This window comes from Rosa rugosa, chromosome 7 (assembly GCF_958449725.1).
Source record: "Rosa rugosa chromosome 7, drRosRugo1.1, whole genome shotgun sequence".
NCBI lineage: Eukaryota > Viridiplantae > Streptophyta > Magnoliopsida > Rosales > Rosaceae > Rosa > Rosa rugosa.
The window spans coordinates 25,420,380-25,552,961 of NC_084826.1; the positions used below are offsets into that span (position 1 = coordinate 25,420,380).

Consider the following 132,582-nt stretch of genomic DNA (forward strand, 5'->3'; position numbering starts at 1 on the left):
GGTATGAGGACCGAATGGGGAAAGTTGATGGAAACTCTGAGTGAGGGAGGAGAAGATGAGACCCCACTGCAGGTGAAGCTGAATGGTGTTGCTACAATTATTGGTAAAATTGGTTTGGCTTTCGCTGTGGTGACATTTTTGGTCTTGACAGTAAGATTTTTGGTGGAAAAAGCACTTAGCAATGAGATCACAGATTGGACTTCAACTGATGCAATGACACTTTTGAACTACTTTGCCATTGCAGTAACTATAATTGTTGTTGCAGTTCCTGAAGGATTACCATTGGCAGTAACACTGAGTCTTGCTTTTGCAATGAAGAAATTAATGAATGATAAGGCACTTGTGAGGCATCTCTCAGCCTGCGAGACAATGGGTTCTGCTGGTTGCATTTGCACGGATAAAACAGGAACATTAACCACAAACCATATGGTAGTTACCAAGATATGGATAGGTGAAAAATCTATAGATGTAAAAGGTAATGAAAGTAAAGACGTAGTAATATCAGAAATTTCTGGAGCACTGGACGTCCTTTTGCAGGTTATATTTCAAAATACAACCTCTGAGGTTATCAAGGATGAGGGAAAGACCTCCGTTTTGGGAACACCAACAGAGTCAGCATTATTAGAATTTGGTTTACTTTTGGGTGGTGATTTTGATGCCCAGCGCAGAGAGTTTAAGATTCTTAGGATGGAACCTTTCAGTTCTGTTAGGAAGAAGATGTCTGTGCTCATCGCTCATCCTCATGGTGGGATAAGAGCTTTTTGCAAAGGTGCATCTGAAATAGTATTGGGAATGTGCAACAAAGTTATTGACTGTAATGGAGAATCTGTTAATCTCTCCCAAGAAGAGGCAAATAATATCACAGATGTCATAAATTCTTTTGCTTCTGAAGCATTAAGAACTCTCTGCTTGGCTTTCAAAGATATAGATGAATCTTCCATTAACAATGACATCCCTAATGATGGCTATACATTGATAGCAGTTGTAGGAATCAAGGACCCTGTGCGTCCTGGGGTGAAGGAAGCAGTCCAAACTTGTTTGGCTGCTGGGATAACTGTACGAATGGTCACCGGTGACAATATATATACTGCTAAAGCCATAGCTAGAGAATGTGGCATACTCACAGAGAGTGGTTTGGCAATAGAAGGACCAGAATTTCGTAACATGTCTCCTGCAGAGATGAAAGCTGTTATACCGAGGATTCAGGTTGGTAAAAAATTGTATTTCAGATCTTTGACCCTCAACTCAACCGTATGCATATTCAGTTTTATTATATGTATACAGGTGATGGCCCGATCCTTACCATTGGATAAGCACACCTTGGTGAAGAATTTGAGGGATACATTCCGGGAGGTAGTTGCAGTTACAGGTGATGGGACCAATGACGCTCCTGCTTTGCATGAGGCAGACATTGGACTTGCTATGGGCATAGCAGGCACAGAGGTTTGTGTCTTAGCTACTTGTCTTGTTACAATCTCAAATCTTGACTACCTATCTATCACCTTGTTGCGCCCTTATGGGATCCTTTTTCTTTACTTCTTGTTCACTTTTGTTTTTGTTTTTGTTTTTGTTCTCTTTTCTTTTCATTTTCTTTTTTAATTTCAACATCTGTTGCATAATGTTGTGCTTGCATCTTTGACTTCTTTCTTCATACTTGCAAGATGGTTTAAGTTTGAAGCTTTCAGTTTCCCCAGATGTGAGTAAAAGCAATTGTAAGATTGGTTTTCATCATTTTCCACTTTTGGTGGCAGTGTCAATTTTTATTGTCTTATCCAATTCATGTACCAGTTAATATAAAAAGTTTAAGTTTTGTCTACTGTTTTGTACGAATGGTATCTGATCTAACCTTAACTTTTCGTAGACAAGTCCCTTGCTTTTGTGGTTTTTTTTTTTCCCTCTGTTTCTGTGGGTATGCAAGGTACTAAATAATCTCAAACTGTCATCTTTCATTAACTGCTCTCAATGCAAGAGCTGCATAAGAGAATTCCTTCTTTTTTTGCTTTTTGTTTTTTTTGTTGTTCCCGACAAATTATCAATGGAATGTTATTTGACATGTGAAAATATTGTACAGGATGCAGTGTCCATTTTGTGTCATTTAGCAAGGTCTAATATGCTTTAGGAGTTATTTTATCCGCTCTACTTTTTGCTTATTTGTTATTCTGAATTTTAAGTAGCCAATTCATGCATATTGTAAACAGGTTGCTAAAGAAAGTGCTGATGTCATCATATTGGATGACAATTTCAGTACTATAGTAAATGTGGCCAGATGGGGACGTTCAGTGTACATAAACATTCAAAAGTTTGTCCAGTTCCAGTTAACGGTTAACGTTGTTGCTCTGATGATCAATTTTGTTTCTGCATGTGTATCAGGTATCTGGGTACTGGCCAATTTTCTTCCATGCAATCCCATTTACATTTATTTTGAAAAAGACACAACTGATGATAAATTTCACACAACTTTCAGGAGATGCTCCCCTTACTGCTGTGCAATTACTCTGGGTCAACATGATTATGGACACTCTTGGTGCTTTGGCACTGGCTACAGAGCCTCCAAATGAAGGACTGATGAAAAGGCCCCCTGTTTCAAGGGGGACAAGCTTCATCACCAGGCCCATGTGGAGGAATATTATTGGTCAGAGCATTTATCAACTGGCTGTTCTTGGAGTTCTCGATTTCCGCGGAACGCAGCTGCTAGGACTTACTGGTTCAGATGCAACTGATATTCTTGACACTGTGATATTCAATGCATTTGTGTTCTGCCAGGTACATTCAAGCAACTCTATTTTTTTGTTTTGGTATCGATGCATCTTCCTTCAGTTATGCTGTTTAGATTTTGGTTAGAAACTTGAGCCTGTTGTCTTCCCTCTTTTACTTTCTGAGTTTGGACTGCTCTATGTGTAGGGCTGATTGTAATCTTGTTTATCAAAACCATTTATTACAAAACAGTAGCACCATTGCTTGAATCCCACATATGAGTCATATCTGATGTTTCTTTGCTTTTTTCAATCAGGTGTTTAATGAGATAAACAGCCGTGATATAGAGAAGATAAACATATTCCGTGGCATGTTTGACAGCTGGGTATTCCTAGGGGTCATGGTTTGCACAGTGGGCTTCCAATTTGTCCTAGTAGAGTTCTTGGGCGCGTTTGCTAGCACTGTACCACTGAGCTGGCAACTATGGTTACTCTGCATTATACTTGGATCAATTAGCATGCCTGTTGCAGTTGTCCTGAAATGCATACCCGTTGAAAGCAAAGTTAAACCCCCTGATGGCTATGAAGCTATTCCTGGTGGTCCTCCAGCCGGCCTCGTTTGAATAGGGGTGTGTAAAAGCCTTTTTTCTTTCTACGATTTTCCAAAGTAGAAACCGATTTCTACTGACTGAACTAACTAGTCTGACACAAGTTTTCAGATAATCTCTTAGGTAATTGTTTTGAGACGGTCTTGCTATCAAGAAATTTTGTTTGTTGGAAGAAAAAGTTTTGTAAACATTTAGTATGCGTAATTTGCCAGTACAACTCAAGATTGAAGGTAGGTTTTTGTATTTATGTCCTCCAAACAGAACGTCGCAGTTTCCTTAATAAAACCAACTAGTGGTATTTCTCTTCACTTTGTTGGAAGAAGTCCGAGTTCAAACCCGTCTTTCCCCTTGCATAACTGAAACAAATCTGAGTGAACCTCACATTGGTTTGTGAGGGAAAATTTATGCTGTTCTTAAACACGCATATGAATTTTTCCACACTACTAGATTAGAACAGTAACTGCGCCACCAATTGCCATCTTGTATTTTAATTGATGTAGTTTGAATCGTGTTTATTTCTATCTAGTTCAATTGAATACCAATAAAAATTTGTGGTCATTTGCCTTGACTAGCTGATGATTGTTGCATTTTATCATGAACTCACTACCTCTTTTTTTTTTTTTCCTACCATTCTTGGTAGAACTTTAGGTTACCCGTCTTTCATTCAAACCGCAGAAAGTGGCTGCGAACATATACACTTACGAAACCAACAGGATACAAAAACGTAAAAGCTAAACAGCAACATTACTTCCACACATCTATAGGGGGTAATCCATCTTTCCAGATCTTGGACCTGTCTAATCTCCTTCATAAGAGCGTCAGACCCGTTCAGCATCAACATCCTGGAAATAATGAGATTGAGCTAATCTCAAACCCTCAAAGGCTGTCAGGCTTCAACCTGAAGAGCAGAACATGAGAGAAAGATTTGGTATTTCCAGCATTCAGATTACCATAGCCATCCCTCGCAAGAGCTCCTATACCATTAAAGGTTTAGCCTGCATCCTACGCACCATCTCAATTGATCTTAACAGAGCCAACCTTGGGATCAGACCACTTCATCATATTATTCCTAGTCATATCAGGCTTAGAATTCATATACTGCAGCACCTTCTCTGTGAATAGTACCCATAGGATTAGGAGTTGTGTGCTCCTGCACAATTTCATGTCTTGCTTTCCACAAAGTCACTAATGTAAAGGTCACCTTACAGGGAAACTCAAACAAATGTGCAACAGCCAATCATCAAAAGCAAACCAGACATTTAATAAAAGTTAGGTCCTAAAATCTTTGAGGGCACAAAAGCAAAAGGTGCTTAACAATCTTTGAGACTCAAGGTACTTATTTCAAACAAGACATAAGGGAGAATGCACTTACCTTTTTTGAATAGATATTGGCAATAGTAACAGGCTATCCACAGAAAACGAAGAACTTTAGGGAGAGCATCAAAAATCCAAATATTCTTCCAAACTAAAGGATTAATGGCATGAGAATAATGGGCATGCTGTAGACAAGGTTTACTTCTTGCCTTATGAGACTTGTAATATCTTGATCTCACAGTATAAGAACCTTTCTTTCCCTAAGGCCAAATTATCCTATCTTCTTCTCAAACTGAAGATACCAACTGCCGAGTTGCCTAGGAAGAAGATATGCTAGTTTGGGGAGAAGAAATTAAGTTTGGAATAATCAGAAGGTTTCAGAAAGTTTTGTTGTTCATCTCCACCCACCATGTATAAATTTACGTACTTCATATCTTGCTGTTTCTGAATATCATCCTTATAAAAAAGACTGCACTCTATCATTTTCTCCACTTGAGGGATTATCAGAAAGTTTTGTTTGGAAGAAAGTTTCAGTCCATGCCTGTTTTAACGGATTCCCCATTCAAAACAAGCCACATTGCATTGTCCATCAAAAATCGAAATATTGCTTTCTTCTTAAAACTAGTTCAGGCCGAAAATATATAGCTTAGACCTACCGACTTTCCAGACATGCCTTGTTAGTCATATATGTTAAAACCGTGTAATGCCTCTAGAAGATTTCACCAGGTATTCCATTCAGAAGCACAGAAGAGTAAACTGACTTTAGGCACATCATGATCAACTTAACCTACTGAAATGATAGTTGAAAAATGCACAGTTTCAGCTTGTTCCCCCCCCCCCCCCCCCCTTTTTTTTTGGTTATAGGGTTGTTGATGACAATGTAATAGTATTCTATTACACACAATGTAACATTTCTAGATCTAAAATATTGACAAAAAAAAAATTGCAAGAGAAGAATGAAAATAGCATCAAAATGCATAAGAAATTGAATCGAAACTGACCTGGATTTATTGCTTCTTCTGCTCAGCCTCTGCACACTTAGCATCAAATTACATCTGGGTATGTGTTTACACTTGCAGGTAGTGCAATAACTTGGAGAAGTGTGGCATCAAAAACTTATTGCAACTTCTAAAATGCAGGCTGAATTCTTAACTATGTATGAAGGAGCTTGTGAGGGATTGTGGCTGAAAAATGTCCTAGTCCAAACCAACTGACACTATAGTTTCAAGACCTCTGAAGCTTTATTGTGACAATTGCAACAGTGTGCTTTACCAAGAACTACAAGAGGTCAACCAACTCCAAACACATAGATCTCAGGTATTACAGTGTCAGAAGGAGGGTTAAACGTAAGGAACTTGAAGTGTAGAAGATCAACACCTTATCTCAGCTGGCTGATCCCTTTACCAAGGCTTCAACTTTTGCTGCATTTAAGCAACAACTTCAAAGATTGGAATTTTTTGGATGCCTAGGATCAGTGGGAGTTTATTTCCAATAAAGCTAGGAAATGCTCGTCAGTTGTTTTTGAATTTTCTGGTTTTTACATTGTAATGACTTTTACATTTGGTTGAGATTTTGAAGTATATGAAATAAAAATTTCATTTCTCATGTAGCTTCATGGATTATATATTGAGTTCAATATTTTGTGAACTCCTGAAATATGAGATAGCTATCTTGATTGACATGTTTCGTTGCTTTGGATTCTAAAGCACTGTTTTCAGCTTATAGATTTAAAGATATGCCGGCTGAATGAATACATATGCAGTAAGTTTCTATTCTATAAAGAGGACCAAATTGCATATATTTTAGAATTAAGATTCATCAGGTAACCAACCTTATGCAATTTCAGTTTCGTATCCTTATTGACTCATGGAATTGTCAGTAGTTGCATCAAGTAGGACAACTATTATGTATCTTAGAAGATAAGCAACATGAGATCAAAGATACTTCTAGCCTTGGCATATTTATGACACATATGAGTATCTGATTGAGCTGAGCGACTCGAGCTTGAAAAATTAGTTCAAATTTGAGCCAAGATCAACACACACACACACAAAAAAAAAAAAAGTCGAACTTGATCACCTTGGTAGTCGCCTCTTGCTCAACTCACTTACAAGGAGCTTCTTGTAAACATGAATAAAACAACACCCAGTGAAACTCCCCTTGGACGCCATTGTACCCAAAAAGAAAAGGAAATAAGAAAAATGGAAGCATGATAGTATTTTCTACAAGAAATGTTTCCTTCAAGGAGGAAAGTTAGAAAGGCTGAATATAAAATGGTGTATAAATAATAGGGGCAGAACAACAAGTTGCTTGTATACATAATAATACAACACCACAATCAAATAGCTCCCCCCCTCCCTCCCTCTCCAAAACAACAGACTAAGAATCTAGTCGAACATAATCTCACTAACCTCTTCGAACGAAACCTCAAGTCATCAAAATAAATAATGGTAACTGGATCACTTATCTAAACCTTCGCTTTGCTTCTCCATAAGCAACAACCCCCATAACAGTTATCATGTAACCGCCAATGCCGATAACAGTGACAGGGTTCTTGAATAGAAGAATTGAGATAACAACAGCCACAGCACCTTTTGCATTGCCTAATACCTGATTGAAACAATTTCAGTAGGGGAAATAGACTAGTTGAAGAACAATTAAAAGTGAGGGGCAAAAAAGACAGAACAATCAATTGACACGACGATGTCTGAGTAGAACAAATTGACTCAACTGGATTTGGAAGTTTTTGCACAACATTTAAGCCTAATTAGTTCTGAGAGAGTAAATGTAAAATAATTAAATGGTGGATTATTTTTAAGTCAGCAACAAAGTCCTCCACCCAACTAACAAGAAACATGCTTCTATAATATCAGTTTGATTTGTTTCAAGTCATCTGTGACACTGCAACAGGGAGTTCTGAGAGCAGAAGTAATTCAGAGCTCCTAGGTGGGTGTTTTTGATTTGTGCATAAACAACAAGAAGTTATAAACACATTCACATATACTATACCGTTTTTGATCCTCTGAAACTAGTTTGGAAAAATAAGGCAATGTACATATCTATATGGAAAAAGAAAAATAGGAAAAAGATGTCAGAACCTGAAGTGTTAGTGCACTTGTATGCTTCGTCACCAAGAAATTTGTCAAATTAGCGGAATAGGCCATTACTGAATTAACCAAAAGAAGTAACCACATGAATTTATGCTCCCTTCCGAGTGACAGAGTGACCTCTACAACATTGGGCTCCATAATAAGTGCAGCAGGCAATAATACTAGAATAGCAATTGGTGACATATAAAGCAGCAAATTCATAGAGTTCAGCTTTTCCCTGTCAAATATAAGACATTAAAACAGCCCAAGTAGTAAGGAAACATCAGATCAAGAAAAGAGTGCTTGGCTTGAGAATAAGATGGAGGAAATTTAAAAATTACAAAAGCTCCAAATCAAACAACAAATATCAGAATTCTACGTTTCTAATTAATGAAAATTTATGCTCTTTGCAGATTGTTCATTCCTCATCAACCCAATAGAGCAAGAAGGAAGTATAAGTTGGAGAATAAATGCCTCGATCTTGAGGAGAATTGTGTCTGTGAGCAAAGGGAATGATTTAGATTGATTCATGCAATTCTTATATATCTCTAAGTAGGACACCTCTTTCGAGTCAAGAACTCATGATTGAATAGTCTGTAATGGTCCATTCACCAGAATACATATTAAATCTAGAATGCTGTCATTGGATGATTGGAATAAACTACACAAACAGCGGTAATCAATGCATAATCATTCCCGGTCCACATTCTAAACAAAAACATGAATTAATTCTAAGTCTCTTAGGTCAAATGGTTGTGCCTGAAGTAATCATAGCCTCAAATGGCTGCCATAATTCTTTATCTTACCACAGAACAGTTTTTGTGCTAACAGGCTCATTTCCTCGCTTAATTCTCCTATGAAGAACAAATATGTTGTAATAAAGTATATCACAGACAGCAATTCATTTCTCACAAATTCAGAAAATATCCGTCAAAGATTATTCCAGGTTTTCACCTATCCACTAAATTACACTTCCCTCCCTACAATAGGGCATAGATTAAAAAAAACTGAAAGTATAGACATAGATACAGTAGATTAATATATGCAATAAATGCTTTCAGCAGTGTATCCCAGCCATATCATGACTCAAAATTTCCATATCAACACAATATTTCTAGCACATTCAATAATGATGAGAAGAGTTGGTGGCAATTGTCAATCAGCAGAAAACACCCCAAGTGCTCAGATGACAGATTATACAATGAAGGTTTTCAAGTTTTACCCGTCAGAAGAAAGTAGGATACCCTGAAGAACAGATTTAAATGCCCTTGCAGCAGTTGCACTAATGCACATGACAAATCCAAAGAAGTGAAAACTCGGCTCACCCTGCCATGAACCAAGAAATTCCTGTAATTGCACTGAAATTGAAAAAGATAAACACATTCCGTTTGCAAAAATGAAAGAACAAAAAAAAAGAAAAAGAAAAGAATGATCAAACACATTACGGTAGGGAAGCTTGTTAATTCTATTTCTTTTTTACTCTTTTGTTAATGAATCTTGTACTTGTATGGTCGACAAAAGGCATCGGTAAGAAAAACTAAGAAGCAGGCTATTATGTTCAATCAGAAGCAGTCGCATGCCAACACATACAGTAAACACAAACCTTGAATCACTACATTACCCAAACACGGTTTTGTTTAGGGCCAATACATAGTTGATTCAACTGTTCACCTCTGTTAATGTTCTTATACTTGTTCAGTTCACATACAATAAAGCAAAATCAGTAAGAGAAACTAAAAAGCAGGCTGTTCTTGTTCAATCAGAGAAAGTAAGTCGCATGTCAGCACAAACATCAGACACCAACCTTGCATCTCTACATTAGCCGAACACGGGTTTTGTTTAACATTGTCCATTGTCAATTACATGTGATCTAGTTCAAATTTACTGACACAGAATCCCTCTATTTAAAAGCACGAAGCTTCTCCAGTTACCATTTCTGGTCCAATACTTTTATTACAGAAACAGTGACAACTCATGTTTCAACCATTTCATAGAAGTTCAGATCTGCATTAGCAACAATCCGAACAATCTTCCTTAACAGGAAACTGATTCAATACATACCAAACTAGGCAAACATTAAACTAGAGAAACATTAAAGCTGTGAAATTGTATTATGATCCAATAATGCAGGAAAGAAGCATACCCCACTAGCAATCACAACTCCAGTAACAACGGGCACAAGAGCAGCGTAGGTAACCCAAGCCTCTCTCTTAAGGGTCGCCAGATACGCAAAAAGGGCGGTGAAAAACGGCGTCGTAGCACCGACAGCCTGATTGAAGGAGACAGCGAGATATCTGAGAGAAATGTTGCCACCCACAACAGACCCACAAAAGACAATGCCCAAAGTGGCGATCTTGACGAACTGGGACCTGGATTTGAGGGTCTGCAAAGGCACAATCTTGAGGAAGACGATGGAAACGTAGCTGAGAATGGCGCAGGCGGACATGTGGCACATTGTGAGGAAGATTGGGAATCTGAAGCCATAGTTGGAGAGTAGGAACTTGTTGAGTAGGAGGACACCGATGTTTGATGAGTACCAGAGGATTACGAGGGAGGAGATGAAAATGGCTTGTTTCTTGGAGGACATTGTCTTTTAATGTAGTACAGGTGCTGGGATTTGTTTGGAGAAGCTCAAATCTGAGCTTGAGCTTCAATGGAAAATGATGCACTCTTTCCGGTGTCTTTCTCGTCTTCTCTGTTTTGGAGCGTTTTTGAGTGTATGATTGAGATACGTGTGTCCTGTGTGTAAGTACGGTGTAGGTGTGGGTCTAAATGCAACAAGCTAGATGGTAAATTAATTGTTAATGGGTCCGGGATATAACTCTAGCTTTGGTTAAACACGAAGAAATATACCGAAAAGAAACGTAAAGACTACATTGTTACCGACTTGGTTGACAACAACATTTTTCTTTTTGTTAGGCCACCTCCAATAAGGAGGTCTAGAGGGTCAAAGGCTATAATTTAGCCCTTATTTCATCTCCAATAGCAAGTTTTAAAAGGGCCATGAAAATGCCATCGGGCTGGTGAGAGGGCTATGTTTAGCCTTTTGGCTGGCCTAGTCGAGAATTTGTGGTCCCAGCAGCAGACTCAAATGTGACGAATAGTTTGGTTATTTTATCAATTCAGTCAATGTTTTCTTAATAAATTGTTCAAGTTATGTAGAAATGTAGGGACTCGGCTTCTCTGCTTGGATTCTCTTTGCTATAATCTGCTTGGATATCATTAAGTTGGATAAATCAAGTGGTAGGTACAGAGTTGTTCAATTTGAAGAAACTCACGGCCATGATCTTGTAATACAAGAGTGTACTCACAGTTACTTGGTCAGTGACATGGTCAGTTACGTGACCAGTTACAGTTACTTGGTCAATGACATGGTCAGTTACGTGACCAGTTACATGACCAGTTACAGTTACTTGGTCAGTTACATGGTCAGTTACGTGACCAGTTACATAACTATAAAATATTATTATAATACAATAAAATGATAAATTTGAAAAATATAATTTAAAACTATAAAATACTTGAAAGGGCTAAAATTTAGCCCTTGCCTTACTGGAGATGGTTCACTATTTCAAGAATAAAAAATAATATTTATGGGGCTAAATTATAGCTCTGGCCCCAATATAGCCCTTTCCTACTGGAGATGGCCTTAGAGATGAGGAAATAAGACTAGCTCAACGTCCTAACCCCCAAAATTTTATTGATTGTAAAACAAAATACAGAAAGGCTGGCGGACTAGACCAATATCAGGCCATGAAACAAAACAATACAAAGTACGAAGACATTCTAAAAAAAAAAAAAAAAATACAAACTAAACTAGAACAATACAGGCTAAAGCAAAGTACAATATAACAACCATGGGGGCAGGAGTGAAACCCTTTTATCCTCTTTAAAATAGTAGGAAAAAAAAAAAGTACAATATAACAAAGCAAACAGGAGCAGTACTAACGAAACCTATAAGTAGGTAACCAAAATCACATCCATAAGATGGGGCTAAGGACTGAGGTAGCGTTGCCCAATAGTGAGTACCTTCATGTGAAGCACCGTAGTTTGCTAGCAAATTTCCTTCTTTAAAAACATGTGTGACCTTTACCTGAAGTCTGCTGGCAGCCCTGCTGCCGTTTTCTACCTTCAAGGAATGAGATTAGGATTTGAGAAATAGAGCACAACTAGCATGGAATCGGACTCAATTCAAAGATGATACATCCTTCAGCAACGCAAGCTTAATGGCTTCCAAGAACATCAGAATCTCAACGTCAAGAGCACAAGCTGCGGGCACTCTAGATGCAAAAGCACAAACAAAACTCCCCTCATGATCCCTTGCAATTCCACCAAACTCCGCAATCTCTGAGTCTCAATCAATGTTGACAAAAGTTACATTATACACCCGAGAGCTCATGGAGAATTTTGGGGAAAATGAAGAACATAGAATGATAGGTTTTTTTTTTTAAGACAGAAAAGGATAGGTTGTTAGGGTCCGAAAGCCTGAAATTTTAGGCCAGAACTGTTCTGATCCGGTGCCAATTTGGTCCTTGTTGAGACAAACACTTGTTTAGGCCTAATTCAAAAAATTTTGGTCCGTTCTCAGGCCTAATGAAAATTAAGTTGGGTCTGCCCTGTGCACAACCCTACTTAAAGACATGATGGCCTAGGCTCTCATTGAGTTCCAACCATTAAAATTGTATATATTTGTATATAGCTGTGCATATTATTGTACAAAATTATATGTTTTTTTACTAATGGATTGTTTAAGGCACATACACCATTTATACTGTTTGCATGTGGCAAGAGTTATGAAATGTGCAATATGGAAATTATATTGTACTCCTAAACGACATTTGACACACGCATAGCAAAAGAGGAATGATAGTGTGCATATGCGAAAAGTATTTTCCATAAACAAAATCCGCACTCCACACTCGCGTGTAGAAAAAAAAAAAGTGATAGTATTGAGACCTCCAAAATTGATATTTGGATCTCCTACAATATTTGTTATCATTAAATTTCAAGTAATGCCCCTTAAATTTTTTCTATCTACACCTCTATTCTTTCTGCGAGAGTGAAAAAACAAGATGGGTTTTTAGGATGGGAGGGAGGGAGGGACTGACATAGAGGTAACTGGAACATGTAGAGTCGAGCATCAAGGATGCCAGTGGTTAATTTTAATCTAATGCAGCACACAACTTGATTATTGATCTATCTTAGGGGTGGGCAGAAACCGAACTGGAGGTCCAAAACCGGCCGAACCGGCCTTGAAAACCTGCTCGGGGACCGAACCGGATGAAATAAAGCAGAAAAAATGACTTGACCAAACCGGACTGGATTTTTCCGGTTCGGGACCAGGTTCAGCTTGTGAACTGACTAGAAAAAACCAAACCGGCTCGGATAATTAATATTTATTTAAATTAATATTATTTTTATTTATATTAATATTATTTTTAATGGTTGTTGAATTGTGATTGGTGGAAATCAGGTTACACATACTCCCTGATGCACTTGATTGCTCTCACAGAAGAAAACCCTAGCTGACTTAGCCAGCCATTCATTTCGACTCTGCCTCATCTCTCTCGACTCACAGCCATCAAACACCGACCGAAGACGCTGACTAAGGCCGACGACGTCGAATAACGCCGACCGAGGACGTCTTCTCATCTCATCTCTGGATGGAGTCGGTATGGGTTTAGCTTTATTTTGAGTTCGATTTCGAATTGATTTTGAGTTTGATTTTGGGTTAAGCTTGTTTCTGTTAGTTTAGTTCTCACTTGCTTGCTTCTGCAGTTCTTCTAATGAGCATGAGAGCATCAGTTTGATTTGTTAATGAGCATGAGAGCATCAGTTTCTTACTTACTGCTTTTTAAGTTTGTTTGAGAATTGTAGTTTGATTGCTTTTGTTTCGATTTAGTAGTCTGAAATCATTATTGAGCTGCTGTGTGGATAGTTATGATTTTGAGTTCGATTTCAAGTCTGGATGCTGTTGATCTGTTGATTTCAGTTATGGTTTCATTGGTTTGAGCTGCTCTGTTGATTTCAGTTATTCTTTACTTGTTTGTTAGCTGTTTGTCTGTTTGTATTTGATTGTTCTTCAATGCTACCTGATTAGTACAATAGATTATTTGAGTGTTTCTTTTCTGCTAAATTATCATGCTAATTCTGTTTTTGATTTCACTGTCAGGGAAATGGACCATTGCAAACTCCCAATACGACACCAATTGGGTCAAGTAGCGGAACAACACCAACTGCTACAAGTGAAGCTACTGCACCGCTTATGCTTCCTCCCCCACCACCTTCTGCAACAGCTGCTCCAATTAGTGAAGGTATGTGAAGAGGAAGAACCAGTCTGCAGCATGGGACCATTTTGAGAAGATGAAGAATCTGGATGGTCCTCCGATGGCGAAACTAAGGGCTAAGTGCAAGTACTGTCCCACCACGTATGCTTGCGACTCCAGATCAAATGGGACGACATCCATGAGGACTCATATGCTCTACCAATACAAGAAGTGTCCGGCATACCAACGGGCTAAAAGGCAAAAGTTTCTTTCCTTTGATTCTGTTGAAAGTGGTGGTAAATGTTGGGTGCATCACGAGTATGAAAATATGTGCAAATTTGTGTGATGTTACCTACTCCCAAGATTAGGAGGTCAAGTTTTAGTAAAGGGGAAAAGTAAGAGTATCGTACCCAAGGGATTGAGTAACTCTACCCTAAGCTAGATTACCGCGAAAATAAAACCTAGAAAACACATGCGAGTCTATCTTTTTACAAATTAATAGTCTCGGCCCTTTGGAAGCCAAAACTATCAATAATGATATTTACAATGGTAAAGTGGTGAATCGACTTTGTTGATTTTAATTTCTATAAAGTAAAATAAGTTGCACAAAAAATAAACTAAGCAAATAAAATAAAATAGAGACTTTGATCAATGAGATAAATAGGAGCATAGGTTTTGCACCTAGCCTCCCTCATGCATATGATGTAACCCATTTTCAAATGACAACATGCTTTGATAAATTTCCCCTTAGTGCTTTGATGAAGCTACCAAGAAACCAACTAGTCATGCAATTTAACAATCTCTTCCGAAGCAAAGCAAAATTACACAACTTTTATACCATTCAAATCTTCCGGATCCTAAATGGCCTATGGTGTCGTGAGCCTAAATTCTTCCGGAACCTAAACCCACAACATCATGCTTTAATTTCTAGGTAAGAAACCCAAGCAATCTAGTTCTTCCCGTAAGAATAAGCTAGACCACCACCCTATTAGCTACACATGCTTCTCGGTTACAAAAGATTGTCAAGCTTAAGTTTCCGATTTTATAAATTCATACAACATGCTTCTAGGTGACAAATCCAAAAACATATGTAAGAAAGCATTAAAGTAAAGTAGCTAAAAGATTCAAAACATGCATATTCATCAAAAACATGGCATTACATTGTTTTATACATGAGGCCTAGCCCCAAATTTATTCTACTCACAACTCATAGTTACATAAACCAAACCCATCAACATAATAACATCAAGCAAAAGAGAGGAAGAGTGGAGAAAGTGGTTGGTTACCAAACTATGTCCCATTGATGCAAAACTAGCGAGAGATGTTTCAAAGTATGGAAATTTCGGTTCATTCAAACCCAAATTGCCATACAAATCCACAAAACTCTTAGAAACTTGAAGACCAAAGGGTTGAGATGGTAAAACTAAGGTGTGATTGATCAAAGATGTATAGACTCTTCGGTTTTAGAACAAAACCTAAGAAGCTATACACTTTTCTCTACACAAAAGCTAAGAACTATGAACTACATGATGAAGAACTATGGAAAATGGAGAGGAAATGGAGAGAGAAAGGAGATGAAATGGGTGAAGGAAGACATGAAAAACGTCCAAAGTGAGGGGAGGGTGTTTTTATAGGCCAAAAGTGATGAATGGAGGGTGGAGATCAAAGGAAATGAAGGGCTAGATGTGATTGACAAATGTGTAAGCACAAAATGTGGATCTAGTCTTTAACTCCTCATAGAAATGACCTAGAAAGCCCATAGATATTTTGGTGGAGGAGAAAAAGTAAGGGTAGAAAGGTCATTGTGTAAGGGAACAAGATAATAAATGGGAGACAAAGGTGTAAGGTGTAAGAATGAGACCACTTGTTGATACGCTCAAAGCAAGCGCATAATTTAACCCTGAAAAGATCGTTAGTAGTATAAGCAAATAGGGATCGTTCTATTCCGGGGATTGAGGGTACACCTGTCATTGTCAAACAATTAAACAATTAAAATTAAAACAAAGTATAATATTCACAAATGTATTCACAAAATATAAACATTTTACACAAAAAGGGGGGATTTTGTTTTTGGTTTTTTCGAAAATGAAACTAAGTTAACAAAAACAATTAAAATGCAAAAACATAAAAATACGAATGGAATGAAGGAACAAAGATCAAAACCGAAACTTATGATTAAAATTGATTCAAACCCTAATATTGTTCATCTAAGTCATGAGAAAGGAGTTGATCATGTGAAACATTCGAAAGCAAATGAATTCCCATTTTTTACTTTTCAATGCTAATTAACCTAAGCGAAAGCACCTAGATTAATCCTATCAAACATGCAATCAAACCCTAGAAAGCTAGTCAATCATGTCATGTTTAACGCATTACACATAGAGAAAGGCTATCAACTCAAGTGTACAACTTAGTATGGAAAAGTCCACCTAATTGCAATTCTCTTTAATTAAATTCGATCTTTGTACAAAACCTTTACTACTTTGATTCAAGTTTACACAAAACGAAAAGTCGATTTCATGTTCTTAAACCTAGCACCATTCATATCGAAACCCTAAGTGTTTGCAACCACATAAGATTAAAATACAAAAGTTATCTATAACGCAAATTTAATTAAACAAACCCACATAAGCAACTCTCGAATCACAATATATGAATCTGAAAATTCTCAATTAATCATAAAAATTCCAGAAATAATACTTTGTTCAAACATATATGTCAACTAGTTCATAACCAACGAAATTCAAAGCAAAGGTTACAAAGGAGAATCGAATTACACCGTGGATGAAGATGAGATGGATGATTCACGTTGTGGATTCTTGAAACTCGAAAGCAAGCTTCAAGGATGGCTATGGATGGAAGTGCTCACGGCTTCTCTTCTTCTTCTTTGGCCTTGCTTGAACTCGTGGAGATGACTAAACTTGAAACTAGAGGATGGAAAGGAAAATGGAAAGGAAATGGAGAGACAAAGAAGATGGAATGGATGAAGGAATGTCTTTCTTCTTTGTTGTAGCCTCTATTTATAGGCTACCAAGCAAAACTATTTGGATTTAAACAAATGATGATATGTTAGGTTTGAGCATTTAAACATTAATGGAATTTATTAGGTTTGAATATTTAAACACTAATGGAATTTGTTAGGTTTGAGTCACTTTCTACTCATTTTTCCTTCAATTAATTCTCCACCAAGACTTCAGATTTTGCCCGTGACTTCTTCATATGAAATGATCCATCATGAGTGTAGATCATTCTGTAAAATTTTCAGAATTTATCTCCATGTGTTTGGGCCGGAATTTCTGCTGGACTCCTTACAGGTCCAGTTTTCCAGTTTTGCTTCTGCAGAACATTGGGCTGACTGTTTGAAGGCCTTCCACTTCTTTTTGGCTCTTGCACTCTTCATAAGAAATGTTTCTTAGGATGTCTAGAATGGATCTGGAAGGTTTCAGCTCATTTGAAGTTCATTTGGTCAGGTGGTCGCTCCTTCTTCCTTGCTTGGCTTGGTTTCTCCTAGCCGGAGTAGGAAAATGTGTAAAGTTGACCTTTTTAGTGCATTTCCATTTTTCTCCATCATTTTATGGACCTAACACTTATTTCATCATCATCTACTCCAATGTACCTAAAAATAAAAATTGAATTAAAAATCGATTCGTTAAGGAATTAACTAAGCAAAATGTGAGGAATTAACTATTAAAATATCACATTAAAATGCTTCTATCAAATTCCCCCACACTTAGCTTTTGCTAGTCCCTTAGCAAAATCAAAACACAGACACAACTAAGACTCAACGAAAATTTAAAGACTCTACAAATACAATGACTCTATTGCCCTTCAACTTTTTGTCTCAGCAATCTCTTACTTTCACCACACCAAGATTAGCACTCAACCAAGAATTAATGTTTAGGCATTCGAGAGTTAATTAAAACATGTAATCCACACATACACAAGTAGGACTTGGTTGTAACAATGGTGATGGGTTTAAGCTTAGCATGCTTCAGACAAGTATGATTCAAATCTCACAAGTATATCCCTCTTTCTTCTCTCAGATCATGGCAATGCTTAAAAGCTTATTCACTCAAGTACATGTGAAAGATAAACAAAGTAGATCACATATGTATAGAAACAAAAGCACATAATTTTTCTTTTAAAGATCTCATGAAGGATATCAACTACTTGCACGAATGGACTGCCATAGGTTCAACTCTTGTAACTTATCTCCACATCAAGGGCTGTCCCATCTTAAGGATCAAGAAGGTCCTCTCTCAAGGGTTGTAATGGGGCTCAGGCTCAAGGTTTAAAGAAACGAAAGGTAAGGATTTATCAAAGTGTCCTAAAAACCTAGTAGAGCTCATATGAATGTAGAGATTTCGAAATATTCCACCAAGGCATTGCAAAAACGTCACTTCCCCATAGTGGTAATATAAGAGGGCCAAATGTCTTCATGTTGGGCCCAATCTTCAATGTAAACTTCCCTTGAATCTAGTGAAATGGACAAAGGCCAAATTTTTCTGTAGTGGGCCTTCAATTCAAAGCAAACTCCAAAATCACTAAGTATGGGGTATTAAAGTCCATATACTTTTCTTTTTATTTCTTTTTAGCCGTATATATATATATATATTTTTTTCTTTATTTTCATTTTTCACGGCTTTCACATATCTTTTCTTTATGGACAATTCTGAAGGAATTGTGTCCTAAAACAATCATTTTGATGTAATTATTATTGTAATTATTATTATTCAAAAGGGCAAGTTTATTGTTCATTGCTTATACTTAATATTTGATTGAACAAGGTCCAAGGAATATGAGTTAAAGAGAAAGTAATCTAAAGAGTTAGATGTGTGAGACATTTACTCTTTCACACTCTTATCCTAAAAGGTTCCTAGTCATAGGATTATCACTTGGACATTGATAATCCGGAAAGACTAGCACATACTATGTATTCTCAATATGGAGGATGATATGTCTCTTGTCATTTGTGTAGAGACACTAATACAAGTATGTGGGTGCTCTTAACTTAAAGAGTATACTGAACGCGATCATTAGAGTTCTTGTATGGAGTCTTACTTACATGTCAAACTTGAACTCTAAATTGCAATAATACAAATTAGTCCTTTGACCTGAGACACCATAGTTGTCTTATGAGTGAATGGATTATCTCTTGATGATGCAATAACATTGTGTCCCTTAATGGATATAATAGATGCATTCATTGGTATAATCAATTCGGTCATGGAGACATGTGAGTGTACAACAAGGAATCTCTATCCTTAAGTAAATAAGGTGTATGTTCAAAGATGTGATTCAATGAGTCTTTGGCCAAAGCATTGAATGAGATTTAAAAAGGAGTTTTTAATCACATTCTAAGAATCACATAAGAATGAAAATCACATTAGGGGATTGACATATCAATTCCATACCCCGATGATGTGATTTAGAACATAGTGTAAGAGAAGGACCGTATTGTATTGTAATTCCAATTGAATAGGTTCTTTGTCATTCTACATTAACTAGGGTAGTCATGATATGTTGCAAGACGTCACTCATGACTTGTGAAGTCCCCGAGGATTAATAAACATTTATTATCCTAATAACAAGGGAGAATCAAAAATGGAGTTTTTGATTCGTAAACAAAATAGAATGGTTTCTATAAACTTCACTGCCTTGTTAATTAGAACCTAAGAGATCGCACACCATATAAGTGGATCATTGAGATTATATATGAAGAAGATTAAACAAGAGTTGGTTATGAGCAAATAATTAATTAGATTTATTATTTGAACATAATTAGGATTTTCGGGTAAAACCGAACCTATTGGGCCTAAACGATTGTCGGGTTTTTTGGTGTGGACTTGGGCTTCACTAAATGAGATTTAAATGAAAGCCCAAGACACATTTTTAGTGCCCAATAACATGTATGGACCAGCCAAAATATTGGCTTTATGAAAGTCAATATTTTTCTTTTAGTAATTGGAGTTATTTCCTATTATATAAAAGGGAAAGCATGGACAAAGAAAAGTGTGTGTCTCCACACTATTATTTTCAGATTAGAGAGAGAGAAAGAGAGTTCTCTCTTGGTCCATTTTTCAGAAATTAAAGGAAAGAAGAACACTTGCATAATTTCTTCTTTTCTTTCATCTTTCTTCATCTCTTGATTCACTTGGTGAAGATCCTTAGAGGCCATATATTTTTGTGGCTTTACTTGTTACATCAAGGAGGAGATTACAAGCACAAGAAGGAGTATAAGAAGGAGTTCTTAATTCAAGGTGCTTCAAGGTGGAGGAAACACACACAAGGAGAGATCAAGGAGAGGAACTTTGGTGGTTCACTTGGATCGGATTAAAATCACGCTCCAAGGGTGAGTAGAACATAAACTCCCTCTTTGTTCTTCCTTACCATGCATGCTATGTTTATATACATATCACAATAAGCCAAGATCATGGGTTAAAGGAATGGATTTTATGTTTAGTTAGTAGTTTAATTGTTAAACTTATTCCGCACTAATTAAAAAGTTTTGAAATCCATCCATTCCTTCAATTGGTATCAGAGCCATTGGCTTAATTTTGATATGTTATAAACATGGCTAAGTATGTTTGTTGATGTGATTTTCTTAAGCTTAGAGTAATATGTAATTTAGATCATAAAATTTGCTTTATCATAAAAGTTATGAAGCATGTGATGTAAGGTAGATTTTATGATAGCAAGAAAAGGTTTCTAGAAATTACATGTAAGAAGTGGTTTAAGTTTTACGAAACTTTAATGCATATGAGATATGTATTAAGGGGTTCTATATGTTTCTTAATTAAAATGTTAATCTTAGAAACATGTTAGATGATATATGCTTTAGGGGATGCATGTTTTGGCTTCAAAGATGAAGTAAACAAGTGTTCAATGGAAGAACATAAAGCTGGAATTTTATTTCCAGCTTTTTGGAATATCTCTAAACTAGTTGTGAACTAGCTCATTTTTCCATGGTGTTTGCTCTCACTTTTGATCCATAAATTCATGAATTGTTATTTACCTAATAGTTAATGATGACATAAAATCATTTCCATGTTTCTCTCACCAAATAGTTGGTAGAGTTAGTCATCTTTATTATTAGTTTCTTTAAATAACTCTCCAAAAGTTGGTGATGCATGATGTAAAACATTATCTCTAAATCACTCACCAAAAGTTGGTGATGCATGATGTAAAACATTATCTCTAAAATCACTCACCAAAAGTTTGTGATACATGATGTAAAACATTATCTCTAAATCACTCACCAAAAGTTGGTGATGCATGATGTAAAACATTATCCCCTAAATTACTCACCAAAAGTTAATGATGCATGATGTAAGACATCATCTCATAAATCACTCAACTAATTTACTTGCTTAAATTAAAGTAATTTAGTGGTTAACTTATTTTGATTGAGTTAAATATGCTTGTTTAATTAACCTTATTAATCTTGGTTAATTAAAGGATGATTATGGACTATGGCCTAATATAATTGAGCATGAGATTGGCCGACTATTCATTTTGAATGAATGTGGTTATGTAATTAAAGTAGTTAATTCATTTGGGTTATGTAATTAATTTGATTAATTCATTTGGTTGTGTAACTAAGTAGCTTATTTAATTTATTCAAGTTTGATTAAATTTAAATGGGAGCTTGTATGCCCCTTATCCACTCTTGTAATCGAAGATGGAGGCACATGATGATGATCCAAAGAAGAAGTTTGAAGTCATCAAGCCTTGAAATAAGTTCAAGTGCAAAGTGTAATAGCTTAGCTTAGTTATTTAATTTTCGTAATCGTTACGCGTAATTAAAATCAACCACCCAAACATGACCTTGATCCAACATATTGGCTCATGTTGGATCAAACAACAAGTCCATAATCATCCTATGTGACCTATTATAATTGCATGTTCGTTGCACTTGATCAAGTAATTTTATACTTCCCATGATTCCATTTGAAAAATGTTTTTTGATGAAATCAAATTGTTTTTCCGAAAAACAATTAAGTGGGAGTATTTTATTATAGATCAAGTATAATGAAAATGTGATTACATTAGGATCAAAGCAAATGCAATGTGATTGTTATTAATGAGATTATTAAAGATGAGACCTTAAAATTCCCTCAAAGTGATATTAAGTTGAAAAACGAAGAAGACATTATGAATGCTTCTTTGTGGCCTTCCAACATTGTAATCTCCTATTAGATGTTCTTACATGTGAATATCATTCCGAACGGGGGTATTTCTTGCTAGGAGCATTAAAAAGAGGTTATTCAACATTTGATGTTGTAAGGTAGGGACAAATCTTGGTCAATATTCTATTATGATGAGATTTAATTTTTGATCCCTATACTTACATGAGATGATGGGTATAGCTTAACTAGAGTAATTTATCAATATCCTATTATGGTGAGACTTACTTACTTTAGAGGCCAAAGTTATGGATATTCACATTTGATGTGATTGGATAAGAGTATCCTCTCATGGAAATTAAGTTGACCTATAGTTCTATTATGATGCGGTTGGCTTAATGAAAATGAGTCTTCCATACTCACTAAGAGTTTTAATTTATACTCTCGAATTCCTTGAGGGATTTGGAATTTGTTAAAATAGTGAGAGGGTGCCATTTGATTCTTAAGACCCGAGTCACTTGGTTTTAAAATCAATCTCACTTCTTTTATTTTATGTTATGTAGACTGCAATATGTCAGGACATCCTATCACCAAAATTCTCAATGAAAATCGTCTTGAGGGCCCAAACTTCAATGACTGGCTCCGCAATTTGAAAATTGTATTGACATTCGATAAGATCGCTTATGTCTTACAAAATGCACCTCCTCACACTCCATTGGCTCAAGATGCAACCGATGAGCAACGTGTTGCTTATCAAAAGCATAAGGATGATGACACGCAAGCTAAATGTGTTATGCTTGCATCCATGAACTCACAACTTCAGAAGCAACATGAGAATATGGATAGCGCCAGTTCTATATTACTTCATCTCACTGAATTGTTTGGTGAGAGAAATAGAAATGTGCGATTCACAGCTGTCAATGAGCTTGTTAAGACAAAGCATGTGAGGGGTGCTCCTGTGCATCAACATGGTCTAAAAATGATAGGCCTTATTGAGCAAATTCAAGACCTTGGATTTGCACTTGATGCGGAGCTAGCTCAAGATCTTCTTCTATCCTCCCTAGATGATTCATTTTCTCAGTTCATAATGAACTATAATATGCAACAAATGGATCATAGTCTTTCTGATCTTCTCAATATGCTGGTAACAGCTGAGAAGCAAATCAAGAAAGAGAGTGGGAGTGTGGCCATTGTCGCTTCTTCTTCCAAGTCCAAAGGCAAGGGCAAAGGGAAGAAGAAACAAGTGGCAAAGCCTAAAGGAGCAGTCCAAAAGAAGAAGAAGAAGGAACAAAAGGAACCAAAAGGTGTTTGTTTCTTTTGCAACAAGGATGGGCATTGGAAGAGGAATTGCAAAGCTTATCTTGCATCCTTGAAGAACCAGTCTTCAACAGCAGGTATGATCAATGTGATTGAATCAATACTTACAGTTAATAATACTTCCACTTGGATAATTGATTCAGGTGCATCTCACCATGTTTGCACTTCGTTGCAGGACCTAGTGGGAGCAAGGAAGCTTAAAGCTGGAGAAATCACCCTACGTGTTGGAAATGGCACAAGAGTTGACGCCAAAGCCGTGGGGACTTATATTTTGAAGTTACCATCAGGAGATACATTGGAGTTAAATAATTGTCTTTATCTTCCTATATGTATAAAGAACCTTATCTCCATCTCCATGCTTTTGAAGGATGGTTATAGAGTAGTTTTTGATAAACTAAGTGGTTTTGTATCTATTAATGAACGCATGATATGTCATGCTAATATTATTGATGGTCTCTTTCATCTAGCTTTAGATGGTAGTATTAATTGTATGAAGGAAAATGCTTTGGGATCTAAGAGATCTCGGGAAACGGTTAACCCCATTAAGATGTGGCACCTTAAGCTTGGTCATCTTAGCCAAGATAGAATTCACAAATTATCCAAAAATGGATATTTAGAGTCGTTAGGATCTGATCCTATGCCTACTTGTGAGTCTTGTCTAAAAGGAAAAATGACCAAGTCACATTATGGTGGACAAAGAACAAGAGTTAAAGAACTCTTAGGCCTAATACATACCGATGTATGTGGTCCCATGTCCACTATTAGTAAAGGTGGATTCTCATACTTCATAACTTTTACCGATGACTATTCTCGGTTTGGATATATATACCTTATGAAGCACAAATCTGAAGCCTTTGAAATGTTCAAAGAATTTAAAAATGAAGTTGAGAAACAAACCGACAAGAGTATTAAGGCTCTAAGATCCGATCGAGGAGGCGAATACTTAAGCAATGAGTTTATTGATTATCTCAAACAAGAAGGCATTGTTTCTTCATTAGCTCCTCCTGGAACACCACAACTCAATGGTGTCTCTGAAAGGAGAAATCGAACTTTGTTAGACATGGTTCGTTCCATGATGAGCTATACTGATTTACCTATATCCTTTTGGGGATATGCACTTCAAACAGCAATTTATTTGTTAAATAGAGTGCCTTCCAAGTCCGTCCCTCTTACACCATATGAGATGTGGCATGGGAAGAAACCAAGTCTCAATCATATTAAGATTTGGGGTTGTCCAGCTTATGTCAAAAGACTAGAAGCAGGGAAGCTTGAAGCTAGATCAAGCAAGTGTTTATTTGTGGGATATCCTAAAGATAGTTTAGGATATTATTTCTATCAACCTGAAGAACAAAAGGTGTTTGTTAGCAGGAATGTCACTTTCCTTGAAAGGGACTATGTCCTTGATGGAAATGTTGAACAAATGGTAGAACTCAAGGAAGTGTCCAACAAGCCACAAACTAACACTTCATTTCCCGTTGAACAACTTCCTGAACCAACTATAACACAAACTCCAAGAATATCTAGTAGGATCCGGATACCTCCCAAGAGGTATGGTTTGTGTCATGAAAGCCTTGGGGAGTTAAATCTCCTTGGTGACAATGAAAACCTGCATGATCCTTCTAGTTATAATGAAGCAATGTCAAACGTTGACTCAAAGAAATGGCAAGAAGCCATGGAATCCGAGATTGACTCTATGTATACCAATCAAGTCTGGACTCTCGTTGACCCTCCACCTGGTATTAGACCAATTGGAAACAAATGGGTCTTCAAGAAAAAGATAGGCTCAGATGGTAAAATAGAAACCTACAAAGCTAGGTTGGTGGCAAAGGGCTATAAGCAAAGAGAGGGCATTGACTATGAAGATACGTTCTCTCCTGTTGCCATGGTTAAATCCATTCGGATATTATTTGCTATAGCTGCTCACTATGATTATGAGATATGGCAAATGGACGTAAAGACTGCCTTTCTGAATGGCAACCTTGAGGAAGAGCTTTATATGGATCAACCTGAAGGCTTTGCGTCTAGAGATGACATTCATAAAGTGTGTAAGCTTCATAGGTCCATCTATGGACTCAAGCAAGCTTCAAGGAGTTGGAACATCCGTTTTGATGATGCAGTCAAATCTTTTGGTTTCACACAAAACATGGATGAACCTTGTGTTTACAAAAAGGTCAGTGGGAGTGCTGTTGTGTTCCTTGTACTTTATGTAGATGACATCCTACTCTTTGGGAATGATGTAGGAATGTTATCTTCAATTAAAGTTTGGTTGTCCAAGACCTTCCTTATGAAGGATCTTGGAGAAGCTGCCTATGTACTAGGAATAAAGATCTATAGAGACAGATCAAAAAGATTAATTGGATTATCTCAATCCTTGTACATAGACAAAGTGCTGAATAGATTTCACATGGAACAATCTAGGAAGGGTTTTCTGCCTGTCAGACATGGCATTCACCTTTCTAAGAAAATGTGCCCACAAACGATTGAGGAAGTGCAAAAGATGAGCAAGATCCCATATGCATCTGCAATAGGGAGCCTCATGTATGCGATGCTATGCACAAGACCTGATATCAGTTATGGCGTAAGCATAACTAGTCGATATCAGTCCAATCCAGGTTTAGAACACTGGAATGCTGTTAAGAATATCCTTAAGTACTTGAGAAGGACTAAAGATTTATTCCTCGTTTATGGAGGTGGTGATTTGCAATCAGAGTTGCAAGTGGAAGCATACACAGACTCAGATTTTCAATCTGATGTGAATGACAGAAAATCCACATCGGGGTTTGTCTTCACCTTGAATGGAGGTGCAGTAAATTGGAGAAGCTGCAAACAAAGCGTTACTGCAGATTCCACTACTGAGGCAGAATACATTGCAGCTGCAGAGGCTGCAAAGGAAGCAGTTTGGATGAAAAAGTTCATCACTGAACTTGATGTTGTTCCTACCATTGAGTCACCGATTCCACTTTATTGTGACAACAATGGGGCAATTGCTCAAGCCAAGGAACCAAGGTCTCATCAAAAATCCAAACACATCGAAAGACGTTTCCATATCATAAGGGAGATTGTTAATCGTGGAGACGTTAACATTCTCAAAGTAGCATCTGTTGATAACATATCAGATCCATTCACTAAGCCTTTATCACAAGCAAAGCTAGAACAACATCTTGAGAAGATGGGTGTACGTTTCATGGCTGATTGGGTTTAGTACAAGTGGGAGATTGAAGGAATTGTGTCCTAAAACAATCATTTTGATGTAATTATTATTGTAATTATTATTATTCAAAAGGGCAAGTTTATTGTTCATTGCTTATACTTAATATTTGATTGAACAAGGTCCAAGGAATATGAGTTAAAGAGAAAGTAATCTAAAGAGTTAGATGTGTGAGACATTTACTCTTTCACACTCTTATCCTAAAAGGTTCCTAGTCATAGGATTATCACTTGGACATTGATAATCCGGAAAGACTAGCACATACTATGTATTCTCAATATGGAGGATGATATGTCTCTTGTCATTTGTGTAGAGACACTAATACAAGTATGTGGGTGCTCTTAACTTAAAGAGTATACTGAACGCGATCATTAGAGTTCTTGTATGGAGTCTTACTTACATGTCAAACTTGAACTCTAAATTGCAATAATACAAATTAGTCCTTTGACCTGAGACACCATAGTTGTCTTATGAGTGAATGGATTATCTCTTGATGATGCAATAACATTGTGTCCCTTAATGGATATAATAGATGCATTCATTGGTATAATCAATTCGGTCATGGAGACATGTGAGTGTACAACAAGGAATCTCTATCCTTAAGTAAATAAGGTGTATGTTCAAAGATGTGATTCAATGAGTCTTTGGCCAAAGCATTGAATGAGATTTAAAAAGGAGTTTTTAATCACATTCTAAGAATCACATAAGAATGAAAATCACATTAGGGGATTGACATATCAATTCCATACCCCGATGATGTGATTTAGAACATAGTGTAAGAGAAGGACCGTATTGTATTGTAATTCCAATTGAATAGGTTCTTTGTCATTCTACATTAACTAGGGTAGTCATGATATGTTGCAAGACGTCACTCATGACTTGTGAAGTCCCCGAGGATTAATAAACATTTATTATCCTAATAACAAGGGAGAATCAAAAATGGAGTTTTTGATTCGTAAACAAAATAGAATGGTTTCTATAAACTTCACTGCCTTGTTAATTAGAACCTAAGAGATCGCACACCATATAAGTGGATCATTGAGATTATATATGAAGAAGATTAAACAAGAGTTGGTTATGAGCAAATAATTAATTAGATTTATTATTTGAACATAATTAGGATTTTCGGGTAAAACCGAACCTATTGGGCCTAAACGATTGTCGGGTTTTTTGGTGTGGACTTGGGCTTCACTAAATGAGATTTAAATGAAAGCCCAAGACACATTTTTAGTGCCCAATAACATGTATGGACCAGCCAAAATATTGGCTTTATGAAAGTCAATATTTTTCTTTTAGTAATTGGAGTTATTTCCTATTATATAAAAGGGAAAGCATGGACAAAGAAAAGTGTGTGTCTCCACACTATTATTTTCAGATTAGAGAGAGAGAAAGAGAGTTCTCTCTTGGTCCATTTTTCAGAAATTAAAGGAAAGAAGAACACTTGCATAATTTCTTCTTTTCTTTCATCTTTCTTCATCTCTTGATTCACTTGGTGAAGATCCTTAGAGGCCATATATTTTTGTGGCTTTACTTGTTACATCAAGGAGGAGATTACAAGCACAAGAAGGAGTATAAGAAGGAGTTCTTAATTCAAGGTGCTTCAAGGTGGAGGAAACACACACAAGGAGAGATCAAGGAGAGGAACTTTGGTGGTTCACTTGGATCGGATTAAAATCACGCTCCAAGGGTGAGTAGAACATAAACTCCCTCTTTGTTCTTCCTTACCATGCATGCTATGTTTATATACATATCACAATAAGCCAAGATCATGGGTTAAAGGAATGGATTTTATGTTTAGTTAGTAGTTTAATTGTTAAACTTATTCCGCACTAATTAAAAAGTTTTGAAATCCATCCATTCCTTCAAATTCTACCCCCACACTTGAACTTTCACCTCTTCTCAATCTTCATCTTTAACACCAAACCCATGTAATATGTCTCAAAAGTTAGCTCCACTAAGTTCTTAGAACAAAGGGTAGAGTTGTAACTATACTAAGCTTCATGGTTAAGGATTTTAAGGGTGATGAACGAAAAGGCTTAATGTAGGCTCAAAGGGGCTTAACTAGAGGGGTCCCACGACGGGCACAATTAGGGACACAAGTTTATTTGGCAATGGTGGTAATTCCTAGAGAACCTCTATCCCTTCCAGAATCAGGGCCATGTATTGATATCACGTCTCAACAAGCACAAGAGCGAATTCTAGCATTCTCTAGTCCATTAAACTTAATCTATGGCAAGCAGTCAATCAAGATGAAAGAATAATGAGATCATCAAAACATCGCCAAGAAATTAAGAATATATTTTCATTTCACTCCAAGAAAAAGGGACATGGCTCAATTATCTCACATGGGCTTTATGAATCACAACTCATCTTAACATGCTTATATTCTGTACCAAGGTCATGCAATCCATATCCACTACAAAGCACATATTTTTCATATATCTCAATTAACCAAAGAATACCATGTTTAAAATCATCTCAATGTTGTGATCCTCTTTTAGTCATGATTTCAGAGATATAGAATCATCCCAGACAGTTGAAAGGCATCCTAAGACTCAAAACAAAACAAAAACAAGAACAACACATAAAGTGACGCAACATACAAGAAAAAAAAAAAAAAAAAAAAAACGTTTTGGACTTAGGGATATTTCTCTTCTCCTTTCGGTAACTCCTTTGGAACATGACCAGGTGAAGAGAGGAACGATTTTGGCGGAGCTCAGCTCACTTGATTGACAGGGGACGAGACCCTTTGTCAGCACTTCTCATATCCAAACTAGACCTTTAGACATCACATCCCATTGGATGCGCCTACGATGAAGAAGATATTTACCCAAAATTCATTTTGACTCTAACAACAAACAAACAAAACAAACAAACTAAAGAACAAAGATAAACAAAAACCAAAACATGAATATAAAACCTAAAACAAAGTTAACGATTTTTTTTTTTTTTAATTTAATTTTTTTAATTTTCTGATTTTTCTGATTTTTTATTTTGTTTTCTTTTTATGACAAAAACTAACTACAAGCATTAATCCTTCCCCCCACACTTAAATCATACATTGTCCTCAATGTTAAACAAGTTAGAGCATGCAATGAACAATTATCATGTGAATGGAATGATTAACTCAAGAAAACCTAAAAACAAAAACTAAAAACGCAAATAACAAAGATACAATCAGAAAATAGTAATAGAGGAGATAGAGTTTAAGAGAGCAAATCTGCGTTGATGGCTCCTCCACAGCTACGGTTGAAATGGGTTGCCTCCCATGCAGCGCTTAATGTTTAAAGTCTTTCAGCCTAGACTTGTACCTCCATTTACTCCTTTGGAGGAGCGGTATGCGGGCGAGTGGCAGCCTTCTTGCTGGTTTCAGCCTTCGGAGGAGGGTTCTGATGGAGTGACATAAATAAAAAAAAAAAACGGGGGAGGCAAGGTTCGAAACCTTAACCTGCTGCACGAAACCTTTGTCCCCAACCACTGGAGCACAAGCTGTGCTTAATATAATGTGTACAAATTTTATACTTATTATGTCATAAACGAACATAATAAAAATAAACGAGAGGCGAGGTTCGAACCTCAGACCTCTTGTACACGAACTTTACACTCAACCACTCGAGCACGGCTGCTCACGTTATTATCCATACCAATCCTTTTATTTAAACCAACTGTTTCAACTGTTTCAACAATTCGGCACAAAACATCCAAGACTGTTGCAGAAATCCGGCCCAACTCATCCAAAACTGTTTCAGAAACTCGGCCCATCAGGCCTCCACCCACAGCTACAGTGATGCCTTGATCCGAGACAGGCCCAAGTACGGCCCACTTGTGTCACGGCTTATCCCTTCCGTGATTTACGGCAGTCAAATCTGCTTTCGGCTACAGCTGTCTGCCACAGCGCCTCGAGATTCCCTCGGTCCCCTTACACGCTCTCCACGCGCCAACAACTTTTCCGGGTTTCAGGGCGACTTTAATCCAACGCGTAGAATGAATCACAGGAATCGTCCATCCAACGGTGGAGATCTGCTCACCTCGCTCTATAAATAGGTGCATTCTGAGGGCGCAACTGTTCACTCCAAAGGAACGAAAATCTCTCCTGAGTTCCAGCCCCTCTCTCCCAACTCTTCAGCTTTCCTCTTCTTTCAAAACTCAAAATATTTCTTCTTCGATTCAATCCTTCTCTTCTGATCTTCTCTCCCATCTAGTTGATTCAATCCCATCTTTCCTCTGAACTTTCAGATCTCCAACACACCATCATCATCCTTAATCCCTTTAACAACAACTCCTTCAAACACTTGACAACTTTACTCTTCGATCTTCACATCCCCTCAACCCATCACCATGGAACCACGAACTCTGCAACTGATGGAGCTACAAACCCAGCAACAAATCGAGGATGGAGGAAACAACCAAGCAGCCGGGAGTAGTGCCAACACAGATTTCTGGCGAAGCCGTGCCAGGTGGGTTCCTACTCCAGATCAAATAAGGATCCTCAAGGATCTTTACTACGACAAGGGAGTTAAGCGCCCAACTACAGAGCATATTCACGAGATCTGTCTCCAGCTGAACCAGTATGGACATGTTGAGGGCAAGAACATTTATTTTTGGTTCCAGAATGTCAGGGCTCGAGAGAAGCAGATGAAGAGGTGCAATCAGGCTGCTCAAGTGCCCATGGGAACTAGTTCTCCTGGTACTGGTGGATCCATTGATCTCAATTTTGGGCCAGCTGGTTCTACTGGTGCTGGTGGATCCATCGACATCAATTTTGGGCCAGCTGGTGGATCCATTGACATCAATTTTGGGTCCACTAGTTCTACTGATGATGGTAGATCCATTAATCTCAACTTTGGTTCCACTGATTCTACTGGTAATGAAGGATTTCTTGATTTAAATTTTGTTTCATATTCTTCCTCACACTTCAACACTAATACCAGTACAACTCTTTTGGCACAACAGGAGGACAAACATCCCTGCAACAACGAGGAGGAGATCACCAGGAGATTGAAACCCTTCCATTGTTCCCCATGCATGGTGAGGACATCTTGGGCATCATGAAGACTACTTCCGAGAGAGGTAGCGGTTATGGCGGTGGCTCTCACATTTCCCTTGAGCTCAGCCTCAACTCCTACAGAGATGCAGACATGGCTTAGTATAGAGTATTATTATTATTATTATTATTATTTTTTTTTTTTTTTTTTTTTTTTTTTTTTGTAAATAGCTGAAATTAATAAGACTGAATGAATGCATTTTTTTTTTTTTTTATTATTATTATTTTTTTTTTAAATTTTTTTTATTATTATTAAAAAAATATAGGACTCAAAAATATTTATAGGACACAAAATGAAAGACAAAAATATTTATAGGATTCAAAATGAAAGACAAAAATATAAATCCCTTCCCCCACACTTAAATATTGCATTATCCTCAATGTAATCAATTAAAAGCATGCAATGAAATAAGTAAGCATATAGGGATGGAATTTACGAAAATAACTACTAAAACAAAAAGAAAATGGAGGAGTAAAAGGGGAAGAGAAAGCAAATCTGATTATATTCTGAATTGGGTTGCCTCCCAAGCAGCGCTTGTATTTTACGTCTTGCAGCCAGACGGTACCTACATTAAATAAAGTTAGTAACTTAATATTAACAAAGAAATACAAAAAAAAAAAAACAAGTAACTATGAATTACAAACTACAAGTATAATTAACAAGTATTTTGTACATAAGACACAAGTTAAGTACACAAGTGAGTATAAAACGTAAAAAGTATTTTTACAAGTATAAAGTGTGAAACAACAAAATAATTTACACGTAAAGAGTATGCACAAGTATTTCTTTTGTTATAAACATTATTGATATCAAATCTAATTCCAAGCGGTAAATCAAGTGGACGTGCGGCCCAAGTATAGTCGTCTAGACACAAAGTCCCTCCTACATCCGTTGGGCAACCTTACTGAAATGGCCAGGTAGGGGAGGGTGAACACGAGAGGAAAAATCCATTTTGGCATGAGCTAGGCCCATTTGTAAGCACTTCTGGATTCAAAAACCCGTCATGAACGTTGTCCCCTTCCTAGACACCATCTCACATAGGATATTCTTACTAGGATGTAAAAGGTCCTAAGTGTGTTAGACAGTTCAATGAATGTTAATAAAGGCCGCCCTCAACCTTAAGGGACCTGAACTAGGTACCAATAAGGGGTTTAGGCCAATATTAATAAACACGACTTCACCTATTCCTTCTTTAATTTACAACTCACAATTAAACTCGTATTCAACAATAAAAAAAAAAAACAACCTAGTTAATTTAAACTAAGTATCAAACAGTTTATATACAACAATTATAAACAAAAACAAGTGATTTTTCAGTCCCCGGCAACGGCGCCAAAAATTGATACGCTCAAAGCAAGCGCATAATTTAACCCTGAAAAGATCGTTAGTAGTATAAGCAAATAGGGATCGTTCTATTCCGGGGATTGAGGGTACACCTGTCATTGTCAAACAATTAAACAATTAAAATTAAAACAAAGTATAATATTCACAAATGTATTCACAAAATATAAACATTTTACACAAAAAGGGGGGATTTTGTTTTTGGTTTTTTCGAAAATGAAACTAAGTTAACAAAAACAATTAAAATGCAAAAACATAAAAATACGAATGGAATGAAGGAACAAAGATCAAAACCGAAACTTATGATTAAAATTGATTCAAACCCTAATATTGTTCATCTAAGTCATGAGAAAGGAGTTGATCATGTGAAACATTCGAAAGCAAATGAATTCCCATTTTTTACTTTTCAATGCTAATTAACCTAAGCGAAAGCACCTAGATTAATCCTATCAAACATGCAATCAAACCCTAGAAAGCTAGTCAATCATGTCATGTTTAACGCATTACACATAGAGAAAGGCTATCAACTCAAGTGTACAACTTAGTATGGAAAAGTCCACCTAATTGCAATTCTCTTTAATTAAATTCGATCTTTGTACAAAACCTTTACTACTTTGATTCAAGTTTACACAAAACGAAAAGTCGATTTCATGTTCTTAAACCTAGCACCATTCATATCGAAACCCTAAGTGTTTGCAACCACATAAGATTAAAATACAAAAGTTATCTATAACGCAAATTTAATTAAACAAACCCACATAAGCAACTCTCGAATCACAATATATGAATCTGAAAATTCTCAATTAATCATAAAAATTCCAGAAATAATACTTTGTTCAAACATATATGTCAACTAGTTCATAACCAACGAAATTCAAAGCAAAGGTTACAAAGGAGAATCGAATTACACCGTGGATGAAGATGAGATGGATGATTCACGTTGTGGATTCTTGAAACTCGAAAGCAAGCTTCAAGGATGGCTATGGATGGAAGTGCTCACGGCTTCTCTTCTTCTTCTTTGGCCTTGCTTGAACTCGTGGAGATGACTAAACTTGAAACTAGAGGATGGAAAGGAAAATGGAAAGGAAATGGAGAGACAAAGAAGATGGAATGGATGAAGGAATGTCTTTCTTCTTTGTTGTAGCCTCTATTTATAGGCTACCAAGCAAAACTATTTGGATTTAAACAAATGATGATATGTTAGGTTTGAGCATTTAAACATTAATGGAATTTATTAGGTTTGAATATTTAAACACTAATGGAATTTGTTAGGTTTGAGTCACTTTCTACTCATTTTTCCTTCAATTAATTCTCCACCAAGACTTCAGATTTTGCCCGTGACTTCTTCATATGAAATGATCCATCATGAGTGTAGATCATTCTGTAAAATTTTCAGAATTTATCTCCATGTGTTTGGGCCGGAATTTCTGCTGGACTCCTTACAGGTCCAGTTTTCCAGTTTTGCTTCTGCAGAACATTGGGCTGACTGTTTGAAGGCCTTCCACTTCTTTTTGGCTCTTGCACTCTTCATAAGAAATGTTTCTTAGGATGTCTAGAATGGATCCGGAAGGTTTCAGCTCATTTGAAGTTCATTTGGTCAGGTGGTCGCTCTTTCTTCCTTGCTTGGCTTGGTTTCTCCTAGCCGGAGTAGGAAAATGTGTAAAGTTGACCTTTTTAGTGCATTTCCATTTTTCTCCATCATTTTATGGACCTAACACTTATTTCATCATCATCTACTCCAATGTACCTAAAAATAAAAATTGAATTAAAAATCGATTCGTTAAGGAATTAACTAAGCAAAATGTGAGGAATTAACTATTAAAATATCACATTAAAATGCTTCTATCACTTGTCATATTTCAAATTTTGAATTTCAAAATAACCTAGACCTAAAGTCTTCCCACCTAAAGTCTCTAACCCTAATCAGCTCTTCCTTCTCCTCCACACATGGTCTTGGCCGGCCAACTTGGGCAGAATCCGGCTTTGACTCTCATCTTGTCATGTTTTCGCACTTTCTTCCTTCAATTTAATCTCCACTAAGACTTCGGAATTAGCCTTCGGTTTCTTCATACCAAATGTTCCTCCATGAGTTTATATCATCCTTGTAAAATTTCAGAGCTTAATTCGCCGTTTTGTGGCCGGAAATTCTGCCGGAATCCATACAGGTCCGGTTTTGCAGTTTTTGTCTTCTAGTGCAGAAATTTGCACCAATCTTTTGAAGGCCTTACATTCTGAACTAGCTCTTGCACTCTTCATAACAAATGATCCTTAGGATGTGTATAATGGATCTGGAAAGTTTCAACTCATTTGGAGTTCATTTGTTTAGTCTTCCACTCCTCATTCCTTGCCTAGCTCAGTTTCTCCTAACCGGAGTAGGAAAATGTGCTAACGTTGAGTTTTTAGGGCATTTCCAAGCTTTTCCATTATTTCCTAGCATGATAAGGAAAACATAATAAATATATATAAATAAACACAAAGGTTAAGCAAAAGTGCAATATTAGGGGAATAATTACTAGGTAATTATGGACATAATAGTAAATTAGTTGGGCTTGGGACCTAGATGAGTGTAGAAGAGCTTGTGCTAAAATGATTGTGAGGGATGAGCTGCCGTTTAGTCATGTAGAGGGGCAGGGTTTTATTGATTTTATGAAAATTGCATCACCAAAGTTTGATCCTCCCTCTCAGAGGGCAATTGGTAGAGATATCTGGGATATCTATCAATTTGAGAAGGAAAAGATTCGAGAGTTTTTAGCTAGGAACAATATGAGGGTTTCTCTTACCACTGATACCTGGACTTTGGTCCAAAATATCAATTACCTTGTCTTGACAGCTCATTTAATAGATGAGACTTGGGCTTTGCACAAGAGAATAATAAACTTCAGTATTACAAGGCTAAGACAATAGGGAAATTGGTGGAGTCTTGCTTGATTAATTGGGGTATTGATAAAGTTTTCAGCATTGTAGTTGACAATTGTAGTTGACAATGCGTCGAGTAATCAAGTTGCAATTGAGTACATGAAGGAGAAGATTGGGAATTGGAAGATTTTAGTGTTAGGTGGGAGTTTTCTGCATGTTAGGTGTTGCTGCCATGTTTTGAATCTTATTGTGAGGGATGGGATGGAGGAGCGTGATTCCTCCATTGATGCAATTAGGAATGCTGTTAAGTTTATTAGGAGTTCACCTGCAAGGCTCGAGAAATTTAGGAAGTGTGTATCTAGAGAGAAGGTTGAACACAAGGGAGGTATTGTGCCTTTAGACACAAGATGGAACTCCACCTATTTCATGTTAGACATAGCTGTTAAATGTAGGCAGACCTTCGTGAAGTTGGAAGATGAGGACCAACAGTACAAAAACTACTTTCAGGAAAGGGTTGGGGGAAGAAAAAGGGTGGGGCTGCCTAGAAATGAGGATTGGGAGAATGATGCAACTTTGGCATTTAGTGGCACTAAAGTGGTAACTGCAAACCAGCCTGTTGTGTGGATGTGTACCATCATTGAAGAATTGGAAAAATGCGGACAAAGTGTTGATCCTTTGATGGTTAACATCGGGGCGTCAATGAGGAAAAAATTCGACAAGTATTGGTTGAAGTTAGAGGACTTGAACCCTATTTTGCTGCTTGCTGTGGTATTAGATCCGAGATACAAGATATTGTATCTTGGGTTCTTTTTTCCTTTGCTGCAGCAAGACATGAGCTTGGTCCCGGAGATGATAGATGAAGTTAAGAGTCAATTGTTGCAACTTTATCATGAGTATGCTAATTCTGACCCTGTGGCTGCACAAGTATCATTTGAAGTTACACAACCACCTACTCAATCAATTTCTAATGCTGGAGAGGAGGATAGTCATGCTGCATCAATGAACAAGTTCTTAAGGCTTAGGAAGAAAAAAGATGTGGTTGAGATAAGGAATGAAGTCGACAAGTACTTGCTTGAAGCTGCCGAAGACCCTGCCAATACAAAATTTCAAGTTTTAGATTGGTGGAAGGAGAATTCTGCTAGGTTTCTAGTTTTGTCTAAAATTGCAAAGGATGTCTTTGCTGTTCCAGCTTCAACACTGGCTTCAAAGGTTGCTTTTAGCATAGAAAAAAGGGTTGTTGACCCATTTAGAGCTTCATTGACTTCTAGGATGGTTGAGGGGCTTGTTTGTCTCAATGATTGGTTAGGAGGTGGTGCTTTTAATGAGTACAAAGAGCCGACGAAGACTGAATTGGAGCTTTATGGTGAGCTTGAGAAACTTGAGTCAGGTAATTTTTGACTTTATAGTAATTGTGACTTTGTATATATTTATCTGTGTTATAGTTTGTTAATTTGTGACTGTTGTTTTCTATTTTCACTAGAGTCTATTGTGACCCAAGTTCAGACACTTATGGATGAAGTGTGTGCAGCTGCTGCGAAGTGAAGTAATGGAACAAGCTTTTGAAACAGATTGTTGTGCTGCTGGAACACGTTTTTCCTACTTCCAAGTTTTTTTTTTTTTTTTTCCTTTTCGGTTCATTCAAGTATGAATTGCCTTTAACTTTGGTTTGTAATAACTTTAAATTTATGTTTGGTACTTTGAACATGATGTTTGAGACTTTAACTTTGGTTTGTAATAACTTTAAATTTATGGTTGGTACTTTGAACTTGATGTTTGGTACATTGGAACTTTGATTTACTGATTTGGTTTAGAAACTTGCTGCTTGTAACTTTGATTTACTGCTGCATGTTAGCTGTTTGGTTTGGAAACTTGATGCTTGGAAACAGATTGTTGGACCGTTGGAACTTTGATTTACTTTTGGAAATTGCTATTTGGTTTGACATGTTGGATTGTTGGAGTAAATTTTTGATACTTGACAGTTGATGTGCAGGTTTGACAAATTGTTGATGTTATTTGTATAGTTGAGATGTTGATTTCATGAATAGGTTATTTCAAATGTTGATTTAATGAACAAATTATTTGAGGGGTATTTATTTTGTTGATATTGATATTAGTTGATTTTACTCATTTTAGGACAGCTAAATTTGTGGACTTAGGTCGAAAATATGAGGAAAAATAAAAGCCGAACACAACCGAAACCGATCCGCACCGCACCGAAAAATGGTTGAACCGAAGTACGCGGTGTAGCTTTTTAAAATGCGGTTGCAGTTTTGAATATAGCACAACCGAATGAAGCGGTTCGGTTGCGGTTTTGGCCTAACACCGATCCGCACCGCACCGCGCCCACCCTTAATTTCTATCTATCAAACACAAGTTGGTCAACCAACTATAAGTAATTAAATTTGGAAGAAGTCAAACCTTGATGCTTTTGAGATCACAAACGTGAACTGGATCAAAACCCCAAAATGGAATGAAATGTGCTTAATCCCTCAAGTCTTCAATCACAAACCATAAGACAAAGAAAGAGTTACTTGTTCGAAATTGATAGCAGACCAGGTTCCCATTTCCAATATGCTTTGTTTATAGCCAAAGCTGTGCATCTATTCTTCTTAACACCCAATCTCAAACTTCTTTCTTTGGTAAATCTCTTGCTCAAATGTTAATACTTTATTCTAAATGAATAAGGGAAATAAATTTAGTAAAGCTTATCAAACCCACCGATGCACTTTTCTTAAATTTGATTTCAATTGATTTGATAGAGAGAAAAGAGATAGAGGAACTGGGATATCTAGGGAGAGGGACGAGACCAACTGGAATTTATTTATTTATTTTTAAGTTTTTGAGTTGAAAAGGTCATCCATTATGCAATTTAACAAGCAGTACAATAATGATTTGCCCGTTAGGGCTGTCAGAAAAAGCCATTACATAGAGTACACTATACTAGCACACCCCTCAGACAAGTATACTACTCAGCACACCCACCTTTTATGGTTAAGCGCAAAAACAAGAAAACATAGCCACCCCAAGAACAAATAAATAACCAAAAAGCAGCTTGTTTCTTGTCGATCTGTCCCACTCAAAAAAAGAAAATTGACCTATCCACCTTTTGTAAAAGAGAAGACATGCCCAATTCTAAGATAAAAGAGTAAAACCAAATAACTAAATAGACCCAAACCCACAAAAGGAAGGCCCAATCTCCAGCCCAGCTTGGAGAAGCCCTAGTAACCTCTACCCCAGCAATGCCGCCGCCACTAGTAAAGCCGCCTCTGCCGCCAGGTTCACTTCTGTTGCCGATCCTAAGACCAACCACAACTTCGCCGCGATCGAAAGTACACCGCCATCACCACACAGGGTCAACCCCGTGCACCCCATATCTGCCAAAACCAGTTTCAAATCCTCCGGTTCGATCGCCGGCGGTAGCAGCAGGGGAATATCCAAACTTGTCGGACCCGGCCAGAGCAGAAGCAAGCCCGCCCTAAACGACCTCGAAACACCGTTGTCGCCGCAAGATGAAGACAACCACTTGAAGCTACCATGGATGAAAGACAACAGATCTGACCTTCTACCTGGATCCTACCCTTCCCAACAACCACCATCACCAACTCTGTCCGTCCAACCAAAGGCCAGTTTCGTTGGCACCGCCAAACCAACCACGCTTGAGCGACCTCCGTCACTTACGAGCAGCAAACCAATGAATAACTTGGGAGCAAATATTGCAACTAAGAGAATGAGGAGGCCGAAGCCTGAGGAAATCCCCATTAAAGGAATAGGCCGAGGCCCATAGTATTTCAACGCCATGGAGGTTGACAAAGATTATACAAGACATTAGACATCTTGCAGCTATGTTTGATTCAATCTTGTTTATTCATAGAGAGAATTTTACGTAGGTCAGTCGCACCACGTGGCGGTGCGGCTGACCTATCAGGCATCAGCAGGAGGATATTTTAGGTATTGCACTTTTAAAAAACAAAGACAGTTTCGAAAAAGAGAAAAAAGTTTCTTTAATCTAATTGACTTGCCCTAAAGCCACGTGATAATGAAATCCCTACCTAACAATTTCTCTTATTCATATTTACAAAGAAGCGACTTTTGTGGCAGATTCCTCTTGTAATAGTCTTCAACGGACGAATGGTTTCGCTAGTGTAGCATCAAAAGCCCTTCTCCTTCATATTGTAAACAATGGTTGCCCTTGTGGCACTAATATCTAATTAAAAAAAAGAAAAAGTAATAACATTTCTAGTAAAAACAAAACAAAAAAAATGGGAATAGCATTTATAGGACGTTTCCCACTCATTCTCTCTCCATGTCCTTGGAAAGGGAAGGAAGTAGTTGGTCGCTTTCAAGCGGCAGCTTTCATATTTGTGTCACCAGCCCAGAGAAAGAGAAAGAGAAAGAGAGTCGCTTTTCTCTCTTTGCTAACTTCAATATCACGAAACCCTAGGCACCACCCTCAGTCACTTGCTCACTCGGAGTCTCTCGCTTTCCCTCAGGTACCCTCTCAATTTTCCTCTTCCTCCCAATTCTTGCTTTCATTTCTCTACTCCCCTTTAAATATTATCAACCAACATTCCATCTCTGGTTCAATATCCACTTGAAAGCTTTCATTTTCATATTCCCCACCAATTTTTTTCAATCAATTTTGGGTCACCATTCATGGTGGTATGCATCAATCATTGCAACTCGGATTTTCCTTGAATGCCTTTTGTAAAGTTGTTTCCTTTTCTTTTACATTGCGGCTTGTTTATTGTTTGTATGTGATTTATGTTCTGTTTTAACCATGGTGGCTTACTTAACTGTTGCTTATATTTTCACTTCTTTAAGTCCCCTGTGTTGATTCATTGCTTAAAGTCTCCATCTTTGAGGTGGGTCTACTGTTTGATCATGAATTAGGCCCCTCTTTTGGTAAAATAAGCTACTGGGTATGTGGACTTGATTAGCTTCATAATCTCAACCAACAAGGTATGGTCCTGGTCACGGAATCATGAGTCGTGACATTGTACTATCTGCATTTCAGGATATTTCTTGCAATTCATGGCTTGGGATCTCTGGGGTCCGTCACCTCCTCAAGGTTTGTCAAACCTCTTTCATACCTTGTTGGTTAAACTGTTTCAAGAAACTATGAATACGTTGTTGTACATCTTATGTGAGATGCCTGACTGTAGAAACTTATCTTGTTCTGATAATGTTAGTTGTAACTGAACGTGCTTTTCAGTTGAACTTGGGACTACTTACTTCCCGGAATCTGAATGGCAGTGCGACTTTTACTTTGGTTATGGACATGGTGCGTATATTTCCTTCATGTCTTTTAGGTTCGTGGCGTTCCCTGTTCTACCTGTCATACCTTGATCTTTACACTCCCTTTTCATATGGTTTATAGATGTTATAGAAGAAAATGCGCTAAACGAGAAACTTTGTTTAGAAGTAGTGAGGAGATGGATAGCAAAGACCGATACTGAAATTGATGAACTCGAAAAGGATTTGGTGTCTCTTCAAAGCGAACTAGCGTGGGCTAAACATGAAGAATGGCCTGACACATGTTGTGGTGCTTTGAGAGAAAAGATTGCTTTCCTTGACAGTTCTCTTAAGAACTTGAGAAATAAAGATGAGAATAATATTGAGGTTCAGTCACTGATGCATACAGAATCTGCAGAGAGTATAGACGAGCTAATGAAGGATCTTCTTCGAAAATACGTCCTGGAGAAAGATGAGCAGGTGACGTTTAAACCTAGTCTTTACTTGAAAACATTGATAAGCAGGCAACTGCAAACTTGCGATCAGAACTAAACATGGTTATATGGATGCCTTTATATTGTCACATGATCTGCCAATGACAAGTTAGTTGATTGATTCTTTGAGACCATATAGTTGTGCATTCATGTTATCCTCTTTAAACATGTATTAATTTTCATACCTGTTTGTGATTGCTTACAATGTAGCATAGTTTGCAATTTTTAGCACCATATGTATGCAAAAACAGCTAGCGGTAGAACTCAATGTCAAATAGACAGGCATGCAAGGTCCCAAGGCAGCCTCATACTAAATTTGGCCTTATTTCAAAACCTCTTTTCTCTAAAACTGGTATTGTCTTGAATCTTGATGGGTCTGCATCAAACCATATTGAATCTATATGGTGGCTCAGTTCAGTTTCTTTAATTACATGGCTTTTAGTTGCAAGAATGACTGGAGTAATTTTTCATAAGAAAGAATTACTAGACTCAGTCAAGAACTCAATTAACTGATTTCTAGTAGATTGTTGCAGACAGCTTTTTAAAAATTAGAGGATCAGAGTTGTGTTTACAGTTTAGTAGCTTTTGTTAGGGATCTGGTGTAGTACTTTATACTATGCTTTGTGCATTTGTGTGCCTGTGCACATGCATGTTCACTGTCATAGAGGGAGATATGAACTGGTAAAAGAGTTTTGGACCTTTAATTTTTTTTATTGTGGTGTTGGATATCACAAATGACTATTAAGGGATGGGAATTGTTTTCTTCAAATACAAGATTTGAGTTTGGCATTTACACGGTGTTAGATGAAGCTATCTGATCCTGACAAACAGACTAAGTTGATCTGCATTTGGTACCTTAAACCCACTCATCTGCTTTATAATTTTAAACATAGGTACACTCCATCCACAGAATGATGTTTGTATTTATTATTTATTAATTTTTAGTATTCATATGCTTTACTTTCTCATTTCATAATCTTTCTTTAGAGTAGATTAAAGTTTAACTTATTAAAGTGAACTATGCGTTTTGAGATCCACACAAGTCACATGGACTTAAAAAACTTCCGTTTGATCAAATAATCAATTATCAAGACCTTTGTCAATCATGATCTATAGGAGTATACAAATATGAATGCTCTAATTTGACTGCCCTATTGCCTTCATTTGACACATTATGTTTAACAATGGACAGCCTGCAAAGACTGAGATCATAGATTCCAGCTCAGAATCTTGGAGACTTGCTGCTGGCTACTCTGACAACAAGAAAACGTCAAGTGAGAGTAATTCAGAAAGCAGTAGGCAATCGGAGGCCAAAGGACAAGGTCCTGAAGAAAAGGAAACATCAAGAATGACTTCTAACAATGAACAGCCTGCAAATACTATTACTATGAATTCCAGCTCTGATTCTTTGGGCCTTGCAGCTGGATTCACTGAAAAGAAGTTTACGTCAAGTAATAGTAGTACAGAAAGCAGTAGGCAGTGTGAGGAAAAAGGTCAAGGTGTAGCTCCTGAAGAAAAGGAATCATCATGTATGATCAACAACAAACAGCCTGCACAAACTAGTATCATGGGCTCCAGCCCAGATTCTTTGAAACTTACAGCTGGCTACATTGACAAGAAAACAACAAGCAGTTGTGATTCAGAAAGCACTAGGCCATGGGAGGCCAAAGGACTAGGTTTTCTTACTGAAGAAAAGGAAATGGTTCCAACTGCATCTTCGCACTATGAAGGAAATCGTATGCAAAATTCAGAAGTTAAGGTCTCTCTCTCTCTCTCCCTCTCCTCTCTGTCTCTGTGGTTGTGATCTCTTTTTTATTAATCAGCGCAAAAACTGAATGCATGAGCATTGGAGATGCAATTGTAGACATGGCATGCTGCAGGCGTGTGCGCACGCGCGTGTGTGTATATAATGAGGACTTTCAAATCAGTGGTTGGATGAGTGTTTCAAATTTGAATTGAATATTATCTCTTCAACATACAAGTGATCCAACCATTGATTTAAAAGTCCTCACTTTAAAGGCCCTCCATACAGCCCCACCCTATATATTGTATATACTTTTTTTTTTTTCAACTACATCTCCAGTGGCACCCACAACTCAATCACCCTGATTAAGCACTTCATCTCTTTCAGAACGCTTCACTATTCTTCTTTCACTTTCAATCTAATTGCACGTTGGAAGAACTTGTGATCTATACAATCCAGAGAAGGCTATACAATAACACATGTATGTGTGTGTATGTTTTTTTTTTTTTTTTTTGGTCAAACCCTAAACACATGTATGTGTGTGTATGTTATATCTATATATATCTTGGTATTTGCATTGTAGTACTCATCTTTAAGTAAGAATTTATATCATTTTTCAATCTTAGAATAAGCAGAGTTGAGAATTGCATAACCACTAGAAATTGTGTAACCAGACAAACAGTGTATTGCTCTACAGAACAATACTTGCCTTTAAGTTCTTAACTTGGGCTGGAGATTCTAACGTGAAGTAATTTTCAGATTTTTTAATTTTATTTTTGAATACCTTTACCAGTTCTATGAATATCTCTTAGTAACTTATACTCGTAATTTGTTACTCATCATAGCAGTTACTTTCTGGGCGTAATTTGTTTTCTCTTGCAATAAACAGTGTATGAGTACAAAATATTCAACTAGTGTTAGCTCCATTGATGAGAAGTCAAGCCAAGAAAGTTTTGATTCTAAATTGATTGATGAGGTGGTAGAGCACTCTTTGATACCCACAGAAGATAATATAGGTACTTCACAGAGGCCTGATGGACATGAATCAGATGTCAGTAAAACGGTACTTGCAGCACCCTTGTTTTTGTTTTGTTTTGTTTTTTTTGTTTCTATTATGCCTTTGGCTTTTTGTTTGTTTTTAATGTATGTCAGCAGGCTATTGTGAATAACATACTTACATAGTCTATATAATCATCATTTTTTCACTTCTATTGGAAACATGCCTGTATTTTCTCTAGACCTCAAATGTTTGAGTGTTTGACATACTGCAATTGAACTGAAGTATCCTTCTCAAAAGATAATTGAACTGAAATATTAAGTGGTCCTGGTCCAACTTATTTCTTCTACTAGTAATAGCTCTGCAGCATATCCTAACATTTTGTATCTCTTTCGTGGTTTCCTTTTAAATTGAACAGCCCCCAGATGTTATTGCCAGTGATTCTCTTATATATGGAAATGGCTGTTCCAGTGAGGTGAAAAATTCATGCATGCCTATTTTGACAGAAAATGGATGTGATGAAATAAGGAAACAGCTTTCTACTGCTACAGCTAGAAGTCCAACCTTGATGTCATCTTTAACTCCTGAAATCAAGGCAACCCTTCAAAATACCAAAAAGGTATGACAAGCTTTCTCTTTTCTGTAATTGATATACACTCAAATTGCTATGATAGTTATGGTACACAAAAAGTTGAAACATCTAGGAAAACTATCCTTGTGTATACACCTGCACTTTATAGTACTAGACTGACTACACTGCAAGGGATCACAAGTTATAGTTCAACTTACCCCTTGTTCCTAACATTCGCCTGTAAGACATGTTTCTCTTTCAATTAGCAGCCTGCATGTTCCCTTGTTGAGTATGGTGGTGAAGATACTTTGAGAGAATCAGCTGGCATCAAGAAGAGTAATGAATGCTTGGAATCCAAATTGTGTGCTTTAAGCCCGACAAAAGGTGATGTAGAGCAAAAGCTAATTGACTTTGTTCCGCAAACTGCACTAAAAGTGGGCATTAAAGAATCAAAGATGACTCTGGGTAACATGATTGGCTGTCCAAATAAGTCTTTAAAGACCGCTGGGAATGGAAGAAATCATCGACAAACAGTCAGGTTTCAAGGCCGGATCACTGATGAGGAAGATTCTGATCAGTTTGGAACAGCAAAAGAAACTCAAAAGGATGAGAATGCTGATCTTGATAGTAAGCCCCTTTTGCCCTTGGGTTTGAAACCACAAAGGCCAAAGCGAAAGAGGAAATTACCATTGACTGTGCAGAATGTCCAAGAAACATGTTTTCCTTCTACAGAAATGAGTTCAAATACGACGTTTATTTCAAAAGCTCAAAAGGAACAAAAATCCAAAGTAATTGATGACTATACTAGGTTAAATCAGTTTTTTGGTTCGAAGCAGTGTGAAAAATCAGGCCATCTTGAACAATATGAAGACAAAGAACATGCCACCTCTCTTGGTAACAGTAAAACTTCAGCTTCACAGTTGCAAAAGAAGAGGAAAAGGACTCCAAGTTTCCAATTTACTGCAGACACTGAAGAATGCACTGGATATCTAGGCTCGAAAGATTTACACAGGGATGTGCAAAAGAAGAGGAAAGTGACGTCAACTTTGACACGTCCTGCAGAGGTTAAAGATTTGTCTTTTTTGGGATTGCAAGATTCACACAGAGACGCAACTAATGGTTCTATTGGGGAAGATCTCAAGCATCCAGAAAAGGAAGATCCAAAAATGGTAGAGGCTTCAAAGTCACAAAAGCAGAGGAAAATGACTTCAACTCTCTCACTTCCTGCAGAAAGTAAAGATTTGCCTTTAGGTTTGGGCTTGCTAGATTTACACAAGGACAGGGACACAACTAATGGTTGGACTGAGGAAGATCCTCTGATTGTAAAGTCCTATTCTGGAGATGATTCTCAAGCTAGGAATTTGGTTCCATATGCTATTCCAACTTCTATTCCAAGTCTGAGGTTGAAGGAAATGACGGTAGGTCAACTGAAGGAATTGGCAAAGAGGCTCGAAGTGAAAGGCTTTTCCAAGCTTAAGAAAATGGAGCTGGTTGAGCTACTAGCCATGAAACAGAGAGGTCACTAATTTTTGATGTATGCGTATATATTTGTTTTGTTTTGGTCTCTCCATCTGCCCTTGTTTTGTAGTCATGTTCCCTGGGTTTGTTTGATGTCCTATGGCCGGCTATAGTATGAAAGGCAATGAACATAGAGATGCCCTTTTAGTATAGGAAAGAGAGTAGTCATTCCCTCCTATAGGTTTCAGTTTCAGGTAACCAGGTTTGCATGAAATGATGCTTCACATATTGCAGGTATATTTGTGTTGAAGACTTGAAATTGAGAATTTTGTGAGGATGTTACCTTTGTCCTCAGGTCTTGAGAACACAAACTTTTGGTTTTTGCATCGGAATATAAGAGGAATGAATAAGATGAGTTTCTTGTGTTAGTTATGGATTATGTCCTTTTGGCATGCATGGTCATTTTTTATCTGAAGTTTCTTGTTAGTTTGGTTCATATAATCTGTTCCTCGTGAAAGCGGATAATGTTGTTTACTCGTCAAGCAGATTCTAAGGTTTGATGATTTACAGTTTTGATATTGAAGACAAACTAGAACAGTTGAGCTTTTTATCCACTGGATGTTTTTCAAATTAAGTTCTGCCATAATGAGACTCATAGAATGGCCATACCGGCAAATACCTACTTTGTTGCAAACTGATTGCCGCTAATTCTATCTATTACTAAGACGCCTATCAAGTTCCATTAAGGCCTTTTAATAAAAGATATACTGCAACCGCAAACGTTTAAGGTTTGGGAACTTGAATTTCTTGCTAATGCCATGATTGGCATAGAAAATAGAAATACTGTCAATTTCATTTGATCATATCAACAGTAAATAATAAATAAAAGAAAATTTAGGGACGTTAAAAATTGATAAGAGTGGGTTCATTAACAAAATTGTACATGAATTTAGAGAAAGGAGGGTGAGTTTTTGGGTATCATTAGTCCACTTGCTCAAAAGGACTAGGGAAGGAATAAAGGATCTCAGCAGCCATTCAAGAAACCTAGCTAGCTAGTGAGTGTTTGGCTCCAATTTTGCTGCAGCTGGTCAACAGTCTCTTTTCTTGCGCGGGCGTGCCAGCACCGTTCGGGTGCGGTCGTCGGGGGTGTCCCTTGACCTGACTTCTTTCAAGCGATTGTGGACGAGGAGAGCACCAACCTCGTCGCGGGATTCTTTGTGCCTTGTGGTAAGGACTTTGCCGTAGTTTCTTCTTGTTCACACAATCGATACTCAATATTGCAGATTGAGCAGAGCGAAATCACCGGAAAGTATTGAGATCTTGCTAAAGCGTGACTTTAGCTTGGCTGGGTTGCTAGGGCGTTACCCTTGCTTGGCTGGTTCTGTAACCGTTGTGGTCGCGGCACTACCGTCGGCTCCCGAGGAGACTAGGACCGAAGCACGTTGACAGAGGGTTTGGTGGCACTGAAAGTCGGCTTCTGAGAAGACTAGGACTAGGAGTGTGATCACCGGTAAGAGAAAGAGAAAGAGAGGGAGAGGAGTTGCTCTTAGAGAGGTTTGCTCTAGAGAGAACTTAGATCATCTTAGAGATGTTGTTGTTGAATGTGAATGTGTGTGTCTTACAATGAGAGGAGAAGGTGTTTATATAGGGAAGAAAAAGAAGAGTGAAATGATGAGTGGAAGAAAAATAATGAAAGTAGATCTAAGTTCACTTGTAAAATATGGAAAAGATAGAGAAAAGATGAAATGAAAGCAAAGCATGAAGGTGCAGCAACATGGAAGTGGTGATGATCTATTAAAGAGATTGTAGAAGAAAAATATATCCAAGGAAAAAGAGAAAAGCATCTAGCTTTCTTCATGTGGGTAGGAAACATGAACATGTGAATATTGAGCTGGTTTTAGGTCAGTTTCTGCCCCTTTATTCCTTCAATTATTTCTCCAACAAGCCTTCATTATATGCCTTCGACTTCTTCATAAAAAATGTTCCACTATGAGTGTAGATCATCCTGACAAATTTTCAGAGCTTTATTCCATGCAGTTGGGCCGAAAATGCTGCTGGACCTCTTACAGGTCCAGTTTTCCAGTTTTGCTTCTGTAGAAAATTGGGCTGATTGTTTGAAGGCCTTCCACTCAAAAAAAGCTCTTGAACTCTTCATAAGAAATGATCCTTGGGCTGTCTAGAATGGATCTGGAAAGTTTCAGCACATTTCTATTTCATTTGGTTAGTCTGCCACCCCTCCTTCCTTGTCTAGCTCGGTTTTTCCTAGCCGAAGTAGGAAAATATGCTAAAGTTGACTTGTCATACTTCCATAGTAGGCTTTATTTAGCCTCTAAATATATATTTCGAGCTTGTCGACAATATATAGCTTGAGCCACTGATATTGGCTCAATTTCTCCAAGACGTGCCTTGTCAGGCCAAAATGTTCATTTTGGGTCCAAACATTGCCCCCCAGACCTCGAAGTCAAAGGTCCTCGTCTTGACTAAAGAGGTCTTGAATCAACACTACTCTTATAATGTCGTTGCTTCAAAGTCGTTGTTCCAAAGCCACTTGTATTGGCTTGACTGTTTCCATATAGGCCTCTAAATAGGCCATAAAGCTTGAATGCCACTACTGAATTGCCTTTGGCATGAACTGACGCTTCCTTTGCCAACTTTATTGCCCCCCATGGATCTAGCGAAACTTGGGCAGGTTGTAGGCAATCAAAACTTTAGCGTGCCCCCCATGCGAAGGAGACTGCTTTTGATCGCGAATGAGTATCCTTCTCTTCCTTGGTGGTAGCTTCGCCATGTGTATAGCAGCAAGTATCGGCCTTGTTTGCTAGCTCTCTGTTGAGAATGCAATTGCTGCAAAAGAAGCCCAACTCGATGAACCTTTGGCTGCTTCTGAAGAAATGGGCCACAACCTGGCCCATCTCAGAGAACGGGCCACTCAGGCCGAAGCAAGTGCTATCGCGGCGAAACTCCGCGTGGAGGAACTTTGCTTGAAATTGAGCTTTGCGGGCCAATCTCTGTAGGCCCCCTCGAAAACTGTTCGGTCTCCTTACACGTCAATAATCCCTTCTTTTCCGAGATTTAAGGCATTAATCACTCGTTGAAAAACAACGGTCGTGAAAAAATAATCTCGTGAATAGAACAGTTACCTCCTCGAAAACCGCTCCTCACATGCTGCTAGTCCTTTTTTTCCCGAGATTTGGAATCACTAATCTCGATTTACTGACATCGGTTTTGAAATTGAGCTTCATCCAAGGGTGGGGATTTGCCTGAAGTCCCTATAAATAGTTGTATTTCGGGAAGGGAATACTCACAACAATTTTTCTGAAATATTCAAGAAATGGCCTTTCAGTCCTTGCTTCTTTTTCTCCTTCTTCACAAATCTTCCTCTCATGAAATGACCTTTAGCCTCTAAATTTTAGGCTTTATGGCGTAATCTTAAGCCTGGGTTAGGCCTCATGGCGTAATCTTAGGCAAACCCTTGTTTCGTCCTTCTGGGAGTCTGTAACAACAATGCCAGGCTTCAGATTGGTTTAGAAACGCGAGGGGGCTCCGAGTGTGGGATCTTCGGTCATGTAAGATCATTTTTTGTTAGGATCCCCCACTTGGAGCAAATCGGGGAAGGGAGGGAAGCCAAATTGAGGTTCGTCTTTCCTCCTCTGTTTCCTTCCTTCTGGACCCGGCCTGTGTTGTGCCCTCCAGATGGAAGGGGCTTTGGTTCTCACCTCCTTCTCCCCCTTTCTCTTCTTGATAAAATCTTGGAGGGATGAGAAGGGATGGACTCTTTGAAGGAATGGGTTCAAGCTACAGAATGGTTGTTCCTGTACTTCACGTCCAGCTAATGGTGGTTACCAAGGCTAGAGGGGGTGCAGAGACTCAAGCTGATATTCGGTTCCTTCACTCTCTGCCCCTCCAGGAGATAATGGCGCGGCTCAACCCGGCGTTGGATTCCATAGCTGCTTCCACTTGAGAAAAGATTCAGAAGATATCGGAAGATTCCTATTTTGTATTCTTGCCACTTTTGGCTTTGTAATGAATGTACTGCTTTTGGCCGCAAAGCCACTTTATGAATATAATAATATTTTCTTATCCTGATATCCAAATATCCTTGAGAAGCCAATAATTGTGTCTCGCAAGGCCCCAAATATAGACCCCCATAGTTGTATATTGAAGATAATATGAACTTTTTAAAATATGCTCCGCATCAAAAAGAGCCTCGCGGCGAGGGTTTTGAGAAAATATGTATCTTTTGGATCCACTTGCTGGCTCCCAACTCAAAACTCTTAGCGCCAATAATTCCTTCTTTTCCGAGATTTAGGGCAACTTTAATCACGCTTTACTGACACTCAGTTTGACTCTTCTCTTCGACCGTCCATCCAAGGGTGGATATTTGCATGCCTATATCTTCCTCCACATTATAAACCCAAATTTCCAATCCCAAAATCATATCATCAACTCGAATATTTCTAACAGCAATTACTCATCATCATCACTCTTCAATTCTCGCATTCTCTCAATCCATCACCAATGGAACCACAAACCCAGGAACCAACCGAGGATGGAGGAAGCAACAAAGCAGCCGGGAGTAGTGCTAACATGCTTTGTAGGCGGAACAGGTGGAATCCCACTACAGATCAGATAAGAATCCTCAAGGAGCTTTTCTACAATAAGGGAGTTAGGTCCCCAACTATAGAGCAGATTCAGAGGATCTGTCTCCAGCTGAAATGGTACGGCAAGATCGAGTTCAAGAACGTCTATTTTTGGTTCGTGAACCAAAGGGCTCGGGAGAAGCGGAAGAAGAGGTCCACTTCGGATGTTCATGTGCCCATGCAAAGATCAGGGATTGTTGGTGATAACAATGGTACCAATTGGAAACCTGAGGATCAGTATATTAACTTAGAATCTTCTGCATCTGCTTCTGCTTCTTCAGCTAGTGTGATTGCTTTTAACGGGCAGATGGGGAACTATGGTGGTTATGGATCTATGAACATGGAGATTGAAACCCTTCCTCTGTTCCCCATGCATGGTGAGGACATCTTTGGTAACATGAAGACTACTTCCGATGGAGGTGGCGGTCACGGTGGTGGCTCTCACATTTCCCTTGAGCTCAGCCTTTCCTGCGAAGGCAAAGCTGGAAAAAGTTTCTGGAGCCGCTGACTCGGCTTAGTAGCTTTGCGAGTGTAGGAACACTTAGAATTGCCCCTTAAGAGTTGTATTAATGATTTTTTTTTTTTTTTTTTTTAATTTTAATAAGACATTGTGAATCAAGGTTTAGACATGCGGCCCAAGTATAGTCGTCTAGACACAAATTTTCTTTCAAATCCTTTGGGCAACCTTACTGAAATGGCCAGGTGGGGGAGGGCGAACAAGAGAGGCAAAATCCATTTTGGCATGAGCTACTCCCACATAGTGGTTTAGGCCCATTTGCACGCACTTCTGGATTCAAGAACCTGTCATGAACGTTGTCCCCTTTCTAGACACCATTTCACATAGGCTATACTTACTAAGATGAGAAAGGTCATAAGTGTGAAGACAGTTCAACAAGTGTTAATAAAAGCCGCCCTTAACCTTAAGGGACCTGAACTAGGCACCAATAAGGAGTTTAGGCCAATATTAACAAAAGAGACTTCACCTATTCCGTTATGATTCACAACCCCTTACCAAATTCAATTTTTTTTTTTTAATGAAAAGAAAACTAGAAACGAAAAAATTAACAGAAAATTAAAAGCAAAGAAAGAAAGAAGCTAGCAGCACCATGTTTGGCTAACCTCTAGAAGACCACGGGGGAGGCCATCTATGCTTCATTCCAAGCTCCGATGTATCAAAATTGGTAGGGTAAAAATCCCTCCTGTGAGAGCTTGTAGGAAAAGAACAAAGATACTTCTCGTTGAAGAATTTGGAGGAATTTGGCTCGTGAGAGGAGTCATCTTGCCCCCCAAGTATCTTTGTTGGTTGACGAGGCATGATCTTCAATTGTAATTTGGGAGATGACGGTGTCCCAAGATCGGCTTTGTCGCCAACTGTCGCCAACTTCTCTTGATCAAAGGGATGATCATGGGTCATATCTTGCCCCCCATGCATTTGATCAGTAGCCAAGTATTTGGCTTGATCAGTGGAGAAATCAGATATTTGTTCAGAGACAATTGTATTGTCAGAAGAACAATCTTGTTGATGACCTTTTCCATGCACAACCTCTGTGTAAGGTTGTCACTCACCAGTGAGACCCTTAGGTTGATTGCCACCTATAGGCAAGTTAGTCTCAGAAACGACCTCTTCGCGAGCAGGTTTTTGACGTCCCAATTCGCCTTGCTGCGAATTAGCCAAGCTGGAACCTTCCTCGCGTAAGGTTGTGAACTCAGATGTGATGTTCGCGGCATGTTGAGTGGTCTGTTTGTCGCTGCTCAAGAAATGCTTATAGAATTGTTCTCTAGCTTCTCGAGCGTTCTGCTCAATTTCTTGGTCCCAATCGCGAAACCTCTGCTTTGTTTTTGCGATCAAACTGGCCATGTCCCTGGCTCGCTTTTCTTTATGCCTCTCGACGTTGACCATGATGATCGCCAGCTGTTCCTCAATGCTTGCCCCCTCTGGGATGGGAATAGGCATAAACTCATCATTAATGGCAGTATCGCCAGTGGTGGCAACATTGACCATCTATTTACTTTAGGAATTTCTTTTGGTAAAGATTTTCCTCTGGCATCCCAATGATGGTGAACACAAAAAGACTCTGGTGTAGTCCCACCGGGTGTGCCAAAATGTTTGTTTTGAAGCCCGGTGGTTGAATGTCTTCAAGAGAAAAGAAATTCTAACCTTGTCCCACTGGGCGTGCCAAAATGTTTGTTTTGAAGCCCGGTGGTTGAATGTGCTTCAGGAGAAAAACTTCTACAGTAGATCCCACCGGGCGTGCCAAAATGTTTGTTTTGAAGCCCGGTGGTTGAATGTGCTTCAAAAAAAAAAAAATTTCTAACCTTGTCCCACTGGGCGTGCCAAAATGTTTGTTTTGAAGCCCGGTGGTTGAATGTCTTCAAGAAAAAAATTTTTTAACCTTGTCCCACTGGGCGTGCCAAAATGTTTGGCTCCAATTTTGCTGCAGCTGGTCAACAGTCTCTTTTCTTGCGTGGGCGTGCCAGCACCGTTCGGGTGCGGTCGTCGGGGGTGTCCCTTGACCTGACTTCTTTCAAGCGATTGTGGACGAGGAGAGCACCAACCTCGTCGCGGGATTCTTTGTGCCTTGTGGTAAGGACTTTGCCGTAGTTTCTTCTTGTTCACACAATCGATACTCAATATTGCAGATTGAGCAGAGTGAAATCACCGGAAAGTATTGAGATCTTGCTAAAGCGTGACTTTAGCTTGGCTGGGTTGCTAGGGCGTTACCCTTGCTTGGCTGGTTCTGTAACCGTTGTGGTCGCGGCACTACCGTCGGCTCCCGAGGAGACTAGGACCGAAGCACGTTGACAGAGGGTTTGGTGGCACTGAAAGTCGGCTTCTGAGAAGACTAGGACTAGGAGTGTGATCACCGGTAAGAGAAAGAGAAAGAGAGGGAGAGGAGTTGCTCTTAGAGAGGTTTGCTCTAGAGAGAACTTAGATCATCTTAGAGATGTTGTTGTTGAATGTGAATGTGTGTGTCTTACAATGAGAGGAGAAGGTGTTTATATAGGGAAGAAAAAGAAGAGTGAAATGATGAGTGGAAGAAAAATAATGAAAGTAGATCTAAGTTCACTTGTAAAATATGGAAAAGATAGAGAAAAGATGAAATGAAAGCAAAGCATGAAGGTGCAGCAACATGGAAGTGGTGATGATCTATTAAAGAGATTGTAGAAGAAAAATATATCCAAGGAAAAAGAGAAAAGCATCTAGCTTTCTTCATGTGGGTAGGAAACATGAACATGTGAATATTGAGCTGGTTTTAGGTCAGTTTCTGCCCCTTTATTCCTTCAATTATTTCTCCAACAAGACTTCATTATATGTCTTCGACTTCTTCATATGAAATGTTCCACTATGAGTGTAGATCATCCTGACAAATTTTCAGATTTTTATTCCATGTGGTTGGGCCGAAAATGCTGCTGGACCTCTTACAGGTCCAGTTTTCCAGTTTTGCTTCTGTAGAAAATTGGGCTGATTGTTTGAAGGCCTTCCACTCAAAAAAAGCTCTTGAACTCTTCATAAGAAATGATCCTTGGGCTGTCTAGAATGGATCTGGAAAGTTTCAGCACATTTCTATTTCATTTGGTTAGTCTGCCACCCCTCCTTCCTTGTCTAGCTCGGTTTTTCCTAGCCGAAGTAGGAAAATATGCTAAAGTTGACTTGTCATACTTCCATAGTAGGCTTTATTTAGCCTCTAAATATATATTTCGAGCTTGTCGACAATATATAGCTTGAGCCACTGATATTGGCTCAATTTCTCCAAGACGTGCCTTGTCAGGCCAAAATGTTCATTTTGGGTCCAAACAGTGAGTATTGAGAGTGAATTGACCAGTTAATTGGTCTTAAAATGAATTTGTTCTTATTACAATATCATGTGGTTGTGATAAAAACTCAAAAGAACGTAAAATGGTTTTTATAAAGAGAAAGAAAGCAGAGTCCTCCAAATCCAAGGTCAATGTATTTAGGTCAAGATGCCATTGGACCCAATAATAACCCCCAATTTTGTGTGGGTGTATATTGTCCTCCAATCACGTGATAAGTTGTATCTGATATTTCGATCATAAGTTGTATCCTCCAAAATCTTGGAGCTTCGAACAGCTCCTGCATTGAGGAGTACATCAACAACAGATCTTTTAAGTTTCAGCTTCCCTCTCTCGTAAGTAAACAATTCCAACTCTCTTTCTGTACGTACCATTATTTCCTTTGAGCAATTCCTACAACCTTCATCTCTTTTTGGTGATTAATTCTTGTGAATTTCTTCACTTTTGGTTTCAGCTTAATTTGCTTCTTCATTGTTGTTTTCTAGTATAAATGGCCTCGAGCTCCCAAACACTTCCTTCGTCATCAGCTCCTCAGTGGAAGCATGATGTGTTTCTCAGCTTCAGGGGTGAAGACACCCGGAAGGGTATTGTATCCTCTTTATACCATGAATTGAAAACCAGAGGAATACAAACATTCATGGATGACCAAGGGCTTCAGCAAGGGATGCCTATTTCTCCAAGTCTCCTAACAGCGATTGAGGAATCCAGGTGTGCAGTCGTTCTTCTATCCCCAAACTATGCTTCTTCTACATGGTGTTTGGATGAACTTGCAAAGATTCTTCAATGCTCTCAAGCCAACAAGACACTGCTTCTGCCAATTTTTTATAATGTCTCCCCCTCTCATGTGCGACATCAAAAGGGAAGTTTTGCAGAAGCCTTCACTAAGCATGAAGAGAGGTATAGGCAAGGCTATGATGATGCAGAGAAGGTGAACAAGTGGAGAGCTGCTTTAACACAAGTGGCCAATCTCTCTGGGTTGGGTTCAAACAAATTTGGGTAAGCATTTTGTAATAACTTAACAATTAAGAGTACTCGTACATTTGGATTTATTATTTGCCTCATTGCCTGATCATTAATTATGAGATCCTTCTTGATCTTGTAGGTCTGACAGAGAACTCATCCAACGCATTGTGGAACTTGTGCGCCGTGATGTAAGGCCTATCTCAATAATGTCGAGCAGCAATTTTGAAGCATTTGAATCAACAAGAAAAGCCATGAATGAGCTGATGGAAGCATTAGAAGATGATGAGGTCGCTGCCATTGGGGTCTATGGAATGGGAGGGGTTGGGAAGACAACCATGGTGAAACATGTCGGTGCACAAGCCCAAAAAATGGGGCTTTTTGATCGTGTGATTATGGCTGTTGTATCCCAAACCCCAGATACAAGAACTATTCAAGGCGCACTTGCGGATCTGCTGGGCTTGAAATTGGTGGAGGAGTCAGAAAGTGGACGAGGCGATAGATTGCAGACGGAGATACTTGGAAGAAATAAGATCCTTATAATCTTAGACGACATTTGGAATACACTTGACTTGTCAAGCATTGGAATTCCCAGCTACAACGAGCTTCAAATATGCAATTCCAAACTGCTATTCACCACAAGGAGATTGAATGTTTGCCATACCATGGAGAGCCAAGCAAAAATTCATCTCAATATCTTATCAGAAGAGGATGCTTGGAACTTGTTTTTGAAGAAGGCAAGAAGGTCTTTTCAAAAGTCTAGCCCTTTCTATGAAGTAGCCAGAAAGGTAGCTAGAGAATGTGCTGGTCTTCCAGTTGCATTGATTGCAGTTGCGAGGGCACTTGGAGATAAAGAGCTTGAAGACTGGAAAGAAGCAGCTCGACAACTTGAGATGTCTCAACCTGCCAACCTTGACGAGGAGAAAGATGTGTTCAAGTGCATTAAGTTGAGCTATGATTACCTTGACAGTGACGACGCCAAGTCTTGCTTCTTGCTTTGCTGCCTATTCCCAGAAGATTATGACATCCGTGTTGAAGACTTGATGAGCTATGGGTTCGGAACAGGGTTGTTTCGACATGTCAACAGCACAATCGAATATGCCAGAGTCAGAGCACATTCGGTTACTAGATACCTTAAAGCTTCTTGTCTGCTTTTGGATGGGACAAAAGAAGGATATGTAAGGATGCATGATGTCATTCGAGATACGGCCATATCCATTGCATTCTCTGTAGATAGCCACGCCTCTTTGGTGAAAACTAATTGTCATTTGAAAGATTGGTCGATGGATGCGGACGAAGGCTACTCAGCAATCTCACTAATCAAGAGCAACATTTGCAAGCTTCCCAACAAGTTGGTATGTTCAAAACTTCAGATTTTATTGCTACAAAAAAATGCTGATATAAGAGAGATCCCAATAACCTTTTTTCAAAGCCCCAATGATTTAAGGGTCTTAGATCTTAGCAACACTGGCATTTCATCACTGCCCCCATCATTCAGTCTCCTAACCAGACTCCAAGCTTTGCATTTAGATTATTGCAAGTCCATGATTGACATATCCATACTTGGAAAACTGAAAAAGCTTGAGATTCTTAGTATGAGACGCTGTTACTCTATTAAGAAATTTCCAAAAGAGATTGGAAATTTGACGAATTTAAGAATGTTGGACTTGACTGATACCCGTTTTGAGACAGTTCCCTCTCAAGTGATATCAAGGTTGTATAGATTGGAAGAACTGTACATGAGATGTTCTTTTGGCGAGTGGGGTTGTAAAGCTGCGGGAGGCTGCTTGTGTTTTCTTTGTAAGAATGCTAGCTTTGATGAGTTAATTGGCTTGTCAAGTTTAAACACTTTGCAGGTTGCCGTATGTGGTGCAGAACGCTTGCCTCAAAAAGTTGAGTTCAATCCAAATTGGGACAGGTTTTGTATAATTATCCAAAGATACGGCACGGACGATTTTGTCTTTTTTGACGATTACTTTTTTGACGAGGTCTTCCCACATCGTTATTCAAGAACATTGATCACGGCCGAAACCATGAATAACTTACCCGACTGGTTCATCAGTGTAGTGACAGAAAGAACAGATGATTTATGGTACAGAGGTCGCCATGGCTTAACTAACCTTCTCGAGGAACACGACCGTGGGAGATTACATGGACTCAAGTATTTGTGTATAGAATCTTCCGAATATGCCAAAGTGTTGTTGAACACAATAACATGGACTAGGGTGTCAAATGAACCTGTGTTTGAGAACTTGGAAGAGTTGGAAATCACCTGGTGTCTCTTGGAGGAGGTATGTGTCGGTGAATTACCACCTGGCTCTCTACGTAATCTTAAGAAATTGATGATGGATATCTGTGATTGGTTGGTGAAACCGCTTTTACCATCAAAGTTGTTGCACAGATTAGAGAGTCTGGAAGAACTATGTTGTTCTCGTATGCGGGCAATGAAATATGTGTTTGGATTTGAAGGGCATGAACCACAACACGTTGTCTTGACGAGGCTGAGAATGATTTCATTGAGATCCATGGACAGCTTAATAAACATATGGGATGGTCCTGCTCCATCTGGAATCTTCCAGAGTCTCAAAACCTTTTCCTTTGTTGATTGCCAGAAACTGGAATATCTCTTCACATCTGATGTAGCTCGATGTCTTTTGCAATTGGAAGACGTTTCGGTAGAGGATTGCGATAGCTTGGACAGAATAATTGAAGCGAGTGAGGAAATAGAGAGCAACAAGATCGTTCTTCCACAGTTGAAGAACTTGGTTTTAAAAGGTCTTCCAAAGCTCACAAGGCTGTCCAGTACAAGCAGCAGTACTATTGATATTGAAATCGAGTGCCCTACATTGGAACGCTTATGTGTCTCTGCGTGCCCCCAGTTATCAATCTCTGCTTCTGATTTCAACAGCAGCAACGAAGTCCAACTAGATTACCAGCATTATTGGGACACACTACGGAATAGGATGGACGACGTGAGTTACCGCTCACACTTTCCATCTTCGATGAGGTATGTCTCCATGTCATAAACTATATATATGTACGTATCAAAGGACATATTTAGTAGGAGGCCCATAAATCCGATTAGTTAATCCAGAATGATGAATTTATCGCTGTCAATTCTCATCTTTAAAGTGTTCGATTAGTCAATAAACTACTTGAAATGACAGCCAGGCTGCCAGGGTTGGCCTTCGTTGTTTAGAAAAGGTGTTTTGCTAATATAGAGCTTCTCTGCCAATCTTTGGGTTCAATGATCTACCCAGAAATTGTAACTAGCTTTTTCCTTTCTCATTAATAATTAATATGATATGATCACTCATTCTCTCATTTTAGTAGTCAACTGATGCCCGTAATAGATTTCTGCAAAAACATAAAACAGAAGACATTTCATGGAGACATTCATGCATGCATCTTGGTGAATTTGCTGTCCATTTACTGTAAGAAAACAAATTGCAGATAAATAGTAAGAAAACAAATTACAGATAAATAAGGTATACGTTATTCGGTTAATTTGTGATTCGCCGCATATACATTCAGATATATTATATTATTGGTTCATTTATCCAGTCTGATCTATAGCTTTCTTTCCAATTCTCAGAATGCGCTTATTATTGGCATCTCTGCAGTCAGCACTGATTCCGACCAAGAGGGCCCCAGTGACGTGGCCAGTTACATGTTTTGCCGTCATGGTCTTGTGTTTAATGGTATTTTGGCATGTGGGATGAGGCCTCCACTTACTTGCCATCAGCCATGGCATATTGCTTTTATAATAATTACCCTCTCCGCCCACTGCCGTTGCGTCTCCATGCTGCACCACCACATCTTCCAAAACCAGTGCACAATCGCCACCCTCTTCAAAACCCAAAGTCTGAGCAAAGCAAATTCGCTCAGCACGGATGGGTAATCATTCTCTCTATTTCAATTCGCAGGTAATGGGTAAAACCCAAATTGGCACCAAGTTTTCAAGACCTGCAGTCGTAGTAGTAATCGACGGTTAGTCACAGTCTGGTGTATGATCTTGATGTGCTGTTGGCTTTTTGCTTAATATAGTTTACATTATGGCCTGACCCAAAGTGTTGATTGTTAGTTTGTGTCTAGAATTATAGAGGTTGTATGTATTTGGAATTTTGAGAATTGCATATCATTGACTGTCTTGAAATGTTCTCTTCTGCCTGCAGTGATTACGGGGTGAAAGGTTTGATCGATTTTGACTTCTTGATCTTACTCTGAAGAAGAAGAAGAAGAAGAAGAAGAATCACCCTGATACGGAGAAAGTTTTGAGGTTAGTCACAGTCCAAGTTTGAGGCATATTTTTTATTTTTTTTCCCTTTGCTGCCTTTTGTGGATGCATATCATCTTCTTCGAAACCAAGCATCAATTCGTTGTGAATTGGATCCTTCTGCTGTAAATTCAGGATCTTTAAAAACCTGTTCCGGATTTGGAAATTGCTTGAGAATGCAAGTGTCACGCCCCGGATTTTGAATAACAAATTCAAATCCGAAACATGAATTAATACAACTCACATAAATACAACCTGAATTTTTTCTCAAAACAACCACACCTCACATCGCTCGATATTACATAAACCAAATCTCAAATTTGTTTATTACAGCACACTCTCACCAAATTATATTGTAAGGCTCAAATGAGCATAACTCACCTCACAATTACAATTGCTGTAAAACTAAAACAAATTCTCTAACCCGCACGATCACCGTCCTGATTCTCCTGACCTGCAGGATTACCCGCTACACCGTTTGAATAGTGTACCGGGATTGCAACAATACAAACCCGGTAAGCTTTTTGCAAAGCTCGTATGAGTAAATGAAAGGATTGCACGATTTAAAGTAACACAATCAACTCAAGCACATTTTAATTTTGTTTTGCATAAGAATTGAAGTGTACAACATCACTTCAAGCATCAATCAACTCACATCTCATCATGACTACTCAATAATAAACAACTTCTTACTCAATATATACTCACAGGCTTATGATTTATTTATATAAATCATCCCATGCAGTATATTATACTTACAGGCTTATGATTAATTATATTAATCACCCCATTCAGTATATCATACTTACAGGCTTATGATTAATTATATTAATCACCCCATTCAGTATGTCATGTCATACCCAAGGGCATATGATAACTCGTTTATCCCCCAAGCAGTATGACGGCAGACAGACTAGAGCTCTAACTGTATCGTAAAGTGTCACCTGGGCCAAGGTTCACCTTACGAATGACTGCTTTTCTCAATTCACTCGACTCCTCATTTAATTCATCTCAACGACTCAACTATCGCACTTTACTCAATTACCCATTATCATAGACAACACAACATCTAAGATAAATCACATATTCCAAGGGTAATGCTCAAAATATAACTCAGTAAATCACACCATCCAATATATATTCCACGTAAATATATATATACGTAGTCACCCACACAAGAGTGACCACTAATACCAACTATAGTTCACATGCAATAAAATCTAGAAATTCATTTTTATAGTTTAAATACATTTTACTTACCTATGGACCGTAGTCGATCAAGTCCATATAATTTAAAACAAATATTTATTTTAGTAAAACAATTTCCACAATTTCTCAATTAAATAAAATCACCGAATTTCGGTTCGTGAATGAACCATGTGCGATTTACTCACCTCGATATTCCCGCTGCGTCTTCAATTCAACACAATACACACCGAAATCGTTCACCCAAGGGAGACCGTCAATCACCTAATCACACATGACCTTAACTTAGCCAATAGCTCAAAAACATACTCAAACGACAATCCAACGGTCGGATCGAAATTAAATGATGATCCAACGGTCGGATCCTCACGGATCGCCTTTAGGATCACCCCCCAAAAATCATCACGAAGATCCAACGGTCAGATCTTCCTGAATCGTCCTTACTAACATCTTCACAAATTTATACAAAAATCCGACGGACGGATTCTCACGAATCGCCTCCCTAATCACCGTTTTGCATTTATACGAAGATCCAACGGTCGGATCTTCGCCCATGACCACACAAAGCCACTGGGACAGTCATAAGATCATCGTATCAAAACTACAAGTCCATCTGACGGTCCTAACTTCACATATCACAAATCTAACGATCGAAATCGATCGAAACTTAAAAATTCATAACTTCATCATACGATATCCAAAAATTATGAATTATATATGCAAACGATCGTATCGACACGTAGAACACAAAAATGGACAGAAACTGTCCTTGGGGTGTCCGGAGGTCGCCGGAAACCACCATCACAGTGGCGGCACCGCCACCCATCCAAAGTCAAAATTAGACAAAACTCCCAACATCAAAGTCCTTCAACTCAACTCCAATTTCACTTTTCATAACTACACCAAAGTCAGATTATAAGCCAAAAAGTAGAATTTTACCTCGCAAGTTTTGAAACCCGAAGAACCCTAGTTTCCCAATCTTCAAAATTCGATCACCCCGGATCAAATCGCTGCAAGCCTTCTTGGGGATAGCTTCTACTTCCTCTGGGCTAGAAAAGCCCTCAAAGAACTCGAGCTATAGTGGCCGGAGCTGGGAGAACCAAGGTGGCGAAGGAAGACGATTTCCAGCTCGGCTGTGCGGCTTCTCGGTCTTCTAGCGGCCACCACGATGGTTATCTCAAGTCGATGTCTTCTGGAAAGTTGTAGAAAACTTCACGGTGAGAAAAATTGCTTTTGGAATCAGGTCGATCGGAGGCCTGTAGAGGAAGATATGGCCAGACAAAGTAGAGCCCAGAAAAAGTGGGGAAGAGCGATTTCGTCTCCGACGAGGCTCTCTTCTCGACCTTGTAGAGCCTCATACAGCTCGTATTTCACTTCGATTTCTTCTACAAACTCGTAAAGGGGGTCGAGACCAGAAAAACCCACTTTGTTTCACATCAATCGGTGGCCGGATGAGGAAGAACGAAGGTGACGAAGGGAGGGGGTCGCGGCTGGGCTCGGGAGAGAAATGGGGAGAAATTTCTGGAGTTCCAGAAATTCTGTCCTCATTTGCAATATTCGGATTTTTTTTCATATTTATAGAAAATCCCAATTTTCAAATATTCGTAACTTATTCATACGAACTCCGAATATTACGTTCCATATGTCCACGAACTCGTATCGACGCGCTCTACAACTTTCATGAAGGAAGTTTTCCCAATTTCCCAATGTATAAAAAGTCAACTCCTTTGACCCCCCTAAAACGTTCAGTTTTCAAAATAAAATCGTTCGAACTAATTCCACACTCCTCTAAGCTTCGTACTCGTGTCCACGACCACGAAATCATTTCCAAAACGTCATCGGAAATTAACTTGAATTTTTCGGGTATTACAATCCACCCTCCTTAAAGAAATTTCGTCCCGAAATTTAAGCGCAAGTTAATTGCTCTCGATTACGGTTAACCTAACCATCGAATCTCCATCCTTTCCAAAGCTGTAGTAATCTACAAAGCCACAGCCCTTTGTATAAAAATACATTCCTAAGGCCACAAATTCTTTCATCACAAAAGTAAACTCACACAAAATCACCACATGGATCCTCACATAGATCTTCACATAGATCATCTCATAGATCATCACATAGATCTTCACATAGATCATCATCCTGTACTGGCATACAAGCACAGTAAACATTCTCACAAAGCGTTTCGCTACTCAATTAGCATCACGGTAAATCTCTATAGTAAAACTTAAGCATGCACTATTCTACACAACAATAGAGATGCATCACTCAAAACAAATCATCCCCAAAAGCATGCCAATAAAATCTGACACCCAGTGATGATGACTTGGGCTTGCTCAATCCTTGGGCTAAGCATCAGGGCTGGCCAATTGGGCCGAAGAAACCGAACCATCCACATTTCGAACCGGCCCGAACCAATTTGGGTTTAACATTTGGGCCTACCATTTGGGCCGAACAATTGGGCTTAACATTTGGGCCTACCATTCGGGCCGAACAATTGGGCTTACTATTTGTGCCTACCAATCGGCCGAACAATTGGGCTTACTATTTGGGCCTACAAATCGGCCGAACAATTGGGCTTACTATTTGGGCCTACCAATCGGCCGAACCAAACGCATTTTGAATAGGCCCAACCAAATTTGGGCTTACTATTCGGGCCTACTATTCGGCCCACAACTTTTTAGCTCGGCTACGGTATGAAATTGTACATACCGTATATACGTATACATACCGTACAGACCGTATATACGTATGCATACCATACAACTGTATATACTTATGCATACCGTACAGACCGTATATACTTATGTATACCGTACATACCGTATATACTTATGTATACCGTACATACCGTATATACGTCCGTATATCAAGCATATACGAGATCCAAAAATATTTGTAAGAGGTAAGGTTCGAACTCCCGACCTCGAACACGAAGGTTTTGCTCCCAACCACTGAAGCAAGAGCTGCCTTCATTAATATATGCTCACGTGTTATATTTATTATGTCATAAGTGACATAAATAAAATAACGGGGAAGACAAGGTTCGAAACCTCAACCTGCCGCACGAAACCTTTGTCCCCCAACCACTGGAGCACAAGCTGTGCTTAATATAATGTGTACAAATGTTATACTTATTATGTCATAAGCGAACATAATAAAAATAAACGAGAGGCAAGGTTCGAACCTCTGACCTCTTGTACAAGAGCCTTGCTCTTCAACCACTAGAGCACCAGCTGCTCTCGTTACTATCCATGCAACTTCTTTCATTTATTCTATCATAAGCGATAGAATAACAACAAACTGTCGGTACACTCCACGTGCCACGACACGTCTCTTCCGTGATTTACGGAAATCAAATCACTTTCTGCTAAAGCTGTCTGCCACAGCGTCTCGAGGTTCGGCCTGTCCCCTTACACGCTCAACACGCGCCAACAGCTTTTCCGGGTTTCGGGGCGACTTTAATCCAACGCGTAGAATGAATCACAGGAATCGTCCATCCAACGGTGGAGATCTGCTCACCTCGCTCTATAAATAGGTGCATTCTGGAGAAAAACTGTTCACACCAAAGAAAAGAAATTTTCCCCAGCCATTCTCTCTCAAACTCTTCAGCCTTCCTCTCGAAACTCAAATCCTTTCTTCATCAATTTCAATCCTTCTCCTCCCGATCTTCTCTTCCATCTGGTAGATTCAATCTCTTCTTTTCTCTGAACTTTCAGATCTCCAACCCACCATCATCATCCTTAATCCCTTTAACAACAACTCCTTCAAACACCCGACAACTTTACTCTTCGATCTTCACATCCCCTCAACCCATCACCATGGAACCACGAACTCTGCAACTGATGGAGCTACAAACCCAGCAACAAATCGAGGATGGAGGAAACAACCAAGCAGCCGGGAGTAGTGCCAACACAGATTTCTGGCGAAGCCGTGCCAGGTGGGTTCCTACTCCAGATCAAATAAGGATCCTCAGGGATCTTTACTACGACAAGGGAGTTAAGACCCCAACTACAGAGCAGATTCACGAGATCTGTCTCCAGCTGCAACAGTATGGACAGGTTGAGGGCAAGAACATTTATTTTTGGTTCCAGAATGTCAGGGCTCGAGAGAAGCAGATGAAGAGGTGCAATCAGGCTGCTCAAGTGCCCATGGGAACTAGTTCTCCTGGTACTGGTGGATCCATTGATCTCAATTTTGGGTCCACTGGTTCTACTGGTGCTGGTGGATCCATCGACATCAATTTTGGGCCAGCTGGTGGATCCATTGACATCAATTTTGGGTCCACTAGTTCTACTGGTGCTGGTGGATCCATTGATCTCAATTTTGGTTCCACTGCTTCTACTGGTAATGAAGGATTTATTTACTTAAATTTTGTTTCATAATCTTCCTCACCCTTCAATACTAATACCAGTACAACTCTTTTGGCACAACAGGAGGACAATCTTCCATGGAACAACGAGGAGGAGTTCGCCAGGAGTTTGAAACTCTTCCTCTGTTCCCCGTGCACGGCGAGGACGTCTATGGTAACCCGAAGACTACTTCCGAGGAAGGTAGCGCATATGATTACTATTTCGGTGGCGCAGGCGGTTACAACCGTGGATCTCCAGTTTCTCTTGAGCTCAGCCTCAACCCATCCGGAGCTACTGATTAGGCTTAGTATAGCGTAGTTCCAATTTCCTTTTTGTAATATTAAATCAATAAGATGGTGTGCATGTTCTCTTTTCTTTTTGTTTAACCAACAACAACACCAAGGATCGAACCTTGGTCACCCAATACTATTTTCAAAACCATAAACAACTCTACTGCACACATCTTTCATAATGATGCAATAAAAACAATCACTCAAAAAGAATCCAACAATCAATTAAGTCGCATCGAGGTCTAGCTAGTATCCTCTGAGTCAAACCAAACACAAACAATTTCATCGATAGGATTAGGGATTTATAAAGCTAAACACATCCTGAGTTAGCTAGGAAAAACCCACGTCTTTAGAGTTACTCTTACAAATCTTATAAAATCTCAACCATTTCCTCTATTAATTGCTCCATTAAACTTACCACAATTCATACCCTATGAATTTACGATTTAGAAACCGAATCAAACTCCATATCGCATAGTAATTCACTTGAACCACTATGGATACCCAACAATGTCACTACAATCAATACCCAAAATTGCACTTAACCATTTCTCCTAAAATCCATCACCACAGAAACACACCCTCATCTAATAACATTTACAGAGAGTTGACTCTAAATCTCCCCATTATTTACCGACCAAGATCAAACTCCATTTCAAAACTTTAAGTGTCCCGCCTACTTAAACTTAAAACACAAACAACCTCAAATTCACTTCAGTCCAACTCCATACTACGATCCAAAACTTAAGAAAACTAGTTCACAAAATCAATTTCCTTCACTTAAATAAAACTATGTCCACAAGTCATAGTCAGGTCAACAGACCAAGGTGTCCAAACGGAGAATTTCCAATCCAGTTGTCTTTGTGAAACGCAAAATATCAATCAAAATGATGCTCGCAACATCAACCACGTATACAAAACATGTTCCTCGGATCTCGATTTAAATTTAGAAATACTAAAACTACCACTAGTCCCACTTCAAATAGCCCTTAAGATTTTAGGTACTCGGAGAGAACTCAAATATATAGTCGTTCGTCTCAATCACTCAAACACGAGATCAAACTCCGTTCTCGCACCTCAAACTCTGCTCAACAACTTACAAGCACATGGAAGAATTAACCACAATAATTTCTTCCCTAACCGCAACACTACTCACAACTCCACATGAGTCTAGAATCTATTCAGATGCATCTGTATGTCCAACTTAAGAAGGCAAAATTACTATCAATTAATACTCGTATCCACATCAGATACGAGCATAGGTCCACACCATGCCTTCAACCAAACACTTCTACATACAAAAGGAAACTCATTTCCATAAACAATCCTCATTGACTCATCAGAGTTAAATCCGGAGGTTTCCATTCCTCAAAGATTACAACCTGCGGAAACTAAACTTATTCTAATACGAACTTAGAAGACAACTCTACCGTCCTACTGACATACACGCTGTCTAGACCCCATACTAAGACATACCCAATGATTATACCAGTACCGAAGAGTATACGATGGGGATCCGCTGCAGACGGGCCATCACTCGGGGAGTACTGATTATCACCAAATATGTACCTTACGCTCTGATACCAAACTGTCACGCCCCGGATTTTGAATAACAAATTCAAATCCGAAACATGAATTAATACAACTCACATAAATACAACCTGAATTTTTTCTCAAAACAACCACACCTCACATCGCTCGATATTACATAAACCAAATCTCAAATTTGTTTATTACAGCACACTCTCACCAAATTATATTGTAAGGCTCAAATGAGCATAACTCACCTCACAATTACAATTGCTGTAAAACTAAAACAAATTCTCTAACCCGCACGATCACCGTCCTGATTCTCCTGACCTGCAGGATTACCCGCTACACCGTTTGAATAGTGTACCGGGATTGCAACAATACAAACCCGGTAAGCTTTTTGCAAAGCTCGTATGAGTAAATGAAAGGATTGCACGATTTAAAGTAACACAATCAACTCAAGCACATTTTAATTTTGTTTTGCATAAGAATTGAAGTGTACAACATCACTTCAAGCATCAATCAACTCACATCTCATCATGACTACTCAATAATAAACAACTTCTTACTCAATATATACTCACAGGCTTATGATTTATTTATATAAATCATCCCATGCAGTATATTATACTTACAGGCTTATGATTAATTATATTAATCACCCCATTCAGTATATCATACTTACAGGCTTATGATTAATTATATTAATCACCCCATTCAGTATGTCATGTCATACCCAAGGGCATATGATAACTCGTTTATCCCCCAAGCAGTATGACGGCAGACAGACTAGAGCTCTAACTGTATCGTAAAGTGTCACCTGGGCCAAGGTTCACCTTACGAATGACTGCTTTTCTCAATTCACTCGACTCCTCATTTAATTCATCTCAACGACTCAACTATCGCACTTTACTCAATTACCCATTATCATAGACAACACAACATCTAAGATAAATCACATATTCCAAGGGTAATGCTCAAAATATAACTCAGTAAATCACACCATCCAATATATATTCCACGTAAATATATATATACGTAGTCACCCACACAAGAGTGACCACTAATACCAACTATAGTTCACATGCAATAAAATCTAGAAATTCATTTTTATAGTTTAAATACATTTTACTTACCTATGGACCGTAGTCGATCAAGTCCATATAATTTAAAACAAATATTTATTTTAGTAAAACAATTTCCACAATTTCTCAATTAAATAAAATCACCGAATTTCGGTTCGTGAATGAACCATGTGCGATTTACTCACCTCGATATTCCCGCTGCGTCTTCAATTCAACACAATACACACCGAAATCGTTCACCCAAGGGAGACCGTCAATCACCTAATCACACATGACCTTAACTTAGCCAATAGCTCAAAAACATACTCAAACGACAATCCAACGGTCGGATCGAAATTAAATGATGATCCAACGGTCGGATCCTCACGGATCGCCTTTAGGATCACCCCCCAAAAATCATCACGAAGATCCAACGGTCAGATCTTCCTGAATCGTCCTTACTAACATCTTCACAAATTTATACAAAAATCCGACGGACGGATTCTCACGAATCGCCTCCCTAATCACCGTTTTGCATTTATACGAAGATCCAACGGTCGGATCTTCGCCCATGACCACACAAAGCCACTGGGACAGTCATAAGATCATCGTATCAAAACTACAAGTCCATCTGACGGTCCTAACTTCACATATCACAAATCTAACGATCGAAATCGATCGAAACTTAAAAATTCATAACTTCATCATACGATATCCAAAAATTATGAATTATATATGCAAACGATCGTATCGACACGTAGAACACAAAAATGGACAGAAACTGTCCTTGGGGTGTCCGGAGGTCGCCGGAAACCACCATCACAGTGGCGGCACCGCCACCCATCCAAAGTCAAAATTAGACAAAACTCCCAACATCAAAGTCCTTCAACTCAACTCCAATTTCACTTTTCATAACTACACCAAAGTCAGATTATAAGCCAAAAAGTAGAATTTTACCTCGCAAGTTTTGAAACCCGAAGAACCCTAGTTTCCCAATCTTCAAAATTCGATCACCCCGGATCAAATCGCTGCAAGCCTTCTTGGGGATAGCTTCTACTTCCTCTGGGCTAGAAAAGCCCTCAAAGAACTCGAGCTATAGTGGCCGGAGCTGGGAGAACCAAGGTGGCGAAGGAAGACGATTTCCAGCTCGGCTGTGCGGCTTCTCGGTCTTCTAGCGGCCACCACGATGGTTATCTCAAGTCGATGTCTTCTGGAAAGTTGTAGAAAACTTCACGGTGAGAAAAATTGCTTTTGGAATCAGGTCGATCGGAGGCCTGTAGAGGAAGATATGGCCAGACAAAGTAGAGCCCAGAAAAAGTGGGGAAGAGCGATTTCGTCTCCGACGAGGCTCTCTTCTCGACCTTGTAGAGCCTCATACAGCTCGTATTTCACTTCGATTTCTTCTACAAACTCGTAAAGGGGGTCGAGACCAGAAAAACCCACTTTGTTTCACATCAATCGGTGGCCGGATGAGGAAGAACGAAGGTGACGAAGGGAGGGGGTCGCGGCTGGGCTCGGGAGAGAAATGGGGAGAAATTTCTGGAGTTCCAGAAATTCTGTCCTCATTTGCAATATTCGGATTTTTTTTCATATTTATAGAAAATCCCAATTTTCAAATATTCGTAACTTATTCATACGAACTCCGAATATTACGTTCCATATGTCCACGAACTCGTATCGACGCGCTCTACAACTTTCATGAAGGAAGTTTTCCCAATTTCCCAATGTATAAAAAGTCAACTCCTTTGACCCCCCTAAAACGTTCAGTTTTCAAAATAAAATCGTTCGAACTAATTCCACACTCCTCTAAGCTTCGTACTCGTGTCCACGACCACGAAATCATTTCCAAAACGTCATCGGAAATTAACTTGAATTTTTCGGGTATTACAGCAAGACTGGACCTGTCTATGGTTTCTTACGAGTATATTCTGGGTTGGTTGTTAGCTTCTAATATATGAAATTACTTGTGCTCGCAGGTGACTGTTTGTGGCTGCAGGTGCTAAATCAGAAAAGTGCTACTTCACCAAATCTCCCTGCTGTTTCTTCACTACTGCTTCTAAGGTTGCTTTGGAGTGTTAACCTTTCTTGGTGTTTTGATTGGTATTCCTTTTTCACCAAATTTGCGTATTCTGTCTGTGAAAATGGCTTGATCTCAAATTGGGTTTTTGTGGCTTGTGCACTATTGCAGTGATATTGATATTAAGGTTTGTAATTTCTTGCGGAAACTTACAAACCCATGTTTAGTTTTTTACTTTGGAATCAGTTTGAATAGAAAAACATATGTATTTTTTCTCACCTTGAAAATTGAAGATCATGTACCTTACTTTTATCTCAAAACTTTTTTTTTTTCCTCTTTTATGTTCTGTATTTTGAAACCATTGCTATGTCTGTTAGAAAAGTTTCATGCATTGTGCAACTTTCAGCGCGCACGATTAACTGAGAGACTATCCCACTTGTAGGACCAAACTATTTTATATAAGAAAGCTAAAGTTTTTGTACAACTCTAGTTACTGGTTGTTATTACCATATTTTCGTTAATTGGTTGGAGAAATTTTTGAATTCAAATATGCAAATTCAATGTATTGGTAGCTACTGAAAAAAAATGTCACCAATCTGTCCACTGGTTTATCTGTGAGCTATTAAATTGAAATGAACTTGAAACCTTTTCCTGTGTACCTGCAGGAGCAGTATGGGTATTACTGAAGCATTGCAATTGCAGGTCCAAAAGCGGCTTCATGAACAACTTGAGGTATGCAGTTGGAAGCCATGTACTGTCTTTATGCCTCTGAGCTGGTTGTTGGTTGGGATCTGTTTACAAGATTTTGTAGAGATTCAGAATATATAGAAATTTTATATGCCAGAGTTTTAGTCCTGAGAATAACTAATGATTTCTTCTGATTTGCTTCTTCTTCTTCTATACAAACTACATGCTGCTATTATGACTTGCATATTTCCAGATAGAGTTTTGCTTTACAGTTACAGAGTTTGGTTATGATGTGATACTTACACGTCAAAACAATCTCTGTTATTTTGGTCTTTGTAGTAGGCAGATGGATGAAAAGGTTTATAAAGTTGAGGTGACTGCTCATGAGTGATAATGAGCTTTGCTGAATGAAATCAAGCCTTAGTAGGTTTAGATCAAGCAGCTTTGGAATTTGAAGCCACCAACTGTGGGGTTTATGAGTCAAAAGTAGTAAAGTTGGGCGGTTGAGTTGATGAGCCAATGAATTGTATTTCATCGAGTTCTGGGGTATATTTATAACTATGTAGGCCTATATACAGCTTTGATCCCATTCTCCATCGCCCAATCTTTCTCTTGGTTCTTATGGGCTCTTCTTCACTTTATTATGCAACCTAACAATTGATAGGAGCATAAAATGCGACGTTTATAATGTTTAAACTCTATATTTTGCTAAGTTATTTCATTTATCTTGATCAATTTAACTTAGTTAGTGTTTTACAGGTAAAATGGAGTCTCAAGGTCCAAAAATGGCTGAGGAGAGCATAAAGGGCGCCAAAATAATCAAGAAATGAAGAAATGGAGTTCTACTCATACTAGGAGACCTGTGGAAGCCAGGAGAAGTCTATGGAACGTCCATGAAGCATCTAGAAGTCTCAAGAAGATCACAAATCCATTACAGATTCGGAAAACTGTCAGTGCAGATCAGTCAACTTCAACGGAGTGTCAAAAATCGCTCAGAGCTCAGAAAATTATGATCTTTATATGGTTGGAAAGCTACGGATGTCTAGTTTCCAGAACTTTTTACAGCTCGTCGATATCTATTTTCTAGAAGAAGTTATGATCATTTTAGTGCACTGAGGTCAAGTCTGCCGGAAATCTGTTTTGTGTCAAAGGAGTTCTAACTCAATTTTGTTTCTTCATCTTCTATCTTAGTTTGTTTTCAAACTTGAGTACCATTTGGACAGAACATTTAGACTGTTATAGTATAAGTATATTATAGTATAAATATCTATATCTTGTAATAGGTACTTGAGTGTATAGATAAGTACTTGAGTGTGTAAATATAGGTATGAAGACTTGTGTGACATAAAGTATATGGGGAAGCAACAAGCATGGCAGCTAAGCAACAAGCTTGGCAGCTCTCATAATTGCAGCAACCATGTGGAGTTGCAGCTATGATCATTGAAGCCATTATAATGGACTTCTTACCATTGCATTCACACTACAATGTATTTCTATAAATACCCTATTTTGTGAGAAGAAAATATATCTCTTCCTTCATCCATCTCATCTTCTTTGTCTCTCCATCTCCTCTCCATTTTCTTTCCATTCTCTAGTCTTCTAGTTCTTCATTTTCAAGCAAAGAGGAGAAGAAGAAGAAGCCATGCAATACATCAATTTCCTAGCCGCCATCCACCCTTGTGTCGTCCCTAGAAGATTGCTTGCTTTCAAGGATCTTCAAGTTCTTCGTCTCAAGGCTTTATCATTCATCTTTCAAGGTGTATTATATCCTTTCTCTTGTTTTCTTTGTGTTGATTTTGTAAGACTATGAATTCTAGTTAACAAATAATGTTAAGGGCAAAGTTTAAAGCCCGTTTCTATGTTTTGAAATAAAGTTGTGATTTCTATATGTTGATTTATATGTTACTTATGTGAGATTGATCAATTGATTTTGTTTTATGGAAAATTTTTATATGTTTTTGTTCTTTGGTGCGCAACTTAGAATGATTGCATATAATTGGAGCTAGTAATTAGGTTCATGCTTTGTGACCCTAATTCGAATAAGTAGTCAAGGCTTTGGACAAAAGTCGAAATCAATTGGTTTGTGTTATTGAATAGACATGCTTTGTGTACTAGGATTAATACAATTATTGACTAAACTTTCACTTGCTCTTAATGATTTGAAACTTGAGTTTGCATGGTTGCTTTGATTGTGTGAAACCTGTTTTCAAAATATATTGGTTAGGTGCTTTGCTTGATCAATTGTGTAAAGGGAAGTAAAATAAGGGACATTGGTTGCTTTGATCTTTGTTTCTTGGTTGATATATTCTCGTCTCATAGATAACCAACTATTAGAATTGTAACCGGATTTCTTGCATATAGATGTAGTTTTGATCTTTGTTCCTTACATTCCACCCTTGTAAATGTGTTTTTACATTCTCTTTATTTTATTTAATTTTAAATCCGATTCCATAATCATAAACCCCCCCTTATTTGTGTTCACTTGTATATATTTTCTTTTCTTTCTATTCTTTTTGTAAATAATACTTTATTATTTTAATTCTTTATTTGTTTACACAATTACAGGTGTACCCTCATTCCCCGGATAGAACGATCCCTACTTTCCATATACTAACATTTGACAACAGGGTTAAATTGCGTGCTACTTTGAGCGTGTCAATTTTTGGCGCCGTTGCCGGGGATTTGAAAAATCACTTGTTAAATCGTGTCAACAATTTGGAACAAGCTGACTTAAATCTTCAGCTGAGATGATCCTCTTGTTATTACTTTTATATTTCCAGTCCTAAACAAACCCAAAATGAATGTTATTCAAGTGATGCAAACCTGTCATAGTCAAATGATGATGTTATTCATGAACGCTGATAGGAGCATAAAATGCGACGTTTATAATGTTTAAACCCTATATTTTGCTAAGTTATTTCCTTTATCTTGATCAATTTAACTTAGTTAGTGTTTTACAGGTAAAATGGAGTCTCAAGGTCCAAAAATGGCTGAGGAGAGCATAAAGGGCGCCAAAATAATCAAGAAATGAAGAAATGGAGTTCTACTCATACTAGGAGACCTGTGGAAGCCAGGAGAAGTCTATGGAACGTCCATGAAGCATCTAGAAGTCTCAAGAAGATCACAAATCCATTACAGATTCGGAAAACTGTCAGTGCAGATCAGTCAACTTCAACGGAGTGTCAAAAATCGCTCAGAGCTCAGAAAATTATGATCTTTATATGGTTGGAAAGCTACGGATGTCTAGTTTCCAGAACTTTTTACAGCTTGTCGATATCTATTTTCTAGAAGAAGTTATGATCATTTTAGTGTACTGAGGTCAAGTCTGCCGGAAATCTGTTTTGTGTCAAAGGAGTTCTAACTCAATTTTGTTTCTTCATCTTCTATCTTGGTTTGTTTTCAAACTTGAGTACCATTTGGACAGAACATTTAGACTGTTATAGTATAAGTATATTATAGTATAAATATCTATATCTTGTAATAGGTACTTGAGTGTATAGATAAGTACTTGAGTGTGTAAATATAGGTATGAAGAATTGTGTGGAATAAAGTATATGGGGAAGCAACAAGCATGGCAGCTAAGCAACAAGCATGGCAGCTCTCATAATTGCAGCAACCATGTGGAGTTGCAGCTATGATCATTGAAGCCATTATAATGGACTTCTTACCATTGCATTCACACTACAATGTATTTCTATAAATACCCTATTTTGTGAGAAAAATAAACATCTCTTCCTTCATCCATCTCATCTTCTTTGTCTCTCCATCTCCTCTCCATTTTCTTTCCATTCTCTAGTCTTCTAGTTCTGCATTTTCAAGCAAAGAGGAGAAGAAGAAGAAGCCATGCAATACATCAAATTCCTAGCCGCCATCCACCCTTGTGTCGTCCCTAGAAGATTGCTTGCTTTCAAGGATCTTCAAGTTCTTCGTCTCAAGGCTTTATCATTCATCTTTCAAGGTGTATTATATCCTTTCTCTTGTTTTCTTTGTTTGATTTTGTAAGACTATGAATTCTAGTTAACAAATAATGTTAAGGGCAAAGTTTAAAGCCCGTTTATATGTTTTGAAATAAAGTTGTGATTTCTATATGTTGATTTATATGTTACTTATGTGAGATTGATCAATTGATTTTGTTTTATGGAAAACTTTTATATGTTTTTGTTCTTTGGTGCGCAACTTAGAATGATTGCATATAATTGGAGCTAGTAATTAGGTTCATGCTTTGTGACCCTAATTCGAATAAGTAGTAAAGGCTTTGGACAAAAGTCGAAATCAATTGGTTTGTGTTATTGAATAGACATGCTTTGTGTACTAGGATTAATACAATTATTGACTAAACTTTCACTTGCTCTTAATGATTTGAAACTTGAGTTTGCATGGTTGCTTTGATTGTGTGAAACCTGTTTTCAAAATATATTGGTTAGGTGCTTTGCTTGATCAATTGTGTAAAGGGAAGTAAAATAAGGGACATTGGTTGCTTTGATCTTTGTTTCTTGGTTGATATATTCTCGTCTCATAGATAACCAACTATTAGAATTGTAACCGGATTTCTTGCATATAGATGTAGTTTTGATCTTTGTTCCTTACGTTCCACCCTTGTAAATGTGTTTTTACATTCTCTTTATTTAATTTAATTTTAAATCCGATTCTATAATCATAAACCCCCCCTTATTTGTGTTCACTTGTATATATTTTCTTTTCTTTCTATTCTTTTTGTAAATATTATACTTTGTTTTAATTTTAATTCTTTATTTGTTTGACAATGACAGGTGTACCCTCAATCCCCGGAATAGAACGATCCCTATTTACCATATACTAACGATGACATTTTACAGGGTTAAATTGCGTGCTACTTTGAGCGTGTCAAATGACAAAACCATCGTCTTCAGTTGATGAGCCTTTTTTTGTTCTGTTTTTCTTCTTGGCTAGGCAAATAGTTTATTGCACATACTTTGTAGTACCATTTGTCTGTTTTCAGTTCTTTGCTTTCTGTTCAGCGCACTTCTATGTTGGTTTTGATAAGACCAGCTTTTAAATAGTTTTAACAGATTAGTGCAGAAAAAATACACTACAAAGACCATCTCTTGTTCGAGCCACTTAGAAAAGTGATGATCATCTCCATTTAGATATGCAGCTGGAAACATTGATGCATGTTTTCTCTTCGTTACAGAATTTCATTCTAGATTAATTGTTAGCTAGGTGCATGGGAATACTCGTAAAATAACACAAGAAAAGAACTAAGAATAGGTATTCCACCTAAGAAGCTAGTCAATACATGCATCTAAGCTTGTTACAAATTTTGTCTGATTATCTAAGCTTATATCTCATGCACATTCATTGAGAATTTGCAATTGCTACAGGCAGACATTCCTATTAAAATAACTTGTTACCTTTTCTCTTACTGCTAATATAGTCTCTGCTTTGTTGAAGGATTGGTTGGTATATCTGTTGTCATTTATTGCAAGGTCATTGCACACAAGTGACACTAACTAATATACTGGTGGTTGATTCACAGCGTGACCATTTTTTTTTCTGGGATAGATTGGAGTGCAAGGTCAAACAAAATAGTTACTTCATCTCATGATTGGAACTTGTGAGTACCTAAATTGAGATATTTTTATTCTGTGATGATTTTAAATTGACATGGTATCTGCTCGCTCTCTCTCTCTCTCTCTCATATGATTTTAAATTGACTATATTGACACTCTTATTTGTCTTTGTATCATTTGGAAGGAGAAGATTTCCTTGTACCTCCCTTGAAGAGGAAAAAAGTTCGCATCGAATGAATCTCTGATCCATATGAGAGGGAAAAGAGGAAGACTGGCATTGAAAGCCATCTTTTGTTTTTTGTTTTTGTTTTTGGCATTGGAGGAATCTGGATGTTAAAACACATTGTAAAGAGAGGGCATGGTGACCAAATCCAGAGCTCTTGTCATCACTGAAGTAGAAATGAAAGTGGTAGTTTTTCAGATTTGATGGGAATGTTAAACACGCAAGGTGTCCAAATTCAGCATCAAGTTGTCAATATGATTGAAGCCTAGTCCCCGTTTGTCTAATATTCAGTATATATAGACGCTTTAATCTGGTCATATCAACTACTTACACTAACTTTGAAGTTGGGATAAGCAAAATAATTAAAACAGCCAATTTCCTCTTTAGACAATGTTTATCTGTAACATGTACTAGAATTGAAGTTCTTAATTACATATTATTTGCAAGCGTGCAAGTTCAACTCTTGGTCAAAATATTACGTTGAGTGTATACATATCTATATGCAAGGAAGTAATTTATACACAAGTTCTATACGATGAAAGTGATTTCTACAAGGAAGTCTCACACAATTTCTATTTACATGCAAGGAATAGATCCACAACAAGATTAAGGAATTCTATATATGGATTTCTGTACAAGGTTTGTGCTTGTAAGCAAGGTAGAAGCAAGGTAGTCTTGAACAACAATTAAACATGAACATGTCCCATCCACCTGCCGCTCCCCTATTAAGATGTATCCAGCAATTAGTAACCACTAAAAATTATAATAGAGCGATGCTACGAAAAACTTCATAATTTCTGACATCTCCAAAAAAATTTCATCCAACATGACAGCAAGATTCCGATAAAAAAAAAAAATGGCAGCAAGACACGTCAAAGACAAGAACATTAGTTACAGCAAGAAAAGTAACAACAAAAAGTTAGTGCTCGAACATCATAAGCTAGTAGCATACTAAATACCTAGAACTCGAAGATATCAAGGATTAAGACCATGTATATATGGGCATTCATTATCATTAAAGTACAACTTTACTACTTATTTGTAGGTGGTTTCTGCAAGACCCACATAATATACATAGTTCAATAAGAATATCCAAGAGGATTATTGTACCTAGTAACTATAAATCACTCATGCTGGGAAAAGCTGGATATAAACTCATTCACTATCATTAAAAGCTGTGACCTATAAGTACCATTTCTTTTCTTGTTGGGATAATTATGGTTATTGCTTTTCTTTGAAGAAAAGTCTGATTAGGAAAAGCAAACACGAATAAAATTACAAACAGATACCAAATCCTAAACAAGCATCAAAATCTGTAAAATTTCATCACCCTCCAATGTTACAATGAAAAACAATTTTGAAGAAGATGATGAAATTTGGTTTGGCTGCATCAGATGAGACTTAAAAAGATACCAAATCCTAAACAATTAAAATCTACTTTGGCTACAGCAGACATCTGGTTTGCAAGAGAAGGACCAAAGTCCTACCTCATGGAAAACAATCTATCTTTTCTCTTCCTACTAAATTCCATAGTTTGGTTGCAGCATGTTGATGCAATTTTTCCAGTTTTAAATTACTATGACATAGATACATCAATATTGGCTATGTAGAACCTTATATTGGAGATAGTGGTTTATCTTGCTCAGCTTTATGATCCAAAGATCCTGATGACTGAAAAGTCTACTCTAATTCTTGAAATCACCATACTTGAGTAGCGGAATTTTCTTCAAACTGATAGCTGATTACAGTGAGCTATGAATTGAGGGGCAAAAACAAAAATACCCATTGAGCCTAGCACCTTAAACAAAAAGAAAACGACTTAGTTTCTTCAAACAGCCTATACAGAAAATCCCATCACTGCCCAAATGCAAAGTGACAAACGGTTCAGAATTAATCAAGAAGAGAAGCAAAATTACGTTATATTAGACTCAACGATCACAATTGAAAGATATCTCATCCTTGTCATCGTACTGCCGTAGCCATTCTAATTGTTTTGTTTGTTTGTATTAATACTGGTGGTGTATATAGTTCAAACTGGAGTATTAACCAGACCAAAAAAAAAGGTCGGAAAAAAAAAAAAACTATATATGAACATGCAGGCATGCAGCTTCTTAATCATGAACTTGGATTTTAGTTTGATACACAAGAATGATTCATAGAAACACAATGATTAACCAGAAAACAAGTGAAAGATAAGAAAGATAAACAGATGCCTAAATCAGGAATCATTCTAATTACCATCCGCCTCGTTGAATAACAATTTGATCGTTGGATTACCTGCTTGTCCGAGATTGTGATTGACGATAGCAAAGCCCAGCCGATCTACTTCAGTGGCAACAAAGTGGGTTGGAAATTCGCCCTGTTTTGATACATCTGACCCTTTCTTCTCATTCTTATGGTTTGTTTGCAGGTTTATGGTTTCTGAAGACTTCAACGACCACAATATCTCCTCCTCGATGCAGCTGCCTCTCTCTTTCTCCCCTAAAAGCCCCTGTGATAACTTCATACTTTACAGTTTCATCTTCCCTGTCCTATGTGAGTTGACGCGGTCAATCTAACGGAAATCCTGACGGCATCTGTTGGTCTACAATTCAGTTGGTTCAGTCGGTTCCGTCTCTCAAGTCAGCAGCTTTTTTAACTGGTATCGAGTCACTGCCCGTTCCACCACACTGAGAATTGGAAAGAAAGCTATAGATCAGAATGGATAAATGAACCAATAATATAATATATCTGAATATATATGCGGCGTATCACAAATTAACCGAGAATAACGTATACCTTATTTATCTGCAATTTGTTTTCTTACTATATATCTGCAATTTGTTTTCTTACAGTAAATGGACAGCAAATTCACCAAGATGCATGCATGAATGTCTCCATGAAATGTCTATGTTTTATGATTTTGCAGAAATCTATTACGGGCATCAGTTGATTACTAAAATGAGAGAATGAGTGATCATATCATATTAATTATTAATGAGAAAGGGAAAAGCTAGTTACAATTTCTGGGTAGATCATTGAACCCAAAGATTGGCAGAGAAGCTCTATATTAGCAAAACACCTTTTCTAAACAACGAAGGCCAACCCTGGCAGCCTGGCTGTCATTTCAAGTAGTTTATTGACTAATAGAACACTTTAAAGATGAGAATTGACAGCGATAAATTCATCATTCTGGATGAACTAGTCGGATTTATGGGCCTACTAAATATGTCCTTTGATACGTACATATATATAGTTTATGACATGGAGACATACCTCCTCCGAAGTAGAGAGGGTGAGCAGAAACTCATGTCGTCGATCCTATTCCGTAGTGTGAGCCAATGCTGGTGATCATCTAGTTGGACTTCGTTGCTGCTGTTGAAATCAGAAGCAGAGATTGATAACTGGGGGCACGCAGAGACATGTAAGTGTTCCAATGTAGGGCACTCGATTTTAATATCAATAGTACTGCTGCTTGTACTGGACAGCCTTGTGAGCTTTGGAAGACCTTTTAAACACAAGTTCTTCAACTGTGAAAGAACGATCTTGTTGCTCTCTATTTCCTCACTCGCTTCAATTATTCTGTCCAAGCTATTGCATTTCTCTACCAAAACGTCTTCCAATTGCAAAAGACATCGAGCTACATCAGATGTGAAGAGATATTCCAGTTTCTGGCAATCAACCAAGGAAAAGATTTTGAGACTCTGGAAGATTCCAGATGGAGCAGGACCATCCCATATGCTTATTAAGCTGTCCATGAATGTCAATGAAATCATTCTCAGCCTCGTCAAGACAACGTGTTGTGGTTCATGCCCTTCAAATCCAAACACATATTTCATTGCCCGCATATTAAAACAACCTAGTTCTTCCAGACTCTCTAATCTGTGCAACAACTTTGACGGTAAAAGCGGTTTCACCAACCAATCACACGCACCCATCATCAGTTTCTTAAGATTACGTAGAGAGCCAGGTGGTAATTCACCGACACATAGCTCCTCCAAGTGACACCTGAAGATTTTCAACTCTTCCAAGTTCTCAAACACAGGTTCATTTGACACCCTAGTCCATGTTATTGTGTTCAACAACACTTTGGCATATTCGGAAGAATCTATACGCAAATACTTGAGTCCATGTAATCTCCCACGGTCGTGTTCCTCGAGAAGGTTAGTTAAGCCATGGCGACCTCTGTACCATAAATCATCTGTTCTTTCTGTCACTACACTGATGAACCAATCGGGTAAGTTATTCATGGTTTCGACCGTGATCAATGTTCTTGAAAAACGATGTGGGAAGCCCTCGTCATAAATGCGAAAATTGTACGTGCCGTATCTTTGGATAATTATACAAAACCTGTCCCAATTTGGATTGAACTCAACGTTTTGAGGCAAGCATTCTGCACCACATACAGCAACCTGCAAAGTGTTTAAACTTGACAAGCCAATTAACTCATCAAAGCTAGCATTCTTACAAAGAAAACACAAGCAGCCTCCCGCAGCTTTACAACCCCACTCGCCAAAATAACATATCATGTACAGTACTTCCAATCTATACAACCTTGATATCACTTGAGAGGGAACTGTCTCAAAACGGGTTCCAGTCAAGTCCAACATTCTTAAATTCGTCAAATTTCCAATCTCCTTTGGAAATTTCTTAATAGAGTAACAGCGTCTCATACTAAGAATCTCAAGCTTTTTCAGTTTTCCAAGTATGGATATGTCAATCATGGACTTGCAATCATCTAAATGCAAAGCTTGGAGTCTGGTTAGGAGACTGAATGATGGGGGCAGTGATGAAATGCCAGTGTTGCTATGATCTAAGACCCTTAAATCATTGGGGCTTTGAAAAAAGGTTATTGGGATCTCTCTTATATCAGCATTGTTTTGTAGCAATAAAATCTGAAGTTTTGAACATACCAACTTGTTGGGAAGCTTGCAAATGTTGCTCTTGATTAGTGAGATTGCTGAGTAGCCTTCGCCCGCATCCATCGACCAATCTTTCAAATGACAATTAGTTTTCACCAAAGAGGCGTGGCCATCTACAGAGAATGCAATGGATATGGCTGTATCTCGAATGACATCATGCATCTTTACATATCCTTCTTCTGCCCCATCCAAAAGCAGACAAGAAGCTTTAAGGTATCTAGTAACCGAATGTGCTCTGACTATGGCATATTCTATTGTGCTGTTGACATGTCGAAACAACCCTGTTCCGAACCCATAGCTCATCAAGTCTTCAACACGGATGTTATAATCTTCTGGGAATAGGCAGCAAAGCAAGAAGCAAGACTTGGCGTCGTCACTGTCAAGGTAATCATAGCTCAACTTAATGCACTTGAACACATCTTTGTCCTCGTCAAGGTTGGCAGGTTGAGACATCTCAAGTTGTCGAGCTGCTTCTTTCCAGTCTTCAAGCTCTTTATCTCCAAGTGCCCTCGCAACTGCAATCAATGCAACTGGGAGACCAGCACATTCTCTAGCTACCTTTCTGGCTACTTCATAGAAAGGGCTAGACTTTTGAAAAGACCTTCTTGCCTTCTTCAAAAACAAGTTCCAAGCGTCATCTTCTGATAAGATATTGAGATGAATTTTTGCTTGGCTCTCCATGGTATGGCAAACATTCAATCTCCTTGTGGTGAATAGCAGTTTGGAATTGCAGATTTGAAGCTCGTTGTAGCTGGGAATTCCAATGCTTGACAAGTCAAGTGTATTCCAAATGTCGTCTAAGATTATAAGGATCTTATTTCTTCCAAGTATCTCCATCTGCAATCTATCGGCTCGTCCACTTTCTGACTCCTCCACCAATTTCAAGCCCAGCAGATCCGCAAGTGCGCCTTGAATATTTCTTGTATCTGGGGTTTGGGATACAACAGCCATAATCACACGATCAAAAAGCCCCATTTTTTGGGCTTGTGCACCGACATGTTTCACCATGGTTGTCTTCCCAACCCCTCCCATTCCATAGACCCCAATGGCAGCGACCTCATCATCTTCTAATGCCTCCATCAGCTCATTCATGGCTTTTCTTGTTGATTCAAACGCTTCAAAATTGCTGCTCGACATTATTGAAATAGGCCTTACATCATGGCGCACAAGTTCCACAATGCGTTGGACAAGTTCTCTGTCAGACCTACCAGATCAAGAAGGATGTCATCATAACGATCAGGCAATGAGGCAAATAATAAATCCAAATGTACGAGTACTCTTAATTGTTAAGTTATTACAGTAGTTTCAAAATGCTTACCCAAATTTGTTTGAATCCAACCCAGAGAGATTGGCCACTTGTGTTAAAGCAGCTCTCCACTTGTTCACCTTCTCTGCATCATCATAGCCTTGCCTATACCTCTCTTCATGCTTAGTGAAGGCTTCTGCAAAACTTCCCTTTTGATGTCGCACATTATAAAAAATTGGCAGAAGCAGTGTCTTGTTGGCTTCAGAGCATTGGAGAATCTTTGCAAGTTCATCCAAACACCATGTAGAAGAAGCATAGTTTGGGGATAGAAGAACGACTGCACACCTGGATTCCTCAATCGCTGTTAGGAGACTTGGAGAAATAGGCATCCCTTGCTGAAGCCCTTGGTCATCCATGAATGTTTGTATTCCTCTGGTTTTCAATTCATGGTATAAAGAGGATACAATACCCTTCCGGGTGTCTTCACCCCTGAAGCTGAGAAACACATCATGCTTCCACTGAGGAGCTGATGACGAAGGAAGTGTTTGGGAGCTCGAGGCCATTTAAACTAGAAAACAACAATGAAGAAGCAAATTAAGCTGAAACCAAAAGTGAAGAAATTCACAAGAATCAGGTGGTAGGTACAAATTAATCACCAAAAAGAGATGAAGGTTGTAGGAATTGCTCAAAGGAGATAATGGTACAGAAAGAGAGTTGGAATTGTTTCCAGAAGAACAAGAAAACGAAATAAAACTATACCTTACGAGAGAGAGAAGCTGAAACTTAAAAGATCTGTTGTTGATGTATGCTTAAGTACTCCTTAATGCAGAAGCTGTTCGGAAGCTAGCTCCAAGATTGGATTGGAGGATACAACTTATGATCGAAATATCAGATCCACAAGAGAGGTGAAATATCCATGTTTCTAATAGCTTCAGCTATTACAGATCCACGAGATTGGAGGACAATATACACCCGCACAAAATTGGGGGATATTATTGGTGCTTATGGGTCCAATGGCATCTTGACCTAAATACAAGGTCATTTGGAGGACTCTGCTTTCTTTCTTTTTATCAACACCACTTTACGTTCTTTGAGTTTTTATCACAACCACTTTCGATATCATATCCTTGTAATAAGAACCAATTCATTTTAAGACCAATTAACTGGTCAATTCACTCTCAATACTCACTAGCTAGGTTTCCTGAATGGCTGCTGAGATCCTTTATTTCTTCCCAAAGGTAAAAGTTACAAGTGGTTGTTTAGGGTAATCCTCAATGTCACCATGTGGTTCAACTAAATGACCTTTTGATTTGCAACTTTGATCAAATACTCCAAATTCCGAAGTTACACAAATTCTTCATTTTTTATCGAAAGAAATTTTTGCCGCAAAGTATCTCATCAAATTCCATCTAGAGCAGTAACATATCTCCCTCAACTTGGTGGAAGTAAAATTGAAAGTTTTGTCTCCATCAACCAACATTGCAACAACAAAGGTATATGGACAACATCGATTATCAAATAGAGGCATCCTAGGAAGACATAAAACCAGCTATCATCAGCACTCAATAGGAAAAGCAGGAAAAACATGGGAAAACTTAGTAAAACCAAACTCCTTATCAGAAAGTCCCTAAACAAATATATACAGTCGGCGCCGATTATATATCAGTTCCACATAAGCATCATTTCACATCTAAGCGTTTCATCACAACTCCTTCAAGGATTCCGTCAGTGCCAAAATTACCAGAAAACTGCTGGGGATTAACTGGACCAGGCAGCTGGAATGAGATAGAAAAATGCCCGGTAGGGCAAAGATTTTGTGTTTGCATCTCAAACATCTGAGAGTACCTATACACCGTCTTTTCACCTGTTATTGTCACCCCTCTTATCAATACTTGTCCTTCATTTTCAACTTCACAGCTGAATTCCCCTGTAGTAAAGAAATGAAACCATCATTTTAGAACAGTTAATGAAGTATACCAATAGTAGTGCCAGCATAGCATGGAAGAAAACCTCATGGATAATGTATGAATGAAAATACCAAGTGGTTGCAGAGAGAAGAAGTATGCGATAGGGATACAAGGTGAGAAAGAGATCAAGAGATAAATCTACACCATTTAGCCATGATTTTATTGTTAGTGAAATATGAGTCTTCAACGATACACTAAGCAACTAAGGTATTGTGTCTTGAATGAGGCTGCACAGCGGTATGCATGCATGTGTGTGCAGATTCTGTCCTGAAGGGAATTCAGAGCACGGATAGCTATTATGTGTTTCAGTAAGTTATACAATTTCTTTTAAGTAGTATAGAGAAACTTACTTTCATCTCTTCTCACTCCGGGAAGAGATACACGAAACAGGTAGGAGTCCTCAGACTCTCCAATGTCAATGAGTCCTATAGTTGGTCCTATCTGCCCTGTTGCCGCACTCCCAGTCAATGCAAATCCATTTTTGGCTGCGGCTACAATATTTGACCACTCATTTTCAGTTGGAGGAGAAGGAAGAAAAATCATAGCAGGATCAACATTCTGTGTATCATCAGAGCCATTTCCCGTCGGCAAAGGAGCCATATAACTGTACATAACAGGTGTACCATTATATTCCACACTACTGGTAGGTGCCACCACATGCACTTGTTTCAGAGGATCCTTATATTCTAGGGGATCATCTACATGTTTTGTTACAGTAGAGCTTCGAGATGATCTAATGGGAGGTGATTCTCCATTAGACTTCTGCTCATGGACTGTCATATCATATAAAGTACTTCCATCAGTATTGGCATGCAACCTCGCAGAATCTCTATCCAGAACAAAACCCTCAAGCCCAGTTAGCCTCTTAAATCTTTCTATATCCTCTGGCTTAATGTAATATATTTCCGGATTTCTGATAAATACAATGTTCTCAAAGAAGTTAAAACTGGTTCTTGACTGCGAATTGTAGTGAAGTAGGGGAGGAAAGAGATCAGGAAACTGAGGGTAATTGGCTGTGTCATCTTGTCCTTGGATGAGGAGATTACCATGGAAGAACTGCTGCAACAAAGGTAATTTAACAATGGCAGATTGATCAGCCTTCCAAAGAACATAATAGTACACCTGCTGCACCTCCGCTGTATTGATTTGGGAACCAGCTAGTTGCTCAAAAGTATATGGTGGAAGTCCCTCAGCTATTCTCTGCAACACTGACTTAGGGGGCCTGTCTCCTTTAACATCAGGGCCAAAGTAGGTACCCATTATGAAGTACAAGAGAAACATCTGATCATCATTTGCCATCCCGCTTTGCTCATTCTTAGGATTAGACTCTGTAGCCTGAGATGAGTCATCCATAACTGGTGCAGAAAAAAGTTTAGTAAGTGCAAGAATTTAGAATAGATCAGGATAATGTTAAATAGCAATTTAGCGGACTCTATACAATCATTTTAACTCTAAATCTTTTTTTGGCTTTTACTGATGACCAGAAAACAAAACGTTGAGCATAATAATATGATTATTGTATATTTGAAAAGCTATCTGGTGTACAATACTCAACATAGATGTTAACAGAGACAGCTTTACTAAAACACTGTATTTTCTTGTTTCGGTGTCACTTACTACCAAGGAAACAAAAAGAAACAGCTTATGGAAAAAAATGCACATTTGGTCTCTGAAATTCAAAAGAAAATTTGCAGAGGGAAGACTGGATTCATAGAAAACCAGAAAAGCCGAAGAGCACTCTTAGCTCTTTCCATAAATTCCTCTATCATCGCTCAGCATAATGTCACCGTAAATTCACCATCTCCAATACCTTAAGCACAGTAACTACAAGGCCTCCCTTCACCACAACAATAAGTCAATAACAAAGCAAGGCACACCGCCATCATAGTTGGGTGCGGCATTGTTACACAAATCACACCATACTCTCACACCCCTCATCAGTGTATCTACACTGCATACAGTACCAACAAGGCAGTCTTTGAGATTTAGGGGGTCCTCTTCAACAATACTCCCCTCCAACCAGAAAATACAATTAATATTTTGATATGTACCCATATCATAAAGCAAATTTATACATAAAACTCACCAAAAACAAACAAACACCCAGAGACAAATGCAGCAAAAGATTTAACATTTAAAACAGTAATACCACTAGAAAGCTTTTTTGTTTTGTTTTTGGGTGTCAAATGAAGTTGAAGACGCTCAGAGTTTATCTATAATTGCAATGCAGGCATGGAACCCTTCGTAATCCGAAGAGAATGAGCAGCCCTCCAATGAAAAAATAAATAAAGATTGAATCTTGCGATGGTAAAAGTAAAGTAATTGAAAGCAGAAGTGAAGAAGAATCACAGTATGAGCAAACAAATTATCGAAATCAAAACAAGAGTCGATAATAATCTTACATATACCTGGCAGCGACGAGGGTAGATTGATGGAATTTGGGTTATGCATTGTCACTCTACAGGAAGGAGAGGGAGTGTGTGCTTTGAAAGAAACAGAGTTTGCGATCGAGTCCCACAAACAGACGAGTGGCACTCTTTTGGCCAAAAACACCCACGTCCAAATAAATAAATAAAATCTATTTTTTTTTTTTAATATGTTTCCGATGAAAGAATGTTAGAGAAGGTAGCATCCAAACCCATATGACAAAACTATGAACGTTAACATGGGTACGTTAACTGAAAAGATGGCTGAAAAGATCCACGCCACATAACTCCCCGACTAAAAAAACCATAAAAAAAAAAAAAGTTAATGATAATTAATATTTAGTTTACCAACCTAAACTTATGACTGAAAATCTCGTTAGTCCCTGGTCTTTTAATTTTATCAGTAACACCCTTATACTTACCAATTTGATCAATCTAGTTTAATCGTTAGCCAATCCGTCAATTTTAACCGTTAAGTGTGTGTGTTTGAAATTGGTAAGTATAGGGGTGTTATTGATGAAATTGAAATATCAAAGATTGATATAATTTTCGGTCATAAGTTCAGATAAAATTAAATTTAGTCATAATTAATAAAAAAGTAATGCTAGGTGAACCACCTCTTTGGATACCACCTTTGTGAGCATGGATGTTACAGACAAGATACCGTTGAGGGACAAATTAGTATACCTCAAGAAGGTAACCCAAAGTGGAAGATACAGAGGGCTTGGAGCCTAGGGGTAGGTCAATGACGGGCAAGGATCCCCCCGTTGAGGGACAAATTAGTATACCTCAAGAAGGTAACCCAAAGTGGAAGATACAGAGGGCTTGGAGCCTAGGGGTAGGTCAATGACGGGCAAGGATCCCCTATGAGGAGGTCCGAAAAGGGATACCCAGCCCGGATACTATAATAAGGAAAGTATCGCATACATTACCTAGACAAGGGAATGAATCAATGAATCCTAAACACAATACTAATACCTTGAAGAGCATCTCGAGTAGATCAATGAGTTGGGCATCTATATGGCCTCAATTAAATGCTTGTGGTATTTGAGTATATCTCGAATAACCTGAGTAAGGAAAATAAAATCAAACTCTATTTCTTATACTTAAAAGATAAGTCACCTACCTAGAGTTAGTTTACGGAAATACCATCTTACCCCGACATACAATCTTCTATATAAGGAGACACAATGCACCAACTCTAGTAACGAATTCTACCAAACTCTAGCCCATTGCTCCGAGTTTTATTCTGACTTGATCATCGGAGGCTCTTTGTCCGGAACCACATCGGGCTTGGATTCTATTTTGTAGGTTATACAAGATCATATACTAAGATTCCAGTTCTGATCTCTTACACCACCTAAATTCTGTATGTGGCAGTTGATATAACACAAAACCCAAACATATTATATGATTTCATTAAATGAGGTGGCTATGCCACATTAGCTGCCACATAAGGTCGGATGCAGGTGGTACCTAAAAAGCTGGTGATGAGAGCAATATTTGCTATGTTTTAAACGTTATCCTCTCTACATTTTACTTAGATATTCTCTTAACATTATCATTTCTAACTTAGTTTCTATGGAAAGGCTCCCCAACAAGGCCAATATTACAAACTTAGCTCCACAAAACCTGAACTGTTTCTTGGTCTAGGGTTTGCACTATTCTTCTTGTCCGGCGGCGCGCCTGGGCGGCGTTGGCTCGCCTCACCTGCTAGAGGCTGCTGCTAGACGGGAATTTGAAAACTAGAGGCTCGACAGCTTCTTAGAGAGGGGTTATGGCTCGAGTCCGGCTTTGGATGGTTTTGGCGACGACCACCAGAGGAAATCTTGGGCTCAGTGGGAGGCGACACACTGCGGGTCGAGCGGCGCCGAGGCACCTCCTTGATCTCCATGATCGGCGACGTGATGGAGGGGCTGGACGGTGGCGGCGGCGTGCTGGATCGGACTGCATCAGACTGGTTTGGCATGGCTCGGTTGGGCTTCGACGTGGGTTGAGGCAGCGTGACCGCCGGGCGTTGCGTTGCGGCGGCGAGGCTGGCGGCAGTTGCAGTGGCAGTGGCGAGGGCTGGAGTCGGTTGCGGCGGCAGGGTCTAGTATCCGGTGGCGGCGGACTACTGGTGAGGTTGAAGATGGACGGTGAGCCTGGTTCAAGCTGTTCATAGTTGGGCCTGAGCTGGGTTTTCTTTCTTGGGACTGTTGGGCTGCAATTTTTGGGCTTGGGTGTTTGACCTAGACCCTATTTAGTTTTGCTTAGTCTTTTCAATAATCCCCTATTTTCAGGGACAATCTAGGCACTTGTGTGCATCTAGTTTTATCTATGGGTCTTGATCTTGTCGACTTAATTCTCAGTGTCTCTAGTTGTACACCAATTGAGGTCTCTAGGCGACTAGATTTACTGGGTAATAGTTAGGTTGGGAGGGTCGGATTCTTCTAGCGCCTCCGGCGTAGTACCAAAGGAGGATCCTGTTATGTCTACGTATTTAATTGTACAATGAGTAGGTCTTTTTCTATGCACCACTGTGGGTACTACCACTATCTTCTTGTCTGTCTAGATGACAGCGGAAGGGTATGTAATGGCCTATTCTGGCTTATGAATATATTTTTTCGCCCGCGGGCGCTTCAAAAAAAAAAAACTTAGTTTCTGTTTTGAGGTACTTTTGAGTCTAAAAAGGCAGGCAAGGAGGAAATGGCGCAGAAATGAGAAAGAAATAGAGAAATAAAGTATTCTCAATTCTACTAGGAAAAGGAATCCCAATTGAAGTATGAATCCTGAGTCAACTAGGAGTCAAGCTCGTGGAAATGACAGACATGACAAATGACAGAAGCCCAGTTGGACAAGGAAACCTAATCCTGCCAGGAAAAGGAAACCTAACATGACTAGGAATCCTTGTTACACAAGGAGAGCTTTAGAAGGTTCCAGAACATCTTTGAAATGAAGAGTCCTAATTGGACTAGGAAACCTGTTGACATTAGGAGTCATGATGATACAAGTACGGGAAGGCTAGGAGATGATGTGACATCAAGATGACTCAAGAATGTTCTAGAATATCAAAGTTGGCGTCATGTATGGAAGATGGGCTTTGAAACGTCCAAGTAAAGAAGCCTGGCCCAAAGATTGAAGCATGTGCCACCCATGTGACATTATAGAAGGATGAAGATGTCATGGAGAAATTATTTTGCCAATATAATTCCTTTATTACCGTGAGAATTAAAGGAAGAGTCTAGAAGATGTTGAACACGTCAACTTGCTTGGAGTTTGAAAAAAAATCTACTTCGCGTGCAATTTGAAAAAGAAAATAAAAGAGAATATTTATCAATTAAGGTGCTCTGATTACATATGAGTTGAATGAAGACCAAATTGAGGGAATGTTCATTCTAGGATTTCGGCAAAGATATTATTGGAAGACTCAAGATTGTTCTCTACTTCTCATAGAATATTTTGATTGGTCAGATGATGCAGAAGAAGTAGAAAGTAACCTTGAAACCCTAGAATGTCGTCCGCTATATATAGAGGCATTGTGAGACATCACCACATACCACAAAATCTTGAATCAAAATCGCAATTCCTCATCTTCATTCTCTCAAAGTTTCGGCCTCCATCCATTCTTCCAAGTTCAAGAAGCCGTGAAGTATCATCACCTCCATTCAAGCATCCTTGCCGTGAGCCATCATCCATATCTCCACCGTCTTTGAAGCTTCTTGCGTTCTCGAAGACTTTAAAAGTGTAACCATGTCCATCTCTATTATGTTTTCGGTTTCTAAACTACATAAAACAATTTTTATTTTTGTTTTATTTCAATGGATGATTCAAATTCTTGTTAGATTGAAGTTTGAATATTGATGTTTAATTTTCGAAAACTACAAAGCATGTTTCGGTTTTAGGTTTCTGAATACTAAATTGCGATTTCATATTGTCATAACTTGTTTGTTGATTTCATCCTTCAATCCCATCGTTTATATGTTTATTGATCCTTAGATGCATACTTTGATTGATGAGTATGTAATTGAATCCATACTAAGATATGCTAGCATTCTAGGTCTTAATTGCTAAGTGGAAAACCTATAATTCCTTAGGTAAATCAACAATGAGCTTTGCATGATAAGATTAGTGCTCTAACTTGTTACAAATAGCTAATTGAAAGAAAGAAAGACAGAGACCTCTTACAAATAGCTAACTGGAACAAAGAAAGAAAGAAAGAAAAACGGGGACTCCATAAGTAAATTTGGAACAAGAATGCATGCACCACCTAAGCTACTTATTATAGAAGTTGCAGAGATGTGGTTAACTTATTTTAGAGGCTCATAAAATTAATTATAGAATTAAATTATATTTAGTCCCTGTACTATGACCATTTTTTCGCTTCAGTCCCTGACATTTTCATTTAATTTAAAAAGTCCCTAACGTCACAATTTCCGTCTGATCGGTCCTATACGTTAACATTCCGTCAAATCGGACCGTTAAGTTGATGATGTGGCACTCAAAGGCACACAAGCTAAGCAGTTTGCATGCCATGTAACGTGCAAATTGTCCAATATACCCCTGCCTTTTCCCCCATTTTGATAAAAAAAATAACTCCAAAGTGCTTGAATTTGTCACTCCAAACCCCACACTTGTAGCAGCAACTTTTCTAAACATATTACCAAGAACAAAATTTCAGTTTGAGTGTTGAATTTACCTTCGACCAAGTTTAGTTTGAGAACAAAAGGGTACTTAAAATTCACTATATTCCCACTACATTACATTTCACCAAAGAAAAAGATCAATGCGTTCCTTCCTTAATGCAATCAAAGTCCCAATTTTCCTCAACTAATTACAACACCAGCACATAAACACATCAAAAACAACAGTTCAAAGCATAAAGAACCCAAATCCCACATGAGAATATGATCAAATGGATTCAATACACCAAATTAAGCAGAGCTGGGTTTTCCAAATGTACCCAAAATGCCAAAGCAGAAGGGAGATCTTACAATGGTGTTTCTTTCATTGAGCAGAGCTGGGTTTTCCCAGAGCAGCTTCTTAAACCTAGCAGGTCGCCGAAGTGAGCGTAGCCATGGATGGTGGTGGGCTTGGTGGATCGTGACCGTTGATCTAGGTTCCTGTGCATGTTGGGTCTTCCTCTAAAAACCAAGAAAAGGAAAGAAAGTTGAAAATGAATAGAGAAAGAAGAGCAGAGTGAGCCGAGAAGAACAACACCGCCGCCACACATAGTGGTTTTAACGGTGGCTGAACTCACCCAAAACTCCAAATTTCTCAAACCTTAACTAAAATCAAAACCAAGTATATAGACATGTAGATCTTGAAGAGTTGATCAAGTTTCATACATCACTTACCATTAACAGTGACCAGAGTCGCTGGAAAACTCGCCGGAAGCACCGAAGCTTCCAAGCTTCGATTCTCTCTCATGCCTTATCATCTGGACAAACCAACACCGTAGGTAGGTCAGTGAGGACGAGAGGAAGCTTTTGACACCGGTGAGCTGCAACGATTTGGTCGGATTCGGAAACGCGTGAAGCTTTAGGGCTTCGCTCAGCCATCGTCACCGCTCGTTTGGAGCAAGGAAGACAGGGCTCCGGTTAACCCTGCGAAGAGGAGTCGAACGACACCGGTTCGACGTGGAGAGGTAGCCGGAAAGTGGAGAGAGGGCTGGGTCACCGTCGCTCGATCTGATGCTCCTTAAGAAATGGACGGAGAAGGGGCCTAAACACCCATAATAGAGGGCAGGGATAGTATGGACATTTTGCAATTGAAAAAGCTTACGTGCCACTGACTTTAATGCCACATCAGCCAACAAACGGAGCAATTGGACGGAGTGTACCGATCGGACGGAAATTGTGACATTAGGAACTTTTAGATTAAATAAGAATGTCAGGAATTAAAATGAGAAAATGTCAGAATACAGGAACTAAACAAAATTTAATCCTTAATTATATATAGATTAACGTAAAAACTACATTAGGATGAGACTTCAATAGCTATTGAATTAAATAAAGGGAAATGTAAAGCGGGGAGCGCGAATATCACGACCCTCTACAATTCCAAATAGAACATCCAAGAAAAAAACTGAAGCCGACCACACAAACAACGATGGCAAGTACTGAAGAAGTACCTAAAACTGCATATGTGCCGGTAATGAATGCAATTACCATTGCAAGCATGGCACACAACATTGAAACTGCTTGATTCTCCAGATATGGCAAACCAATTATTTTCCGGAAAGCTACTCGTAAGGAGACAATAAGGTAAGCTAACACAGTGCTGCTGGACATAATCATGTCTATTGTATTTGTTACAACAAATGCTTTGAAAGCTGCATTTCTTGTTAAAATAGCAGAACCCTGCTCAGGTCCTTTCTCACTTTGGTAACCACCGGGTACAGTGAAACCTGCTGCGAATGTTACTTTTGCTATGAGTTTAGCCACTACCAAAAGAACACCTATTGCTTCCTTTTCAGTATCTTTCCCAACTTTGTTATTCTCGACTACCCCCATCACACCATCGTTTGATCGGATGACTTGGTCTAGCCCCACTGTCTTCCAAAGCCTCTTAACGACCAACTTTCTACAACACAGAAATAACAGTGGCAGTTAACTGAATAGTACTTTTTTAGAATTATAATTAGAATGTCCCTCAAACTAATTAAATAAGCAGTTACACATAAAATCCACACACAAAAAAAAAACACTTAAATAGTACGTAGTCTTGTCATATATATTAGCATTTCTCTACACATGTTCTGCATGTATATGTATTTTTCTTTTCAGAAAAAAAAGAAAAAAAAAAGGATGAAAACAGTTATTGCAGAGAGAGGCTAGTGGGAGAGAAAAGTGGAATTTGTGGGATTTATTTTGTTTATTTTTTTAATAAAAAAATAATTTACAATTGTCATAATGGCCCTTGTGATTTAATTAATTCTCAAAGTATTTTAATGTTTTAGGGTCATTTTTGTCAAAAATTTTGATTTTGGCTAACAAAGCCTCTTCTCTTAATAATAGTATAGATATATACCTCCACTTCTGATAAAGTATGGTCATCATCAAGAATGATGTCAATAGCATTTAGGTCTTCCTTGTTCAAAGCCCTCTTATCCACTCTAGCATCATGAATGAACCGACTCAACCGGGTAGGAGCTTTTCCATAGCGAAATAAAGATTCAGTAGCTGTTTGGAGGCGTATGTTGACTAGTCGATGGAGGGGTGTGTTTCCGGCAACATCTTTACCATTTAGAAGGATGTTGCTCATCCATGGATGGTTTTGAACAACCTTCGCTATTTCAAATTTCCTGTTCTCAATGGCATAATGAAGGATATTCCGCTGGCGTCGGTCGACTACTTCACAACAATCAGGGCAACGATATATAAGCTCTGTCAGTACGCCTTCATGGCCTTTGGAAGCTGCAATGTGAAGAGCTGTCTTCTTGTCATCTTTGTCAACGATATAGGCAATTGATTTATCACAATCTAGTAGCCGGCTCACAATCCATCTGTTACCGATGAGTGCAGCAAAGTGAAGTGGAGTCCATCCTTGTTCATCTCTTGCTTGTGCCAGGGTCTTCTCCTTGTCTAGCAATTTTTGCGTCATTTCTAATCAAGCAAAAAAAAAAAAAAACAGTAAAATAAAAAAATATGGTCATAGTTCTATTACCAAACGGTAATTATTCCACCTTCGACCTTGTTATCAGTTTTGTAACAAATTTGTCATTAATGTTGTAGTGTTGGTTTAATTAATTTGTAATTTTTGTTTAATAAAATATGTAAAATGAGTGCATGTTATGATAAACACCACAATATCAATAATAACCGTGCTTAAAATTACAATGAAAACTAAAGATCAAGTTAAAAAATAGTTACCTATATCACTGAAGATCACTGCAGCATGTAAAAGCTGTTTTACCACTAGGGCCTTGGTAACCTGGATAAGTACAAGAATCCAGTATTTCAGAAACCAAGTCTCGATATCCCCTTTCAGCAGCCAAGTAAATTGGAGTCCTTCTAGCAACATTAGCCGAGTAGGAGAAATCAGGGTATTCTCTGCACAATTTCTTCACCACACCGAGGTGATTAAAGCGCGCTGCCTCGTGTAGGGCTGTGTCTCCCTCCTTGTTGGGTGTCCTCAACATTTGCCAAGCTTCTTCAACCTGTTTCTCAACATCGCCATGACGAGCTTTTGCTGCCCCAATAAGAACTTCAACTACACCATCAAGCCCATATCTGGCCGCAATGTGTAGTGCAATGTCGCCATTATTGTTGGGCTGCAAAAGTAGCTTTGGACACACTTCAAGCAACTGAGTGACAATCTCCTTTGACCTCTGTACTTGGGATGCAGTTAAGGTAGTTGGCCTAACTGTGTTTTCTGCGTCCCATATGCATGGCATTAGCTTTTTAATGAGCAAATCAGCAAGTAGACCAGGGAGGCCATATATGGAGCTGTCAAACTTTTCGAGTTTTGTTAAGGTTGGGTAGCTTGCATGTGCTACATAAATATGTAGGACAGTGTTTTTGGTTGGAGTGAGTATTTCATGCAGAAGCTCCCCATGTGTTGAAAGGGCTTTAATATTTCCTTCGGCTGCTGCTGCGAATATCTCTGGATCCATGCCACCTAAACCTGTGTTGCTAATTGCTGCAGCTTCATTCTTCGAACCAGAACTTGGAAGGCACCTTGGTTTCGGCCTTCGCAGCATCATCATCACCAACCGGAGCCGATGCTTGATTATATACTCTCAGATGTGGGCGAATTGGAAGGATCCATGTGCTCTATACTTCTCTCCTTCTTTGGTAAATTTAAGTTGATATGGCCGCCAAGAGTGCAGTGTACTCACTGCATGTGAGCTTTTGATTGCAAGCATCAGAAAATTGGAATCGTTGAAATGGCCTGTGAAGAGAGGAACAACGGGTACATTATATAGAGCATTTTCACTAATAAAATTAATGTTGTAGCAGAGTCTCTGTTTATTTGGGGGTCACAATAGGAGTCCTTTTCTTGGAGTAAACATTTGGTGAAGATGCTCTCCTTGTTGTCTAAGGGCATCGATATTGCCCTGTCGTGCGGCTATGAATACATCAGTATCCATGCCACTTGAATGTATTGAGTTGCCTGTTGCAGATTCTGCTCACAGGGTCGAACTGAAACTGGAAGGCACGTTGGTCTCTGGTAATTCAGTACTCTTGGAATGGTCTCAGATGAATTAGCTTCTCAGGTATGTTTCGACGGTAGGGTTTGGAACAAGAAAGAGAATTGAGAAGGGATGACCACGTATATGGAATCACTTTGCTTGTGAATAAATTAATTAAGACCAGCAAAAGTTACTTGAGAATAAATTATTGCATCAAGGCCATTGTAAGCAACCTGGCATCTAGGCTCCCATATATTTCTTATTTCTTACTTTTCTTGATTCGCTAGTTACTTTATCCCTCTAATTCTACAGTAGAGTTGCTAACGCCATTTTTCTTTTTGGTTACTAATCTTTTGTATCACACTTAAGGATCTTAGCTAAAAGCCTCACCCTAAAGAATTTATCTCTATGCAAGCAGTCAAGCACCAAAAATACTAAAAACCATTTTAACAGCTCAGGCCAAACAAAAGAAAAGGTACTAGTTCTATGATCTCGTGTTGATATGCAGATAGCGATTACTCCTGCATCAGCAATTACTTGCGAAATCACAAATTAACTTGATAATCAAAACCATCTAAAAGAATTAAAAGAAGGATCAATGTCGAGACATTTTGGTACTACTGTCAATAAAGTAAAGAAAAATGTACAAACTAATCTGTATCAAACCCTGTCCAATTGACTTCTTCAGAAGATTTTATCTCAAAAGTGCAGCTTCTATGCAGAACATCATTATGTTCTTGACTCCTAGCATGCCTTGCATACATACGAACTCTTTGCACCACAGATGCACACAAAATACAAGTAAATATTTTAAACAATCCCATTATTTTACACCATAAAAATGATGCTAACAAGAATATACATCCATTACACCACAGGTGATCAGATGTAGGCAACTGCAGTATCTGAATATCTTAATCAATCAATTGTGTGTCCCAAGAGAAAAGTATTACTGATGTCTCCGAGTTCAAAAGTACAAATTCATATATTTTTCTTTTCTCGCCATATGTAATCGTTCAGAAAATCCCCCATTACTTTTTTAATAGACACACCGCTCTAGTTTTTAATTCCACAATCAATATACTCACTTTTTCTCTAACTTGACATCAGCATCTCTGACTGCCTGAACAAGGTGGTGTATGCGGTACTGGAGCTTTGCATTCTCTGCAGCGAGCTTCTTGTTCTGCAAATCACAGAAAAAAAAAATGTCTAGCTGTCCTGCTTCCTAACTTAAACAAAAGCAGATACAATGATGATATACCTCTTCTTGGAGTTCACTGATCAACTTTGAATCATCCTTATTTCCAGAATCTGTGAGATTTCATATCCCAGTCCACCAACGGAAACAAACAAGAAATAAATAAATAAGGACCTCCGTTTTTGAAACACTATTGATGCAAAGGAAGACCTAAATGTAAAAACCCACCTTTCTTACTAGCAAGGGCAGCTTCAAGTCTTGTTAAGCGGTCCTACAAAAAAATGATGATAAAGTTAGCACAATGACAGTGGGCAAAAATTCAAACGTTTCAGCCATCAGTGAAAATGGCTGGTCTCATGAACCTCTTCAGACCAATTGGAGCAGCGGGGGATGTGCATGTGGTGGTAAACTATTAACTCTCCATAGTTAGCTTCACATCTTAGCTCTAACTCTAACTACTACCAGATCACCTATCATCTGAAAATGAAAGGTTAGAGCTTCTTGTACCTTTCCTTCTCTAATACATTAAAACGAAACTACTGAATGCTTTTTCAACCTAACTTGGTAGGAAAATTTAGGAATTTTTGCTTTGTAAGTATGGGATTGGTATACAGAGCTTCTTGCCAATTATAACCTTTGGCATATAATTATACATTCTTGGAGATTCGACAACGGAAAATGTTACCAGAGCAGTATCTTATAAATCTTAATCCAACGACTGAGCAATTGCAAAATGCATAGAATAATGAGGAAGAATTTGGTTTATTAAAGGAAAATCATATCGGTACTGATCACATGAATCACTTGAGAGATTAAAAGGAACTTTCTTCATTCTTTCTTATTATACAAGGAATTAGTGTTTAGACATAGGCCTTCCGTTCTTCTAGTAATTACAACAATTGATAACCAAAACCCAGCAGAGAGTCTAACAATAGAGAATATTTCTTCTTCCTCAACTATCAGGAACCAAAACAAAGCCATAAAATTGGAAACAAGTAAGTATTATCAAGATAAATGAACCAATTATCCATTAATATCTATTCTGGGGAGACAAGCCAATGAAACCCAAAAGACCATATCTATAGCAGCAATTGTGGACAACAACAAGAACCCAACATGACAATTCAGTGAAAACCCATCAACTTCCGTTAATGGCAATTATGACAAACCACATAGATGCACATCTACTAGAGAGTAACAGTTCAGAGAGTAAGGTTTCGAGCTATCAATCAAATTATAACACATACTTGAGCAATTATATAGTTCTATGTATACAAGTAAGAGAGTGGGAAACCTCGGCTTCGGAGGCTCTCTGGTAAAAAGGCTTCAACGTCTGGTCCAGGACGACAGGATTCTCAGGTTGCGCCATTGTTGGAGATTTCTACACTTCTGAGTTCGCTCAAAAAGCTTCCAGTTTTCAACGACTGCGAATGTCAAAAGAGAATCCGGCTCTAAATTTTTACGGCTCCTTTAGTTACCTTGAGTTTGGGCTGTAGCTGGGTTTGGATCTAGGCTTCTAGGCGAATCTTTGGTTAGGCCTGGTTTGGGCTTGGGTGGTTATTTTTAGGGCTAAATACTACTTAATACCCTGTGGTTTGAGTCTAAAATCAATTCAGTCCATGAACTTCTAATTTAATCAAAAACACCCCTGCACTTTTAATTTTGATCTAATAGGTCCAATCCGTTCGTCTTCCGTTAAGTGAGTTAGTTAACTTACTGACGTGACTCATGTAGGGCCATGTGTTAAGGTGGCATGCACAGTCAGCTTAGGAGTGGGTCCCACTATTAGAAATCTATAAACAAATAAACTAATCATAACTTGAACAAACAATCTTTTACATACAAGTCACACAACAAACCACCACACTAGCCTCAAAATTATAAATTTTACTCAAATTTTACATTTATACTATATTCCTTATAATATCAAATGAAAAAATTTATTTTATGATATTCGGTTGACCTTAGTTTTTATAATACTCTATCCATTGGATAGACTCAAGTACTTCAAAATTTTCATCATTAAATTTTTTATTTTGTTTTGTTTCAAAGTACTTTTGATGAAGATGAATTGAATACTTGAGTTTTGGTTGAGCCGAAAACAAACCCAAGTTAATAAATATTTTATCTATTGCTAAAAAATAAAATATCTTCCTTTCAAAATTTTTTTTTTTTTTTATTTGAAAATATTTTATTTCTCATAAAATAAAAAATGGTTAATGAATTTTTGTTTGAAATTTTAAGAGATATAATTTGACAAAGAGAAAATTCAAGGGACATGGTATAAATATAAATTGAGGATAATTTATAACACTGCAAAGTTAGCATGGTGGTTTGTCGTGCGAGTTGCATTCTAAATGTCATGAATTCGAGCAATGGTTGGGCCATTTGTTAGAAAACTTTATTTATGATAGATTTCTAATTGCGGGACGCACTCATTCAATCACAAGGTGACATGTAATCAAAGAAGAGCCCACCAAGTTCATGTCACCTCATCGTCATGTCATAAAATATGAGCCCCACATGAGCCACATCAGCAAGTTAACGCACTAACTTAATTGAAGACTAACAGATTGGACCTATTAGATCAAAATTGAAAGTACATGGTGTTTTTGATGAAATTAAAAGTCCAGGGACTAAATTAATTTTAGACCCAAACCACAGGGTAGTAATCAGTATTTAGCCCTTATTTTGATTTGTTTACTATTTTGGATAGATGGCTACTTTGGTGAAAGATTGGGTTCTATTTAGAGTGTTTTTTACGTCGAAGATGTTGGGACGATCACATCACCGGTTACATCACCTGTTAATTTCCTGACAGTATCCTAGATGCAAAATCTTTGATGAGATTCTTGGAAGTTGTTAACTTTGCGAGAGATTTTATCCCTCAATTCAGTGGACTCACTACACTTCTCTCTCCAAAGATAAGTTCAAAGAAGAAATGGTCTTTCACAATAGTTGACAGTAACACTGTTAGAAAGATTAAAGAATTAACGAAGAACCTGCCTCCTTTGTAGTTACCTAAAGAAGGTGACCTGATCACTTTGCAGACTGATGCAAATGATTATTACTGGGCAGGAGTTCTAGCTATAACTCCAGATACAAATCATGAAAAGATTTGTAAATTCCTATCTGGAAAATTTAATTCCGCGAAATCAAATTATTCAACAGGTGACAAAGAAGTTCTTGCTCTAATCAAATCCATTAAAGGTACATAAGCATTCTTAGGGAATAAGTTTTTAGTCAGAACTGGTAACAAAAGAATTAAAAACTTCAAAAATTACAAGTTGGCTGATGTTCCTGATAGATGAAGAGTTCTTCGATGGCAGATGCTATTAACTCAATATGAATATGACATTGAAATGGTTGCAGGTTATAAAAATTATTTGCCTGACTCTCTTACAAGAGAAATGGTCATGTTCAACAGAGAAGAAAGACGCAATCCGCGAAGCAAAGACCAGAACCTAAAGAAAAAAATCTTTTGGGAAAGATACAAGATGGGTAATAAAATCATAGGACCTTTGCATGACAGACCAGGCTATCAGTTCATAGTATTATCATATGGTAGATTAGAAACGAACTGTGGCTGTCTTCAGATACAAATCATGAAAAGATTTGTAAACTCCTTTCTGAAAAATTTAATTTTGCGAAATTAAATTATTCAACAGAGACAAAGAAGTCCTTACTCTAATCAAATCCATTAAGGGTGCATAAGCATTCTTTGGGAATGAGTTTTTATTCAGACCTGATAACAAAAGAGTTAAAAATTTCAAAAATTAAAAGTTAACTGATTCTGCTGATAGAGGAAGAGTTCTTCGATGGCAGATATTTCTAATTTTTTTTTTTCCTTTCTTCTATGTATTTTCTCTCTCTTTTGCTTCACTTTGCCTTTCTCTCATATATCCAAAGCCTAAAACCAAATCGATCCAACAACTTCTCAATCCTCCTCCATCCTCCGTTAAGGCCGACATTAAGGCCACCGTACTTCTCAATTCATAATCCTTCTTTTGCCTCAATCTTCAACACTAGTCGTCTGCAAGTAATTCCGGCGAGCCTCCCTCAACGACTCGTCGTGCTTCTTCTTCCTTGTCTCTCTCCCCACTCTCCTCTCCTCTCCTCCTCCTTCTTCTGACTTCTGAGCCTTCATTGCCCTATCAATCATCTCTCTCTCATTCCTCATTCTTCAATAAACTCATCCCTCACCTGCCTCAGCTCCGTCGCCCTCTCGCCCTCTTTATTCGTCGGCTTCCTCATCCTCGAAATTCATCCCACCACCGCTGGCATTCTGGCCAGGAAACTCAAGTATGGAAGAGGCACCTCCGCTGACTTCAACAACGACATGTAGGACCAGCTTGGTCTTCTGCCGCAATTCGATCCGTGGAGGCTTAATTACATGCTTGAGCTTTGATTCCCTGTTCAATTCGAGAAGCTGAGTGTAGGGGATGTGGTTCGAGACGACGGGGAGTCCTTGGGACCAGGATTTGAGCTCCTAGGGAGATAATAAAGCTTCAGATTTTCTGGGGCTGGTTGTACTCTTTTTCCTTCGACCAAAGTATTTTCTCCCACTGGGTTTTTGTTAACTGGCAAGGTTTTAATGAGGCAACAATAAGGTCATCCAATACCAAAATTAATTGGTAGACATCCAAGGAGGAGTGTTGTAAGTACTACAATTATGTGGCTGTCCACGTATTATTTTGGGTCGACATGTAATATACTCATTAATTAGAGTCCATTATGTACATTAAGGAAACTTGAGATTGATCACCAAGAAACCCTAAGCGTGGTCATCAAGTAACTTTGGGAGTGATCACCAAGTTACCGTGTGAGTGATCACCAACTTAGTGTGATCATCAAATAACTTTATCCTTATTTAAAGAGAACTAATGAGAATGAGAAGATACACCTCTTTCCCACATCTATTCTTCTCTCTTCATATTCCTTACTATCTAGCGAGCAAGTTAATTATCTCATTTTATAATAATTGTCTCTTTCAAAAAGGAAGAAAATGGGCCTGAAAACCCAAGAAACTGACCAGGAAAATCGAGTAGGTGCAATTCGGTCTCAGCCAACTATGTACACCATTTGAGCCACACCCGAAATTATGGTCTGGATTCGAGTTCATCAAATTTTTAGCAAGACCCGACCCTTGCCCAGCCCTATCTATAACTATATAATAACCAAATGTGATGTCAGTATTATTTTTTATTAAGTAGAAATGATAATCTTATTGATCAATAGTAACCTTAATAAAAGAAGTTTCTCATACATAAGATTACGTACACTTGCATACGCTTAAAGGATCAGGAACACTACATAATTATAGAGAGTTACAAAGCAAAAGTAAAATACTTATAATACTGACAGTACATTTTTTTGAGGTAAGTGTGGATTTCATTAACGCATGCCAAGATGGCCATTACATATCCTTCTGCTGCCTTCAACTAGACAGATCAAGAAGTTGTAGAAAGAGAACTACTGTGATACATAGAGATAGACCACCTATATTCGAACTAACCGCTCACTTATTTAAAAGTGAGCCTATAAACTAGGGAAAAGATAGACATAGCAAATAGGCTCCTACCACAACCATCTATATTTTTTCTTTGCCCTTCAAGCTAGGGCTTGGGGGCTTACCTGAGTACTGAACCGTTAAGACCTCATCAGCAGAGACCTTCTTCGACTTTGGGGTTTTATTCTTGGACCCCAAAGGCCTTCCTCTCTTCTTTTTTGTATCCAATACTTCAAGAACTGGCTTTGGCATCATGACCTCAGCCGGCACTAGCATGCCACCAGGGGTTTCCACAAGACCCAAAGATTTCGCACTGAATTTAGAAGAGAATTCAGGCAGCTTTACTTTTTTTGCAGAGGCCACAGGACTGGTCTTGCCCTCAAGCAGGTCGGACATCAAAACTTGTAATTTTTTTGGGGAGGGAAAAGATCTACCCCATTTAGCTTGGCCCTCCACCTCTACCGGTACAAGAGCAAGGGAGTCCTCGTCTCTAACTGTCCTTGCCTCAACATTTTTGATGATCACCGACCTCCTTGGCTTGCCGGACTCTACTCCGCCAAATAGTGCACGCCCCACAGGTGGGAGAATGGGGTTGGTGATGCCTTGAAACCTGAATGTTCTTCCTTGAACTGAGGACCATGTAAACCTAGAAAGTGAGTAGTAAGATCCAGCTTTCTAGCGACCGGTTACTCAACCGGTTTGACAGCAGATGGCAAAATATCCGGATTGCAGGGGCCTTGTTCATGGAACACACGATCACAGATATCACACTTGCCCACTAATTTTTCAAATAGAAAGTGTACCTCCTGCTCAACTCCTTTAGCAAACTTTAGGGTTTTCTTTTGAAAGAAAGGTTTCAAGATGGAATGGGACACACGAACCCGAATCTCCCCCTTAGCATCAAACAATTTGCCATCAATGTCCAAGTACTTTCCAGCCACCGAGGCAACATTGGCAATGGTATTCCGCTGTTCATACGCCGGCGGCATGTTGGTTATGCGAACCCAAAAGAAAAGGTCCAGCATCAGCACCGATTGCAACGGTGCAAACCCATCATACGGCTGTAGGACGACAAGGGAACAGTTAAAGCTCCACGGCCCTCCCATCATAACCTTCCTGGAGTCGCTTCGAAGATCAAAGGAGAACAGATACCGATCTGGGGTCCTCTGCTGAACACTAAAACCTTGATTTAGTACCCATACACGCCGGAAATGGCGCCTCAGATCCACGGCCTTCGTCGGTTTCTTGGTGAGAGGCCAGGCGAGGAGGTAGGACTGAGAGGTGCGCTGCGCTCCTCCTTCTGACATGCCAGAGATGTCCACGACATCATTACCCGCAATAGCAAGTGACGCAGCAAAACTTCTGGTCATCGAGTCAATGGTAGACATGCTAAGCAGTGATTCCGGTTGAAATCCGGTTGGTTTAGTTGCAGAAAAACGTCGACACAGAGGCCGGAATGGGTACTAGGGTTTCTAGGTTTGCACGGCTACGAGAGCCTTTAGGGTTTTATCTACTGACATAATAGTCTGTGTACCAGTGTAGCCTAAATTTAATACTGACAGTACATTTGGTTAATATATAGTTATATACAAGCAGCCATCATAGTCCCTAGGCTCAGAAACAACACCAAAGCCTAGTCTTAAAGTTCAAGAAGAAACCATAACCATGCAGCCTTTGACCAATAGATTTTGTCATCGTTAATGTACCAGGAATCTGGAAGCAATCTTTGCCGTCAACGCCAACATTAAGGTAATGGAACCATGAACCAATCTAAGGCTTAAGGTCACCAAAAACCAATGAATTAGCAAGAGGATTCATGGTTGAACCATAAGAAAGAGATCCTGATCCTAGTCTCGCCACTATGCGGTTACTTAGGTGTAAAAATGCCTCACTAAGTTCACCCGTGCTGGTAAAGAACAAAAGGAGAAAGATCCAAAGAAGAAGACCCATGACAGAATGAGAAAACGATGGGAAGAGAAAGTAAAAGTCACACCGATATCGTTGATGAAATGTATGAGAGTACCTAAAGCAACCACGGCGGCTACTATGGTTTAGGTAAAAGTTGGGGATGTAAAAGTTTGTCTTTGATTTTCGCGAATAGAAAAAATAGGGAAATGATACTCCTTGAGTCCTTGCTTCTCTTCTTAGTAACTTAAATCGTGTCTTTTTGTAAGAATTTTAACCAAAAATGAAAGGAATTTAGATTGCAAATTAGGGAGTTTGAATTTCATTCTCCGAAACACATCCTCTGCAACTTTCTATCTTAATATCTGTATGTAATCATTTTCTTAATTTCTTTATGTCCAAACTGGTTCGGAAGGGAGCAAGCTCCCCCATGATATACCTTCCAAAAAGTCATTTGTAAAATTTGAGACTTTTTTTTAGTAGAAACGATAACTTTATTTATCAATATATAGTAGCATTATAAAGAGACTTGCCACATGATGGCTTGTAAATATAAGCCTCCTACGCATAACGTTATACTTACATACGCTTGTTCTCTCATAAATACATAAATTTATAGAGTACAAAGCAAAATAAAAATCAGAACTCCATACTCCAATTTAACTGTGTAGTCATCATGACTACGTCAAAACTAATGAATGAGTTTTCTTATTCAGTTTATCAAGTCGAGCTTGCTGCCATATTCAACACCCTAATTGTTGATTTTCTGCCTTTAGAGAATGAATATATGCCTCCTAGCAGTAGGCCCATAATGTCAAATAAAATAAAGCTACAAGAGCTTTCCAACTATGTTGTCACCGGAAAATAAATCTCATGATACTAATTGTCATCATGCCACTAAGAGGCTGCGTCAAGTTGAAACTTATTAAAGGCTTTAATAACCAAACTTGTAAATAGACAACCAAATTAAAAGGATAGCAGCCCAGTTGGGGCCCAATGACATAGTCCAAACCCAAGTTTCAGCAAGTTTCTCTATATTCAAAAAAATTAATTGAATTTATCTCCGTAATTAAAATTTCAAACCACTCATTTTTCACTATTCTTTTTTTTAATTTAAAGAAATGAAGCTTCTATTCAGACCTCCAAACTAGCATATAGACCTCTCTAGTTTTTTGTAATTTTCAAAATCCTATTTTGTCCTTCAGGAAAAAAAAAACTGATAAAAGTTGATTTTTTTTTTTGGAATAAGAATCCATGAAATTAACGAGAAACAAAAATAGTTAGAGAAACCGGTTTAGATATTTTAGAGAGTTTAGGAAGACGGGATGTCGGCGGGGGTGGGGATGTCGGCGATGTTGAGGTTGTTGGCGGCGGCAATAAGGGAGGGAGATGAGTTGAGTAGAGGAAGCCAAGGACTACGACACCAAAGGAAGCAAGTTTCATGCGGTATTAAGCCGGAGACCCACCATAGCTCCACTTCCAAGAGACCCAGCACACTAAAGCAACTGTTCGTTAGGTTACCATCAGCAACAACATCTTCATCTTAATTATCTAACAGAACAATTGAATGGACCACTTAGCAATCAACGCCAGTGGGTCAAATGGGTGGTTGACCCATCTATTTGATTCTTAACTCAGTCCGCTCAAGTTTCAAACTTCTCACATTGCATGCAAGTGGAATGTTTTAGAATAATTGATCATGAAACTCTATTGCGAGAGAATTGGTTTCCCTCACTAATAGACTCTGGAAACGATTTCTAATTGCAGTAAGATATTGATGATATTATCTTCTCTTACGGCATTAATTTCAAGTGGGTGCGTTGCCGGATAAAAAAGGGATGGTGCAAAGTGGAAAAAAAAGAAGAAAAAAAAGGGGTGTACACAGAAGAACTAACCAGGGCAAAATTGAAAATTGTGGAGAAAAAAATTCAATAGAGGTCTAAATACCACTTTATGAGATATAAATAGAACCACTCAATATTGCAACACATACGGTCACGTATTAGTATGCTTCCCCAAACGCAAGTGATTTCAGAATATCTGCCCTCTCAGTTGGTGAGAATCATATTATTGGACATTACTATGTCTCGATCACAACCCCTTTCTTCATATGATTGAATGCATGATGGATTATACATTCCAAAAAAGGAGGCCAAAACCTAATCCCGTGGGCATATTAATGGCGAGAGATTATTCAGAGCACCGCCGTGCACTTGCACCAACATAAATGAATGGTTAGATTGCATTAAATACACTTTTTGTTTATTAAAAATAAAGTTGATAATAAATATCAAGGGTTGAGATTATTTTATAAGGGTTGGGTCACTTGCACCGTTGATGCATAGAATAATTTCCAATTAATGGCATATCTATCTAAAATATTTTTCTTTATCTTCTTCTTTTCCTTCGTTGATTGAGACAGCTCGAACATGTAAAATTCTCATACTGTTCTCTCTCTCTCTCTATATATATATATATATATATGCATTTTTGGATATTGACAGGTGTCTGCAACACTCGTCGTGAATGATATGTCTGACCAAAATGGAGGAGCAGTGGTGAACTGGTTACATGTGATATCATATAATAGAGCAACCAAGGAAGGTGATCCGATAGCAATGACCGTTGGAGAAGTTGGCACAGTCCAAATGTAACTAGGACTATTAATGCTTCTGTCACCCCAACTGTACCTCAACAATACTCCATTAATGCCTCCGCCATCTTCAAATTTTATTCAGAACTTTATTTTAACCAAAACCCAAAACCGTAGCTTTATTTTTCTCACCCTCATTGCACTTCTAGTGAGGAGGAAAATTACAATGCCGACTCTGCTCTTGTAGTTTCCGCTCTCAAGGTTGGTGAATTTTGACTTGTCTGTTTTCTTAATTCGGTATCCTACCCTTTTACAGGTGTTTCTGCAAGCTGTTTAGTTGGGTAAGATTGGATGAACAACCTAAGACGGAGATAACAAAGATTTATGCTGTTTCCATATTTGGGTTTTCTTGTTTTGGCATTTTCTCTTTGGAACTCATAAAGTAAAGATAGCGAGATCACTTGTGACTTGGCATAAAATCCTTTTCGTGTTTGTTTCAGTTTCTGCTGCATTTGGGTAGGAAAAAAGGAAATCTTGACTGCTGGGTCTGAAAATCGGAGTGATCAAGGTGCTATTTATTTTGGAAGAAAGAGATTACAAATTTGAAGCAAAAGTGTGCATTGGGTTGTTGTTGAAATCTTGATTTGTTGATAAATTTTTCAGCATCAATTGGAGGTGCAATTGGGATTAAACAACTTTTATAGAGAAATTTCATTTTTCTTTGTAATTGTTGTTGGTAGTGATTTACTTCAATAGTGAAGATGGTGGGGAGCATTGAGGCTGCGAATGGAAGTTTGCACTCAAATGGGTCTGTTCAGAATTTCAATGGTTTGGAAGAGAAGCTTGATGAGCTGCGGCGCATTGTAGGCAAGGCTGATGGTGATCCATTGAGAATTGTTGGTGTTGGGGCAGGTGCTTGGGGTAGTGTTTTTGCAGCTGTTTTGCAAGATAGCTATGGTCAGTTTCGAGACAAGATTCAAATAAGGATATGGAGAAGAGCAGGAAGGGCTGTGGATAGAGTCACCGCTGAACATCTTTTTGAAGTGATCAATTCAAGGGAGGATGTGTTGAGGAGGCTGATCAGGCGCTGCGCGTATTTGAAATATGTGGAGGCAAGGCTAGGGGACCGGACACTTTATGCAGATGAGATTTTGAAAGATGGGTTTTGTTTGAACATGATTGATACACCACTTTGTCATTTGAAGGTGGTGACCAATTTGCAGGAGGCTGTCTGGGATGCCGATATCGTGGTAAACGGCTTGCCTTCAACTGAAACAAAAGTGGTGTTTGAAGAGATTAGTAATTATTGGAAGGAAAGAATCACAGATCCCATTATCATCTCTTTGGCCAAAGGTATTGAGGCTGCACTCAAGCCTCTTCCACATATTATAACTCCCACGCAGATTATTTACCGCGCAAGTATGTTTCTCTCCTCTTTTAAATACAATTTTTAGTTCTAGCATGTATGCATTAACTTAATTCTTATAGGTAAAGGTTTACAGATACTTTTATTGTAAGGTGGAAAAAAAAAAGGAAGGACTGATAGGAAGAATTGGTTGAAATATACTTTAAAAATTGCTTACTTGAAGCTTACAATATAAAACTTTAAGCATAGATCTTCTATTCATTGAAAGCAATAATAGAGGTAGAATTGGTTGATGACAAGTGATGAATGTTTCGGGAGTGGAAGAAGACTGCAGAATTTTTAGTTTAGGCTCTACTAGATATGTTTTTTTTTTTCATTTTTCTAAGGTAGTCATACAGAAACATTTTCTGATCCTTCATGTTTGTTTGCAATGGTATTTCTGTGGAAAAAAGTTTCTGGATACTGATCTCTGTTATGAATGTTTGCACAAAAGAAAGATGGGTAAACTTTTGAAGTCTTGGTCAGATCACAATCAAGAAAATCTAATCTATAGAGTTTCCACAATGTCTACCAAACAGCAGGAAAATATTCTTAGAGATTTTTTCTGCTGCAAAACAGCCTTAAACAAAAAAATTGAGTTTGCCAGAGAATCAGTGATATAAACTCAAGTTCTTCTTTGTCATTTTTGCATGACGACGTGAATGGCTTCGTTTTTTATTTCTTTAACCCCACCTCCACCCTTGATCTCGAACACATGACCTCCGAAGTTCTTCTTAGGGCACTTATGCATGAAGTGAACGGCTTCTTTCTTCTTCTTGTTTTTTTTTTTTTTTTTTTTTTTTTGAATAATAAGTGAATGGCTTCTTAAACACCTTAAATCTTGAATGTTAATGTACATATTGCTTTGACAGAATTAATGTAGTGCGAGCAAGTTATGCATTATTATCATAGTCCTTTGAATTCCAAATGAGTGAATGACATAAACTGAATCATAGCTCATATAAAACCTTAGGTCACATGCAATCTTGGCCACATTGGGATTAAACTTCTCATGATTGCAATTTTCAACTCAACATTGCTTGGAAGTTGGATGTTGCAGTACACTGCTATCTTGCTCTTTTCTGTTAATATTTCTATTTCCACTTCATTATTCCCCTTCGTTCTCTAAAATTTTAGCTTATATGTCTGGCAGCTGGAATCCCTCTGGAGAACATACTTTATCTGGGTGGACCAAATATTGCCTCGGAGATTTACAACAAGGAATATGCAAATGCTCGAATTTGTGGAGCTGAGAAGTGGAGAAAACCTCTGGCCAAGTTTTTAAGGCAACCCCATTTTATTGTCTGGGACAATAGCGACCTTGTTACGCATGAAGTCATGGGTGGTTTAAAGAATGTATATGCCATTGGAGCAGGTAATTCTCTGTTTCATCATGATCATTATAGGGAGGAGATACACAATACCTGGACAATAGATCTTCCTACATCTAAAATCTAATAAAAAGAAATGACTTTTAGGTGTCTTAGGATTAAATGGCCTACAAGCAATTTATGGTGTCAATCATGTTAGTGATTTACAAAAGGAGGAAACTTGATTTATATACCAACGACATTCTTATAGACTGCATATGTTATAGTTGTATTCAGATGACAGACTACCAACAGGAGCAAAATTCATTTGTGGTAAGAGAGAATTGATTTCATTAAAATCACAGGTTATCCTGAATGAGACCTGACATTACTGGTTTAAATGGCATAAATACAAGGCTCTTCCTACAGAAACAAACATGGAACTCCTTGGATATTGCTGGTGACAAAAATTGGTTCAACAAGTTTGTGTGCTTTACCCTTCTGACTTGTGTTTGGTTTGTGAGTTCACTAATAATAAAGAATTTTAGGTGATAGCCATAAAAAAGAGAGCCCCTTTTTGGAGTGGGAAAGTTGAGAACCCTTTCCTTTTTCCAATGTGGAATATGTGGGGTAGCTTGACCAACATATAGCAGGAACAGATACTATAAGTCTATAACAAAGTAACAATAGTTGGTCCATGTCCTTGTAGAAGCTTCTAGGAATTGTGGTGACCCAATAAGTTATTGCAATTACGTGGATCTTCTGATCGCAACTTATAATCGTCTTTCATTGAATTCTCGCAGGGATGGTAGCAGCCCTCACAAAGGAGAGTGCTACCAGCAAGTCTGTATACTTTGCGCATTGTACGTCGGAGATGATATTTATTACTCATTTGCTGGCTGAAGAGCCTGAGAAGCTTGCAGGGCCTTTGCTGGCTGACACATATGTTACCTTACTGAAAGGAAGAAATGCGTGGTATGGGCAAATGTTAGCCAAAGGTGAAATCAACCGGGATATGGGTGAGAACATCAGTGGAAAAGGAATGATTCAGGTATATATCGATAGTAATTTACAGTATCCCTTAAAAAGAAATAAGATTTATTAATTTCAAGTTACACCATGCTTTGAAGTAATGTACTAATGGAAAAGTGTATGCAACAAAGGAACAAATGAATACTATCAAAGCTTGTAGAAGAGGGAATTAAAATTCAGATGAGGCATATCTGTTTTTAAAGATTGCACATATATTTCATTATATTGAAGTATAAGAGGATTGTTGAAAAATGTAATTACTCTATATGAGCATTCTGGAAAATCTGGGATTCCTGAAATTTTGCCCCATGTCAATCTGTGGAGGACCTGAAAAGCCAAATGTCTTTTCAATGATTTGTCAATAGTTTCATGTTCTTCTAACTTCCAGTTTACTGACCAAAACTGCCCTGAGTGGGTGTATCCTCTGCTTCTAGGGTGTCTCTGCAGTCCAAGCATTTTATGAACTTCTCAGTCAATCGAGCCTGAATGTGTTGCATCCTGAAGAAAACAAGCCTGTTGCTCCAGTAGAGCTCTGCCCCATCTTGAAGACACTATATAAAATATTGATAACAAGGTTTCTCCAACTCTCAAATTTAGAGGAGTAATTCTGATTTCTTGTGAGCTACTTCATTTCCATGTCCTTATCACTGAAATTAATACTTTGCTATATATGCGTATTGTTTGATGTCCAGGGAGCAATCGTCACAAGCTATTCTTCAAGCATTGAGGGATGAGAATTTAAATGATCCAAGGGAACGCATTGAGATTGCGCAGAGCCATGTCTTCTATAGGCCTTCACTTCTGGGGCAGCCTCTGAATAATTTGAAAGTGCAAGAGAAAGTGGTAACATAACTCTGGAAGCATCAAGTAATGGCATTCTTGGACTGCATTGGCGAAAATTAAATAAGCACGCTGCTCTTGAAGTTTATGTTTAATATAACAATATATACATGAATTGGATATTTTTAGCTTATGCTTCATATGATAGGTATAATCTGTATATATGAGTTAATGTAATGTAAGTTCTGCTGAAACAAGGTTTCCCTGAGTTTGTCAATTGCAAAGTTTTACTGATATTCAAGTACTCAAGCACATTATAGAAAGGCATGTGGCACTGAAATACACTAGATTTTAGGATTTCCAGCTAGATTTCTTTCCTATTGGGGGTTGGTGAATAAGGGATATTCTGGAAAATGTAAAGAATGGAGGCTGTTTGACAAAGAAATTATGAAACAAAAAAAAAGAACGATAGAAGATGCAAGTCGAAAATGGAGAAAACCATGGCTTTGTTTGTTGCAAGTTTTGAATATTGTTAAGGTATTCCTAATCATGATTTATCATCTAAGAACCTTGGTTTAGGTTTGATGAATTTAGTTTGTCTATTGATTTGATCAAGTTAGTTAAAGTCTAAACATTTAATGGTTGATTTACTGAAATGTGATAGAAATGTGGGTCTCAGAACCGATTGATTAGAAAGTCCACATTTTAAAAGTCCTCATTAGAATCTCTCTTGTAAATATGATATCCTTGGTTTTGATTTCATAATTCGTGTCTGTGTAACCAAAAGTATTGATGCGAAATGCTATACAAGACGTCTTGTATAGCACTCGATTCCTCTTTCAGTTTTATAAGGGGAGAAACAGCAAGAGCTCGTGAATGGCATTAACTGTATGTCCACGTCTTATAGGCAAAATAAACTTGTAGAATTAGTTGGAAGCTATTTATCTCAACTGTCTCTCATGTTCCTGCAAATCATTGACGAATTACATCTTGCACAATAGTAAGTTCATGGGACAGGAAATACCTCACCATCAAAGCTCATGAATCCAATGTAAGTCAAAGCTATTACTAATATCATTTATTGAATCAGAAGCATATTCATCATCTGTTTAACATAACGCAATTATCCTTTATTTGGTATTTTGTTTTTGTTCTTCTTTCTGGACAACTTCGTTTGATTTGCTTGTTGTCATGGAATACACTTGAGTTTGTGAGTTATATGCTCGAGGTGATTTCCAGTGCCATGGTTGTCATGCATGATGATGATAAAATAAAACATCACAAGCTGTTATGAAATTCTTCAGTATTCATTTGTATTATAATATGATTAATATCATAAGCTCAGTACATGCCTGCCAGCTTTTGTCTTGGTCCCTGACAGTTTTAATCCGTTACATATACTTATCAATAGTATCGGTACCCTTTTTAGTATTCTGCATCTGATCAAAAGCATTGTATTCCAGAAGTTTACCATATCTCTCATCAAGCGAAAACCAGACCTCTTTTGATGTTTTACTTCCAACAATGAATGATAGAGCATCATATGACAAAGTAGCAGCTAGTAGAGTAAATAAAGCAGAGTCATTCTTCCTCCACTCCTTAAACTCTTGTGCTAGTTCAGGATTAATACCAGCCTCTGGTTTACTTTCGTATTGTGAAGGACAAGGCATAGACCCATCAGTATATCCCATTAGGTCACACCCTACCAGCATTTTCTCCAACAGAATTCTCCAAGTTAAACAATTGGAGTCATCTAAACGTGCTGTGATTACATTACTGAAGTTGAAGAGTAAGCTATTCATTGTTTTCATTCATGATTCTAGGTCCCAAATACTGAAAAATGCGACTCCTTTTGTAAGAACAACTTCACCAAAGACAAAGAACAACTCAAACCATTATCTGGCACTAATTTTGTTGACTATTAACTTGCCAGTAGACGTCCAGTTTCAACAAACACCAAAGAAACTAATAAGATTCCCAACAATCTTGAACAGAGCCACCAAACTAAACACTGATCTTGGTTATAAATATCAGCTCTCCACACTAAAAGTCTAAACTTGGAAAATCCAAAAGTTCAAATTGATCCCATAGTCAGAGAAATTGTTTGCTTGACGTATACAATTTTATTTGCAGTCTAGCTTGAAGCATATTGAAATGGTTTCTCGGGCTTACGGAAGATTACTCTCTCCCTATTGCTACTTGATTACTTTTTTTGTATGTCCTAGCTTGTTCAGTTTGTTCTTCTGGTTCTGGATCAGCTAAAGCTCTATCCTGAATTCCTGATATGAAATAATTTCTTGTCGAGATACAGTTTTATATATAGTTTACTTTTACAGTTGAACATACATAATTCCAGACTATAATCTCTGTTAGTGCAATGTTTATTTTGATTGGCATTTCCTAAGCGCAACAACCAAGAGTCATCGTTTCTTGTAATAGCTTTCTACTCTTGGATCCTTGAAAGAATGGAATGCTTCAAGCTTCATGTACCACTCTCATCAATCAGGTATGTCTTGCATACATGTGCATGCTTGTCAAGAGGTTTGGACTGAACTTGTCTTTAAATCCTATTGTAGGATGCGAAAATCTTTTCAATCCTAATGCATTGATATGCGAATTTTCAGATGGTTTTATCCAAAGCATTCAAACGTTCTTAAATTGGTTTATGAGCTTTTCTAAATGATGATTCTATTTTAATCCATGCTTTTTAAAAGACGTTATGAAGCCCATGTACATCAGAAACCCTAGCTCGTCCTCTCCTATATATATATTTCTCTTAGGGTTGTTCAAGTGGTGGAATATATCAGAATATTTGGTCGTTGCCTTCTTGAGAGTTTTCTGCCTTTATCTTCAGAAAGCATTAAGCTAAAGTTTCATGTGAGAATTCTTCATAAGCTGTTCCTTGTTTAGCTTTTGAAGGATTATCAAATCCCAAGCTTTTTCTGTCAAAAAAGTTTTCTGGTTTTATGCTTCATGTGTGTTGGTAGTTCATGCATGATTTGTGCCTTGAGGTGATTGACAACCGAGGTAAGAGTTGTGCCATCTCAAGATTGACAAAGGAGAACAAGGTCGCTGATTTGGAAGTAGCAAAGACGAGGAGACACCGCTGCCCACTAGATTGGTTCTAGTAGATGAGTTGTGTAAGATCTTTATGTACTTTCATATTCATATAGTGAATTGTTCACCGGCATAGTGCCCGCAGTTGTTTACCTCTTTGGAGGGTTTTACTGCGTCAACAGATCTTGTGTTATGTGTGATGAGTTTACTTTGAATGGTTTGGTTAATTGAGTAAAGCATAACATCGTCAGACTTATTGAGATTGATCTGCAGTTTCGATTAGGATTCAAGTTATACTGCACTCCTATATTAGGATGCGAACAGGCCTGCACTCCTAAGACTAATTCCTAAATTTGTTGACATATTGATCAGTTGCATTAGTTGGGAAACACACATATCCATTCTGTAATTGCAGTCTCTTCATTAGCGAGCTTAGTATATAGTACATATAAGTTCATTTACAGAATCAGCTCTTTCACGGCTTTACGAGTTTCCACTGTCATCTCTTATATATCTCCAATGAATATGCAGTACGCACTACTACAGAAAACTAATCAGACGGCACTAGTTATACAACCTTGATGTTTAATCAGTTGTATGAATGATTTTTACTAAATAAGACGACAGTTATATCTTGTAGCCGTTGCATGACTGTGAAACAATTTGAGCCCTCAATTTTGATGCCATAAAATTGGCCTGTGCAATAGAAAACACAACAGATTTTCTGTTAACGTTGTTGGAATGAATTGCAAACTTTCAATTGGTAGCACCAAATTTCCCCTTGAGTTTGTGCAAGCACTTTCATTGGTACAACAAAATCACTTGGAGCTGTAGTGTGACCTAATGCAAGTGTCGTGAGAAGAAAAATTCCTCCAAAACGCCATACTTCTCACCAATTTTCGACCTCCTCAAGCACTCAAGCCGGAAAACTCAAAATAAAATAGGCCTATAGTTACGACAAGTTTATTCTATGCCGTTGTTTGAGGGCTGTTAAATTAGGACAAGTATAAAGCCCATTATTTCCTCCACCAACTCACTCAAAATAAAATAGGCCTATAGCTACGATATATAGGATTGCAAAAACCAGAAGTTTGCACTCAATATCTTTAAATAAAGTGGCTGGCAATGCTCAACACGTATCCACTAGATTACACAAATAATATTGGAAAAAGGAACCTCATTTTGTATGTAGGAAACCCTTTGTATGTATAGAAAAAGGCCTTGAGAAAGCCGAAATGACTTGATCCTCAAGGTGCATCTTTTTACAAATATGCAGTGAACAGGTATTTTGAAGGAAAGTTCGCTTCTCTCGATGAACAAAAACTTGGCGTTCAAGCTTAAAATTCTGCTTCGAAACAAAGACACAAACATAAACAAGGCAGGATATCATCAGAGCTTACTGAAGTACAGTGGCAGTGGTATTCATAAACGATTTGAGCTGCCATTTCAAACGGTAAACAAATTAAGAATTATTTTGAGGGTGCAGTAAATAAAAGTTATGTTGTACGTTACAAATATACTTGGGTGCAATGAGGTAGAAACTCACGATTGAAACTTCGCAGGATGGAGATCATCTTTATCTCTATATACTTCAAGTAACACCCCAATATATAACTCAGAAGCTCTATTATCTTCCATACGTTGCTCAATTGGATTATCACTGCAACTAGACATACAATAAGCCTTTAGCGAGCTTCTATAATTGTACATGTGACATCATTTACTGAATTAGCTCCTTCGCTGCTGGATGGGTCTCCACTAGGACTCGTTCTCTTTAGTAAAAATGCGGGTCGTCTTGGTGAAGGAAGAGTTGCATCATTACCTAACATGGAAACAACAGCTGACATGGTTGGCCGGTCAGTTGCAAATTCTTGCACACACAAGAGCGCGATTTGAATGCATCTTATAACTTCACTAACAAGGTAAGATTCACCTATAGATGAATCAATGACTTCCACAGCTCTACCTTCTTTCCACAACTCCCAAACCTGAAAGTTGTTTAAACATCATCAAGTAAGCATGATAAGTAGGGAGTATATTATGATAGTCATTGTTTGCAAATAGCTAGACTTGCATCCTTACATGTCTAACCAAATTTGAATTAGGATACTCCTCATGGTAATAACCAGCATTCTTTTTGCCAATAATGATTTCCAGCAGTAAAACACCAAAACTATATACATCAGACTTTATTGAAAACAGTCCTTCCATTAAATATTCCGGAGACATATTCACTGCAGAAAATAGAAAGTAAATGTTAAGCTTCATTGAATAGCATTTATATTGGGTAGTCCTTCAGTATCTGTTAAGAGTATGATAACACATAGACCACAGATTATTATGACATCTGCTAATTTTGGAGGAAACTTACTATGTTCCAACCACACGATTGGTATTCGCTTCACTTTGACCGCTCTAAATATTCTAGCCATACCAAAATCTGCAATTTTTGGGTTCAAAGAACATTGCTGGCCTTTATATCTCTATGGATAATTCTTAATCTCGAATCTTCGTGAAGATATAATACCCCTCTAGCAATCCGAAAGATAATCTCGAAACATTTTGTCCAATTTAAAAGTGCTCGCTTTGTTTCATCCGAATAGAGTAAGAATTGTAAAGTAACTAACTATTGCTTGCTTGAAGTTACAAAGAATAATTGTGTATATATATATAATATTAATCCAGAGCGAGGCCTCGCTTTGAAATTAAAATGTGAGGTTAGAGTTTAGGGTCACTTTTCGGTCTCATATCATACATCTCGACCATTCAGTTTTTAGGTACTAATGTATAGATCATCTCTGCAAAATTTCAGCTCAGTTGATGATCTTTAAGGTATCTAACTCGTTTAAACCAATGGATGAACTGAATTTATCCAACCTAAACCGTACTAACTTTAAGGCAGTTATTAATGCTTTAACGACCATCAATTTGGCTGAAATTTTTAGGGGTTTAAGGTTTAGGGCTGAAATATAATCAAAATTGCAACATAAAGTTTCTCAAAGCTTATACAATTAACAAGGGCCAGAAGTTTCTCAGAGTTATACAATGATATGTAGAAATATTATAATACATTATCAGCACGCTTTTCTCATATGTACTAATCAACCATATCTCCTTCATATAGATATCCACTTGAAACTTAACGAGAGTATAATGTATTATACTTGGAGAAGATTTTTGCTATCTCATATAGCACACTGATCAAAGACTATAATGTACGTACTATCAAAAGATTTTTGCCATTAAGGTGATGTCTTGATGAGACTATTTATCAATATTTATCAGCGTGCTGATAACATATTATAGTTTCTCGCACTAAGTGCTTTCCAATATGGTTGGAGAAGATTTTTGCTATCTCATACATATTGTGTCAAATTTCTACAGTATATATATTGAGGCATATAATGTCATGAACCAGAAGTTCATTGAACCAAATACACTAATTTGGCATGATCGGTTATGTCATCTTTTATCTACCATGTTGCATGGAATCACTTACAAGTTTCGATGATTGCTAACCTTACTCTCAAGCAAATTGTTCATTTACTGCTTTTTTGCCAGTTGTCACTTTAATAAGACAATCCTCCTCTCATGAGAGGAAGAAAGATCGTTCCTAAAGAACGATATGAATTGGTATGAGATATTTATCCATAGTGTCATTTTGATTTTGAGAAATATCTAAACTGGTGAATTGATACAAGAAAGTGACAAAATTATATGTTAAATGCAAAGACATATGCTTGGGTTAACGTCCCTAAAATCAACCATATTAGTACAAACAACCTAGACCCTAATTGATCTGTGCTATGCATGTGTATCCAAGTGACGTTTCTCCTGAAGAGAATATCATTAAACAATATCAGTAGGCCATTAAGAAATGATGTCTTGGTAATATAATAATACATCAATGGTTGATGCTCATGGACTAAATGTTTTTGACCTAAAATTTAGTTTAGGTTCGCCACCAGCCAATGAACGTACATCTTCACTCCAAAGAAAGTGATAGATCTTTGAATGCATCTTTTGCACACATGGTCATAAGAAGACATTTTTCCTGGTGTTAGGAGGAGGAAAGAGTACTATCATTTGAATAACTGCGTGAATTTGTGTGAAATGTATCCACCTGGTCTAAAGTATTAAGCATCCAAAAATCCTTATACTACTGAACTAAATGGTCATTGGTGAAAAACTAGAGTTCGATCAACAAACAGACAAGCGAAGACATTAGAATTTTTGAAAAAAAAAAAATCCATTTACAAATGAGTGAAAAAAAGTTTGAATTTTATATTTAACAAAAAGAAAATGTTAGTCCAAAACAAGTGTGTAGGAAAATATTTGTAGATGTCTTAAACTCCGTTCTCCCAAAATCACATAAATACAGCTTAATACAGTTAAGACATGTGATTAAAATGATTGACATGAATTATTACAGCTTAATATAGCTGTAATGCGTTTTAAGGGAAACTAGCCGTTGGTCATTAAATTAAATATTAATGACTTCCTAATCCCACTTTCCCTAAGCGTCTAGGATTTGTAAAATTAAATTAGTAAACTAAACCAAAAGCGGCTTGCTCTTCACACAACTCAATTACCATTAATAGTTGAAGACCTACTGACTCTAAGACTCATAATCCTCTCCACTTTCATCTTTCTCTGATCGTTTAGGGCTTTCTTTCCTTCATTGCTCTCTGGGGTGTTGGGGTTTCCACTGATTATTGTTCTCTGTGATCGTTCAACAACTAAAGCATGGCTCTCAGGGGTTCCAATTCCAGACTCCCAAGGACAGAAGGATCCGTTTATGCAAGAAGACCTGCTTCCGAAACCGTCTGCAAGTTTTGGGTGATGTGCAGATGCCTCAAGAAAGAGTGTCGGTTCCTACACGCTGACCCGGAACAAAAGACTCTTGCATTAATGGAGGAGAAGGGAAAATCTATGGGGAAAGCATCTGATTCTGTTAATGTTATGGTTGAGAATAGCATCGATACCCATAAAGGGAAAGTGGCCGAAGCAGTCTGCAAGTTCTGGACAGATGGAAAGTGTGTAAGACGCGAAGGGTGCCCTTATTTGCACAGTTGGTTCAGTGGAGATGGCTTTTCTTCCTTGGCAAAACTCCAAGGCCATAATTATGCTTCCGGAGAGAAGTAGCAATCTCTACTCTGCTGCCAAAGATGAAACAGTTAGGGTTTAGGACTGCAATACCGGTCAATGCAGCAAGGTAATCAATCTTGGTGCTGAAGTAGGCTGCTTGATTAGTAAGGGTGCATGGGTTTTCTGTGGTGCTTCCAATCTTGTCAAGGGGTGGAATATTGAGTCCAATGCTGAATTTACCCTAGTTGGACCTGTTGGTAAAATCCATGCCATGGAAGTTGGGAATGATATGGTATTCGCAGGGACAGAGGAAGGTGTTATATGCGTGGAATGGCAAAGCCTGTTTCGATGCTAAAGTGAATCCGTTCACCTTCATCAGGCTCTCAGTGGCCACTAATGATGTGGTTTCTTTAAGGGTTGGAAATATCAGACTCTACTCAGGTTTTGTGGACCATACAATAAGGGAGTGGAATCTTGACACTTTGGAGTGTGCTATGACTCTAAATGGACATTCTGATGCTGTGACGTCTCTTATATGTTGGACTACATATCTGATTTCATGCTCATTAGACCACACGATAAAGGCACGGACTATGTGTAAAGGAGGCATGCAACATTGAAGAAATCTACACTCACACTGAAGAAGACGGTCTTCTTGCTCTCTCTGGAATGTATGATGCTGAAGATAAACCAGTCCTACTTTGCTCATCAAAAGACAATTCTGTCCGCATAGATGATTTGCCATCCTTTGATGAGAAAGGAAGATTATTTGCAAAACGAGAAGTTCGGGCTATTCAAGTGGACCTTAGAGGACTATACTTCATTGGGGACGAAAATGGAGGACTTTCCATGTGGAAGTGGTTGGAACCTGCAGTCAAACAGGAGTCATGATGAGTCTTCATTAGCTCCTGCTTACACTAGTAGTATACATATTCTTTAGCTACACACAATGTAGCAATTTTGTAATTGTTTGTATTTAAATCTTGACAACCATTCAGTTGTTCAATTTTTTGCCGTTCATTGTTTTGTACAGTTAAAGTTTAATATATATCAAAAGTGAATTAGTTCCCACATTTATTAAAATTCAGACTTTGAGACCTCTACTACATACTAAGTTCCTGTTTTTCTGGCCAATAAGTTCTGTATTGTTTCTAGATTTTGATAACAACATAATGGATGCACAAATTTACAAAATTAAACCTTGCATAACATATAAGTTGAAGGAAAATACTTTGTTAGGTTTTTACATTTGCAAGAGAAAAAAATATTTGCAAAGAGAGCTCTCAAAGCAAAAGAGTCTACTCGGAAAAAGCGGCAAGGAAAGAGAGAGAGAGCCTAGAAGATAAAGAACTCCCGACATAAGCAAGTATATCAACAATGCATCAGCCAACTCAAATGATTGTCCTACACAGTTCATTTGTTGCACAATTATAGCAAGTTTTTTTTTTTTGAATTTCTTGTATGGAATTTTGACAGCCATTCAGTTCTTAAAATTAGTCCTGTTGTTTATGGTTCCAGTGTAATGTTAAGAGAAGAGTTCCACCAAGAACAATTAAAGCTATCTATTCATTTTGGCAAAACAAAGGACATCTTCATGGTAAAAGATTTGATTAATCATATGCACAAGGACTTTGACTTTGGAAACCAATATAGAGTGTCCAACTATGCACAAATTATTTTAACTACTTGGCGTTTTATAATCTCCGAAGGGTAAAACTAAAAATTGAAGGAAAAGCAACTGCTTAGATAGAAATTAATAAACTACTGAAGCTTTTGGACCTGTCATCTTAAAATTTGTGATAAGGGCTGTTATAAAGCAGGGTTTGTTAGATCTATAAAAGAAATATACATAATCTACATTCATAATGAATACATGTAAACAGATATTTCTGTGCAAAATAGAACTAGGATAGATACAGCACCAGCAATCCCAGTTTTCCAGAAATATTGAAAATGGAAAATCTCATACTTACTTGAAGAACTTGATTCATTCATTTTGATCTTCTCCTGATTACACCTTTATAATTCTCTTATAAGTGGATGGGACTGTTTATGAATGAGAATAAGGGACGTGTATCAGCAGGGACCAAAACCTGATTATATAGAGTTTAACCATGCATGGCAGTACGTTTCTTCCATCAAGAAATTGTCATGCCATTTCAACTGCAATTTCAAACTTGTCCTAATCAGATTTATCCTAATAACTGTACTCATTTGAATTTGAAATCAAAACAGATTAATGAGGTGGACTAACATGATTTAATTAAGTCTGCAACCTCAATTTTGATAATTGAATTCCATACCAGTAACATATATATGTCTATGTCCAGCTTAATACAATGTCTTGTTCTTAAGACATCTAACAGGGTTGCCAAAAAATGTAAAATTTGATCGCCATGCCTTAGTGCCTTATATTTTGATTCATCTGCCATGTTCACAGAGCATATGTAGAACTCACAACTAATTTAGATATCAAAGTGCTAATTTAGATGTAAGAGTACGTATCATAAAAAGAAACAGATATCAGAAAATGTTCACTCTAATTTAGTGCAACTACATTTCTACTTTCATGATCTACACCAAGAAGCAAGTTTCAAATATACACAACCTATGTATAGAAACAAACTAATCATCAAGCCTTATAGACGCTTGTCAACAAAATTTCAAACTGAGATACTGTACCTTAAGTATTTCTCCCCCCAAAGCTACGTTCTCCAACTCCGGTCTGCACTTACTGTCTGTTGCATTTGGCTGGCCGTGAAGAAAAGTTCAAAAGACTTAGCTCTCCAAATTCAGAGAAGGGTGACATTCCATATATCTTATTCACCATGTGAACTCTAACTTCAATTTAAATGAGTGAAAAAACTTGAACTTCTGCCTTATTTCCACATATATCATGCCCTTAAAAGCAAAACTTATAACTAGGTCACAATTCAATCATAAAAGAAAATATGAGCAGTTTAATCATGTTTCTTTCAAGATGACTCATCATCAAGTCCTAATCTCTTTTGTGATGATAATAGAATATAGTCCTCTATAATGATGTCAACTGGTTGAATAAAATAACAGCTTTACTAGCAATATTGACCTGAAGGAACTCATACAAAAATTATCAAGTACAAACCAGTAAGTAGAAGATTGGCTAAGAGAGAAGCCAAACAATATCAAGATCTAATCACATGGGCCACATATCCTTAAGCAAATGTATTTCATGATTTAATGCCCTGAAACTCATGCCATGAAAGAATTAATTCTAAGTGTGAGATAGTCTATGTTTAACAGATAAAATGGATTAAATCATACATTCATACAACACAATTTAAGTTACTTCAATTCACAAAAAGATAGTTTCATATAACTTGTGCGTTCATTAATTTCAGGATAGAGAAGATTAGTAAAACTGAGATTGATGAAAATACATGATCTTTTCTCTCTTTATCATTCTCCTAAAACTCACATCTCAATTAATGTTTAGTCTATCTACAGGAAAAGTCACATTGAGTCTGTGACATTGCAATGCAAAAGTTTTTCAGTGTTTTTTTTTTTTTTTTTTTTCAAATTTTAGGGAAGAGCTCAGAGTAACCTTATCATGGAAATGGAAGATAAAATTTTAAGTTCGAAAGAGTGTTTTGAAGAAGATAGTATATATCAAAGCCTGGCATCAAAACGAAAATCCTAACCTAAGTACCATATCAGTAACAAATGACTATAGAATTAATCAACAAAACTTACATGACCAAGAAAAACAATATCACATCCATATTGATAAAAAATAGTGCTTACATTTCCTGTCTCCTGCATTCATCCTGAACTTATTGTGCGGTCTACTCGATAAAGATCACCTTTTAAGCCAAGCATATTGGGGTCCATGAGTGAACAGTGAGAAAATACTACAATTAGGGAAAAACAAAATCGGTCAACACACACACTAGTTAAAGAACATCGAAGTATTTAGCATTTAGCACTTGATTAGAATACTTAAACCTAAATATCTGTTGTTTACAGTGATTTGTGAATATAAGGTATATGCCTTTAATTACAAGTAGCATTGCAGTCAACATATGCTCCATACCTGAAGAAATGCAGTCGTCTAGCATTAGAAGAGCAGTAGAAGTTAATGTTAATGACAGATTCCTCTGATGGAACTACGGACCTTGTCAAATAAGATGTCAAAGTGATTCCAGTAACTTGGAGCTGAATTTCATGGTTTCCTTCAATAACCACCATAGGAACTCTCGAGGTTTCAGGCTACATGAGCCTGATCAAGCTTTCATTTTCAAAGAAACAACCAGATTGAAAGCATGTTTCTCTGAAAAGTGCAGCTGGGAAGGCACATGACAGCTAAGAAGGCATATTTCCCACCCGAGTGTTTTTGACTGGTTTGAAATGCTTTCCCAAGCAACCATTGGATTTGGATTAGATATATTTTTGCTAGAACTTCAATAAAATTAAATTTCGATCCTCATAAAGGATGATAAAGAACATTTAACAAATGCTTACTTTAGCAAGAAATTCAACAAGATATTTTAGCAAGCTTATACTATAGCTAATAGCAAAGCTAGATGTCCATGATTCTACATTAGCCCCTATCCTAACATTTACCAGACGAGACGAACAATATTAATGTAGGCATATACCCATCATAGAACAACAAAGGAAATCTTCACCCAGCCTAGATTTAAACAATCTTATGATATAAGTGATTTATATAAACCAAGAATTGAAACAATAAGTGTTAACTTAATTAAGGGCCTCTTCTTTATAAATGCTAACCAAACAGAAACATATTTGCCTAAGAGAATGGTGACCAATTAAGCATAGGTAGTCTTGGTTGTTGGCAACAGTCTCATTTGATGATGAGAGTGACATTCAATTTCAAGCTTCAAAGGCATCAATTCTCTGTAATTCGAAGAGTAAAAACTAAATGCAGAATAGAAAATATAAAAAGTAAGGCAGAGACATTGCTAACGACACTGGTCGTCCTTCAATAGTGGCCGTGATTCAGTATGGGTGAAGGGGTTTTCAGTGGCCGTGATTCAATAATGGTGTGTTTCTCTGCGTCTGAGACATTTCATTTTCTGTTCTTTGGCCCCTTGGCTGTTGGACTCGGTCCAGTTTCGCGGTTTTAGACTCCACAAAAAACAGGTGGTATAAGATTCGGGAGTTTTTTTTTTTCTTTTCTTTTCAAGAAGACCAAAATATATTCACTTATTCCGATAGGAGATTGCACATGATGTCACACTCGGCTTATGGGACAACAATATATATGAGATATTACATACGTTACTTTAGCTACTATCTAACACAATTAGTACGAAAAGGACAGACCTGAAAACCAACAATTAAAAATCTTGAACTCGATCATTTCCTATCATATCTATTTATCAATCTATCTCTCTATCTATACTATAAAGACAAGGCAACAGTTTTGGTACCAAAAGCTTCATTAAAAGATGGGTTGCCTATAATGCCCTTCAGAACAAAAAATAAAAACTTATAATGAATCATAGAGAAAGGTTATTATGGTAAAAAAAAAAAGTATAAAAAATTTGAAGAAGTTGGTGCAAGAAAATATTCATGTTTCTCCACTTTTCAACAATAACACGTGTAAGCAACTAGGTTCTCTAGCCATCAACGATGACCTTGACCTTGTGCGTCAACTATAACCGACTCTGGTAGAATCTAATTCTAGAAGATCGAAGATCGTTCAGAGGTCAATTGGTAGCTTTGGCTGCCAGGTTCAAGGTGACAATGTATGCCTCAGAAGTGACAGAACCCTCCTCGGATTTCACCCTGAAATCCGAAGTGGCCCTGCGGGGCCCACCTTAGGAGAAATTCTATCAAAAATTTAGCAAAATTACTCCTAAAATGAATTACCCAAACCTATATAAATAAAAGAAACACTCCTAATAACCACAGAGACAAATCAAATCTCGAATCTCAAATTAATATTAATACCACCGAAAGTTGGTCTCGAATCTCAAATAAGAAGGTTATAGAAAAGAAACACTCCTAATAACCACAAAGACAAATCAAATTTTGAATCTCAAATTATTATTAATACCACTGAAAGTTGGTCAATAGAGCAAACTAGACAATGAACTGAAATGAGAAACAAGTAGGTTATATAAAAGAAACACTCCTAATAACCACAAAAACAATCAAATCTCGAATCTCAAATTATTATTAGGGAAAAAAAATAGAAACAGTACATGAACTAAGGCCCATTCTAAATCTCTATATCCAAGTTTACGAAACTATCACAATGGTATCCAAAATAGCCAGCCCGACCAATATTCGTACCAACCATGCATGACGGCGTTAACTATCATACCGCATGCTAATTTTAGATGGGTATTTGGGTCATTTCCTTATTTGTCTCCTCCATAAAAGTAGAGTCATAGATCCCATCTCCCTCCTCTCATCGCCTCTTTGGTCTCCGCGTCTCCTTCTGCAGTTCTCTCTCATGTTTAATTGCCATCACTATCTCTCTCACCCACCATCACCACCACCATATCCACACAACCCCGTCCCCAGACTCTGTGATTCAAACAATACCCATAGCAGCTTTATTAATTAAGGTATATTTTATTAAGTCGACCATTCCAGCTTTATTAATTTAACTTGTGGTGTAGAACATTTTTTTAGCATCTTCAACAACATAAGCTATATTTTAAGGTAAATTAACTAAAAAAGTAAAATATAGCTATAGGTTTAACAGTTTTGCTTCAACAATACTAATTATTTCAAATATTTTATCAAATCATAAATTGTCGTATGAAGAAAGGGGAAAGAAAATAGGAGATAGAAATATAACTATTCAAAATTTTTAGCTAAATATAGCTACCCATTTTACCAAAAGTTATATTTAACTCTGGTTTAGCTACTCTGATGGAAATGCTCTTATAGCATCTCCAACATTATTATAAGCTATATCTTGAGTTAAATTTACTAAGAAAATGAAAGATAGCTATATGTTTAACAATTTTTCTCTAACAATACTAGTTATTTCAAATATATTATTAAATCATAAAGTGACACGTAGACAAAAGAATGAGAGAGAATATAGCTTTAGCTTTAGGTATTCATGATTCGTTAGCTAAATAGACAAGTGGATTTACCAAAAATCATGTTTAACTTGACTTTAACTATTCTGTTGAAGTTGAATTTTGCTTCAAAAACTAGTTACATATAGCTAAAATTTAAACTTAGCTAGCTACTCTGTTGGAGATGCTGAAGTCCGCTAATTTTAGTGAGCTCACAATATACTTGTAATGAGTTGCCTTTACTTAGAACAGGGTTCCAGATTTTCTTGCTGGCTATCTTGTTACATGTAGACTCTAGCCATCGGCTATTGATTCTAATGATATCAATTTCTATTAAAAAAAAATAAAAAAAAATAAAATAAAAAAACTTAGACTATATCTATTATATTACTTTTGTTTGGATTGTTAGGGGATCTGTTTCTAGAGGTGGTAGTGAGTTTAGAGCGTTACATGCCTTGGTTGAGAGTTTCGACCCAATAATTTAAATTGGTCAGGCTTGAATTACTGTGAGTGGGACGGGATTGGGTGTAATGACGAAGGCATGGTGGACTTGATTTTTTAAATGATAAAAACCTGAAAGGATCGGATCATTTTCAGCTTAAATCATGAGCTCATCGTACTTGAAGTTCCTACATATATCTTATAGGTTGATTGGGCCATTTCCAATTCTATATGAGTTATGTTCATTATCATCGGCCCCAAAATAATAACTTCACTTCGTTTCCAGATGATTTCTTCAATTATGGCCTCACAGTCCTAATTTTAGTCAACATCAGCCATAACTAGTTTTCACCTTGGCATATTCTTGTCATTCCGTGGAGTTGTTGTACTTGTATGCGATTAATGCCGGTATTTTCGGAACTCTATATCTGTTTATCGAGATCAATTTCCCTAGATTAATAGAGTTGGATTTGGCGAATAATCATGTGACGAGGATTGTGCCATTTGAAATTACTAAATTGCACTACTTTACAGTGCTGGATCTTTCTCATAACCAATTGAATGGTCGGGTATCTAAGTTTGGGCCAAAAGTTGTTGTAAGAGTATATGGAAACCAAGACCTAGATAGACGGTGCCCTGCCCCATACCCATGCCCATGTCTTTGTGACTATTACTGGGCAATACGCTTACCTGCACATAAAGAAAGAGGAGGAGCCTGAGTGTTGAGAAGTTTTCTTTTGACAATTTAAATAGAGCAACCGGTGGTTTCAGTGTATCAAATAGGGGAGGTGTACAAGGGTACTGTGATAACTGTGAAAAGGGATAAGGGCGCCAAGGCCGAGATTACCTTACTTTATGGACTTGGGCATCGGAACTTGGTTGCTCTACTTATTGTTCCATTGGCAGCAAGAAAACCTAAGCCCTCTGGATTGGCCTATAAGACTCAATTGCCTTGGATATTGCAAATGGACACTGCAAGCACCGAGGCCCTTGTCCATGGGGACATGAAGCCCTCAAACACATTACTTCATATGATAAGGAGGCTAAGATGATATAGAGTCATCTTGGTGGAGCTCATTAGGAGCAAAAAGTCGATCATGGAGAGCTTGTATGATGCTGATAAATCATTGCCTACTTTGCTGACAGCCTCAATGGTAAAATCATTCAGCTGGTTGACATTTCTAGGCTTAGCACCATTGTTTTTCAACCGTTGTTGTTATGGCTGAGCTCGCATTACAATGTATGCAGCCCAATCACCACACTAGGTCCACTATGTCATATGTACGGAGCTTATTGAGGGCTGGAAACATCCAGAGCCTGAAGTACCAACTTTTGATAAGGTGGATGGAGAGCAAACCCGAACCTAAGGCTTGGCCCAAGAGGCGGCTGCTTGAGACCCAAATTTTTTTTTTTATACCTTATTAGGATATATAATAAATGAAAGCCCAATCTTCATCTTTATTTATTTATTTCGCTAAAAGCCTAGAAATTTAGGAGGCCCAAAAACTTATTTTCACACCATGCATGTTAGGCTATATATATATATATATATATATATATATATATATATAGGATTTTTCTCAGGTAAGGATGTCCTTACCTAAGGTTTAGGTACGGATTTGGTGTTTTCACCCACTTTCTGATCACATTTTCACATCTTAACCGTTCTGTTTTTAGGTCCTAATGTATAGATCACCTCTGCAAAATTTTATATATATATATATATATATAGTCACCATTAGGAGTAAAATATTTATTATATTTGTAGGACTAAAAGAGTGTGTGTGTATTTAATATATATTATATGCAGCAATAAACTTATCCCAAGGTTAAAGAAAAGTAAATCTCTCCTTTTTGTTGATCATTCCAGCTTTGTTGATTTAACTTTTGGTATAGAACATCTTTCGAGCATCTTTAACAATGTAAGCTATATTTTAAGATAAAATAACTAAAAAAGTGAAACATAGCTAGAGATTTAACAATTTTGCTCTAGCAATACTAATTATTTCAATTGTTTTATGAAATCATAAATTGACATCTGGAAAAAGAGAAAAGAAAATAGGAGATAGAAATATAACTATTCAAACAGGAAAAAAGAAAAATTCAACTATTCAAATAGAAAATAGTTGACAATATCCGTCTTTGCAGTTATATCATTATGTATTCTTATTAGCGACTTGATTGTTTTTCAAACAGGCAAAAAGAAAAAGTTTATCATTCTTTTGTTTTCTTTCTTATCATGAACAGCAACACTTCTAGAAATAAAGTAATTGTTGATTAATCAATTAAATTTTGCCTCTGTTCACCACCACTTCACCACCGTTTTAAGAGACAAAGCACTCAATTAATCTTGCTTCATTTTGTGTCTGCCTATGTCTTTAAATGGCAGCGGAAGGGTATGTAACGGCCTATTCTAGTTTGTGATGAATGATATTATTGCCCCTCGGGCCGATTCAAATAAAAAAAAAAGGAGCTCAATTATTATTATTTATTTTTTGCTTATGAACATGGCCTTGTCTTTTAATTAACAATTGATTTCAAAACTTTTGTGCTTTGTATGCAGGCTTAATTGTGTTAATCCACAGATTCATTTGTTAAAGAATTGTTTTCTAGAATATATGAACTTGAGTTTTAGAAATTTTGACAATGCATTTATTATTCGCTGCTGCAACTTTTGCTCTTTATTGTTCGCTGCTGCAAATGGAGAACAATGCATCATTTTCTTGCTGCCATATTTGTTGTCCTACTTTTGCATTATCTTTTTGTGTCATTATTAGATGATTTTCTGTTTTGGTTTAAATTAAAAATTGTTCTTTATTGTAGGTCAACGCTAGTATTGGTGAATCAACAACACCAATACCAGTCACAAGGAACTGAAGGAAGTTCTGGATGCAACTCCACAAGCAGAAGGAAGTCAAGCAACAGAGCATGAAGATGAACAAAGTGAGGAAAGCATTTTGGAGGCCTTGAAACGAAAAGAAATGTAAGATATCTAGGGTCATTATGATAGAAAAATGGAGGAGGGTAGAGTTACGGTTATTTGTCGTTATTGCAATAAAGACTTCTTTGCTGATCCGAAGAAAAATGGTAAGACAACCCTAATAAATCATATGAAAAAATGCCCAAAGTTTCCTCCTAATATTGAGATGATGAAAGCTAAAACACAAAATCTTGTCTTTTAACCAACTAATAAGTTGTGTAGTCTAGAATCCACTTAAGAAGAGCTCACTTTATCATGTGTGGAGATGATTATTCTAGATGAGCTACCCTTTACTCATGTGGAGTGAGAAGACTTTAAGCGTTTTATGGCTAAAGCATGTCTTTTTTGGAGAATCTCTTCTCATAAGACAATAGCAAAGGATGTGCTTAGGTTTATTTGGGGGAAAAGAAAATTTTGATGGTTCAATTGAGTACATATAGGGTATATCTTACAATAGATACATGGACTTCAATTCAAAACATAAATTACATGGTTTTCACTGCACATTTTATTGATGATGATTGGGTGTTACATAAGAGAATTCTTAATTTTTATGTCATTCAAAATCATAAGGGAGAGTCTATAGCTAATCTTTTGGATGATTATTTGTTAGAGTGTGGTATAGAGAATATTCTTACAATTATCGTTGATAATACTTCGGCAAATGATGACCATTGAAGGAGTTAATTGGGGTGTCCCTAATGCACTTTTGCATGGAGAGAAGAATTTGCATGTGAGGTGTATAGCCCATATTTTTAACGTAATTGTGAATGATGGGTTGAATGTAATGAATATGACCATCCAAGCCATTTGTAATGCATTGAGGTATGTTAGATCCTCCCTACAAAGATCTGAGTTTTTCAAAATGTGTGTTGAGAGGGTGAAAATAGAGTTCAAAGGACTTGTAATTATGCATGTCCCTACTAGGTGAAATTTCATATTTTTGATGTTGCAAGCGGCTTTGAAATTAAAAAAACTTTTGAGAGAATGACGGAAGATAATACTGGTAATTATGGGCATATTTCTTGGCTGATAGGAATGAAAAGCCAAGATAAGGACCACCTAGTGAAGTTGATTGGGAGAATGCAGAGGAGTTTTGGATTTCTTGAGACCATTTTATGAAATCACTTTAAAGGTGTGTTGTTCTAATTCTCCTACAATCCATAACACTTTTAGTGATTTAATTCATACTTATGGTCTCTTGAAAGAACAACATAACCCACATTTGTCCGAACTTGCATCACACATGCAAGACTAGTATAATAAGTTTTGGAGTAACTTTAAAGGGGTGAATCAATATTTGTTCATTGCTCTTGTTCTTGATCCACGCCATAAGCTTGAGAAGATTGTTGATTATTTTGAGATTATATATGGGGAGATGGGGAAATGATGGAAGTTAACTCAAAGATTGTAAATGATCTCTTGTATGACCTTTACAAATTTTATGACGAAGAGGGAACTTTGAGGGGAAACCACTAACACGGTGTTAGTGGTTCTCAAGTATCAAATGAGGGGATCTCTTCTTTAAGTAAGGGTTGTACGGAGTTAGAAAGGAGGTTGAAGGAGAAAGAGTAAAGAAAAAAAGTAAAGAAGCTAAGATCATAAACAATAATGTGG

At 37.9% G+C, this 132,582-nt stretch overlaps 11 protein-coding genes, 2 long non-coding RNA genes and 1 pseudogene across 43 annotated transcripts in view; 6 read left to right on the forward strand and 8 right to left on the reverse strand.

Moving 5' to 3' along the window:
* Positions 1-3,609, forward strand: part of LOC133723714 (putative calcium-transporting ATPase 11, plasma membrane-type) — a 7,844-nt gene extending 4,235 nt beyond the window's left edge. For both annotated transcript variants that reach the window (XM_062150594.1, XM_062150595.1), the window contains exons 3-7: positions 1-1,206; positions 1,285-1,443; positions 2,199-2,370; positions 2,465-2,763; positions 3,011-3,609. The exon at positions 1-1,206 is cut by the window's left edge and continues 746 nt beyond it. In XM_062150594.1, coding sequence (XP_062006578.1) covers positions 1-1,206; positions 1,285-1,443; positions 2,199-2,370; positions 2,465-2,763; positions 3,011-3,316 — 2,142 coding nt within the window. In that variant the 3' untranslated portion in view covers positions 3,317-3,609. The remainder of the gene's footprint in view (positions 1,207-1,284; positions 1,444-2,198; positions 2,371-2,464; positions 2,764-3,010) is intronic.
* Positions 3,610-6,956: 3,347 nt separating this feature from the next.
* Positions 6,957-10,617, reverse strand: LOC133722556 (UDP-URONIC ACID TRANSPORTER 1). Of its 2 annotated transcripts, none has more exons than XM_062149440.1 (4): positions 9,848-10,617; positions 8,927-9,051; positions 7,714-7,942; positions 6,957-7,225 (listed from the first exon to the last, which is right to left on the reverse strand). In XM_062149440.1, exons 1-4 carry the CDS (start codon positions 10,289-10,291, stop codon positions 7,079-7,081), a joined length of 945 nt encoding a protein of 314 aa, XP_062005424.1. In that variant the 5' UTR covers positions 10,292-10,617; the 3' UTR covers positions 6,957-7,078. The 2 variants fall into 2 exon arrangements, with proteins under 2 accessions (XP_062005424.1, XP_062005425.1); XM_062149441.1 differs by having other exon boundaries at positions 6,958-7,225; positions 8,927-9,030; positions 9,848-10,615.
* Positions 10,618-38,422: 27,805 nt separating this feature from the next.
* LOC133723783 (uncharacterized) lies at positions 38,423-46,871 on the forward strand. The gene is made up of 8 exons (XM_062150651.1): positions 38,423-38,502; positions 40,878-40,931; positions 41,076-41,144; positions 41,241-41,575; positions 42,782-43,348; positions 44,223-44,396; positions 44,749-44,949; positions 45,168-46,871. Exons 2-8 carry the CDS (start codon positions 40,895-40,897, stop codon positions 46,425-46,427), a joined length of 2,643 nt encoding a protein of 880 aa, XP_062006635.1. The 5' UTR covers positions 38,423-38,502; positions 40,878-40,894; the 3' UTR covers positions 46,428-46,871.
* An 8,154-nt stretch (positions 46,872-55,025) lies between these two features.
* Positions 55,026-77,250, forward strand: LOC133720185 (disease resistance protein RUN1-like). 21 transcript variants are annotated; one of them, XM_062146384.1, is made up of 9 exons: positions 55,026-55,147; positions 55,267-55,808; positions 55,915-58,779; positions 59,368-59,762; positions 59,948-60,051; positions 70,467-70,694; positions 71,173-71,239; positions 76,625-76,787; positions 76,928-77,250. In XM_062146384.1, the coding sequence occupies exons 2-4, from the start codon at positions 55,303-55,305 to the stop codon at positions 59,492-59,494; spliced, it is 3,498 nt and encodes a 1,165-aa protein (XP_062002368.1). In that variant the 5' UTR covers positions 55,026-55,147; positions 55,267-55,302; the 3' UTR covers positions 59,495-59,762; positions 59,948-60,051; positions 70,467-70,694; positions 71,173-71,239; positions 76,625-76,787; positions 76,928-77,250. The 21 variants fall into 21 exon arrangements, with proteins under 21 accessions (XP_062002368.1, XP_062002363.1, XP_062002362.1 ...); XM_062146379.1 differs by having other exon boundaries at positions 76,710-76,787; XM_062146378.1 differs by having other exon boundaries at positions 70,467-70,590.
* Positions 60,266-63,996, reverse strand: LOC133720191 (uncharacterized). 2 transcript variants are annotated; one of them, XR_009851731.1, is made up of 2 exons: positions 62,194-63,996; positions 60,266-60,517 (listed from the first exon to the last, which is right to left on the reverse strand). It is a non-coding gene; the product is annotated as an uncharacterized LOC133720191 (long non-coding RNA). The 2 variants fall into 2 exon arrangements; XR_009851732.1 differs by lacking the exon at positions 60,266-60,517 and adding an exon at positions 61,158-61,518 and having other exon boundaries at positions 62,194-62,315.
* On the forward strand, positions 65,076-65,908 carry LOC133720190 (protein WUSCHEL-like). Its single transcript, XM_062146400.1, has 2 exons — positions 65,076-65,601; positions 65,691-65,908. Exons 1-2 carry the CDS (start codon positions 65,076-65,078, stop codon positions 65,906-65,908), a joined length of 744 nt encoding a protein of 247 aa, XP_062002384.1.
* LOC133720192 (uncharacterized) lies at positions 68,412-70,424 on the reverse strand. Its single transcript, XR_009851733.1, has 2 exons — positions 69,448-70,424; positions 68,412-68,772 (listed from the first exon to the last, which is right to left on the reverse strand). It is a non-coding gene; the product is annotated as an uncharacterized LOC133720192 (long non-coding RNA).
* Positions 77,251-77,465: 215 nt separating the features above from the next.
* On the reverse strand, positions 77,466-84,110 carry LOC133720188 (disease resistance protein RPV1-like). 4 transcript variants are annotated; one of them, XM_062146396.1, is made up of 6 exons: positions 83,878-84,110; positions 83,186-83,681; positions 80,222-83,071; positions 79,244-79,635; positions 78,580-78,764; positions 77,466-77,688 (listed from the first exon to the last, which is right to left on the reverse strand). In XM_062146396.1, the coding sequence occupies exons 2-4, from the start codon at positions 83,674-83,676 to the stop codon at positions 79,584-79,586; spliced, it is 3,393 nt and encodes a 1,130-aa protein (XP_062002380.1). In that variant the 5' UTR covers positions 83,677-83,681; positions 83,878-84,110; the 3' UTR covers positions 77,466-77,688; positions 78,580-78,764; positions 79,244-79,583. The 4 variants fall into 4 exon arrangements, with proteins under 4 accessions (XP_062002380.1, XP_062002377.1, XP_062002379.1 ...); XM_062146393.1 differs by lacking the exon at positions 78,580-78,764; XM_062146395.1 differs by lacking the exon at positions 78,580-78,764 and having other exon boundaries at positions 83,873-84,110.
* A 417-nt stretch (positions 84,111-84,527) lies between these two features.
* LOC133720189 (increased DNA methylation 2-like) lies at positions 84,528-87,605 on the reverse strand. Of its 3 annotated transcripts, none has more exons than XM_062146398.1 (3): positions 87,489-87,605; positions 85,431-86,435; positions 84,528-85,040 (listed from the first exon to the last, which is right to left on the reverse strand). In XM_062146398.1, exons 1-3 carry the CDS (start codon positions 87,529-87,531, stop codon positions 84,793-84,795), a joined length of 1,296 nt encoding a protein of 431 aa, XP_062002382.1. In that variant the 5' UTR covers positions 87,532-87,605; the 3' UTR covers positions 84,528-84,792. The 3 variants fall into 3 exon arrangements, with proteins under 3 accessions (XP_062002382.1, XP_062002381.1, XP_062002383.1); XM_062146397.1 differs by having other exon boundaries at positions 87,483-87,603; XM_062146399.1 differs by lacking the exon at positions 87,489-87,605 and adding an exon at positions 86,891-87,468.
* A 5,873-nt stretch (positions 87,606-93,478) lies between these two features.
* On the reverse strand, positions 93,479-96,588 carry LOC133723106 (ankyrin repeat-containing protein At5g02620-like). The gene is made up of 4 exons (XM_062149936.1): positions 95,367-96,588; positions 94,518-95,071; positions 94,206-94,234; positions 93,479-94,070 (listed from the first exon to the last, which is right to left on the reverse strand). The coding sequence occupies exons 1-4, from the start codon at positions 96,193-96,195 to the stop codon at positions 93,530-93,532; spliced, it is 1,953 nt and encodes a 650-aa protein (XP_062005920.1). The 5' UTR covers positions 96,196-96,588; the 3' UTR covers positions 93,479-93,529.
* An 818-nt stretch (positions 96,589-97,406) lies between these two features.
* Positions 97,407-99,273, reverse strand: LOC133721453 (uncharacterized). Its single transcript, XM_062148075.1, has 4 exons — positions 99,114-99,273; positions 98,048-98,090; positions 97,883-97,932; positions 97,407-97,804 (listed from the first exon to the last, which is right to left on the reverse strand). Exons 1-4 carry the CDS (start codon positions 99,186-99,188, stop codon positions 97,706-97,708), a joined length of 267 nt encoding a protein of 88 aa, XP_062004059.1. The 5' UTR covers positions 99,189-99,273; the 3' UTR covers positions 97,407-97,705.
* Positions 99,274-107,858: 8,585 nt separating this feature from the next.
* On the forward strand, positions 107,859-112,665 carry LOC133721819 (glycerol-3-phosphate dehydrogenase [NAD(+)] GPDHC1, cytosolic). 3 transcript variants are annotated; one of them, XM_062148554.1, is made up of 7 exons: positions 107,859-108,087; positions 108,327-108,394; positions 108,490-109,245; positions 110,385-110,606; positions 111,345-111,592; positions 112,008-112,147; positions 112,266-112,665. In XM_062148554.1, exons 3-7 carry the CDS (start codon positions 108,588-108,590, stop codon positions 112,423-112,425), a joined length of 1,428 nt encoding a protein of 475 aa, XP_062004538.1. In that variant the 5' UTR covers positions 107,859-108,087; positions 108,327-108,394; positions 108,490-108,587; the 3' UTR covers positions 112,426-112,665. The 3 variants fall into 3 exon arrangements, with proteins under 3 accessions (XP_062004538.1, XP_062004536.1, XP_062004537.1); XM_062148552.1 differs by having other exon boundaries at positions 107,860-108,087; positions 108,327-109,245; XM_062148553.1 differs by lacking the exon at positions 107,859-108,087 and having other exon boundaries at positions 108,143-109,245.
* A 4,430-nt stretch (positions 112,666-117,095) lies between these two features.
* Positions 117,096-117,639, reverse strand: LOC133723107 (G-type lectin S-receptor-like serine/threonine-protein kinase At1g11410). Its single transcript, XM_062149937.1, has 2 exons — positions 117,493-117,639; positions 117,096-117,398 (listed from the first exon to the last, which is right to left on the reverse strand). Exons 1-2 carry the CDS (start codon positions 117,637-117,639, stop codon positions 117,096-117,098), a joined length of 450 nt encoding a protein of 149 aa, XP_062005921.1.
* Positions 117,640-120,156: 2,517 nt separating this feature from the next.
* LOC133723108 (zinc finger CCCH domain-containing protein 48-like) lies at positions 120,157-121,389 on the forward strand (annotated as a pseudogene).
* The last annotated feature ends 11,193 nt before the right edge of the window (positions 121,390-132,582 follow it).

What these genes read in the sequence shown, in the direction of transcription:
- LOC133723107 (XM_062149937.1), bottom strand. Translation starts at nt 117,639, where the DNA reads ATGTCTCCGGAATATTTAATGGAAGGACTGTTTTCAATAAAGTCTGAT. An exon ending in ATTCAAATTTGGTTAGACAT is followed by an intron (nt 117,399 to 117,492) that starts GTAAGGATGCAA and finishes AACAACTTTCAG; the next exon opens with GTTTGGGAGTTGTGGAAAGA.
- LOC133722556 (XM_062149440.1), bottom strand. Translation starts at nt 10,291, where the DNA reads ATGTCCTCCAAGAAACAAGCCATTTTCATCTCCTCCCTCGTAATCCTC. An exon ending in ATCCTACTTTCTTCTGACGG is followed by an intron (nt 7,943 to 8,926) that starts GTAAAACTTGAA and finishes TATATTTGACAG; the next exon opens with GGAAAAGCTGAACTCTATGA. An exon ending in CAAGTGCACTAACACTTCAG is followed by an intron (nt 7,226 to 7,713) that starts GTTCTGACATCT and finishes TGTTTCAATCAG; the next exon opens with GTATTAGGCAATGCAAAAGG.
- LOC133720185 (XM_062146384.1), top strand. Translation starts at nt 55,303, where the DNA reads ATGGCCTCGAGCTCCCAAACACTTCCTTCGTCATCAGCTCCTCAGTGG. An exon ending in TTGGGTTCAAACAAATTTGG is followed by an intron (nt 55,809 to 55,914) that starts GTAAGCATTTTG and finishes TTGATCTTGTAG; the next exon opens with GTCTGACAGAGAACTCATCC. An exon ending in CACTTTCCATCTTCGATGAG is followed by an intron (nt 58,780 to 59,367) that starts GTATGTCTCCAT and finishes TCCAATTCTCAG; the next exon opens with AATGCGCTTATTATTGGCAT.
- LOC133723106 (XM_062149936.1), bottom strand. Translation starts at nt 96,195, where the DNA reads ATGATGATGCTGCGAAGGCCGAAACCAAGGTGCCTTCCAAGTTCTGGT. An exon ending in ATGCTGCAGTGATCTTCAGT is followed by an intron (nt 95,072 to 95,366) that starts GATATAGGTAAC and finishes AAAAATTGCTAG; the next exon opens with ACAAGGAGAAGACCCTGGCA. An exon ending in ATACTTTATCAGAAGTGGAG is followed by an intron (nt 94,235 to 94,517) that starts GTATATATCTAT and finishes GAACATGTGTAG; the next exon opens with AGAAATGCTAATATATATGA.
- LOC133721453 (XM_062148075.1), bottom strand. Translation starts at nt 99,188, where the DNA reads ATGGCGCAACCTGAGAATCCTGTCGTCCTGGACCAGACGTTGAAGCCT. An exon ending in AGAGAGCCTCCGAAGCCGAG is followed by an intron (nt 98,091 to 99,113) that starts GTTTCCCACTCT and finishes ATTTTTTTGTAG; the next exon opens with GACCGCTTAACAAGACTTGA. An exon ending in TGCCCTTGCTAGTAAGAAAG is followed by an intron (nt 97,933 to 98,047) that starts GTGGGTTTTTAC and finishes GAAATCTCACAG; the next exon opens with ATTCTGGAAATAAGGATGAT.
- LOC133720189 (XM_062146397.1), bottom strand. Translation starts at nt 87,531, where the DNA reads ATGCATAACCCAAATTCCATCAATCTACCCTCGTCGCTGCCAGGTATA. An exon ending in CTCGTCGCTGCCAGGTATAT is followed by an intron (nt 86,436 to 87,482) that starts GTAAGATTATTA and finishes TTTCTGCACCAG; the next exon opens with TTATGGATGACTCATCTCAG. An exon ending in CGGAGTGAGAAGAGATGAAA is followed by an intron (nt 85,041 to 85,430) that starts GTAAGTTTCTCT and finishes TCTTTACTACAG; the next exon opens with GGGAATTCAGCTGTGAAGTT.
- LOC133721819 (XM_062148554.1), top strand. Translation starts at nt 108,588, where the DNA reads ATGGTGGGGAGCATTGAGGCTGCGAATGGAAGTTTGCACTCAAATGGG. An exon ending in TGTATATGCCATTGGAGCAG is followed by an intron (nt 110,607 to 111,344) that starts GTAATTCTCTGT and finishes GAATTCTCGCAG; the next exon opens with GGATGGTAGCAGCCCTCACA. An exon ending in GTGGAAAAGGAATGATTCAG is followed by an intron (nt 111,593 to 112,007) that starts GTATATATCGAT and finishes CTCTGCTTCTAG; the next exon opens with GGTGTCTCTGCAGTCCAAGC.
- LOC133720190 (XM_062146400.1), top strand. Translation starts at nt 65,076, where the DNA reads ATGGAACCACGAACTCTGCAACTGATGGAGCTACAAACCCAGCAACAA. An exon ending in TGGTTCCACTGCTTCTACTG is followed by an intron (nt 65,602 to 65,690) that starts GTAATGAAGGAT and finishes TTGGCACAACAG; the next exon opens with GAGGACAATCTTCCATGGAA.
- LOC133720188 (XM_062146393.1), bottom strand. Translation starts at nt 83,676, where the DNA reads ATGGCCTCGAGCTCCCAAACACTTCCTTCGTCATCAGCTCCTCAGTGG. An exon ending in TTGGATTCAAACAAATTTGG is followed by an intron (nt 83,072 to 83,185) that starts GTAAGCATTTTG and finishes TTGATCTGGTAG; the next exon opens with GTCTGACAGAGAACTTGTCC. An exon ending in CCCTCTCTACTTCGGAGGAG is followed by an intron (nt 79,636 to 80,221) that starts GTATGTCTCCAT and finishes TCCAATTCTCAG; the next exon opens with TGTGGTGGAACGGGCAGTGA.
- LOC133723783 (XM_062150651.1), top strand. Translation starts at nt 40,895, where the DNA reads ATGGCTTGGGATCTCTGGGGTCCGTCACCTCCTCAAG. An exon ending in TGCAAAATTCAGAAGTTAAG is followed by an intron (nt 43,349 to 44,222) that starts GTCTCTCTCTCT and finishes TGCAATAAACAG; the next exon opens with TGTATGAGTACAAAATATTC. An exon ending in AATCAGATGTCAGTAAAACG is followed by an intron (nt 44,397 to 44,748) that starts GTACTTGCAGCA and finishes TAAATTGAACAG; the next exon opens with CCCCCAGATGTTATTGCCAG.